The 121,896-nt window shown below is 43.2% G+C and overlaps 6 protein-coding genes across 15 annotated transcripts; 4 read left to right on the top strand and 2 right to left on the bottom strand.

The window, feature by feature from the left end:
• The first annotated feature begins 243 nt into the window (after positions 1-243).
• Positions 244-6,612, top strand: LOC105027021 (galectin-4-like). The gene is made up of 9 exons (XM_010898890.3): positions 244-349; positions 2,704-2,792; positions 3,279-3,480; positions 3,869-3,982; positions 4,973-4,990; positions 5,337-5,387; positions 5,493-5,581; positions 5,983-6,148; positions 6,331-6,612. Exons 1-9 carry the CDS (start codon positions 308-310, stop codon positions 6,475-6,477), a joined length of 918 nt encoding a protein of 305 aa, XP_010897192.1. The 5' UTR covers positions 244-307; the 3' UTR covers positions 6,478-6,612.
• A 7,082-nt stretch (positions 6,613-13,694) lies between these two features.
• On the top strand, positions 13,695-27,215 carry LOC105027023 (galectin-4). Of its 2 annotated transcripts, XM_034294339.1 has the most exons (11): positions 13,695-13,885; positions 16,609-16,697; positions 20,639-20,843; positions 22,416-22,529; positions 22,653-22,694; positions 24,989-25,096; positions 25,177-25,212; positions 25,294-25,455; positions 25,557-25,645; positions 26,114-26,279; positions 26,418-27,215. In XM_034294339.1, exons 1-11 carry the CDS (start codon positions 13,844-13,846, stop codon positions 26,562-26,564), a joined length of 1,200 nt encoding a protein of 399 aa, XP_034150230.1. In that variant the 5' UTR covers positions 13,695-13,843; the 3' UTR covers positions 26,565-27,215. The 2 variants fall into 2 exon arrangements, with proteins under 2 accessions (XP_034150230.1, XP_034150233.1); XM_034294342.1 differs by lacking the exon at positions 26,418-27,215 and having other exon boundaries at positions 26,074-26,239.
• Positions 27,216-27,287: 72 nt separating this feature from the next.
• On the bottom strand, positions 27,288-70,398 carry LOC105027024 (tyrosine-protein kinase receptor UFO). Of its 3 annotated transcripts, none has more exons than XR_004576133.1 (20): positions 69,494-70,398; positions 63,263-63,473; positions 62,749-62,849; positions 62,419-62,601; positions 59,626-59,822; positions 55,536-55,734; positions 46,893-47,032; positions 45,318-45,462; positions 43,951-43,974; positions 43,014-43,143; positions 42,240-42,331; positions 37,884-37,979; positions 37,399-37,476; positions 36,201-36,293; positions 35,837-35,958; positions 34,860-34,969; positions 32,967-33,126; positions 32,033-32,169; positions 30,128-31,865; positions 27,288-29,816 (listed from the first exon to the last, which is right to left on the bottom strand). XR_004576133.1 is itself a non-coding variant. In XM_034294175.1 (19 exons), the coding sequence occupies exons 1-19, from the start codon at positions 69,651-69,653 to the stop codon at positions 31,394-31,396; spliced, it is 2,850 nt and encodes a 949-aa protein (XP_034150066.1). In that variant the 5' UTR covers positions 69,654-70,398; the 3' UTR covers positions 27,288-31,393. The 3 variants fall into 3 exon arrangements, 1 of the variants encoding a protein (XP_034150066.1); XR_004576134.1 differs by having other exon boundaries at positions 31,344-31,865; XM_034294175.1 differs by having other exon boundaries at positions 27,288-31,865.
• Positions 70,399-80,146: 9,748 nt separating this feature from the next.
• On the top strand, positions 80,147-84,802 carry LOC105027025. The gene is made up of 5 exons (XM_029123210.2): positions 80,147-80,368; positions 81,310-81,571; positions 82,038-82,071; positions 82,352-82,586; positions 83,006-84,802. The coding sequence occupies exons 1-5, from the start codon at positions 80,326-80,328 to the stop codon at positions 83,398-83,400; spliced, it is 969 nt and encodes a 322-aa protein (XP_028979043.1). The 5' UTR covers positions 80,147-80,325; the 3' UTR covers positions 83,401-84,802.
• Positions 84,803-87,848: 3,046 nt separating this feature from the next.
• On the bottom strand, positions 87,849-99,585 carry LOC105027027 (cyclin-dependent kinase-like 1). 7 transcript variants are annotated; one of them, XM_010898902.3, is made up of 11 exons: positions 99,112-99,584; positions 98,899-98,908; positions 98,598-98,784; positions 98,062-98,183; positions 95,681-95,753; positions 95,476-95,566; positions 91,700-91,900; positions 91,286-91,368; positions 90,790-90,846; positions 90,491-90,646; positions 87,849-89,975 (listed from the first exon to the last, which is right to left on the bottom strand). In XM_010898902.3, exons 3-11 carry the CDS (start codon positions 98,763-98,765, stop codon positions 89,871-89,873), a joined length of 1,056 nt encoding a protein of 351 aa, XP_010897204.2. In that variant the 5' UTR covers positions 98,766-98,784; positions 98,899-98,908; positions 99,112-99,584; the 3' UTR covers positions 87,849-89,870. The 7 variants fall into 7 exon arrangements, with proteins under 7 accessions (XP_010897204.2, XP_010897201.2, XP_019907869.2 ...); XM_010898899.3 differs by having other exon boundaries at positions 98,598-98,765; XM_020052310.2 differs by lacking the exon at positions 98,899-98,908 and having other exon boundaries at positions 98,062-98,180; positions 98,598-98,765; positions 99,112-99,585.
• Positions 99,586-101,545: 1,960 nt separating this feature from the next.
• tgfb1a (transforming growth factor, beta 1a) lies at positions 101,546-117,286 on the top strand. The gene is made up of 7 exons (XM_010898895.4): positions 101,546-103,452; positions 103,554-103,996; positions 111,352-111,621; positions 111,752-111,983; positions 112,083-112,233; positions 114,239-114,349; positions 116,153-117,286. The coding sequence occupies exons 2-7, from the start codon at positions 103,657-103,659 to the stop codon at positions 116,198-116,200; spliced, it is 1,152 nt and encodes a 383-aa protein (XP_010897197.1). The 5' UTR covers positions 101,546-103,452; positions 103,554-103,656; the 3' UTR covers positions 116,201-117,286.
• The last annotated feature ends 4,610 nt before the right edge of the window (positions 117,287-121,896 follow it).

Below are 121,896 nucleotides of genomic sequence, written 5' to 3'. Positions count from 1 at the left end.
GCTCCAGTATCAAAAAGTACTCCCCAAAGCACATTTGCATTGACCTGTGGTGGACGAGAAAATGTTGAGATAGCAAAGATTCCAGTTTTGTATTGAGCTTGCATGACCGGTTTGACGGCCCTGTGACACATGATAGGCCAGATGAGATGTATGAGGCAGCACCACAGCACACCCAGTATTACACGTCTACACGCCCTCCGCCCTGTTTTGGGTTTCTATAAAACCATCTTGCAGCGACTGTTCCCCTGTCTTCTCTAGCTCTCCTCCATCTCTTCGTCTGTCCGTGGATATCTGAGTAACCACCATCATGTTCGTCTCTCCAGCTGGTTACCAGCCCGTCTACAACCCTGTGAGTAGCGTGTCCTTTTTGAGTGTCGACATCATAAATATTGTCTGTATTTGTCTGTCTAACTTCCCCATCAAAGATTTTCATTCACTTGGAAGTAAACACCCCTAAATAAGTGGTTTGCATGGATTTGTGTTACTGGAGTCAACCAACATTTTAACCTACAGTACAAAGATCTGTGGACGCTATTTTAAAATGTTGTGCATTCAGTCCTAAACCTAATTATCAGAGACTTGTAAGTATACTCTTCCAATTTGACTCACACTTTGAAATGTGATGCCGCGTAAAGTTTGACATGCCTGCCGTTTAAGTTTCATCAGGTTCAACAGGTCAGTAGTGACCTCGGGGCATGATGCACCCTGACAGATTGTTTTGTAAATCAGTTAAGGGTTGTTTCCAGAAACTTCCAGAACCTCGTCTGGAGTTGTCTCATCATTGTGCCACAGCCTAGCATTGAATTCATGAGGAAACTGTTTAACTGATTTCGGCAAAGCACTGCATGCTGAAATATTTGTAAACAAACATCTAAATACATTAAGTAGATTCAATTCTTGTGAAAAACAGTTATTTTACTGACCAGAACAACAGTGGGGATGTAAAGCCTCATAACTGAAAGATCTCGCTGAAATATACTTAAATATCTACTTAAATACCAACAAATTAAGATTCAAAGAAGCCTGCCAAACAAAATGGGTGTAATAATAGGATTATTATTTTATAAAATCATGGTTAAATATATAAATCAATTTACGTTAATTTTATTATGCCCTTTTTACAATTGCAGTTGTCACTAAGTGCTTTTACAGATACCCAGCCTGAAATCCCAAAGTGCAAGCAATCAATCTGATGCACATTGGACAACTCAATATAGCAGAAACCAGACAAATACTGAATAGGAAGGCTACACAATTATTAAAATATGTAATCCTCCTTTGCATGTATAATCTGCACCTTTCAATATTATAATAGACTTGGGTCAAAACACCTTAAAACAAGACCTGTACCACCTGCCTGACAAGGACGATGTACTGATACTTCCTGAAGGACTACTTCTGAACATTGTCTATTAGCACACCAACCGGTATAGTCAGGTTCAACTTCAAAAGTTATTAGAAAATTGGCTGGATGCATTGTGTTGACATTGATCCACTCTCCACTCACTACATGACCCCTGAGGGGTCTCCTTTAATGGCTCCTGTGAACTTTCCTCTAAAGCAGAAACAATCTCTGTTTGATAGTAGACCTATGGCCTGAATGACAGATCTCAGAACTAGTTTTATTTGGCAAACCACATTGGAACATCTGGCCGGTGTTATGGAAAGCGGTTTTAGCGTATTGAGGATAAGAAGGTCTGGGAATTCTGGGTTTCTGAATTGCTGGTTAAATTAGTGAAGTGCTTATCAGTTAGGCCAAAAACAGAAAATATTTGAAAAGGTGCTCATGTAAATTAACGAAGCCATAGCTTGCTGGTTTTCTGTTCCACCTTGTCATTAATGTCACCCACTAGAGCCCTGGTGGGTATTTTATTAACAAAACCAGAAGGTTGAGGAGGTGTATGGGTCTTGTCTGGGTGGCCTACCAGTAGGTGTTTGGGAGCAGTGTTTGCTCTAGCCTTTTTTTTTGGGAGGCTTTGGTGAGAGAGTGAATTGTGCCTCAGCAAGAACATCATGTAAACCATTAATAGTATTACATTAGATATTGAATGTAGATTTACTTTTGTACTTGTGTATTTTCACTTATGTTGCCAGCGGTTAAGACATTAGTGGCTGTGTGTTGTCTTATTTTGAGGGGACAGCAAATGTACACTGTTATACAAGCTGTACACTCACTTCTTTCCATTGTAGCAAAGTGCAATTTCTTCAGTGTTGTCAAATGAAAAGATATAATCCAATATTTACAAAAATGTGAGGGGTGTACTCAGTTTGGGGTGAGGGGTGTGTGAGATACTATATAACATTTTTGACATGTGTTTTTCTGTATTTTTTTGTTGTTATTCTGTCTCTCACTGTTCAAATAAACCTACAATTAAAATTATAGACTGATCATTTCTTTGTCAGTGGGCAAACATACAAAATCAGCAGGAGATCAAATAATGTTTTCCCTCACTGTATAATATATATCTTTATTGGTTGGCATGGGTCTGTTTTCAAAATGAATATTATAATGTACAAATATTCATAGTTTTTGCTAAATTCTTTTTAATCTTAACTATTTGAGTATAATTCAGGTCATTAGATGTTTTATTCTCTATTTAAAGTGCAATTAAATATCTTACTTATTTGAGATGAAAAGTTCCCAGACTGCACTGCGTCTACAGTTGTGTATGTGTAGTCAAATGGTTGTTCCTGTGTTCACAGAGTGTCCCCTATGTGGGTCCGATCTATGGGGGACTGAGATCCGGGATGTCTGTCTACATCCAGGGAGTCATCCCTCTGGAAGCCTCCAGGTGAGACACGCACCCTCACCAAAAACTGGACCTTTTGAAGGAACAAAAACATAAGGGAATTTGTTTAATATTTGTTTGACATCTCGTTCTGACTAAAGACAGTTGTGTCCCTTTTGTTAGATTTGATCTTAGAGCAAGTACATTGTAGAAGGAACATGGTATAGAAAGAGTATGGAATATAACCAGGAAAGAACGGTCTGATTCCTTGCAGTTGCCATAATTGTTGCCATACTCAAGAGCCAGGAATATAGTAAGGGTACTCTCAGCAGTGACGTGTTACAACGTTTTAACATTCCGGGGACGTGCCCGAATCTTCCGCCTCATCAGGGGGAAAAGAGAGGTCACCTGGGCCATGGGCGTTTCTGAGCAGAAGAGCTCTGGAGTCGGCCTGTCTGGTGCACCTAAACTGCCTGGAAAAACTCCAGACTAAACATGTGTTGCCTGTGTCTGCTCTGTTCATTGTGTCCTCTCTACCGCCCCCTCTAGCTTCCTCCTCAACCTGCAGGGTGGGGAGGCTGAGGGCAGCGACATCGGCTTTCACTTCAGCCCCCACTTGGACGACAGTTGTGTGGTGCTGAACAATTGCCAGGGAGGGGAATGGGGTTCAGAGGAGAAGATCGAAAGCCTGCCCTTCAGCAAGGAAAATGCATTTGAGATTATCATTACCATCATCCAGGAGGGCTACCAGGTCAGATATAGATGACAGTACTGAAGAGATACACAGTAGATATATGGTAGATAATATATAATTATACAGATAATGTATAGATGTAGATCCTTTATACATTAACAAGACATTGTATTTGACCATGATGAAGAAGTCAATGCTGTACCACAATACATTCTGTTGAACCTACATTGTGAATGACACTGTCCTCCTCCAGATTAAACTGTGGCATATGTCAGAAATGTACAATGTACAGTATTACTAGATTTTCCTAATATCCCAGCTGGGAGGAATAACCAATGAAATCTGAAATCAATCCATATTTCTAGGGAACCATGGAATTTAATGAACATTCCTGGGATTTTGCAACCCTAGTCACTATTAATCTGATGTATTATTTCTTTTGTAGGTGAAAGTGAATGGACAAGACTTCCATACGTTCCTTCATCGTCTTCCAGTTGAGACAGTAAATGCCCTGCAGATAGGGGGCGATGTTTCCATCCAGACCATCAGCTTCTTAGGGGTGAGATTTGGGCTGGGAACACTGTGTCATCACTCTTCCGAGTAGAAATAACCTTCTTTTACTTAGCAATGTAGGGCCAGTGTGCACTTCCCAAATTGTCCAGGGAATATATTTGCCTCCTTATCTTTGATTTGAATATTAAAAAGAATCTCCGGAGCATGGGCAACTGCATAAATATTTTTTTTAAACCTCAGCTTAGGGACGGACGCATCACAATCTAGTCATAATATACAAGCTGAAAAGATCTTACGCCAATAAGCCAACAGATCCCTCATTTTAAAATTTGACGAACTCTGTGGCCCCATTTTGAGTACGGCAAGCTGAGCCTGGTTAGACCCTCCACTGGTACGGCAAGCTGAGCCGCGTTAGACAACTGTTTCAGCCAATTTGAGTGACATCTAATAATTTCCTCCTTCATCACACGCACCCTCAAAAGGAAACTGAATTTTGCAGGAAAATGAGATGTAGTGCAGGTTCTGCTCCTGAATGTTCCCAAGGGAACAATCCACCTTAACAACTCGACGCTTACTGGATTGGTTGAAGAGCACAGAAGACAACCTATGCCCAAATTTTTACTCACCTCAAGATTGTCTCACAGGCATTTCTTGTATTACCTGCTATGTCAGGTTACACAGTAGATAATTATGGCCTAGGCCTGATCGGTGTTAGGAAATGACTGACCTCAGATCCTTCTGACACACATACCTGTACCAGCTGGCCCTGCAGCAAATTATAATGCATATCTAAATGTAGTGTGTGTGATGTCAGAGACCCCGTTTTGGCTCTTCAGCCCAAATTTAAGAAAACCTGTCTAAAAGCATCACTGATTCGTTGGTTTGAAGCTCTGGGCTGCAGTTGAAAGCCCAACATGTGATTATTCTGTTTATCAACCTTTTTAGCTAAAAGCTAAAGATGTCAGTGTACATTTATAATATAGCAGGGGCCATTTTAAAAATTTACATTTTTTTTCATGTTTTCCTCCATTGACAGGGTGCAGTTTCTGCCGGGGTAAGTCAGAACAGCACTTGCCTGTCTGTGGGTGTGTCTGTGGGTGTGTCTGTGGGTGTGTCTGTGGGTGTGTCTGTGGGTGTGTCTGTGGGTGTGTCTGTAAATGTTCTGTGGGTGTGTCTGTGGGTGTGTCTGTCTGTAAGTGTTCTGTGGGTGTGTCATTGGGTATGTCCGTGAATGTGTCTGGGGGATGTGCCTGGTCTCCCTGTCAGTGCCTTAAATTGTATAAATCAACAGCATGAGGGGCATGGGGGTGTGTCGGGGGTGCACAGCTCCCCATGTCTGAGGCTACAGCTCCCCCAGTTGGCCCCTCCTGTCCTTAAACACTCCTCTATGTGACCTGCAGGATGAAGGAGAGAACCTGCCAGCCTTGAGTGGAAATGCAGTTTTCTACCCTGTAAGTCAGGACAGATCACTAAGTTTTACATGCAGACGTGTCAGTACCATATTTGTATAAACACAATGCATTCTGTGAGTAAAATGACTCCTGTCCTGTTCTCAGGCTGCCCCCTATGCCCACAACTTCCCAGGTGGCTTGACTCCTCAGAAGACCTTCATCATCAGAGGCTTGGTTCCGCCAGGTGCTTACAGGTCTGTGGTCCCCTAACCCTTAATCCTAAAAACTAACAGGTCCGTGGTATCCTAATCCCTAAACCCTAAAACGAACAGGTCTGTGGTTCCCTAATCCCTAAAAACTAACAGGTCTGCGGGACCCTAATCCCTAAGAAATAACAGGTCTGTGGGACCCTAATCCCTATTTTTGCATTAGTGGCATTTCAAGTTCTGATGGCAATATTAGCTTCTTCCTAATTTCCTGAATATCCAAAAAGTACTGGATATTTAATCTGAAGGGTGCGTGTGTGTGGTCTGTTCTAGGCCCCAGTTTATGTAAAGTTAACAAAATCAAAAGAAGACTTTCCACTTTGTACGAAATGTACTTGTACATTGACTTGGTTCAGGGATGATAACTGTGACGGTCCTGTCTGTTGCAGGTTCACTGTCAACCTTTTGGTGGGCAGCACACAGAACATAGCCTTCCATCTGAACCCTCGCATACAGGAGGGAGCGGTGGTGAGAAACAGTTTGATGGAAGAGAACTGGGGACAAGAGGAGCGAGATGTCAACTTCAATCCTTTCCAGGAGGGACAGTATGTAGACGTAAGTTTACGGAGAGAAGGTCTGCCATGCTGTTAACTGAGGCATAATTTACCGCAAAATGTCCTAAGTTTTATCTTGGTAAAATGATGATCCTTTTTCTTTGTACTCTCTTTAATTCGCCAGGGCTCGTTGTTAAATGTTGAACACTCTCTCACACTCTCTTAACTCTCGTTATCTTTCAGTTTGTCATCCGCTGCGAGGCTGAGATGTTCAAGGTGTTTGTGAACGGGCAGCACATGTGTGACTACGCCCACCGCTACTCCACCCTTAGTGAGATCGACACCCTGGAGGTGGCTGGAGATATTCAGATCTCATACGTTTCCGCCTGAGTCAACACACACCTGCACACCCTGGATGTTGACACATGATTCAACCTTAACATTGGTATGGTAGTCAGTATACACATCAGATCCTAAGAGAATCAAAGGAATCCAACGATGTTAATAAAATAAACGCCATGAACAAAGCCACCTCCTGCTCTTCATTTAACGTATTCATGATATTCTATTTCATGTAAATGTCTTGTCCAATTTACACAAGTGTCTATTGTACATCACCCTGAGCCTCGCTCGGAGAGTCCTGTTCGAGTCGGAATCCGCCATAACTGGCAACCTCAACCACAGGATGTCCTACACTGGTCAGAGGACTAGGCAGTCTTACGCTCAACATTTAGATCATTAGGAAAAAATGCTACGTTTCCACTTGATCCGAACACATCCCTGTCAAAAAAATATTCTTGTATTTTTATGTCATATCCTAACATAAACTCCCTTAGCAATAGTCACTAGGGTCAACATTGATACATGTTTAATGTGGTATATTAATGTGGGTCAGGGAACTTATTTCATGCTGTGGCTGCAGATCCATCTTTATAATATTTTATAATATTGCATGCCATGTTTCTAACACTACATTTGAGGACTTAATATCCTACTGATCCCAATCTGATAAGTGGGTTAAGTGTGTTACTTTAGGCTGGGTATGCTGTACCTTTTCTTGTCTAGGACCTTGACTCAAACCATTAGTCAGTAGCTATGCAGACCCCCAGGGGGCCCCAGTCCCTTGGTTGAATACCCTTGCTTTAGGCAAGCAATCGACTACAATTCCATCACTGTCTGTAAAAATGACATGGAAGTTTGCAGAGGAGCTAAATCAGACATATTTTCTCTTTGCACAGGATGCGAATGACCTATAAAAATATTTTGTGCAATTCAACAGAAGACATTGCAATCCAAAAATAAATATTTGACCAAAATTACAGTGTAGTATAGGCTATTGCAGACACTGACAAACTGATCAATAAAAGCAACCTTGTCAGCAACCATATAAACCTGCCAAATGGGGGAGACAATGTACAAATGGAGTAGAACATTACTGTCTAAAAAACAAGTCTCATGAAGCACAGACCAAATGATAAATATATTTATTTATAGAAGTTCAAGACCATTTGTGGCCAAGATAAAATGAGGTGTAGACACATCACCTTTGGACAGTTCCGCCAAAACTGTTTATTTCAACTGTATCTAAACCAAAAGTGTCAGTAAATGTGGAGATCACGTTCTGGTCATGTATTTAGTCTGTGTGCTAATTATGGAGTAGGGTAGTTGCAGCCTGTAACTAAAATGTTTCTTATTCATCTGCTGAATTATAATCCCTTCAGTATACAACCTACAGAAGGGACGTCACTAGAAAATCATGGATGGGGGGCTAAGCCTCATTCTGGGGGGACTGGGCCTACTCCCCAAAAAAAATTTCATCATGTATTTTTTGAGTAACAATGGGTGTCATTAACCCAATCGATCTCGGAATAAAGTCATGAACAAAATGATCATAATATACATTTTCAAAATACATTTAACAACCGGGTCTGCCTTCCATAGAATACGTTGCAATATGTTAACCTAAATAAATATGTTTTGCAGCTGTGTTCCTGCCGATAATTAGTGACATACAAACATTAGCTAGCATGTCATTAATGGGAAATGTGGTTAGTGTTGTCGCAAAAAAATACAACCCTCTATTATCGGTCACCAACCCCAGTTATTGGCCACCTTACTATTCTGATGAATTATATGTATTTACATTTTTATGAAAAATGACAGATTACAAATGGCTAAATCTCCCCTAAAATAGGCCTAGCGACATCCCTGACCTACGGTATATAACCTACAGTATAACCTACAGTATATAACCTACGGTATATAACCTGCTGTATCTTACCTATAGCATAAGCTACGGTATATAACCTACAGTATATAACCTACTGTATCTTACCTATAGCATAAGCTACGGTATATAACCTACTGTAAAACCTACGGTATATAACCTACAGTATAACCTACCATATATAACCTACAATATACACTCACCTAAAGGATTATTAGGAACACCATACTAATACTGTGTTTGACCCCCTTTCGCCTTCAGAACTGCCTTAATTCTACGTGGCATTGATTCAACAAGGTGATGAAAGCATTCTTTAGAAATGTTGGCCCATATTGATAGGATAGCATCTTGCAGTTGATGGAGATTTGTGGGATGCACATCCAGGGCACGAAGCTCCCGTTCCACCACATCCCAAAGATGCTCTATTGGGTTGAGATCTGGTGACTGTGGGGGCCATTTCAGTACAGTGAACTCATTGTCATGTTCAAGAAACCAATTTGAAATGATTCGAGCTTTGTGACATGGTGCATTATCCTGCTGGAAGTAGCCACCAGAGGATGGGTACATGGTGGTCATAAAGGGATGGACATGGTCAGAAACAATGCTCAGGTAGGCCATGGCATTTAATTGATGCCCAATTGGCACTAAGGGGCCTAAAGTGTGCCAAGAAAACATCCCCCACACCATTACACCACCACCACCAGTCTGCACAGTGGTTACAAAGCATGATGGATCCATGTTCTCATGACTCTACCATCTGAATGTCTCAACAGAAATCGAGACTCATCAGACCAGGCAACATTCTTCCAGTCTTCAACTGTCCAATTTTGGTGAGCTCGTGCAAATTGTAGCCTTTTTTTCCTATTTGTAGTGGAGATGAGTGGTACCTGGTGGGGTCTTCTGCTGTTGTAGCCCATCCGCCTCAAGGTTGTGCGTGTTGTGGCTTCACAAATGCTTTGCTGCATACCTCGGTTGTAACGAGTGGTTATTTCAGTCAAAGTTGCTCTTCTATCAGCTTGAATCAGTCGGCCCATTCTCCTCTGACCTCTAGCATCAACAAGGCATTTTCGCTCACAGGACTGCTGCATACTGGATGTTTTTCCCTTTTCACACCATTCTTTGTAAACCCTAGAAATGGTTGTGTGTGAAAATCCCAGTAACTGAGCAGATTGTGAAATACTCAGACCGGCCTGTCTGGCACCAACAACCATGCCAGGCTCAAAATTGCTTAAATCACCATTCTTTCCCATTCTGACATTCAGTTTGGAGTTCAGGAGATTGTCTTGACCAGGACCACACCTCTAAATGCATTGAAGCAACTGCCATGTGATTGGTTGGTTAGATAATTGCATTAATGAGAAATTGAACAGGTGTTCCTAATAATCCTTTAGGTGAGTGTACAGGCTGCAGGCTGTGTATATGTGATGCATGTATGGATAAAGGGGTGGTTTGATTACCTGTATATGATTGGCCAAGGTCAGAGTTCCACACCGTAGCCAGGTATCAGGTTTGACAGGGAGATTTGTTTGTTCCATGTGGCGGCATTCCATTGCTCCTAAAGTCCACACCCAGCACAGTTCGCACTAAATCAAACACACACAGATTTTATATATATAGCAGGTCAATCATAACCAAAACATCCAGCCACCTGAACTGTGCCAGTTAACAAGAGCCACACACACTAAAACAACTATGACCAACATGTCAAAACATCTCCAGATTGTTTACTAAACCACTGCATCTCCGCTCACCTCTATGCATGCGTATACAGAACTGTAAATATTTAAATGTTTTCATCAGTTGTAAACTAAACTAGATTACATAAACCCCTGCTCATACTCCACTGTTATAAGATCAACACCTATTTGTATTATAAATGCGTGTTAACTTTACATTGTTTATTTCTACTGAGATCGTTTATACCATTAACGGCATCTTTACACTAAGTGGAAATCAGGGTAGGAGTAACAGCACTTAACGATGGAAGGTGATTCTGAGGCTAAGTGGCTCGTATGGTTTGACTCTGTTTGCCTACTGATATGTCAGGCATGCAAGGGAGGGGCAAACACACACACAGGGTAATCACAGACAGGGTAATCACAGACAGGGTAATCACAGACAGGGTAATCGGTCTGATCGGGTGAAACTGCCCGATTCCTTGGCACAGCTCATCACGGAAGAATGCACCCGTCTCCTTCACACCAAGCAATGCCGTTACAAAAAGCATTATTTTGCCGAGCGCACCTCAACTGGCAACTACTGAGAAAATAACAACATAGAATATTTGGTTACATTTACATACCTTTCTTCTGTTTATACAAACCCACTGTTTGTAAAACATGCTGATATTTTGGGCTTTGCTTGTGTACTAGAAGGGGTGGGTAGAGTACTGAAAACCTGTACTCAAGTAAAAGTACTGTTACTCGTCCTAAAATGTACTCAAGTAAAAGTTGAAGTACCACCTGAAAAAACTACTCAGGTAAGAGTAAAATATGACTTGGTCAAAAAAGTACTTGAGTACTAGTTAAATATGTTGTTCAACACATTATAAAGCCATGGTAACAACAAGGAAAAATGAAATACAAACGCAAACTGCATTTTTAATAAGCTTTTGAATAGGCCTTTTTTTCCAGAGCCCGTAGCAATGCACAATAGAAAAACTAAATAAATTGCAAAAGTAAATAATACTGTATTCCTGTTATTAATCTGTGTTGCAAATAAGATTATTGCAAATTAAGGCCATCATACATGTTACTGGGCAAAAAATAATAATAATTATATTGTGTAGTAATGCTCAGTACATCTTGTCAATCAAATATTTGTTGCTGTTAAGTCAGGTCTTGGGTGGAATGACTGACTGCTTTGAAACTAAGCCACCTGGTTAGCAGCAATTGCTTTCAACTAAAATCTAGCTAGCTAGACTGATTATGTTGCTCCTAAAGAAAGTGCATTACTACATAAAATTCAAGTCAAGCTCAATGAACCATATACTAACTAACTACTAATAATTAATAAGTTATTATAGTAGCGTTGTTATATATTGTAGGTTAGCTAGAATATTATTAGGATACATTACATGTCCTTATACTGTACTTCTACATGTTCAATGAACAAAAAGTTGAATAAAAAATAAAGATAGCTATAATAATAGGATTTACCTGGCTAAGTACCGCAAGCCGGTTCGCTAACCTTACCTCTATGTGCTTGGGGAGCTATGATAATGAGTTTTTGAAAGCGTAGTTGGTTGCGTCTTTGGGAATATTTGGGAGTGTTGCCTAGTTCAAATTTAAATCGAAACATGTCGTGCAACTGTGGCCAGGGATTGGAATTTCCCTCGTCAACGTCCTCCAGTTGACAACTTTCCATGTCGGAGTCTGTCATTTAATTAGCTACGTCTGGGCTCGCACTCCGACGAAGCTTTGAAGGAGCGGGAAGGAACACCCAAACTCAAATCGAATCACGAAACGAAAATTATTTTTTGACAAACGACTGAAGACAATTGTTACGAAAGAGTAGATGAAATGTAACGGAGTAAAGCGTACAATTTTTTTTTTTTAAATACTTGAGTAAGAGTAAACAGTACAGCCCCATAAAGTAACTAGAAAATTACTCGTTCCTCTGAAACTGTACTCTTTTACTCATTTGCGTTACTTGTAACGCGTACCTACCCACCCCTGCGTACTAGACTATTAAACTGTATTCATACGTTATGGATAAATATAATTTAGTTAGAAGAACTAAAACATTTTTAGCAACACCATTTTAGACTACCAACCACAAAAATATTGCTCTCCAGAGATAATTTCAGTAGATTATAACCCCAATATCAAGCCTGGCAAGAAACGTATCCAGCCACAGTAGAAACACTGGAATTATAATGCCTACAGAAGGTTTAAATGCAGTCAGTAATAAACTGATTTGAGAAAAAACAACAGGGCTGTTTGTCTTTACTAATCTTAATCGTTCGTTGTGTGAGCAGACAGCTCCACCCACTTCTTCAGATTCAGGCACATGCCCCTCCGGAGGTCTGTGCACCCTAAGCTCACTCAGTAACCGTGCAAACACCACAGCTACATTGTCGGCCACCTGAGCAGCAGAAGCTGGTTATGTTTTTGCACTTTCATAATCGCAAAATTATTGAAATGCTTTTATATATTTTCTTAGCTAGATTCATTTAAGATAACATTATTTAGCAGAACGGCTAAACTGAAAATAATGAATCTAGCTAAGCAAATATATAAAAGTATTTCAATAATTTTGCGATTATGAAAGTGCAAAAACATAATTTTCTAATTGATCTTACGTTACACCAGCTAGCACCTCTTCTATATTGAGTCCATGTGATAATAGTTCTGTGTTTGTGCTCATTTATTGGCTGGGAAAAATCTTACACTTTTGTCTGATACTTTACTAAGGGAATCGCTGATGTTTGATTGGAGGAGGGCTGACGATTGACAAGGGGAGGACTGACGATTGACAAGGGGAGGGCAGAAGATTGACAAGGGGAGGGCAGAAGATTGACAAGGGGAAGGCTGACGATTAACTAGGGAAGGAATGACGATTGACAAGGGGAGGATTAAAGCTTAATCGGGGTGATGTTTGATAAGGCGACAGCGGATACTTGACCAAGGGAGGGGTGACGTTTGACCGATGGAGGGGTGACGACTGAGTAGAAGGAAGAACAGAGTTTCTGGGGACGAATGATAATGTTCCTAATATGGATGCTGTACACCTGAAAACAGGCAACAAGTGCCTTGGACAGTTGGAACAGAATCTACAGTGCAAAAGACAGCCCATCACTGATCAAAACAATATAACAATGCTTCTCCACTCACCCCAACACCTCACCCTAACCCCCCACCCTATGCCCTACCCAAAACTGGGTTCTTGTTCAAACTCAACAAATCCCCCATTCCCAAAAACAGGTCTGGATCCAACACTCCCTTCCTGTATACATTCGTAAACTCAATGACACCCAACTGGACAGTAACATTGATGCTAATGTTTTATTTATTTGATATTAAACCGGCCTTTACTAGTGTTAACCAACATGTCCAGGTTACTGTACCCCCAATTACATGTGCTCTGCCCAGGGTACCCCTAAATAATGTTCCTTTTACCAGTATAACCTACGGTCTAATTAGTATTCTCAGCTACACCCTGTTGAATGGCCAAGCACCCCCAGAGATCCCAATACCCTGTTTTGGTGCCATTACTTTACCCCCTGCTGTCTATTACTTGTACAATTACAATACATTTTTTTCTGTCTACTTAAGATGTAATCTACTGACCTACTAAGCTTTCCTTACCTGTTCAAATGCCCCGCCCATTTCACATTACTCAAGCCCGTCCATTTTACTTCAGTCCTCCCCCTGTGCAACTAAGACCAATCCAAAACAGAAGGAATCGGTACTTAAAAGCTGCCACAACGAAAACAAGGTGCTGCTACTACCGCTAATTCCTGTCTTGTTCACTTCCTCTCTCTCCCTGTCAGTCCGTCTGCCTGTGGATATCTGAGTGACAGTCATCATGTTTGTTGCTCCACCTGGTTACCAGCCCATCTACAACCCTGTGAGTACAGTGTGTCCTAATTTAGTGTTGATGAAAACAATCCATATGTCCTGTGAGTTGTGTATGTCTTTGTTTAGTATACATAGTGCATACATAGTGTAAATTAGCTTCAGTTCAAACTTCTCCTCGACATGAAAAAAGATAATATATAATAAAATAAAATCTCAAGGCACAAGGGCTGTGAAGATACAAACTCACAAATTCTTTAAACAGAGAGACACAATCTAAATACTTACTGGAGATTGCAACAAAGAGGTGGTGCCTACATATTATCTACCATTAGAGCATGCCACTAGCAGGAGATTAAACAAAGCACCATGATAAAATAACACTTTTAAAAAAAAATAACAAACTGCTTGATATTTGATAGTGATAACCTATGTGACAGTCCCTCCTCAAGGGAAAAAATTCCTATAACAAAAACACCTGTCAAATATGACAGATATGTATTTAAGAATTTACAATTTTAACAGAAAAGAAATCCTGGGAAATAAGGCTATGTAAAGAAATATGTTTAAACTTATTTTAGCAGGTAAATAAATAAGTAAGCATGAATGATAATACGTTCTCAGCCTTACTCAGTGGCAGAACGAGCCATTTTTCACTTTGACAGCTCTGGGTTTTGATCTAAGAACTTTTTGGGTTAGTGAAAGACAGAAATAATCATATTCGATTCAGTAGCGTGCAGTCATTGGTGGATAACATAAATAAATAAAACACCAGGAATAAACACCAGAATTTTTCCATTCCAACATTGTACAGAATAGCTTGTATGACCATAATAGCGGAAAAAGAAAAAGAGGAAATAAAAAAGGTACAGAATGATTTTATTCCACACTAAGATTCTCAAAAGGTGGAACATATCTTAAAAATGTTTTGCAATAATGACATCAAGCTGACATCCGTGTTAGGGAGCGGTTAAGGTGTGGTCAATGAAATCACCTGTGCAGGTGATATGAAGTAGACAAACATTAAGAAAAGCAATCATTTACTTATGGTCATCAGAACATGACGCTTAAGTTTATTTTTCAAGACACTGATGCATGAATTTACAGCGGACATAAAAAGTCTACACACCCCTGTGAAAATACCAGGTTCCTGTGATGTAAAATAATGAGAAAAAGATAAATCATGTTAGAACTTTTTCCACTTTTAATGTGACCTATAATGTGAACAATTCAATTGAAAACATACTGAAATCTTCGAGGGGGAAAAATGAAAAATAAAAACCTTACAATTACATAAGTGTGCACATCCTCTTATAACAGGGGATGTGGCTGTGTTCAGAATTAACCAATCACAATCAAACTCTTCATATGAATGGGCTATGGTGGCAAGACAGAGGCCTTTTTTTACAATGAAATAACATCCAAGCCCGGCTGAAGTTGGCAAAAACAAACATCAAGTCCCCCAAAAGCACGTGGAAAAATGTGTTATGGTCTGATGAAACCAAGGTTGAACTTTTTGGCCATAATTCCAAAAGGTATGTTTGGCGCAAAAACAACACTGCACATCACCCAAAGAATACCATACCCACAGTGAAGCATAGTGGTGGCAGCATCATGCTTTGGGGCAATTTTTCTTCAGCTGGAACCGGGGCCTTAGTCATGATGGGGGAAATTATGAACAGTTACCAGGCAATTTTGCCACAAAACCTTCAGGCGTCCGTTAGAAAGCTGAAGATGAAGAGGAAGTTCACCTTTCAGCACGACAATTACCCAAAGCACACATCCAAATCCATTAAGCATGGCTTCACCAGAAGAAGATTAACGTTTTGGAATCGCCCAGCCAGAGTCCAGACCTGAATCCAATTGAACATCTGATCTGAAGAGGGCTGTGCACAGGAGATGTCCGCGCAATCTGACGGATTTGGAGCACTTTTGCAAAGAAGAGTGGGCAAATATTGTCATGTCAAGATGCTAATAGACTCCCTACTCAAAAAGACTGAGTGCTTTAATAAAATCTAAAGGTGCTTCAACAAAGTATTACTTTAAGGGTGTGCACACTTATGCAACCAGGTTATTGTAAGTATTTGATTTTTGATTTTTCCCCCTCAAAGATTTCAGTTTGTTTTTCAATTTAATTGTTCATTTTATAGGTCACATTAAAGATGGAAACATCTTTGTCTCATTCTTTTATATCACAAGAACCTGGCATTTTAACAGGGGTGTGTAGACTTTTCATATCTACTGTACAGCATTTAATAAGCCCTGACAAGGCTAGCTTTACAATAATCCTTTTATGTTTCGATGACACACACGATTTGTTTCTATCTTCAGCTTCTTCACCAAACTCAGCAATATGTGTTTTTGGAGAGAGAGAAGGTATCTAAAAGTATATGAGGACCTTCCAGAACAGAACCATCATGTCTAGTAAATTTGAAATGGTTCAATTATAGGTTTTTAAATGTTACGAATAGCATATGCTTCATTTTATTTGTATTTAGCACCAGCCTACGGTCTGTAAGGGGATTTTGTGGTAGTTGAAAATCAGACTGCAAGAGTGCAAATGCTTGTGCCAGAGATGTGGTTGTAGAGTACAATAAAGTATCATCAGCATAAAAAAAAAAGACAGTTTTTTATTTATATATTTTGTGTCTTTCAAATGGCTCAGCAATTCAGAACTGTAGAGCGAACAAATAAGTGGATAAAATCAGTAATGTTCCTGGACTTCCTTACAGTACTCTTGCAAAGTTATCAAATGTTTCTTTGTGTTGTTTGCAGTGTATCCCCTATATCGGACCAATCAATGGGGGTCTGAGGTCAGGGATGTCCATCTACATCCAGGGAGTGGTCCCTCACCATGTCACCAGGTAAGACACACAGCTTCTAAAGATCAAAGGACTGTTGCAGATCTCCAAATTTACCCCTTTTACGGGCGACAACAACAGAATTTGTTTGTCCGCATGACAAAAGTGCCCTGGAATGTGCCTGGGAAGCACCACCTCCTCACAGGATGATGTAGAAGTAACTCCACCTAGTTTTAATTAACTCCACCCATTAATCTGCATCCGCCAAACAAATTATATATCAAACATGTAAATACAATACTGCCATAGACACTAGGCTCCCAATAACTAATTTAACCTGTAAAGCTTTGCTTCAATGCTTGATTTAGCTCAGTGAAGCTGTGGGTTCCTTTCAATACTTTCGTACAACATAGATTGACCGCATGCACAACTTTAACCAAGAATTGAATCACCCCTTTCAAGGCCAATAAGGGGATTGATTTGACCTGAAAGCCCCGTCTTCCAGGTGATAAACTCCCAGCTCAAACCCACTTACACTCATTCAGGTACATTTTTCACTGTGGCCTGGTGATGTTAAGTCCTTATTGTGCTTTAACTCACACCCTCCTTCAGAGAACTATGGTCGTGGACATATTCTGGAGGTCCTTTTCAGTTACCATCCATTGCCAAGTTAGATTTTGAGTATGTGTACATGCATTTACAAATAACGGTTATTCATATTCTAACTCTCTTCCTAATCCAACTGTACACCTTTAACTCAAACCTAACCCTAAAGCAATATTTTTTGTAACAAATGGGGACAGGTAAAAAGTACAAATTCATGTTTTACCTGATTTAACTATAGTTTGGGAAAATGTGTCCTGAATTAATACAGTAAAACCTGTTCACACACACACCACCGTACACACACACACACACATTCACACCTTTATATGAAGTGTGTCTGTCCTCTGTACGCCAATCAGGACAGTCATATCAGCTCTGTTGGAAATGTTTTTCTTTGCACTAAGAGTCCAAGGTCTTGGCACAGATGTAATCAGTTCCCTTTCTGTCGGTCACTCGGTAAGACAGCAAGGAGAACAGACTAAATATGAACTTCAGTCACACTCTCTAAGGCCAAACAGCTGTCAGGTCGGGCCAGGAGTTCGTGGGTGATAAAAAAAGCATCTACCTTGGAATTCTGCTACCAGTTGCTTACAGCAGGAACTTAAATATCTGCTTGAATTATAACTCTCTGGACATCATCATTGCTGTGACCGTGGGGGTTTGATCTCAGTCCCTTTCTTTTAAGTGCAAGTTTCAAATTTAAACAGTTTTCAATTGTCGTCAGAGTTGTTTTTAGGTGCCTGATACGGCGCTGGCTCCAAGGTATTGCAGAGGTCCCTAGCTACTAGTTACCTGGACAAATGGCATGTTGTTGCAGAGTCACACCAGCAGGTGGTGACATACCTATCTTTCTCTCCCATCTTCATTCTCCGGGGTTCTGAGGGAACTTGCCGGAGAGTTACCTGACTCCACCTCAGCAGACTGCCTATGCCTGCTAGGGATATCGTCAGTAATGACGGCCTTGTTTGCCCTTGGGCCCCTGTGGATGTGACCGGTTCGGCCTGACAGGCCCAGGGACAGCAGTCCGTTGGCGGTACCTGCAGTAACACATGTGGAGGCACATAACCTAAGGTGTTCAACAGATGCATTGCTCAGGGGTTGGGGAGTGCCGTGAGACAGAGGGACATTACACTAAAGCGCTCCACTAAAATGACCTGGAGCTACTGCTAAGACATCTCCAACCAATCCTGCTGGTACAAATGTTGCTTGCAGATATCCTGATGTTCCTTAGGCCCACCTGGAGTCGGCCTGGACATTCTCCACAACAACCTGGAGTAGGCCTGGACATTCTCCACAACAACCTGGAGTAGGCCTGGACATTCTCCACAACAACCTGGAGTAGGCCTGGACATTCTCCACAACAACCTGGAGTAGGCCTGGACATTCTCCACAACAACCTGGAGTAGGCCTGGACATTCTCCACAACAACCTGGAGTAGGCCTGCACATTCTCCACAACAACCTGGAGGAGGCCTGGACATTCTCCACAACAACCTGGAGGAGGCCTGGACATTCTCCACAACAAATATTTACCTCTCTGCTATCTAGCGTGTGGAAATTGATGGAGCCCCCCCGGAGCACATCTCATGCCTGCTTAAGCCAATTGTAAAACCAAGGCTTGGTCCTAAATGGTTTCTGTTTGGCTCATTTGAACCTTTAGTTGTAGACTTGTTCACTCATCATGTCCAAATCTTAAAGGACGGTAGCCTTTTCCCCTTTAAGTCTTTTCTGTTTAATCCCTGTTTGCGTCAGAGGACATGCGGAGGTAACATGTCTTGTGTCATCTGTGTGCTCTGTGCACCTACATGGACTGAGCCCAAGGGATATGTTGTGTGACTAGCTGCTTGTGAGCTTTTATGGCTGCGATGTTTCTGCTCCCAGCTCAGCATTTGGCCTTCTTGGTAATTATATTATCCAACAGCTGTCAAACCGGGTGACGGACAGAAACAACTGACATGTTGTGCCGTGAATGCACCCACTTCTGCATCAGTGTCGCAACAACAACCTAAAGAGAAAAAGCTGGCAGGTTCCGTAACGTCCCAGAGGCGGGTAGCAGGGCAAACCCCTCCCCTGGCCTGCTGCCTCCCATCACAACCTCGTCAGGGCAGGTATACTGTAAGGCCCCTGCAGAAAGGCTCGTGCCAGGGAAGAAAAAGGAGAAACATTGGAAGCATGACTCAGGGCCTCAGTGATGTGAGATACAAGACAGCCAGGAGAGGGTCGGTGCTGAGGCGGCCTAAGCATCGACTGCCCACAGAAAAACCTTCCAAACTGCCCCAGAGATGACATAGGAGAGCAGTTTGTCTGTTGAATTTGAGTTTCCCTTTTTCTCCTCAATTTGGCTTATTGAAATGTCATTCAGGGCCCTGAACCCTTGTGGGTTTCAGAGGTACAAGGTGCAGGTGCTGACCGGCTGATCCAATCGCCGATGTGGTTACACAGAGATAGCAACACCTCGAACAACTAGGTTCAGTACAGCCTCATTCAGTGGCAACCTGGTGAAAACGTGTAAAACTGTCTAAGGAGAAATGTCTCGCGGTACATCTGGCTCCTCATCCAGTCACGCACCTATTATCTAATTTGTCTAAATAAATGTGTCTAAATCAAAACTGTTTTGATACGTTTTATTCATTCTATTGGCTTGATATTAAGTGTTTGCGATCACTCCTCTCATGTTAAGGGAGGCACTATTTCACAGAAACAGTGAATTGCCTGTTAAAATCGGTTAAGATGCACTTGTAAAATTAACGAGCGATGTTACGTGCCACATATGTAAAGATGCTTTCGGGAAACACACTGATAATAGTACACAGTTTGATGACATGGGGCACATATCAGCACATACATGACAAGGTACACAGTTTGATGACATGGGGCACCTACATGACAAGGTACACAGTTTGATGACATGGGGCACCTACATGACAAAGTACACAGTTTGTTGACATGGGGCACATACATGACAAGGTACACAGTTTGATGACATGGGGCACCTACATGACAAGGTACACATATTTTGGGGACCTGTTTTGACTCTTTACCGACCAGTGGCTAAAAATCCCAGACTCTAATATTAAGAAGGGGACATTCCTCCCTTTTTACATGTGGCCATTTTGTTCACTCTTTCTGTGCTTGCAATTGGTCCTCTGAACAGTTTTCATGTATTTCAATTTGATTGAGAGAAAATTGGGTTGGTAACCTCTAGCTTAGTCTTCACTTGCTAAAGAATATAATGCATTATGAAAATGTGTCAGTCATCAAAAGCTCCAAACACTTGAAACAAACAAATTAAATCAAAATCTCATTGAAAATCTGTTTCTAACTACATGTCATGCTGCCTTTAAAAAATTCGGATTTAGGACCTTTAAACAAATGAAAAACCCCTTTTATCCACTCCAGGTTCCACATGAGCTTGATGTGCGCTGAGATGGACGGCAGTGATGTTGGCTTCCACATTAGCCCATGCTTCCAGGGCTGGGACAAGGTTGTGTTCAATCACTTCGAAGGGGGGAGATGGGGATCTGAGGAGAAGACACACCACATGCCCTTCAGAAAAGGAGAAGCCTTCGAGATGGTCATCACTGTCATCCAGGAGGGCTTCCAGGTCAGATGTAGACAAATACTGAATGCTTTGGAACAACTCTTACTTGGGTATTGTTTTTAGTTGAAACTCTTTTGGTTGAAAGGATAACAGAATGTGTTCTAAAAGCATGAAATTTGGAACACTTGCACAGTTTTGGGACCTGCACACTTTAAGTTATAGAGCCCCTGGGCCCGTTTTCCCAAAGTACTAAGATGATCTTAAGATGCACGTAAGTGCGTTTCCCGAAAGCATCTTTACATATGTGGCACGTAACATTGCTCGTTAATTTTACAAGTGCATCTTAACCAATATTAACAGGAACTTCACTGTTTCTGTGAAATAGTGCCTCCCTCAACATGAGAGGAGTGATCGCAAACACTTAATATCAAGGCAATAGAATGAATAAAACTTATCAAAACTGTTGGGTTTTTTAGACACATTTATTTAGAAAAATTTGATAAGTGCGTGACTGGATGTAAATGTAACTGAATGCAATTGGTCAACTGAGGATTAAGAAAAACATATGTAAAACAAGAAAAAGTGAACCGTTCACGAGTCATAAACCCTGCATCGTACTGCTGCTATTATTTGATAGATAGGTGCTGGTGCCTCTACCTCATTATGAAGAACATTGAAGAACATGCCAGAATGCATGTTTTCTCTTGCGTTCCATTTGTATTCAAAACAATTAGAATAGATTTTTCTCACTGTGCTTTATATTCCCAGTTAACCAGTCATGTGTTGATTGCTATGTGACTTATATTCTATATAGCTACAGGAGGAATTGATAACTGGATGTCACTTGATCAATTTCCGGAGATAATATTTTGATTCCACCCCCCTTGATTGCAAATAAGAGTTTCGTCCACCATACATTTCTCTACTTCTTCAAATTTTACATTTTCTTATTGATGCCTAAGTAGTAGTTTAATACATTGCCAGCAATATTGAATGCTTCTGATAAGTAAGCAAGCTCTATTGAAATGCAATAGGCTATATTTCAAAACGTATTCATGACATGTTTTCCATTCCAAGCCCATAGATGGCCTAATTCCATTCCAAACGGCCACAACATGGCACTTACGATGCACATTATAAAGAGCGACCTACGTGGGGGTTTGGGAAACAGGCGTTGGTCTGTCGTAACAAAGTCCATATGAAGGCTACGTGTATCGTTAAACCATCCTAAGTGCTCCGCTGTCGGGAAACCGGGCCCTGGTGGCTATTCTGGCCAATGTCCAACAGAATGTTCTGTGTTGATGAACTCATGGCCTGTTCTTTGAAAGTTTATAATTTTCTTCTGGGACGTCCCAGCTTTCAGTCATTATAATCTCAGTGTTTTGTTTCCATAACGTTTGTGTGATGTGATATTATTCAAAAAGCACATCAGTAGTTCAATTAACTATTGCACTTAGCCAAGAAAAGTAGTGAGTTTGAAATACTATATCATGCATTCTACTTGACAATGGGGCATACATTATTGTAATAAATAAAAAATTTTATAGAATTCAGTCAAAAATGTGTTTTAATTATGCTGTTCTGTCCTTTATCATGTTATTGTCTGATGTGAACTAATGTGTTTTTCTGTTGTAGGTCAAAGTGAACGGGAAACACTTTCATATGTTCAATCACCGTCTCGCAATTGAGAGAATCTGTGCTCTGCAGATAGGGGGCGATATTTCCATTCAGACCATCAACGTCATTGGGGTAAGGCTGGGGCCAGGCAAAGAATTTGTGTGTGTGTGTGTGTGTGTGTGTGGGGTAAGTTATTAGGGGTTGGCAGACTAGTATATACTAGATAGCATTTGATATGTTTCCCATTGTCAACAGGGAGGCTTTCCTGCTGGGGGTTACCCTGGTGGTCAAATGGGGGTAAGTTATTAGTACAGATTTGTGTTTGTCAACAAATACCAATTAAAAACATTTTTATTCCCAAACGCACCTCCACCTTCAAACTATTACCTGAAAAGCAGTCACCCTGCACTATAAAATCTAGATATACTAGACTGAAACTGTAATTGTGTTCATCAATTGTAAATCCATAACAGAGGCCTCCAGAATATTTGGCACCCTAGGTAAAAAATTATTAAACAATAATGTATCGGCTTGGTGTTAAACTAAATGTATCATTTGAATCTTACCTAAAAAATATTTCACTCAATTTCAAAAAATTACAATCAAGTTGTCACCAAGAAATAGGTATTCCATTCAAAAACATTTGTCCCACAATTATTACCACCTGGATAGTTTCTGTACAAAGGACTGTTCTCAAATCCCTGCCTGTGTATATGTATATACACACACCACCATTGAATGTTTAGTCACTTAGAAATGTCCTTGTGTTTGAAAGAAAGGCACATTTTATTTCCATAAAAAAAACATCAAATTGATAAGAAATACAGTGTAGATATTGATAATGTTGTAAGTGACTATTGTACCTGGAAACAGCTGATTCTTTTATGGAATTCTATATAGGCGTACAGAGGCTCCAAACTTTTGAACAGTAGCATATATATACATTTCTAAAGAATGCTTTCAGCACCTTGTTGAATCAATGCCACGTAGAATTAAGGCAGTTCTGAAGGCGAAAGGGGGTCAAACACAGTATTAGTATGGTGTTCCTAATAATCCTTTAGGTGAGTGTATATACACACACACAAATCAGCCATGACATTATGACAAGTGAAGTGAATAACACTGATTATCTCGGTATAATTACACCAGTCAGTAGGTGGGACATATTAGGCAGCAAGTGAACATTCTGTCCTCAAAGTTGATGTGTTGGAAGCAGGAAAAATGGGCTAATGTAATAATCTGAGCTGAATTGTGCGGTGCAGTGTTCCTGGTCTGCAGTGGTCAGTACCTATCAAACTGGTCCAAGGAAGGAAAAGTGGTGAACCAGTAACAGGGTCATAGGCGCCGATTTATGTTTTCCTCTGTGGGTGCTCATATATAGGCGCACGCCATTTATATATACATATATACACACACACCTATATATACCTATGTATACACACCTATATATACCTATATATACACCTATATATACCTATATATACACCTATATATACATATTTAAACGCACTACGCACACCTATTCATTTACTTATTAATAAAGCCGTAAAGTAGATCTTTCAATCACAAATACAGGATTGGAGATGAAAAGTTTAACTGACACGTAGGCCTAACCGCGATCAGTTCGTGGGAAATTAATGTTTTGCGCTATTATCTAAATATCGATACAAAAAAACAACACATATAGTTTCTGGGAGTTTCTCCCTAATTTCTGCTACGAGTTTTTGATAGTTTTGATTTTTTCATCTGAGAAACGCTGTGATTGGTGGATAGGGAGCACCCGGAGCAGGTGACTGGTTATGTCGCTGTCACTAACATCGACATAACCAATCACCGTGTGACAGACGCTTTACATATCACCAACGGCAAGTTTAATTTTAAATGAATGTAGCCTACTGGTGGACTGGCGGTCTGGCACACGTGGGTGCTCGTGCTCGGTATTTTCGTGGGTGCTCGCTATTTTCCGTGGGTGCTCGCTATTTTCCGTGGGTGCTCGAGCCCCGGAGCACCCACGTTTGGGTGGCCAAGGCTCATTGATGCACGTGGAGAGTGAAGGCTGGCCAGTGTGGTCCGATCCAACAGATGAGCTACTGTTGCTCAAATTGCTGAAAAAGTTAATGCTGGTACTGATAGAAAGGTGTCAGAACACAGTGCATCACAGTTTGTTGCGTATGGTGACCCCTGTCCACTGCCGACAGCGCCTACAATAGGTATGTGAGCACCAGAACTGGACCACAGAGCAATGGAAGAAGGTGCCTGGTAAGATGATCCCAACCTTGCAACTTACAGCACTTAAAGGATCTGCTGCTAACATCTTGGTGCCAGATACCACAGCACACCTTCAGAAGTCTAGTGGCGTCCATGCCTCGACGGGTCAGGGCTGTTTTGGCGGCAAAAGGGGGACCCACACAATATTAGGCAGGTGGTCATAATGTTATAGCTGATTTCTGGATCAGAGGCATTTCTGACTGAGTTCTTTTCATGGTGGATCTCCAGGTGGCATGCGAGGCGGCATGGTGGCGAGTCTGACTTCCACAAAGAGCCCTGGTGCCTGGTTCAGTAAAATGACATCCTCTCTGTCTCCCCTACAGGGTGGATACCCAGGTGGCATGGCAGGAGGCATGGGAGGGGGGATGGCGGTTGCCATGGAAGATGGAATGCCAGGTGGCATGGGGGTTGTCATGGAAGGTGGCATGGGGGTAAGTCTGATTTTAAATAGGATTTGGCTGCCCATGGTGTCCTGTTCTGATCACTTACACTCCTCTCTGTCTCATTAAAGGGAGGATACCCAGGTGGCATGGGAGTTGGCATTGCGGTGAGTCTGACTTTAAAGAGGATTCTGCTGCCTCTGACGCTCTGTTCGGTTCACTGACGCTCTACCATGTCTCACCTAAAGGGAGGATATCCTGGTGGACCTGGGGGATATCCTGGTGGACCTGGGGGATATCCTTGTGGACCTGGGGGATATCCTGGTGGACCTGGGGGATATCCTGGTGGACCTGGGGGATATCCTGATGGAAACATGCCGGTGGTGATTGGACAACCAATATTCAACCCTGTGAGTAGCCAGTGGAAGGATCTCAGAGACATCCTTTTTACCAAACCAACAGATGACATTGTTCTAAGTGAGCTGAATCCTTCCTGTGTGTGTGCTGTCAGACCGTCCCGTTTTCCAGTCTGATTCCAGGAGGGATGTCCCATAAAAAGACCATCATCATCAGAGGCATGATCCCCTTAGGTGCTAACAGGTCTGTAGTAATCTGACCTCTGACCTCTCTACACCTTAACTAGTTCTCTACTTTCTTGGTGGGGTCTGCGAGCTGTAGGTTCTCCTAACCCTTGTGGCAGGGTCATGTGTGTTGTAGGTTCTCCATACATGTTTTGGTGGGGGTTCTACTTGTTGCACATCCTCTAATCCTTGTGGTGTGGTTATACAGTGGGTATATAAAGTCCCCATCCCCCAAATATTCACCTTTTTTTGCTTTACAGCCTGAAATGAAAACATAATATCAGACTTTTCATTGCAGACTGTAAGGCAAAAAGTGTCAACATTTTCAAAGGGGGTACAGACTTTCTATACCTGCATTACACAGTACTTGTTCTCTATAGTTTGTGGTGGGGTTCTGTGTTTTGCAGGTTCTCTATACATTTTGTGGTGGGGTTTTGTGTGTTGCAGGCTCTCTATTTACTTTGTGCTGGTGTTCTACGTTTTGCAGGTTCTCTGTAAACTTCATTGTGGGTCGCTCGCGTGACATACCGTTCCACATGAACTTTCGTGTGAGAGATGGGGAAGTGGTGAGCAACAGTATGCTCAGTCAGATCTGGGGGTCGGAGGAGAGGGAGTACAGCTTCAACCCTTTCCAGGAGGGACAGTTCTTTGAAGTGAGTGCACACAGCCATGGTCGCCCACGCCGTTGACATCCCCTGGTGTGGGATTTACGAAATTGATTTTATTATTGATTTTTTTCATGTTTATTAATGCCTTGGGTCAAGCTATTTCCCCCTCTCTCTCTTTCTCAGCTGTCCATTCGTTGTGGTACCATGCAGTTCAAGGTGTTTGTGAACGGGCAGCACTTGTGTAACTTCTTCCACCGCTACCAGCATGTCCATCACATAGACCTCCTGGAAGTGGATGGAGACGTTCAGATCTCCTACATACACTTCTGAGTCAGCATGCAAAAACTGACACGCTGCAACAACACAAGCACTGACACACTGCAACAACACAAGTACTGACACACTGCAACAACACAAGCACTGACACGCTGCAACAACACAAGTACTGACGCTGCAACAACACAAGTACTGACAAACTGCAACAACACAAGCACTGACACGCTGCGACAACCCAAGCACTGACACACTGCAACAACACAAGTACTGACACAATGCAACAACACAAGTACTGACACACTGCGACAACACAAGTACTGACACACTGCGACAATACAAGCACTGACACAATGCGACAACACAAGTACTGACACACTGCGTCAACACAAGCACTGACACAATGCGACAACACAAGTACTGACACTCCGCGACATTACAAGAACTGACACACTGTGACACACAAGCACTGACACACTGCGAGAGTACAGAACAACTGTGTCAAGATGCAAGCATGTGAAATGTCCTGAGGCTATGCAAAATGCTGACATTGATATGACACGAAGACAGGTCATGTAAAATGCAATCCTCTGTTTTTGAGAATGTAAAAGCAAATTAAAAAAGTCACCCGGCCTGATTGCAGTTTATCTTGTTGTTGGGTGACCTGAAGTGATAAAACTATGTTAATAAATAAATACCATGACCAAAGCTGCCTGATTCTCTTCACCTCACATATGCATCGAGGAAGCCTTGGTTCAATATTCAGACGCCGCGCTGGAGAAGGATGTTGTACACATTTATTTCATACAAAATAAGTAAAAAAAACTGTTTTTGTGACAGGTAGAAAGAACATAGCAGTGACAGTTGCACACTGTCATTATTATTGCAACACATATTCATACTTTCCCAACAAGGTCTGTGGAAACTAATGACCATAGCCAACATAGCCAACTAACTTCATGGAAACTAACTTAACCTAAACCAATCATATAACATAATGCTGGCTCTCTGGGCGGACAGCGATTGGTCAGGTTATAATATACTACGATTATGATGGATGTGAGGTCAGTATAAAGACTGTGCCACGTTATATACAGTATTAAAATCAGGGAATTATTGCTATTCTGTGCTAAAACAATATCCACTGTTGTCCTGATATTTAGGTTAGTTGTAAACAAAAATATTTCACAAATTCACATGGCGAATAATGTTGAAATAATTTGAAATTCATATTTTTGTTGCTGTTTTTGAGGAAATCATATTATCATAAGAAACAACCGCCAAGCCAGTATCCACATTGTAATCTCTCGGGATAAAGTATGGGCTCGCTGTCTGGTGAAAACATCCGCTCCAAAACACAAATCTGTTGACATTTTTTAAAATGAGGGAAGTTAATGCTAATAATAGATTACTTTATTTATTAAGAATCCATGTTGCAAACTGGGTCGCAGTTTTTTCATCCCACAGCTATGACATACGGAGAACAAAGACCTAATGAAGATATCACTGATTTAGGTTAATTCTAACACACAAAACTGTACCTGCTGTCTGGGCACTGTTGAATAATGTACCAAAGATAATGTACCAAGTCCAAAACAGGATCAAGTACACCCCATCTTTACAGTGTCTGAACAACCTTTTGAATAACTCAAGATTGTTTTCACTCCCGGTATGTTCTTTTGACTCTTAATGCACCAAGTACCTGCTGCATCTCGATCCTCTCCCAAAACTACTCACCCCCCCCCCCCCAAAACACTCAGACTGGAAAATTATTTTTTTAAATTAACCAATTGAACCTACATTTTAATATTTAAACAGCATTTTTTTCAGTGATTGAATTATAAAATCAACTACCATAATATTAGATTTAGAAAAGTAGGCTTTGAGGTCTTCAACTTTCTCCCCAGGAAACCTCAAGCATCCCATGTGATCTATTCCAGGGCTAGCACCCCTGATTTGACTTGTCAGCTAATCATCAAGTCTTTGATTAACATGGGCCAGTTCAGCCTGTAATCAGGTGGGCCAGTTCAGCCTGTAATCAGGTGGGCCAGTTCAGTCTGTAATCAGGTGGGCCTGGTCAAACTGTAATCAGGTGGGCCGGTTCAAGTTCTAATCAAATGGGCCTGTTCAAGTTGTAATCAGGTGGCCTGTTCAGATTGAAATCAGGTGGGCCTGTTCAGCCTGTAATCAGGTGGGCCTGTTCAGCCTGTAATCAGGTGGGCCTGCTCAGCCTGTAATCAGGTGGGCCTGTTCAGCCTGTAATCAGGTGGGCCTGTTCAGGACTACAACAACATTGTGAAACATCTCAGGGTCCCATGCAAGATTATAACAGCTGAAAGAAATGAAAAACAGATAACTACTCTATTTCAATTCATGCTAGCCTTTGGTGTGTGCTTTTTTGTGGTTTATGCAGCTGACACTGTAACTGACAAACAGGTTTCATCAGGGAAAAGATTAGAGGACAAACAGGTTTTCCAAGGAACCTGTAGTACCTGAAAAATACACAAAAAAAACATTGAAACAAAAACAATAGTATGCGGAAAATTACATACAAAAATATCAATGATACATATATATATATATATATATATATATATAAAACATTAGTGCAAGATCTTATATATAAAAACTGAAGAAATCATACATACAAACAATTTTGTATAAAAGTAACACTGTGCTTTGATCTACAACATTGGAAAGCAGAAGGCTTTTGGTGTGACCCCCAGGTAGCCATGGTGACACAGAGAAAGTCTCAGTGATCCTCAGGTAGCCATAGTAACCATCGAGTAGCTATCGTTATCCCCAGGTAACCATAGTAACCATCAGGTTGCTGTGGGTCAAACCATGTCAATAACAATTAATTAAAGGAGTAAACCAACATTCCAATTTTCTTCAAAGGTTTCAATTAGACATGGGGAATTATAGCTGGGTTTAACTGACCCCTACCATGCTCAAAATAACTTTCCCCTTTAATTTGCCACAGGGACCTGGATGTTATGCTATATTCTTAACAGCTGCTCCAAACTGAGTCACTGTGGCTCTTCCTTTTTTTCTTTTCCATTCACAAGATAAAACAAGAAGAGAAGACCAAGACGAAGTGACGGAAGGATGAACAGCCTGGACAGAGAACAGCCTGGACAGAGAACAGCCTGGACGGAGAACAGCCTGGACGGAGAACAGCCTGGACGGAAAACAGCCTGGACGGAGAACAGCCTGGACGGAAAACAGCCTGGACGGAGAACAGCCTGGACGGAAAACAGCCTGGACGGAGAACAGCCTGGATGGAGAACAGCCTGGACGGAAAACAGCCTGGACAGAGTCGACCGAACGGTTACAAGCTGATAGAATGGAACACGCACGCTACTGTGAAGTGCTTTGGCTGAGAGCCTCTGCTGAATAGATGTAAATATGTAAATGTGTATGATTGGCTTGATTCCAATGACTCCACTTCAGAACATATAATGAGTCGTCCTCCCGTTTCTTTCACAGGCAGCACCGTATTACCGTATTACAGCGGTGGTTTTATTGACACACAATGGTGGTTTAGTCCTCGGCTCCAACGCTCACCAGAACTCCTCACTAACAGCAGCACCTGAGTTGACAGTGTATACTGGACTCACTTTGTGGCAGGCAGGCTCTTCAGCTGGTACTCTTATGCAGATAACAATATGGCAGGATGTGAGCTGGTTGATCAGGTTCGTCTCAGTTCGTCGTGAAAGGAGTCCGACGCATTAGCGTGTTATCTCTGGTTGACAGAGCACGGTATGTTCACCTGGCTTTAAACGTGTCTCTGACTGTGCTACAGGTGGTACGGAGGGAAGGGACTGACATGTTGTTCCTCTCCCCCACATCACGGTGTGAGGGACCGTCTAGGATCTGTGGTAACTACAGCCACCATCCAACCGGACGGATGTGAGCTGTGAGGAGGGGCCGTGGTGACGTGTCTCCTGTGTATACATTTAGACAGCGTGGGCATGTGTAGGAGTGTGAATGGCAGAGTGTGAATGGCAAAGTGTGAATGGGTGTTTGTAGAAGTGTGAATGGCAGAGTGTGAATGGGTGTTTGTATAAGTGTGAATGGCAGAGTGTGAATGGGTGTTTGTAGGAGTGTGAATGACAGTGTGAATGGCAAAGTGTGAATGTGTGTTTGTAGAAGTGTGAATGGCAGAGTGTGAATGGGTATTTGTAGGAGTGTGAATAACAGAGTGTGAATGGGTGTTGGTAGTGGTGTGAATGGCAGAGTGTGAATGGGTGTTTGTAGAAGTGTGAATGGCAGAGTGTGAATGGGTGTTTGTAGGAGTGTGAATGGCAGAGTGTGAATGGGTGTTTGTAGGAGTGTGAATGGCAGAGTGTGAATGGGTGTGTGTAGGAGTGAGTTTGTGCTAAATGTGTGTGTAGGAACACTTTTATATTAATCTGAGCCAAAACCAAGGCTCAGTTCTCTGGCTCTGTTTACACCTTGTTCTAACATGCAGCCTCAGTTCTCATTACGGTCCAGATTCTGATTCTGCCCACAATAGTACATAGGTGTAGACCGTTAAAATCTGTGATCAGATCTTATAAATAAGATCAGGTCAAGGTCAAGATGAAGGACACATTTTTGAGGCTTGTATAACAGATGCCACTGTCAGTCAGTCTGTGACAGTTGACACCAACAGGAATTGTATTGTTCTTGGGGAGATGGAAGTCTTGGAAGTTTCCATTAACCAGTCAGTACTGACCAGTCGGCCAGTCTGTACTGACCAGTCGGCCAGTCTGTCATGGTCTGTCTGTGAGTCAGGTAGCAGGTTACAGAGCCAGTGATCCACACAGGAGAAATAGTTCTGATAGTACTGACCCGTGTGTATTGACTCGCCTGCATCAGTTCGTGACAGTGCTGAGACCCTGTCACTGCCAGGAGGCCATCCTCAGTCCATCCCTGTTGCCCTGAATATCTGCCGTGGGGGGCGGTGTTGGGGCTGGGGTGGAGCAGCCGAAGCGCTGCAGGGACAGGGTTGCGCCCAGGGGCAGTGTGGCGGAGGAGGAGGACACCAGGTTGAGACTCTCCAGGGAGTCTGAGAGCAGGCGGTTGGTGTTGGAGTCATGCTGGGGGCACAGGACGTAGCGGCTGGGGTGGGTGTGGTGTACATCCACCGTGGCCACAGAGTCCCGCCCCTTTAGCCCCCCGGCCGGGTCCCTCCCGCCCACGGCCCCCAGGGGCCCCGGCTCCAGGGACTCGTCCATGTTGACGTACAGGATCTCATCTGGGTCCTGTGGGTCTGGGAGATCCTTGAGGGTCTTCTCCAGCTCCCTGCGCAGAGTTTCAAACTGCGGGCGGTCCTTAGGACTTAACAACCAGCAGGAGAACATCATGGCATAGCTGGAAGAGGAGAGAGGTGAAGGAGATGGGAGAAGGTGAGAAGAGGGGGCAGGTTTGGTTACTTTATTAAGGACATTTGGTTACTCTCCATCTATCAGTCAATGCAGCTAGACAGTCAGACAGTCACACAGACAGACAGACTGTCATCCTAGAGGTCAGTCACTCACATGCTGTCCAGGCAATCCGGAGGCTGTTTGAGGCGGTTGCCTTGTCTCAGGTAGTCGTAGATCTCACTGTTCTCCACCCCTGGGTACGGAGTCTGTCCACGTGTGGCAATCTCCCACATTGTCACCCCGAATGACCACTGTGGGCGAGAGGGAGGGGGAGGGAAACAGACGGGGGGGGGTTAATTTCAGACCCCTACAACCAAACGCACTTGTTCATTATTATAATCTGACTCCAGACACAGCCCAAACGCACTTGTTCATTATTATAATCTGACTCCAGACACAGCCCAAACGCACTTGTTCATTATTATAATCTGACTCCGGACACAGCCCAAACGCACTTGTTCATTATTATAATCTGACTCCGGACACAGCCCAAACGCACTTGTTCATTATTATAATCTGACTCCAGACACAGCCCAAACGCACTTGTTCATTATTATAATCTGACTCCGGACACAGCCCAAACGCACTTGTTCATTATTATAATCTGACTCCGGACACAGCCCAAACGCACTTGTTCATTATTATAATCTGACTCCGGACACAGCCAAAACGCACTTGTTCATTATTATAATCTTTTACTCTTATAATCTTCCCCCGGCACAGCCAGGAGAGGACAAGCCACCCCTTAGAGTCTGGTTCCTCTCTATGTTTCTTTCCAAGTTCCGACCTACTAGGCAGTTTTTCCTTGCCACTGTGCACCAAATCTGTCGTTACTTGATATTAGGGGTTTCAGGCACTGTAAAAGCACTTTGTGACAACTGCTGATGTATAAAAGGCGTTATAAATGAAATGTGACTGATTGGACGGAGAGTGTTCATAAGGAAAGAAGATAATGCAGTAGACATATACTCACTAACACAAATACACACATACACACACATCCACTAACACACACACACACACATATTCCCAGGTCTGGGGGACTCACTACGTCACTCTTGGTGGTGTAGACACGGTCAGCCAGGCTCTCGATGGCAATCCATTTGACGGGCATCTTAGAGATACGCCCCTGCCGATAGTAGTCTCCGTTGTATATCTTCTTAGACAGGCCGAAGTCAGCAACACACACGTTCATGTTCTCATTAAGCCTGAAGAGAGAGAGAGAGAGTATGGAGAGTAAAGGAGAGACAGAAGGAGAGAGAGTATAGAGAGTAAAGGAGAGACAGAATGAGAGAGAGTATAGAGAGTAACGGAGAGACAGAAGGAGAGAGTATAGAGAGTAAAGGAGAGACAGAAGGAGAGAGAGAGAGAGTATAGCGAGTAAAGGAGAGACAGAAGGAGAGAGAAAGAGAGTATAGAGAGTAAAGGAGAGACAGAAGGAGAGAGAGAGATATAGGTGGAGAGAGTAGAGAGAGAAAGGGAATCAACAAGAAACCAGGCAAGTCTAGTTCAACCGGAACGCAATAGAAAGTATTGCCCTCTTGAGATTTGAATCTGGGTCGCCCATGTGAAAAGCTGTGTCGCTAACCACAACACCACAGAGCTCTACGTTTGACAGGTGTCAGTACAGCCTCTATCCTGAACAAATTCTCTTTTGCCACTGGCCGTTTTATCAACTAATTGGCCATTCGTGAGTGATATTGATACAGTTAAACTGACTAACGTTTCTTACTAAGTTGACTTCCACCACAAATAGCGTCTATGAACTGTTAGCTTTTGCCACTGGCCGTTTGAACAGCGTATTAGCCAGTAATAGGCTTTACTGGTATCTACTAACTTACTGGAATAATCATAGGAATTGAGCAATAGCTAGCAAGTCTGCCAAAGCTATTTTATTTCATGGCATTAGAACGTATTTATTTTTTTCATGGCATAACAACATACTTTTTTCTTTCATTAGTGAATGACATTGATACAATAACTATCAAGAAAGGTGACAATAACTAACTTTTTCATCACGTGAAACGACGATAGAATCGTGGAAATAAAATAAATAAACGTTGTTGTTCACAATATATTCGAACTCAAGCCTTCCACATGAAAGGCACTGTCTTTAACCATAACGCCATGGCATTACACATTTCACCAGTTGCTAAATACTATTGAGCATTGTGTTACACTAACTAACGTTTCTTATTAAGTTTACCTCCACCACAAATATCATCTATGAACTGTATTGCTTATTATCCAGTAATAGGCTTACTGGTATCTACTAACTTCTTAAGAATAATCATAAGTATTAAGCAATTGCTAGCGAGACTGAAGATGAACTTTTCCATGCCAGAAACAGTGGCAGTATAACCGTATACAGTTTTAGGTTCACTGTAACGTAACTACTGTAGCCTATGTTGTAGCCAGCAAATATGTTTGTCTATCCTGACCCAAAACACATGCACGGATGAGTACTTCAAAAATCCACCAGAAACAGTCGCAACATAACCATAAAGTGTTTTATTTCAGGCTTACTATAACGTTGTTAATGGAGGTTTTTATAGCGAAGTTTTCGTCTATATGGGATAATGCATAATGCATACTTCGCCTGCGAGAAGATATGAACTCAGGACCTATATTTTGTAGGTTTGCTTCTCTAAACACTACGCTATTTAACAAGTGGTAGACAGTCAGTCAGTCAGTCAGTAAGAGACATTTGCTCTTCTTAGCCAGCTCCACTTAGGCAGTCCAGTAAAAAGAGTAAATCATTTTAAAATGGGTGACTATTTTGTTCATATTTATCAGTGGGTTTTATTATACATTTTTAATACCAATAACAAAAACTGTGATTACTTGATGCTTTTGGAAAGGTAACAGGGGAACTTGGAACAGAGAAAAGCTACATTTCTCTAGCAATAGTCAAACAAGGAGCTTTTCTAATGGTTCTTACATGCAGTTCCTGGCGGCCAGGTCTCTGTGGATAAAGTTCTTGCAGCTGAGATACTCCATCCCCTTGGCGATGTCCATCATGAACTTCACCAGCATGTGAGATGGGAGGTACTTCAGGAGAGACAGTGACATGGGGGTTATTATTACACTGGCAGGAAGGGCAGTGTGTTAATAGCCAGGTTATTAGAGCCCACGGATGTCAGAGGAACAGAAAAGAGAAACAAAGAGAGAGAGAAACAGAGAGAGAGAGAGAAACAAAGAGAGAGAGAAACAGAGAGTGAGAGAAACAAAGAGAGAGAGAAACCGAGAGAGAAACAGAGAAAGAGAGAAACAAAGAGGGAGAAACAAAGAGAGAGAGAAAGAAAGAGAGTGAGAAACAAAGAGAGAGAGAAACAGAGAGAGAGAGAAACAGAGAGAGAGAGAGAACATACTGGTACTGGAGAACAACAAAGAGAGAGTTATTTAGTGCTGCAGCCAAAAAGCCAATCAATGAACTTGCCATTACCTATCCCTCACAACACTTCAGAGATGCATTGTCATTGTCGATTTCTATCAGATTTGTTCATGAAAAATAGTTTTACGAGGTTTATTTTCAAAATGCTGCACAATTTCGTTCCACACACTAGAGGGTGCCGTGCTCCATGCAGAAGTCCCATGTGCAAAAAAAAATCTGAAATCTGACTCCTGGACAGGATCATTTTTGGAGCGTTTCCTAAATCTTGTGGTGGAAACACTTGTTTGGATAAGGACCAGAGTTTCTCAAGCCTGGGGAGACTCAAAGTGTAGTGTATAATTTACACAGAAGGGGTTGCGAATGAAGTCATTTAGGAGGAGATGGGTCTCCTCCTGTGTGTGTGTGTGTGTGTGTGTGAGTGTGTGTGTGTGTGTGTGAATGTGTGTGAATGTGTGTGTGTGTGTGTGAGTGTGTGTGTGTGTGTGTGTGTGAGAGTGTGTGTGTGTGGGTGTGTGTGGACTCACCACAGGGCAGTCCCCAAGGCGTGAGTAGAGCAGGTAGCTGTGCAGATCTCCATGTTTCATGTAGGGCAGGATGACCACAGGGGAGGGGTAGCCTTCACTCTCTACTGTCTGAAGACAAACTCCTGAACACACACACCGTCACACTCTGGTCAAGAGACGCACACACATAGTGCATGTACACGTACACTCACACAGGCAGACAAACAGACACACACACAGATAGACATACAAACACACACAGACAGACAGACTGACACACAGACAGACTAACACACACACAGACAGACAGACTGACACACTTACAGAGACAGACAGACCGACACACAGACAGACTAACACACACAGAGAGACAGTTATTTCTTACCCAACAACCTCATGACATTCTGGTGGTCGAACTCCTTCATGCAGGCAGCTTCTCTCAGGAAGTCTTCCATCTCCGAGCGAGTGCAGATGGCAACTGGAGGAGCGGGTGGAGACACGGGTGGGGACAGGGGTGGGGACACGGGTGGGGACACGGGTGGGGACAGAGGTGGGGACACGGGTGGGGACAGAGGTGGGGACACGGGTGGGGACAGGGGTGGGGACACGGGTGAGGACAGGGGTGGGGACAGGGGTGGAGACAGGGGTGGGGACAGGGGTGGAGACACAGGTGGGGACACGGGTGGGGACAGGGGTGGGGACAGGGGTGGGGACAGGGGTGGAGACACAGATGGGGACACGGGTGGGGACAGGGGTGGGGACAGGGGTGGGGACAGAGGTGGGGACACGGGTGGGGACAGGGGTGGGGACACAGGTGGGGACACGGGTGGGGACACGGGTGGGGACAGGGGTGGAGACACGGGTGGGGACACGGGTGGGGACAGGGGTGGAGACACAGATGGGGACACGGGTGGGGACAGGGGTGGGGACAGGGGTGGGGACACGGGTGGGGACAGGGGTGGAGACAGGGGTGGGGACAGGGGTGGGGACACGGGTGGGGACAGGGGTGGGGACAGGGGTGGAGACACAGATGGGGACACGGGTGGGGACAGGGGTGGGGACAGGGGTGGGGACACGGGTGGGGACAGGGGTGGAGACACGGGTGGGGACAGGGGTGGAGACACGGGTGGGGACAGGGGTGGAGACAGGGGTGGGGACAGGGGTGGGGACACGGGTGGGGACAGGGGTGGGGACAGGGGTGGAGACACAGATGGGGACACGGGTGGGGACAGGGGTGGGGACACGGGTGGGGACAGGGGTGGGGACAGGGGTGGGGACACGGGTGGGGACAGGGGTGGGTGAGAACATGGACACTGTCGACAACACACTCTATCCAAGGTGGGACAGCCGCCTCGAGGGCGTGTTTACCAGCAGTCTAGAGACGCCGCTGTATAGATGGTCAGAAGTGGAACAGGGCCAATCACCTATAACTGACTAATAACTACTTCCTGTCTAAATGACGCTATGGGGACATGGAAATATGAGGACATTGCTGACGTCGGCTGATATTTAGTCTCCAGAGTAAGCATGTGTATTTAGGGGTGTGTGTTGCTTACTGTTCAGATGTGACATAGGTAACTTACTCTTCATAGTCTTCACGGCCACTTTGAGGACAGACTCCTCCTGGATCAGTGATCCCTCCATCACAGAGCCAAACTCTCCTGCAGACAGGCACACACAAAGACACCATTATAAAAGATGTCTCGGGTCTAAGGGAGTTGGGGTCAAGGTAAGGGTAAAAGTTCAAGGTTAAGGTTAGTGTTAGCAAGTCATTTTAATGTACTATATACAGTATATATCTCTGTTTATGCCTCATCATGTAGATAAGAATGCATTTCACTTTTTTCTTGGCATTGCTCTATCTTTCAAGACCCATACTGTCCTTGAAGCCAAGACAGCGTGTTCCCAATACCAATTGACACACACACTCATAGACACATTCTCTCGGACACACACACGTTTGTCTTTCCATCCATGTGGACACCAGAAAACAGACCTGTCATATACGCTAACCCTAACCCAATCCTAACCTTAAACTCATTGAACCCACACACACAGACACACTCACCCTCTCCAAGAGTCTTTCCCAGGGTTAGTTTGTGTCTGTCCACCATCACATCCTGCAGCTTCTGTTTCAGCTCCTCACTGATGCCCAGGGTGTTCACTGCGGACGACAACAGCACAACAACAGCGATTAGCAATGTCACCAAAACACAACACAATTAGAACATCAAAAACACAATGAGAAAATCAACAAGAACAGAGATATGCTCTAAGCATGTCCTTGGGGCTAAAGGGTGAAGTATGCAGTGGGAAGAAGAGTTCTTTGATTCAGGTAAACAGCATGTATCTATCTATATCTATCTATATCTATCTATCTATAATTTATTTGTCCATCCATTGAGTCCTCTTTTTCTTTTTCTGTCTTTCTCTGAAGGTGACATCATTTAAAAAGCTCACAGGATATGAGGTCAGAAGGGTTGAGTCTCTGGAGAGGGCCATATCCACAGCCAGCTGTCAATCTGTTTGTGATTTGTGTGTGTGCGTTTGTGTGTGGTGTGTGTGTGTGTGTGTGTGTGTGGTGTGTGTCTGTGTGTGTGTGATGGGTGTTTGTGTGTGTGATGGTTGTGTGTATAGTGACAGCATGGAGTCGGTATGTCTTACAACAGACTTTCTCCCAATTATGTAATGAAGGAGGATGGTAACGAGGGAGTGAGGAAGAGTGGGATGGAGAGAGGTAAAGAGGGAAGAAGATGACAGGGAGGGAGGGAAAGAGAATCACAGGAAGGGATGGAAAGGGAATCACAGTAAGGGAGGGAAAGAGAATCACAGTAAGGGAGGGAAAGAGAATCACAGTAAGGGAGGGAAAGAGAATCACAGTAAGGGAGGGAAAGAGAATCACAGTAAGGGAGGGAAAGAGAATCACAGGAAGGGATGGAAAGAGAATCACAGTAAGGGAGGGAAAGAGAATCACAGTAAGGGAGGGAAAGAGAATCACAGGAAGGGATGGAAAGGGAATCACAGTAAGGGAGGGAAAGAGAATCACAGTAAGGGAGGGAAAGAGAATCACAGTAAGGGAGGGAAAGAGAATCACAGTAAGGGAGGGAAAGAGAATCACAGTAAGGGAGGGAAAGAGAATCACAGTAAGGGAGGGAAAGAGAATCACAGTAAGGGAGGGAAAGAGAATCACAGTAAGGGAGGGAAAGAGAATCACAGTAAGGGAGGGAAAGAGAATCACAGTAAGGGAGGGAAAGAGAATCACAGTAAGGGAGGGAAAGAGAATCACAGTAAGGGAGGGAAAGAGAATCACAGTAAGGGAGGGAAAGAGAATCACAGTAAGGGAGGGGAAGAGAATCACAGTAAGGGAGGGAAAAAGAATTACAGTGAGGGAAGGAGAATTACAGTGAGGGAAGGATAATCACAGCGAGGGAAAGAGAATCACAGGAAGGGAGGGAAAGAGAATCACAGCGAGGAAAGGAGAATTACAGCGAGGGAAGGAGAATCACAGGGAGGTAGAATGACAAAGAGGGAGTGACATCATGACAACAACATCCTCAGTCTCCAGACCTGTAAACACGTTAGCTACCTGGACACTGGCTGTGTGGACTGGCTGTAAAGCTAACTTCAGTTAGCTGGATGTCTTCTTGCCTTGAGTTGCTAGAGCTAGCTGGAGACTGGCTGTAAAGCTATCTAGCTGGCTGAAACTTTGCCTGTAGTTAGCTAAATCAGCTGTAATAACAGTTGGTAATGCTAAAGTTAGCTAGATCAGCTGTGATAACTGTTGGTAATGCTAACGTTAGCTAGATCAGCTGTGATAACTGTAGGTAAGGCTAACGTTAGCTAGATCAGCTGTGATAACTGTTGGTAAGGCTAACGTTAGCTAGATTAACTGTGATAACTGTAGGTAAGGCTAACTTTAGCTAGAATCGCAGTGATAACTGTTGGTAAGGCTAACGTTAGCTAGATCAGCTGTGATAACTGTTGGTAAGGCTAACGTTAGCTAGATTAACTGTGATAACTGTAGGTAAGGCTAACTTTAGCTAGAATCGCAGTGATAACTGTTGGTAAGGCTAACGTTAGCTAGATCAGTTGTGATAACTGCAGGTAAGGCTAACGTTAGCTAGATCAGCTGAGATAACTGTTGGTAAGTCTAACATTAGCTAGATCAGCTGTGATAACTGTTGGTAAGTCTAACATTAGCTAGATCAGCTGTGATAACTGTTGGTAAGTCTAACATTAGCTAGATCAGCTGTGATAACTGTTGGTAAGTCTAACATTAGCTAGATCAGCTGTGATAACTGTTGGTAAGGCTAACATTAGCTAGATCAGCAGACTGGATGCCTGGGGTTTAGGTCTAGGACTTCAGAAAACAGGACGTGATCAACAAGAGTAAATCAAATCTAACCTCACCTCAACACACACATATACGCGGGGGTCCGTGCACTCTGCTATATATGCTCACTCACACATTTACTCACACACACCTCCTCATTCACACTATTTTGACACTAAATTCACACCATCGCTCCATTACGATTATCTCCGTCTCTCTCTCGGTTCCTCTCACTGCATGCTCTTTGTTTTGCTCTCTTTTTTCCTTCTCCTGTCATTCTCTGGTCCCTTTGTCACTATGGCAAGTTTCAACACGATGTGAGAAACACGGAGGAGAACAACAACGGGCACAAAGTCAGGACTTGAAAGCTGTCTGACTTGCGTAACATGACTCTGTAAGAGCTGTGTGTGTGTACACGTTTGAGTGAAACAGAGAACGCTTATCCCAGACTGCAGGCTAGTAATACAGTATTGTGTCCTGACGCGGCATCTCTCAATAACATGATGTGTCAGGTTTCTTGTCAGCTGTGAGGCCGTAATCATATCAGTCAGAGTATGCCGCGTTCCTCAGCGCTTCTCTGTGGCCCACTTCACTCTAAAGGGCTGCTTTCACAGCTGCAGACAGTGAATGTATTGACTCTTAGCCCAGCTTATCTCTGAGCATCTACAACACCCGAAGGTTATTGGGCTGTCTCGTCCTCCACCCGTAGAACAGCGACGCACCAGACTGGACTGAAATGCCCTAATCCCTGGTCTCAGACACTCGTCAGAGTATGTCCATTACAATGAACATTTTAGTCATTTAGCAGATGCCCTGATCTGGAGTGACTTACATCAGCGCATGCATTTCTGTACCGGACCCCTTGCTGGCACTGAACCGGGGCCATGATCTACCGAGGGAACTAAATATACATCAGGTCCTGGGTAAAGTGTGCACAGGGGTATGTATTAGTGGGGTATAGGTTGGGGCAGGCTTTCTACCGTCTTTGATGTCAGTTGTCGTAGAAAGGAACTAGGAGATCGATCTATGTGTACATCCTGAGGTGAGATGCTGGTTGAAACTTGTTGAAATGTTCATCTCTCACGGTGTTGGCCTCAGCTCAGTTTCAGACACACTGATTATTTTGGATCAGGTAACTACGACAGTTATCTGCAGGTACTGTAGGAACAGCCAGAGATGCTGCAGGGTACAGGCAGACAGACAGGTTGGTGGCAGATTATTGCCACTCATATCTGTCAAATCTTAAATCTTCAACTGGAGAGAAATGATCTCCTCAGGGCAGTATGGCGTTCATGTTACACTAAACGGATGAAGCCCCATTTTACAACAACATTAATTGTTTGCTTACGACTCTTGGAAAACTTTTTGAAGTAGTTGCAATGTAGTAACATAACTAATTAATAGAACATACTAGATTGTGTTCTTCCCACATGTGAATTGGGTTGTTTTTAGGACTAATGATCTACTGCCAGCACTGTTTGAAGACCAGGTTTCTGTGCTGGTAACTCAACATTATACATATCCACAACAAACCCTGGCCAAAGCCCTGGGACGGACAGACACAGACAGACTGACACAGACAGACTGACACAGACGGACTGACACAGACAGACTCACACAGACAGGTAGACAGGCAGACACATACAAACAGAAACAGACACAGACATACACAGACAGATACAAACAGAAACACAGAAAGACACAGATAGACTGACATGGACAGACAGAGACAGACTGACCCAGACAGACAGAGACAGACTGACACAGACAGACAGACAGACACAGACAGACAGACACAGACAGACTGACACAGACAAACAGACACAGACATACACAGGCAGACAGATATAGACAGACACAGACATACACAGACAGACATAGACAGACACAGATAGACTGACACCGACAAACACAGACAGACACAGAGATAGACTGACACCAACAGACAGATACAGACAGACAGACAGATACAGACAGACACAGACAAACAGAGACAGACACAGATCGACTGACACCGACAGACAGATACAGACAGACAGATACAGACAGACTGACACCGACAGATAGATACAGACAGACAGACACACTCACATGTGGCCTCTGTGGTTCTTCGGCTGTATGTACGTCTTGCTCTGTACCTCACAACCAGCTCTCCGCTCTCCATCATGGGCTCAAATGCTTCTCTGTTAACACGCAAGTATACACACACACACACACACACACACACACAGATAAATCAACCTATGAGTTCTAGAGTGATATAATGCACAAGTGTGAGTTCTAGAGTGTACTATCTCTGCAAAACATGATAACCGGCAGGTCTACAGTCTCTTAGTTCTGCAGAATACTACAACTTAAAGGTAGTAACCCTACATTCTTAGCTTGACAGATTCTATGACATTGAAGATATTCGACAGGAATTAGGATCGGTGTTCAAAAATAGAAAAGCAAAGTAACAAAAAACAATCCTGTTTTCCTATTGGTGTTTCTATTCAGAGAACAGTAGACAGTGGCTGGAAACACACCTCCAGTCAGATGCACACATATAGCTGATAGCATGCACAAATGTTAAAAAATGTAAATAATGCATAGCAAATAAAAAATAACTATATATTAAAACCTGTTAGTAGTATATTAAAATAGATGATCTAACCAAATTAAGGACCCCCTTGAAAATGAGATGGTATCTCAAGGGGCTATCCAAAATAAAAGAAAAGACAAACAAAAAAGTTCGCTTTCTTGTCACCTATATTTAATTTGCGATCCTACTCACACACACACACACACACACACACACACACACACACACACACACACACACACACACACACACTCTCTCACTGGGAGCATTGAGAGCCTTCTCACCCAAAGCGTGTCTCTTTGCGTCGTAGTTTGGCCACATATAACGCCATGAAGACCGCCAGCGCCACGGCAACAGCTATTGCCATGACAACATACCACCAGTGCCAGGAGAAGGGCGGGAGCATGGAGATACCTTAAACAGAGGTCAGAGTTCAGCCATGTGGATCGTTAAGGAACGTGACATGAATTCTGGAGAATTAGTGCTAAACAGTGTGAATATGTTCTCTCATTAGGTGACCCATGGTGTCTGATACGCTGTTGGTTACAATTTACCCAGGAAACACCGCCATCTCCCTTGCTCTTCTCCCTAAATATAGAGACTATTCTCTCACCCTATGCCGCCCACCTCTCCCCCATCAATGCTAACAGAACTCTCATTCTCTCAGATTAAATATAGCCCCCCCCCACCAAAACAACTCCCACGTTCTCCACCCTGACTCTGAACTTTCTCTTTAACCGTCACAACACTCCCTCCACCCCCTCTCTCTCGATCCCTCCCTATCTCCCTCCTCTGTCCCTCTCTCCTCTCTCCCTACCCCTTATCCTTCCACTCTCCCTCCTCCCCCTCTCTCCATCTCTCCCTCCTCCCCCCTCTCTCCATCTCTCTCTCCCTCCCTCTCTTCTCCCTCCTTTCATTGTGTGAGCTGTGCGACGTTTCTGTTTGGTCCTGTGTCAACAGGGTCTCCTCTCTTCTGTTCTGTTGCTGGTTATAAATATGTATGAAACACCCCCCCCTTCCCAACCCCCCTTTCCTTCTATCATCAGTCTATTCTTCTCCTTTCTCTCTTTCTTCCTGTTTTTCTGAAGGAAGAAGGGAACTACCAGGCCTTTAAAAGGGAACTATCAGACATTTAGGAGACCACAGAAGGAAATCTCTGTGGTCAGAAAATGCATGACACTATCAGTAGACAGCTGTGTGTGTTGTGTAACTTTGAATTACCTCTGGATTGTTGCTCTCCCCTTTCTGTGAAGACAAGAAGCATAATGAACAGGTAAAAAAACAATTGGAGAGTTCAGTTAAATAGTTCATGTGTAAACGTGCCACTGTTGTCCAGGGTACACAGGCTGGAATCAGGCCTGCGGGCTGGAATCAGGCCTGCGGGCTGGAATCAGGCCTGCGGGCTGGAATCAGGCCTGCTGCTCTGCTGCTCAATCTCTTGCCTCTATCATTCCCCACTGCCCATCCATAAACCCGAAAAATGACAGAAAAAACTGTTATAGTAATACTGACTTTCAATGCCCGTCATTCCACAGCACATTTTTATTTGTCCTTCCGTTGCTCTCCTCTGTTCTCCTCCCCTCCTCTGATCTCCTCCCCTCCTCTGTTCTCCTCTCCTCTGTTCTCCTTCTCTCCTCTGTTCTCTTTCTCTCCTCTGTTCTCCTCCCCTCCTCTGTTCTCCTTCTCTCCTCTGTTCTCCTCCCCTCCTCTGTTCTCCTCTCCTCCTCTGTTCTCCCTATATTGCTCTTCCACTCCAAAAATATACATCAGAACTTTGGGCATAATGTAAAAAACATGTTACTTATTTAGAATCATTATTATCCTGTGATAAATGTATTGGTAAGAACTAACATCAACCAATGATCAAAAGTAAAATGTTTAACAATATTTATTTTAAAACTATGCTTCCCGAGAAACAGCCAGGTCAGCAGGATCATAACGAGATAGAATAACAGTTTGACATTCTCATATCTATCTCTCTTCAGTGCTCTGAAAAGAAGGTTGCAGGATTTTCAAAAGAATATGAATATACAGTTTGGAACGTATCCGGAGTTAATGTGATCAATGCCTCCATCCCCGATGACAAGAACCTGAACGTCTGTTTATTTTAATATTACGGAGAAAAAGAATATGCCTCAGGGTACTGTAACAACTGCTTAAAATATTGAAGTGTTTGATGCGCCAGACCTAAGGAATAATAGCAGCTCAATAAATATATTTTTATGTTTTGAATCCAAAAGGACATGCCATTTAAATTAGCCAAGGCACATTATACTGCGCTGTAAAACAAGACAAAAATATGATTTGTATCACGTATCTGATAATCAAATGTCAGCATGAAACAATCTAGGCCGTTAAATCACTTCGGCAATGAATGATGAAGTTGATGCCTTTTACAGCATTTCATGGAGTTGACCTTAAGCCAGGCAGTTTAATTTGATTCAAGAATAATTTAAAAAGCATGACTAGGTCTCAACATTGTGATACTTTGCCAAATTTTGCTAAGATTGAAAAATATATTTCAATCCCGGAGGGATTGAAAATGCCGTTTCGGCTGTGTCTCCCCTCCTCTGCAGTCAGGTACTCACCAGAGGGGGTGAGGTTGAGGGTGTGTAGGGGGGTCCATGGTCCCGGCCCTGCCCCAGTGTAGGCACACACCCTGAAGGACACGTTGGACAGAGGAAGTGACAGATTTATGGACTGTTCCGTGTGAAGACCTGTGTCCAGCATAGCCTTTGGGAAGAGACAGAGAGACATGATATAACCTGGGATAGTTACAGAGACAGACATACATGTAAATTTAACCTGGGATACTAACAGAGACAGACAGACATATAAATATAACCTGGGATACTAACAGAGACAGACAGACAGACATATAAATATAACCTGGGATACTAACAGAGACAGACAGACATATAAATATAACCTGGGATACTAACAGAGACAGACAGACAGACATATAAATATAACCTGGGATACTAACAGAGACAGACAGACAGACATGTAAATATAACCTGGGATAGTGACAGAGACAGACAGACAGACATGTAAATATAACCTGGGATACTAACAGAGACAGACAGACAGACATGTAAATATAACCTGGGATACTAACAGAGACAGACAGACAGACATGTAAATATAACCTGGGATAGTGACAGAGACAGACAGACAGACATATAAATAGAACCTGGGATACTAACAGAGACAGACAGACAGACATGTAAATATAACCTGGGATACCAACAGAGACAGACAGACAGATGGACAAACAGACAGATGGAAGGACAGAGAGTGAAAGAGATTAAGACAGATATAGACGGAGACAAACATAGAGATATGTAACTATTGAACTTCTAATACTAACAGAGGCAGACAGACAGACAGACAGATGAAAGGACAGAGAGAGGCAGAGACAGTCAGAGACACACAGACAGAAGGACAGAGAGAGACAGAGACATACGTTACTATAGAACCTCGGACACTAACAGAGACAGACAGACAGGCAAAAAGACAGAAGACAGAGGAGGTTACAACACAGCCTTGGAGAGAAAGAGAGACAGTTAGACAGACAGAGACACATTACACTACAGCCTTAGACAGATACAGTGTGTGTGTGTGTTCTAGACACGGACCGGTTCCATTGTGGAGGTGCTGTTACACTACAGCCTTAGACAGATACAGTGTGTGTGTGTGTTCTAGACACGGACCGGTTCCATTGTGGAGGTGCTGTTACACTACAGCCTTAGACAGATACAGTGTGTGTGTGTGTTCTAGACACGGACCGGTTCCATTGTGGAGGTGCTGTTACACTACAGCCTTAGACAGATACAGTGTGTGTGTGTGTTCTAGACACGGACCGGTTCCATTGTGGAGGTGCTGTTACACTACAGCCTTAGATAGATACAGTGTGTGTGTGTGTTCTAGACACGGACCGGTTCCATTGTGGAGGTGCTGTTACACTACAGCCTTAGACAGATACAGTGTGTGTGTGTGTTCTAGACACGGACCGGTTCCATTGTGGAGGTGCTGTTACACTACAGCCTTAGACAGATACAGTGTGTGTGTGTGTTCTAGACACGGACCGGTTCCATTGTGGAGGTGCTGTTACACTACAGCCTTAGACAGATACAGTGTGTGTGTGTGTTCTAGACACGGACCGGTTCCATTGTGGAGGTGCGGTACTCCAGCAGGTATCCTTGCAGGTCTCCGTTGATCTTCCCCCTGGGCTCATCCCAGCTGACCATCACATCGGTCCCGTTCAACTCAGCCGTCAGGTTCCCTGGAGGACCATCGGGTACTGGGGGAACCACAGACACACCACACAGGTCACACAACTAAACAACACAGCCGTCAGGTTCCCTGGAGGACCATCGGGTACTGGGGGAACCACATACACACCACACAGGTCACAAAACTAAACAACACAGCCGTCAGGTTCCCTGAAGGACCATCGGGTACTGGGGGAACCACATACACACCACACAGGTCACACAACTAAACAACATATAGGCCACACACTAACCACCTGACAACACACACAACATTATTAATACCTCATTTTTAGATAGTTGCCATAATTGTCTTGTTAATAAATAGATTTCATCCTAAAAAAAATACAAACTGGTAAATTAAACAAAATACATATAAAACACATGAAAGGAAATGTCTTTTACATACTATCTGAGTTAGTATGGCACTCGGCCTGCCCAGCTCATGTAATCTGACTGGCTTGTTGACAGAGCAGAGCAGGCTAAAGGCAACAAGCAACAGCTACTGTAACAGTCTGAGGAATACAGCCCTGAGGGGCCCTGAGGAATACGGCCAATCAAAACTCTGAGGAATACGGCCAGTAGAAACCCTGAGGAATTCGGCCAATCGAAACCCTGAAGAATGCGGCCAATCAAAACCCAGAAGAATACGGCCAGTCCATCATTGAATTTGAGCGATCAGAGCGCGCAACTACGAGATCAGGATGTACTGGCATCCAGGAGCCAGAGATGTATGAGGCTAGGACCTAGGGGCCAGGGGTCAGGGGTCAGGGGGGTGATGGCTGACCATCCCTGGGTTGTTTTGACAGCTTACAGCCTCACGGGGTGGATGGGTGACCAGCTGGGAGGAGGGAGTTTAGGAATGTAGAGAATGTCTCTTTATTAAGGCTAAAGGGCTCGTTAAGAACTGAGGAGCTGGACTCTCCACCACACAGCAGACACCAGAGACAACCAATGAGCTCAGATCACAACTCTCTCCACTGGTTCTTTACTGGGACTCTCTCTACTGGATCTTCACTGGGTCCCTGTCTAGTTCTTCACTGGATCTAGTTCTTCACTTGGTCTCTGTCTAGTTCTTCACTGGGTCTCTCTCTACTGACACACACAGTCCTTTAACCCTCAATCTTTCTTGTCCTCTTTTTCTCTTTTCTGTCTGTCCATCTCTCTCCATTTCAATCTCTCATATTCCCTTGTTTCTTAAGTCCTTTCTTGATATTTCTTCTCTTTCATTCATTCTCACTCATAGGCCTAGATAGAAAGAGCCCCCCCCCCAAAAAAACATGTTGGAAATAGTAGCAGGAATGTGTGTATTTGAAGTATTTATGTGTGTGTGTGTGTATGTGTGTGCGTGAGTGTGTGTGTGTATATATAGTATGCTTGTGTGTTTGTTAACAGTCTCTCACAAGGCGGTGCTTCTTAACTTTAGTAGTTTGAGAATTTAGGGGGTGCTTCGTCTCTCACACTCAACGGCTATACTGTATGTTGAACATGGCTGTGGAGGGAGGGATGATGTTATCAGGAAGTGTTTGGGGATGATTGTTTCCACATGTGGCCTCTCTTCTCTCTCTCCTCTCCCTCTTCTTTCTCTCCTCTCCCTGTTCCCTCTCTTCTCTCTCTCTGCTGCCAAGAGCAACACCCTCCATGTCCGGCCTCCTGCCAGATCCCTCCTCCAGTCCCTTCCCCTGTCCCTCCCCCCAGTCCCTCCCCCTGTCCCTCCCCCTGTCCCTCCCCCTGTCCCCTTTGCAAACCTGTTTTTTCTCTTTCTCTCCTTTTTCTTTCTCAGGTCCAAAAGATTACATCTGTTTCTCTCTGACTTTTCTAACTTTCACACTAAAAGGCCCCCGCCCATGTTCATCCAGCACTCCGCTTCTGTCTTTCTCAATTTTCAGCAGGAAAAGGACCAATTAACCAGTCAGCGCTTTGTTCTGAGAGTACAGTGGACTTCATTTAACGGAGTGTTTCCCATAAAACAGGTCATGACCTTAGTGGGATCAATAGAGAACAAATGCTATTTACATAAAGCCATTAGATCCGATAGCCACCAATTGCAGCAGTGTTTCCCAGATCAGCTGGGACCAAAACCATCAAGGCTGTCAACTCTGCCAGGACTCCATTTCTCTCACGCACAAGTTCGTCTCTCACTTTCTTTTTCTCTCTTGATATTTGTGTCTCTAATCTCTGCTGTAGCCCATCATAACCCTGTTCAACCCATCCTGTTAAACAGCCAAGGATTGGCCAGGTGAGGGATGACTGTTAGGGCCAGAGTATGATGTTAAGGTTTTGAAAACCCAAGCAATAGACCATGTTGTAAATCATGGCATGACAATGACTGGGCCAGCTACAATGATTCAACCAAACCTCAGAAGGTCAACCGTGATCTCAATCATCAGAACGTCCTGCAGTGTGAAAGCAGCTGGGAACTGATTATGTTCAGGTGTGTTCAGTTTCAATATGCCTGTTGTGAAAAATTCCCCCAAATTCCACAATATTATACATCATTGTAATCAGTAACTCAGTATCCAAAATGTATTTTTAGAGGGTGATGGAGTAAATTCATCTTTTTGAATAAGGCAGGCTTCAAACTGGCTAAGACAAGGAGGAGAGGTTGGAATTTCATTGGCCAGCGGGCGACGATCCAAGTACCCGGACAACGTGGGGCCATCATCACCATGTGCACGGCTGTATCAGAAGATGGTGTGGTGGGACGCAGTCCTCATATTGGATCATATAATGCAGCTCTCCTTGTAACCGTCCTTGATGAGCTCGATCAGGTCTATAGAGCTGATGGCGTGACCCATGTCATTGTGTGGGATAATGTCAGGTTCCACCATGTAGAGCTGATTGCGTGACCCATGTCATTGTGTGGGATAATGTCAGGTTCCACCATGTAAAGCTGATGGCTTGACCCATGTCATTGTGTGGGATAATGTCAGGTTCCACCATGTAGAGCTGATGGCGTGACCCATGTCATTGTGTGGGATAATGTCAGGTTCCACCATGTAGAGCTGATGGCGTGACCCATGTCATTGTGTGGGATAATGTCAGGTTCCACCATGTAGAGCTGATGGCGTGACCCATGTCATTGTGTGGGATAATGTCAGGTTCCACCATGTAGAGCTGATGGCGTGACCCATGTCATTGTGTGGGATAATGTCAGGTTCCACCATGTAGAGCTGATGGCGTGACCCATGTCATTGTGTGGGATAATGTCAGGTTCCACCATGTAGAGCTGATGGCGTGACCCATGTCATTGTGTGGGGTAATGTCAGGTTCCACCATGTAGAGCTGATGGAGTGACCCATGTCATTGTGTGGGATAAAGTCAGGTTCCACCATGTAGAGCTGATGGCGTGACCCATGTCATTGTGTGGGATAATGTCAGGTTCCACCATGTAGAGCTGATGGCGTGACCCATGTCATTGTGTTCAAATGTTGCAAGCATAGATTCTGGCCCATCCACAATTGACCACCCTGTACCATACTCTCCTTTCCTTAACCCGATTGAGGAATGTTTCTCCACATGGAGGTGCAAGGTATATGATAGGTGTCCTCACGAGCAAGTCACCCTTCTCCAGGCCATGTATGGGACACACAATGACATCACGGCAGACCAGTGTCAGGCCTGGATCCTCCCCAAGATGTTTGGCTAATGAAAACATCCATTGTGATGTGGATGAGAACATGTGGCCAAATCCACAAGACACGGTTGATAGAAATATAGAATTACAGCAATCAATCCTTTCTTTTGCTTTTTACAGTAAGCCAGGTGAGGGACACTGCAGTGGACATTTACTGTAGTTTGTTGTAGCAAATTATTGTTGCTTTGATTTAAAGAAACCTATATTGTGATTTTATTCTATTTCATTAATAAATATCTGATTTTGTTCAATGACTCCACTGTGTCTGTAGTATTTTCTCAACTAGTTATTTTACAGTGATGTGTATTGTTCTACAATATTCAATGATTGAACGAACAACTACACAGTGAAAATATGAGTATCTTGTGGGTGGGTGATCTAAATGAATGTTCTTGTGATACTGCATGATAAAGAACTGATTTGAACCACTGATGGTGCTGGGTACTGGGTTTCTTTATTGATATGAATGCGCAATGCAATGTCCTGAGACAGTTTGTGTTACCAGTGATGACTGTTTGGGTTTTGGGTCTAGAATTTTGAAAAATGACATCAACGTTCTGAAATTAGTGCCAATGTGACTGTAAAAAACAGTAATTAACAAGACACCCTTCAAATACACAGAGATGATTCATCCTGTTGTCATTTTATGGTAACATAATGATTTGCGTATCCAAAGAGATAGAGAAAACTCCCTGTGTCCAAAGAGATAGAGACAACTCCCTATGTCCAAAGAGATAGAGACAACTCCATGTGTCCAAAGAGATAGAGACAACTCCCTGTGTCCAAAGAGATAGAGACAACTCCCTGTGTCCAAAGAGATAGAGACAACTCCAGTTGTCCAAAGAGATAGAGACAACTCCCTGTGTCCAAAGAGATAGAGACAACTCCCTGTGTCCAAAGAGATAGAGACAACTCCCTGTGTCCAAAGAGATAGAGACAACTCCCTGTGTCCAAAGAGATAGAGACAACTCCATGTGTCCAAAGAGATAGAGACAACTCCCTGTGTCCAAAGAGATAGAGACAACTCCATGTGTCCAAAGAGATAGAGACAACTCCCTGTGTCCAAAGAGATAGAGACAACTCCCTGTGTCCAAAGAGATAGAGACAACTCCATGTGTCCAAAGAGATAGAGACAACTCCCTGTGTCCAAAGAGATAGAGACAACTCCCTGTGTCCAAAGAGATAGAGACAACTCCCTGTGTCCAAAGAGATAGAGACAACTCCCTGTGTCCAAAGAGATAGAGACAACTCCCTGTGTCCAAAGAGATAGAGACAACTCCCTGTGTCCAAAGAGATAGAGACAACTCCATGTGTCCAAAGAGATAGAGACAACTCCATGTGTCCAAAGAGATAGAGACAACTCCATGTGTCCAAAGAGATAGAGACAACTCCAGTTGTCCAAAGAGATAGAGACAACTCTGCGTTTCATGCTGAGCCATGTGTCATGTTGTGCAAAGTCATTTCATGAACGAAGTATCTTGTCTCTCCATTATGTTCTGAATGAAAGTCAATTGGAAGAATAATGTCATATCAAACTTTTGCTTTGGGACAGGGGGCATCTTTCTCTCTCTCTCTCTCCTTCTCTTTCAGTCTTTCCCTCTTTTCTTTTGGCCTGTTGTCCTGTTTTTTTTTTTGGGGGGGGCATAGTAAGCTTGGGGGGGAGGGCTTCTCTTTCTCTCCTTCTGTGTTGTTCTCCCACTATACCCCCCCCCCCTTCTCTTTCTTTCATTTTTCCCACAGTACTTGGCTATATTTCATCTCTCTGAAGTCACAGGTCATCTGGGGGTAGGACAGGAGGAAGAAGGAAAAAGGGAATCGCATGAACTGTAAGAGGGGAACGAGAGACTAGCCCCGCTCGTTTTCATACGCAGGAAATACATTCCTCTGTCGCACTGGTAGAGTGTAGGCATTGCCCCGAACAGAGGAGGAGGAGGTGGAGGAGGAGGAGGAGGTGGAGGAGGGAGTCGACTATGAGGCCTTGACGTGAAGGGAGTAGAAATGAGAAGGGAGAGATCAGCGACAATGGAAACGACAATGTCACAAATAGGACGTTGTTATCAGACACCTTTCAAGGCAACACACACACACACACACGGAAGAAGACTGATTAGGAGGAATCGGAGAGACGGCTGTCGGGCCAGCTCACCTCCTGGATCTCTATCCCTCTGAGACACAGAGCCATGGAAACTTTGACTCAGCTCTCGTTAACTCTCTCTTTCATCTTCTTTTTTTTTTCGTTCCTCCGATATTCTGCACCGATTCTTAGACATGCTCGTTTTTCTTTCTAATTTGTTGGCCTTTCTCTTTCTTCCTGTCTCTCTAACCCTGACTAATCAAGCACCTGACCACGAGGCTTACGTCTTCTTCCTCGGTATCTCCTTCTGACTGTTATTCACACTGGAAGATGGCAGAGTGTGCTAAGCGATTAGCCAAAACAGTACACGTAATCTCACTCAGACCTGAGATATTCCCGTAACTTACAGTCTCTCACTTTTGTTGTCTCACCCTATCTAACTTACAGTATTTTCACTTAGGGGTTGTACTCACTTTTGTTGTCTCACCCTATCTAACTTACAGTATGTTCACTTAGGGGTGTACTCACTTTTGTTGTCTCACCCTATCTAACTTACAGTATGTTCACTTAGGGGTTGTACTCACTTTTGTTGTCTCACCCTATCTAACTTACAGTATTTTCACTTAGGGGTTGTACTCACTTTTGTTGTCTCACCCTATCTAACTTACAGTATGTTCACTTAGGGGTGTACTCACTTTTGTTGTCTCACCCTATCTAACTTACAGTATGTTCACTTAGGGGTGTACTCACTTTTGTTGTCTCACCCTATCTAACTTACAGTATTTTCACTTAGGGGTTGTACTCACTTTTGTTGCCGGCGGTTAAGACATTAATGGCTGCGCGTTGAGTTATTTTGAGGGGACCGCAGATTTACACTGTTATACAAGCTGTACAATCACTACTTTACATTGTAGCAAAGTGTCAGTTCTTCAGTGTTGTCACATGAAAATATATAATCAAATATTTGCAAAAATGTGAGGGGTGTACTCACTTCTGTGAGATACTGTACATCAGCCCAGAGAGAGACAGACCCAGTACCTTTCCAACAACAATCACTCCCATAGGACAGGAGCAGAGAATGACACAAGTTAGTGTTTAGAAATATTTTTTTTTCCTGTATGTTAAAACCCACTTCTCATTTCTCCATTCCTCCATTTTCCACTCTCTTCTCCATTCCTGCCCCCTCATTGTCCCTCGCTTCTGCTTCTCCCCCGGTTGTTTATCAGAAGTGCTGTGATGAAATGCTGCTTAACTCTCAGCAACATCAACATGGAAAGCCCCTGCATCTTGCCCATGCCATATCTGCTTAATGAACCCTATCCTGCACATACTCTCCTCCCGCCCCCTTTTGTTCCTTAAAACCCCTGGACGCCGACAGCATGAGCTGGCATGGAAAAATCCCTCTTAGTCAAGTGGAAGCAAAATAGCGTTTGAGTTTTGACAGCGGAGTAGAGCCGCTAGCTAAACTGACCATATATGCTTTCTCTGCACCCCTTTCTCCATCCACGCCTCCTGCCCAGCAATTCTGTTTCCTCTCGACATCTCCTTCGTTTATATTGTAAACGCTTTCTGTAAACCCTCGGAGCTGCAGCGTCTGGTTCTGTCTTCTGACTGTCTGTGTCAGTAAACACAGATCCAGGTTGACCGGCCGGGCGGACACTTCAGTCTAACCACGGTAACCTGCCAAATACCCACCCACTAGCAAACACCCACACGCACACACGCACTCACTCACATTAACACACATTTTCGTTTTCACAACTTGGGCCTCACTATGGCCTAATGAACATGCAAGTATGACAAGCATGACAGAGTTGACCCAGATAGAGAGAGAGAGACAGAGGAGAGAGGAGAGAGAGAAGAGAGACAGAGGAGAGAGAAGAGAGAGAGAGAGAGAGAAGAGAGAGAGAGAGAAGAGAGAGAGAGAGAGAAGAGAGAGATTTGGGTGAGACAGTAAGGGAGTGAGAGGGAGGGAAAGACCAAGCGAGTGAGGAAGAGACAGCTAGAACAAGAGAGAGGGCATGAGAGACAGAGGGAGAAAGTGAGAAAGAGAAGGCAGACCGACGACCAGACGACTGAGCCACAACTTCCTGAGCTTTGATTCCAGCCTACGGGCGACGTCCCAGCGAGACACAACCTCTACGACGTCCTAAATGGCAACAGATGAGAGCGTCTACATTCTTTTTAGCGCAGCCGCGTTGAGGTGTTGTCACAGACTAGCTGGATAGCGACCCAATCCGCTCAGTGTGCAGCGGCAGGGACAGGACAAGGCCTGGACCAATCAATGCCCTCGACCTTGAGTCACAATGGATGCCGGCCCGCTCACAGCTCCTTGGGCAAAAACAAACCCCTCAGTGTTTGCCAGGTTTCAGCTCTGTACTGTATCTTATCGCAGGGCCCCAACGGAGAAGTTGGAGAACCAGATCTATCAATGTGGTATCAGTGTCTAAAGATGCCGGACCGAAGAATAACCACAATACTGAGACAAATTGAGACTTCAGTTTATAATCTGTTAAACTTTTACCCCAGTAAATCGCTGATAGCGTATTGTGGTCCTAATATCCATATGAATATGTTGTCACATATCTGCTTTAAAACACAGATGAGCTGGATAGCAGGAAATGCAACCTTCTAGTGTACAGTATTTTAGGTGTGTAATTCCAACCTTAAAATGCCTTAGTTGGTTTGGGCTAATGAGAAATGTATCAACCACTACACGGTTCAAACCCCCCAAGAAATTCTACATAGCGTCGTTGTTTCGCACAGCGAGGAACTGGGTCAAATTAAGACACAGCCCCTGTAATGGAAAGTAAAGTCCCACCTCCTTCCTCGGTTTGGAGCGTGACCCAGGGGGTCCAGTCCGAGGCCCCCTGAGAGCTGTGGCAGGCCAGTCGCACCGCGTACAGACTGTGAGGATCCAGGCCTCGGATCTGGTAGCTGGCTGGCGGCACATTCACATTCTGGTTGTGGATCATGCGGTGCAGCCCATCGACAGCCACGTCCTCTCCTGAACGCCTGGCCTGAAGGGGGACACACATGTCAACATGGTTGTCTCCCAAATTCTATGTATTTTGACTTTTTTTAACCAGGTCAGTCTCATTGAAATTAAAAATATTTTTCTCAAGAGGGATGAATGCTTGGCATAGGACATTGAATCAATTGAAACAAAAACAAAATCGCCACAATTCACAACCCAAAAAAAATTCTGCGAAAAGGTTACTTGCATGTTCCTTCAAGAGTGCCGCAAACATCAATAAAAAACAACAAATGTTCAATTTTGAAAATAAAAAACTATCAAAAGAATAGTAAACATTTATTTCCAACAAAATAGATAGCATATGGATGAGGTATGGATGAGGTTCCGTTTTATTGAAAATAATTTATACAAAAGGTTGAAGGTTTCTGTTTCAGAGAATCCACTGAGATCAACCCGTCAGAATCGCAACCAAACAATCCAGAGTTTCAGTTTCCCCTTAAAATGAGGTCTTCAGTTATAGTTCCTCTGTGACAGCAGTCAGTCACTGGAGGTCATCTTTCACCACCTCCTCTAACTTCATCCATCACCTCACGCCTTTCCTCAGAGCTTAGCAGCTGTGCATGTTTGCAATTGCGCTGCATGACTGCCTTCTTGCGTGTGTGTGTGTGTGGGTGTGTGTGCGTGCGTGCGTGGTTTAATTGAAGAAGTGCCTGTAAACAGCAACTTCTCCAAGCCTCCTTCGTGTTGGGCAGGCAGCCAGATTCAGTGAGGTGATTCAAAAAGCGGCATCATTAGTTTAGATGCTGTGAGGGATTCTTGGAACGTGACAACCATTACCATTATCATAACCTGTTCCTGTTCAGCAACATGAACATGCTGTGTCAACACATCTCCTACTGCATACACGTAACCCCACAGCTGGAGGCAAGGAACCCCATGAAAACATCTGGACCAATTTCAAACTGTTATTTTGCCTGGATGTTCCTGTTTTTTGCTGTTGTTGTTATTGTGTTGTATAGTGATTTTTTTTGTTTCGTGTATTAATGTTATAGATATTTTTTGTTAAGCATCGTGTTGGGTTCAGTTGTTGTATCAGGGTTTGCTAAGCGAAAATAACATCACTAACACTGACACAACATTGACACAACACTGACCCAACACTGACACAACATTAACAAAACACTGACACAACACAGACACAACACTGACGAAACACTGACAAAAAATTGACAAAACACTGACGAAACACTGACACAACACCAACACAACTTTGAAGAGAGAAGGTTGAACATCAAAGTATCTGAGTAATTGAACAGACAGGCAGATGTGTGACTGGGGACCAGGTAAATGACAGTAGACAGACAGCCTTATGGTCTACTGACCAGATGTTTAAATGGATGGGCAGTTGACAGACTGACTCACTGAATTACAATTTGACCAGTAAACAACACAGTTAATCTAATTTATGACTCACTCCTGAGTCACACGGATAGATCTGAATCTAAACGACTCACTCGTAAATCATACTGTTGGAGATGGTGCATTCCCCCGGTATGGCTCATCCCATCCTGCCTACCTCATCCTGCCTACCCCAGCCCAGGCAACATCCTACCAGTCTCTGCCCTGCCATCCTCCTGTAGCCTTAACTCTGTATTGCCAGCAGTCTCTATCTGTATAGCCAGCAGTCTCTATCTGTATAGCCAGCAGTCTCTATCTGTATAGCCAGCAGTCTCTATCTGTATAGCCAGCAGTCTCTATCTGTATAGCCAGCAGTCTCTATCTGTATAGCCAGCAGTCTCTATCTGTATAGCCAGCAGTCTCTATCTGTATAGCCAGCAGTCTCTATCTGCATAGCCAGCAGTCTCTATCTGAATAGCCAGCAGTCTCTATCTGTATAGCCAGCAGTCTCTATCTGTATAGCCAGCAGTCTCTATCTTTATAGCCAGCAGTCTCTATCTGTATAGCCAGCAGTCTCTATCTGCATAGCCAGCAGTCTCTATCTGTATAGCCAGCAGTCTCTATCTGCATAGCCAGCAGTCCCTATCTGTATAGCCAGCAGTCTCTATCTGTATAGCCAGCAGTCCCTATCTATATAGCCAGCAGTCTCTATCTGTATAGCCAGCAGTCTCTATCTGTATAGCCAGCAGTCTCTATCTGTATAGCCAGCAGTCTCTATCTGTATAGCCAGCAGTCTCTATCTATATAGCCAGCAGTCTCTATCTGTATAGCCAGCAGTCTCTATCTGTATAGCCAGCAGTCTCTATCTGTATAGCCAGCAGTCTCTATCTGCATAGCCAGCAGTCCCTATCTATATAGCCAGCAGTCTCTATCTGTATAGCCAGCAGTCTCTATCTGTATAGCCAGCAGTCTCTATCTGTATAGCCAGCAGTCTCTATCTGTATAGCCAGCAGTCTCTATCTATATAGCCAGCAGTCTCTATCTGTATAGCCAGCAGTCTCTATCTATATAGCCAGCAGTCTCTAGCCAGCAGTCTCTATCTATATAGCCAGCAGTCTCTATCTGTATAGCCAGCAGTCTCTATTTATATAGCCAGCAGTCTCTAGCCAGCAGTCTCTATCTGTATACTGACATCACAACGCTGATGACACCATGCTGAGGACAAGAGGCTGATGACATGATACTGTGGAAGATACTGACAGAAAATAAAAAGATATTGACAGAAGACACTGATAATAATATACTGATCGATGATACTCACAGACGATACTAATAGAAGATAACGACAGAAGAAAGTGACAGAAGATACTCAATGATGATACTGATAGAAGGTACTCATAGATGATACTTATAGATGATACTGATAGAAGGTATTCATAGAAGATACTCATGGATGACACTGACAAGACAACACCCCTGACATGACGCTGATGACAACACCACACACCGCATGAAGCCAAGCTGATACGTCTTGTCTTTATTACACTCAGGTTCTGCCTCTCTTGTCCTTTTTCTTTGTTCGTTTTCCTTCCTACTCTCTTTTCCACAACGTTAAATTCAAACATGTACCCATTCTTCTAACCCTGGGCCCCTTGGCTGCCTCCTGCGTGGGTCTGGGCGGGGTAGAGGTAGAGTCTTGGGTACAGTTAAAGGGGTGCAGACAGAGGGGTAAAATTGGAGGGGTGCAGGAGAAAAGGGCTTGATTAAAACCAGACGTTTAGGGGTGGTTCTCCATTCTGCTCTCCGCTGCCCGGAGAGAATATTCCTCTACGCCGGTACGAGCGGCTTTGGAGTGGGATGGAGGGAGGGACAGAGGGAGGGGTGTTACATGGGATTAGTCCAGGAGGCCACTTTCCCAGAGTGAAATTGGATCCCACGGCTACATGACTGAACAAGGACAGGGAAGGAGATGGAGGAAGGAGGGACGGAGCGAGGAAGGGGTGGAGTGAGGGAAGGAGGGAGGGAGCGAGGTAGGGGTGGAGGGAGGGAGAGACAGAGGGAGGGAGGGAGGGGGACGGCTGGGAAGGACATGGAGGTTGAGTCGGAGGAAGAAAAGCAAGGCAAGCTCTTTTCTCTCCGAAACCATTTGAACAAAAGGCTACAGTCATGGTCCCAACAAAGATTAGCAGACGTCTTTATTGACCGGTGGTTCAAACACTACGTGCCCACTTCAACACTCCTCCTGAAAGGGTTTTGGGTCTTTTTTCACTTCTATCTCTCATTTTCGTAATGCTGAAATTGTGGGGAAAACGTAACACCTGCTGTTACAGAATCATACAAATCACATTTTAATTGAGACACCTGGTCTGTCTGTGTTTGGCCTGTACAGTGCAGTGGGTTGTGGGTAACCACCTATATGGCGCTGTGGGTTGTGGGTAACCACTTAATTGGTGCAGAGGGTTGTGGGTTTTTACCTGGAAGGTGCAGTGGTTTATGGGTAATCCCCTGTAAGATGTTGTGGGTTGTGGGTAATCACCTGTACAGTGCAGTGGGTTATGGGATAGACACCTCCAAAGCCAGGCTGCCAGGTGAGGAGGAGGCTGGAGTTGGTGACCTCCACAGCTGTTACTTTCAGGGGCTGGGATGGCAGGACTGTGACGGTCCCAGACCCAGACGTAGCCACTCCTTTACGATTGTGGGCCTCACAGGAGAATGTACTGGTTCGGTTCAGACCTGACAGGGAACACACAGAAGCAGAGCTAGAATGAATTTACTTAGAAACCAAGTGAATTTCCTATGGTAGGGAGTTTGTTCTGCTTCCACAGCAAACGAGGAGTTGCAGACGTTTGCTCTTCTCTGCAACCACTTGCTTAAAGAACAAGACAGTGAAAGAGTTGGTTGCTCTCCTTGGAAGGAACAAAACCTACGACCCGAGAGGTGTGAATAGGGAACTCCGGTCATCATCTTAAACCTAATCCGAGACTCAGCAGAATCTAATGCACACTGAGTTACTTTTGCAGAGCAGCGGAAAATGGCGTTTGCATTATTGTGGCCGAGGGGAAAGTCAGGATTATTGCAGGTTACGATTAAATTAAAGTTAGGATTGTGTTAGGTTTCTAGATTCCAGCCACCAAGTATGTGAACTGTTTGTGAACACTGACAGGACATGAAGCGTGCACGTGTTTGTGGATGAGTTACAAATGTGTGTGCGTGTGCATTCGAGAGATGAGTGCGCAAAACAAATGTATTCCAAATTGTGCGCACGGATGGACAGACGGACAAGTATGCAGACTTGCATGTCTCATCTAAGCCACACAGTGTGATATGTTGTCCAGAGAGAACCATGCCTTCATTGTTGAAGTTTGTGTAAGGCCGGACAGTGTCTGAGGGAGGAGAAGGGAAGGAAAAGAGGTTTGGTGGGCTGACCCCTAACTGTGTGGGTGAATGAACCGCCCAGTCAGAACACCACACAGTTGCAACACACTCATCTCTTTCTTCTTCCTTCCTTATCAGCTGATTGGTCAGCACATCTCTGATTGGTCAGCTCGTCTCTGATTGGTCAGCATATCTCAGCTCCATGGCTTTCTGTAATATCTTAGACTCCAACTGACTCATTATCCGAGACTGGGGAACTGAATCTAAAGCTTGATATGAGCCATGTTGAGATCAATTCATAGTTAATTAACAATGGGTCATCGGTTACAAGAACACCTGGCTGAAACAGGTTAAAATAACCCAAATAAAATTCAATGCTGACATTCTTTGGTAACGTGGTCTTAGTCGGCCATTTACATGGAGCAAAGGTGTCTCATGCATAAATAATCAGGGACTATGAAGTTTTGCAAATTATCAGGAAAACAACATAAAGCTGTACCTAAGCCAGACACTCCGACAGTAGTAATAGATATCTTAGAAAATAAAAACAAAAGTACATTTAAATATCTTCCACCAGAGATAGCTAACTACTGTCAGTAGCTGCTAGCTAAATATGTGTTCACGCATTCTGCCAACTGTGGTAACGTAACATTACATGCCTGATTGATTGAAAGTGGAATCGTGAAAAAGCATGCTCATCTAAAGACTAATGTCCTATAACAGTTGCTCTTAATTTTAGGGAAAGAGTGGCTGTAATGTTATGCTAAACTGAAGCAAAGCGATCTGTTTTCATCAATGGATGTAGATGCACGGTAGCTAGCCTAGCTGCGTAGCTAGATTATTGCGGGACTGTGGGTGTACCTGAATCAGGACCAAGGGAACGTCTGTCTGGGTGCTGTGGCTCACTGAATAACTGACTGGCTGGCTGGTTAGCTGACAACCTGGTTGGTTAGCTGACAGGGTGGCTGACTGGTCTACTGACTGGTTGGTTGGCTATCTGGCTGGATGACTTGTTGGCTAGCAGAGACTGGCTGACTAATGCAGATGGCATTAGTGGTTGAATATGGGCTCAGTCATTTCTCTTTCAGGGCCGATTGAGTGCATTGCTGTTTTTCTCTCTGATTATATTTCTGTCCATGTGGATAGAGGACTGCGGCAGCTGACCATTCCAAGACTGTGAGTCCTGCCCAACAGCCCGACAGTACCAGTAACGGCATAGTTCAGAAAACCTGCTATGAGTCAAACCCTCATTACCCTGCTACACCTCTGCCTGTCTCTGTCGGCCCTGGGTGACTCACCCCAACCCTCCCACCTCCTCCTTCACCCCCCTGCTCCTCACCCCTCTCCTCCCACCTCCTCCCTTACCTCCTGCTTCACGCCCCTATAATCCCACCTTCTTCTTCACCGGCTCAAATGGGTGGGACAGGTCGAATGAGGGTCACCCAAATGGGTGGGACAGGTCGAATGAGGGTCACCCAAATGGGTGGGACTGTTCGATTGGGGGGCACCCAAATGGGTGGGACAGGTCGAATGAGGGTCAGCCCTACCAGTATATTGAGCGTAGAGGGGGACAGCCCTACCAGTTATACTGAGCGTAGAGGGGGACAGCCCTACCAGTTATACTGAGCGTAGAGGGGGACAGCCCTACCAGTTATACTGAGCGTAGAGGGGGACAGCCCTACCAGTTATACTGAGCGTAGAGGGGGACAGCCCTACCAGTTATACTGAGCGTAGAGGGGGACAGCCCTACCAGTTATACTGAGCGTAGAGGGGGACAGCCCTACCAGTTATACTGAGCGTAGAGGGGGACAGCCCTACCAGTTATACTGAGCGTAGAGGGGGACAGCCCTACCAGTTATACTGAGCGTAGAGGGGGACAGCCCTACCAGTTATATTGAGCGTAGAGGGGGACAGCCCTACCAGTTATACTGAGCGTAGAGGGGGACAGCCCTACCAGTTATATTGAGCGTAGAGGGGGACAGGGCCACAGGGTCTTCCAGTCTGTTCAGAGGTGCTCCGTCCTGAAGCCAGATGACATGGACCGGCTCCGGGGGGCCTAGGGCCACACACTGAAGACTCAGGGACACGTTGGCCACCACCGAATGGTGACGGGGTTCCACCGAGAAGTGAGGGAGACCTGGAATACCAAGATGGAAAGATGAAGAAGTGGGAGAGTCGTGGAGGGCGAGGGGCACAAAACGAGAGAGAATAGGGGGAGAGGCAAAAAGAGAGAATAAGGGAAGGCGAGGAAAAGGAGAAGGAAAAGGAAGAAAGAGATACTAACCCTCGAGCTGGATATGTCCCTCAAGAGAAACAACATGGTGTTCCTCTGACATCACAGCACAACGGTAAGAGCCCATGTCAGCTAGCTGCACCTTGTCTATCCTGTACACACACACACACACACACACCACTTCAATGAGAGGTCAGAGGGTGCAGAACAACATCATTAAACAGAGAGAAAAACTGACCGTTCCTATCAGAGAGAGAAAATATACTGCCGTGACAAACTGACAGAGACACTGACAGCCATGCTCATCCATTCAGCCAGCCATGTTCATCCATTCAGCCAGCCATGCTCATCCATTCAGCCAGCCATGCTCATCCATTCAACCAGCCATTCTCATCCATTCAGCCAGCCATGCTCGTCCATTAAGCCAGCCATGCTCATCCATTAAGCCAGCCATGCTCATCCATTAAGCCAGCCATGCTCATCCATTAAGCCAGCCAGTCATCCATCCATTCAGCCAGGCCAACCATCTATCTATCATCCATCCAGACAAGTCTCTACTCCCTACCTGAGAGTGCTGGTGACCATCCAGGTGTTGGAAGCCACCGGAACTTGGACCTGGTTGGTCTCGGCGTCATCCAGGAGCTGTCTGTCCCTCTGCCAGATCACGTCGGGGGCATATTCGTCATCTCCGCCTCGAACCTGAAGCGTGCACTCCACCTTCACCGGCTTCCCTAGCGACGATGTCACGTTACCGGGGCTACGGATGAACTGCAGCTCTGAGGACAGAAGGACAGTGAATACATCTCATCCCTCATCTCATCTTCATCCGCTTATCCGTATCGGGTCGCGGGGGCAGCAGCTCCAGCAGGGGACCACAAACTTCCCTTTCCCAAGCCACATTTGCCAGCTCTGACTGGGGGAACCCGAGGCGTTCCCAGGCCAGTGTCGAAATATAATCTCTCCACCTGGTCCTGGGCCTACCCCGAGGTCTCCTCCCAGCTGGACGTGCCTGGAACACCTCCCTAGGGAGACATCCTGGGGGCATCCTTACCAGACGCCCAAACCACCTCAACTGGCTCCTTTCGACGCAAAGGAGCTGCGGCTCTACTCCGAGTTCCTCACGGATGGCTGAGCTTCGCACCCTATCCCTAAGGGAGAAGCCAGCCACCCTTCTGAGAAAACCCATTTCAGCCGCTTGTACTCGCGATCTTGTTCTTTCGGTCATGACCCAGCCTTCATGACCATAGGTGAGGGTAGGAAGGAAAACTGACCGGTATATCGAGAGCTTTGCCTTCCGGCTCAGCTCTCTTTTCGTCACAACGGTGTGGTAAAGCGAATGCAATACCGCCCCCGCTGGTCAGATTCTCCAGCCAATCTCCCGCTCCATTGTCCCCTCACTCGCGAACAAGACCCTGAGATACTTGAACTCCTTTACTTGGGGTAATGCCTCATTCCCTACCCGGAGAAGGCACTCCATTGGTTTCCTGCCGAGTACAGTGAATACAGTTCACACAAAATTATGTATGTGGCTATGTGCCTTATTTTATCCAATGTGTGTGTGTGTGTATTTATGTGTGTGTGTATGTATGTGTGTGTGTGCGTCTGTGCATGTGTGCATGTGTATGTGTGTGTGTGTGTTTTAGGTCTAACCAGAAAACATTTGAGTCATGGGGACCTGTTGCCAGTCCCATGAGGCAAAAGTCAATTTCCGGCTCAGGTTTTAGGTTTAGGGTCAAATTTACAAGTCATTTTAGAGTTAGAATTGGGGTTTCTTTAAGGTCCAGGTGTTGTTGGTTAAATTTAGGGTTAAGGTTAGGCATTACATCTAGGTAAAGTTTAGGCATTAATGTTACTTTATTGAGGTTAAGGTTAGGGTTAGGGTTAAATTAGGGTAAGGGAGCATGCAATTTCTATTTTCTGGTCCCCATGAGGATAGCCATACAAACTTGTTTGTGTGTGTGTGTGTGTGTGTGTGTGTGTGACATGTGTGTGTGTGTGTGTGTGTGTGTGTGTGCCACATAACAGCCTAATTTCTACAGTCCCTCCCACAATATGTCATCAAGAATGTTGTGCCGTTGGTGTATGTCATGTCTCATTAGTGTAATGTCATTTGTGTTTAATTTAGGACACACTATCTACACTGACTGTGGTCTGGAATGTCTCAGCTGCTCTGCCTGGTTCGACCAGTCAGGTCAACACCGCCACATCCATTTAACTTCTCACCGGTGTTAATGAGTTTACTATCCTCAGTGAGATAACGTCAGGTGAGAAACCCCCCTCCATCAAATCTGTACTATCCTCCCTCCCCCTCTACTACCTCACTCTCTCTCCCTCCCCCTCTCCCTCTCTCTCCCCCTCCCCTTCTATCACTCTCTATCTGTTTCTCTTTCTCTCTCTCTCTCTCCCTCTCCCTGTCTGCCTACATGAAGTGATAATATTTCTGTTTGGTAATCATACAAATCTGTTCCCGCTAGGCTAAGCTAATGGCTAATGTGAGTCCCTGGTCCGGCATTAAAACGTAAAAGCACAAATGCATTTAAGCATTATTTTTCAATAATAAATGTGCGTGTATAAAGGCACTGCATGTATTTTAGCAAGTCAGCGGAGTGAGGTCAGAATGAGTATGAATAGTCAGTATGAATAGTCAGTATGAATAGTCAGTATGAATAGTCAGTATGAATAGTCAGTATGAATAGATCTGTATTAATATTTTATTTCTTTATACTTCCTCTTCCTTTGCTCTTTTCACTGTTAAATAGGAAATAGCTAACATTATTCTCTTGAAAATGTAAAATATGAACCCATCATGTTTAGATAAAGGACATATTCTTCTTTTTTATCTTTATTTACTATCCTAGCAACAGATACAAGATATACTCCTCCACACACATACACATTCTACCTCTCTCTCTTAATCACACACACACACACAAACACACACACACACACATACACACATACACATTCCACCTCTCTCTCTTTATCACACACACAAACACAAACACACACACACACACATACACATTCTACCTCTGTCCTACCTCCATCCCACCTCTGTCCTACGTCCATCCTCCCTCCGTCCCATAGCTCGTTTGTTTTAGAAAGCAGCTCCCTTTTGTCATATCTTTTCCCCGAATTACCTGACTTCTATTCTTTATTCTATTCACCCTTCTACTGTATCTTTCTATCCTGCCTTCTTTTCTCATCCTTCTAATCGGACGGCAGTCATGTCCCAGACGTGGGTGCGGATATTCGGGGTGAAGCAGCAGGCTGAGATGGATCCAGACGCCTCCAAGACCCCCCAGGTGTTGACACATCCTAGGGGTCACCCTAACCCTTCCTGTTCGGGTTGTGTCTCTAGTGACATCCGCGTAACAGGTCCACCTTCGTGTCCCTTGTATTCCCTCTCCCTAACCCTAACCCATGTCCTGGCCAATGCCTGGTTGACCCGTCTTTCACAGTCTTCACAGCCTCCCCCATTTGCCCCACATGCCGGCTTTTCATGCCATTCTTTCAGATGAATCACTACGCTTTTTGCCCTCCCCGGGTCCCCCCAACCCCAACCCCCCCCCCCCCCCCCAATCCATCCATCATTCTACTCTCCTGAATCACACCAACTCTGACTCACCAATAAGCCTCTGCATTTCCCTCTGGTTCTCTGTCTCTCGCATTGTCTCTTTCCCTGATTCTCTCGCTCCCTCTCCCCCCACAACACCCTCAGACCACCCAGACCCACACACCGCCCCATGACACAGCTCTCCACCATGTCCACCGAGGAGTCAACGTTAGAGCCTTCTGCTTCCAAACGTGATCCTGTGTGAAGTCTGGGCCAGGCAGCAGTGGCTCCAGTTCCATCTAACTACAGTCACTATCCATCTCTTGGGTGAACTGCAGGTAGGACTCTCACCGATCAAATCACAGACAGGCGGATGCAAACGTTCAAAACATCAGCCGTACGGACGCAATCCCAAAACACATCTGCATTTTGTTTACAGTCAGTCATTCAAATGATTATCAAGCATAAGCCGGCGCTCATCTAAAATCGTTTGTTTAATTAGCTTGATCACTGACTGCTAACCAATTAGTCCGAGACATACCAAAGACTTATTCAGGGGTGGGTAAAACTGCCTTGGACTTTTATGACCTCCAACAGTGGAATGTTTTGCAGAGTGAACTTAAGTTAGAAGCTCTGGTGGCTACAAGGCATTTGAGATGTCTGATTAATCACAGCTACACATTTGTCATTGCTTTTCTTAATGTCTGTGTGTTTCTTGTCTGTGTATTTTGTATATGTTCATATTACTGTAATCCAGGACTCTGTAAAACAGACCTACCATAGATCTCAGTTTCATTTACCCTTATTTACACAGAGAAATCAAGTTGAGCCCTGTATACAACAATATGAATGCATATAAAATGGAAATAAAACAATTATTAAGAATTAACAATGAAAAGACAATGTATAATAAATGTAAAAGGTCTTACAGGCATTAAAACATTTAACTTAAGATCACTCTGCATGGCATTAAATGAGCGTGGGGCATTTATAAGCATTTCTACCCTGTTCTGAATTGGCCTGCAGTATCTCCAGAACTATCCAGTCTTGAGCGCGTGTTTGGCAAACTGCTGTTTATCCAACTAATTAACTCTGTTAAAAAGTCAGGACATTTTTGCATAACTGTCTTTTATAAAACCACCAACCAATGTCTGTCCCTTCTAGATGTCAGTGACACCAAGACAACTGGACCATGTAACAGGCAGTGATGAGTGTGAACATTTGCAAGCCTGAATGAAAGAATGCATCCAGAGATTTGAGTACAGAAGCGGAGGCTTGCATATACAGTATATCACCATAATCTATTAGCGACACAACATTTGATTTCTGTGGTGGCATGACACACGTGATTTATTCCAATAAAAGAAACCAATTTTAATCTTTAGCTTTAACTCCAACTCTCTAACGTGTGTTTTAGAAGACAGATTTCCATCTAACAAAATCCCAAGGTATTTGTAAGAAGCAACACAATCTATAAAATGGTAGCCTTTTCACGGCCATCCGAAGTTATGTTCTGTGACTTAGAAAACAGTAATATTTGTATTTAGAACCAGCCTACGGTCCATAAGTGGCTGTTGTCACAGTCGGAAGTCAGACTGCAGGTTTGCAACAGCGTGATCAAGAGAGAATGCCATAGTGTACAGTACTGTCAGCATAAAAATGAAATGCACAAGTTCTTAAAGAGATTTAATGATTTAATTAACGTAGAGTAATTAACATATAGAGTATTTAACAGATTAACAAAGAGTGAACAGTATGGGACCCAAAACTGAACCCTGTGGAACTCATTTGTGGACTATAAGAAATGCACAAGGTGTGCTGTCACCAGGGGGTGTAGAATTAAGGGGGGATGGGGGGGGGGTCATGATCCCCCAATATTACAGACGGGTCAATGTGACCCCCCTGGAAGAGAGTGAAAATCCTGGGATCCGCTGACCCTGACCCCACAATATACAATACAAACCTAGGCTGTTATCTGTCACTTAAACCAAAGGCACTTGTCCTGGGCCAGGCCCAATGCAGACAGCTTTTTCAATAATTCTACTGTATTGAACGCCTTCGACAGGTCAAAACAGAGCAACATGGCTAAACTTCTAATTTAAGGCTTTGACAATACAAATACCACCCAGTGTAGTTCTTTTAAAAACGTTGTTTGGCCTTCAAAATCCTAATATTTCTAAAACATGCAATGGTCGCTGATGTCTGGCAGACATACACCATACACGCCATATATTTTTTCTGGGAACATTTGCCAATATATAATCAAACAAATTAAGACTCCACAGGCTCCTTCAAATTTGCAAGTAAAGTCACGTCCTTAAGGCCTCGTAGTGTTAAAAAAAATATCAAGCAACCAGATGATTTGGGTGGATACCATCTGCCTTATAAAATGTACTTTGCTTCCAGAAACTTTCGAAATTGTCTATAAAGATTACCCCCAAACATTTGCTGTAATTCTGTAACCGGTTATGAAACGCTAGGAGCCCGCTGAAACGTTAAATCCCTCGACCTCGTGAAGTTACACACTTTTTGGGCTCCATAAAACCATGCTTCAACTGTTCTGAGTTGACTGTCAAGATGTGGTTTGATTCCACATGAACGACAATAGTCAATTTGTTTGTTTATGCATAACATTTGGAATCTTTGCAGTAATTTCCCCAGTACAACGGTTAATAAATAATAATAAAGTAAATACTTGTTAGGTAAATGTTTATAACCAAGTCTAATGGAAATATGCGGTGTTATCAATTGATCAGAATCTAGGTAGAGCATAATCATTAAAGTCTCCGTCATCTTGAATAACATCATCCCAGCAACATGTCAGAAAAACGTTAAGGTTTTCCGTTGTTGTTGGCACGTTAAAAGCTGCAGACGGATGACTCAGGCTCACAAAATATCCTTCAAAACAACCTCAGAAAAAACAACATGTGTTTGTCTCCGAGCAGCGGTTCGTTCTTTTCACGAGGCCCAGATGTTCCGCAGGTTCTCGGTGGTGGTGATGTTGCCTGACTCTCACCTCATCCTCTACATCACAGAAAATTAGCTTGTTTAATTATCCAATCAACTATATTTACTCTAGGACTAATTGTTGCCTCTGACTCACTGGTGTTGGGGTATTTGTTGCTTGATTTAAGCCATTTGCTTAGATAAAAGCGTTGGGAAATAAAGGTATCTCTATGTGTATGAAGAAAAAAATTTGACGAAGATGATGACGGTAAGGATAATGACGTTAACACGTACCTGCCAAAGTGCTTTCAGATCCTAAACTCAGAAGCCCAGCCGAGAACAGCATCACCCGTCCCAGCCACTCGCTCCCCATAGCTGTCCTTTCAAGCAGCGCACCTCCACAATAATTCACGGTTCGACCTTTTAACTTGTAGCTCGCGACTCCAGTTCGCATGTCCGCATTACAATAGAGTTAAGTAAACTCATCCGAGTTGTGCCCTAAAAAAGTTTTGTGGTTGTACTTCCGACCGATTTAAATCTAAGTTCTCCACTCCACAGGTATTTATTCCACTAGCTCTGACTCTTCGCCTTCCCAACTTGTTCTTACTGTTGCGAGTAACTATTTCAAAGTCGAAACAGATAGAATGCCGTCTGTGATTTGTTTCTGCTTGCAGTGACGTTTTATCTCCAGTCCATAGTTAACATTCCCTTACAGTTTTCTCTCTCTCTCTCTCTCTCTCTCTCCCCCTCTCTCTCTCTCCCTCTCTCTCGCTCTCCCTCAGCGCAGAAAGAAAATACGGATAGTTCGCTGTTTGAACTGCAGAACCACAGCAAAAGCGGGACCAAACTTGTCAGTCTCAAATCAAGTTGTAAAAAAGTTTTTTCTGGATCCAGAGGAGTATTTTTACCAGTGTTTCCCTCTGTCTATAACTCCTTTATCCGTCTCTCAACTGCTCTCTCGCCCTCTCTCCTTCCCTCTGCTCCCCCAGATTGTCCCGTCCCTTGGCCCATATTCTTTTTTTCCCTCCTCGCCGGCTTCAAGCAGGATTCAAATTCCTCGTCCCCCCCGTCCCGCCGTCCACAGGGGTAGCTGATTGTCTTCACAACAATTCACAGTCGTCTCTTAATGACCCCGATTCCCACCTCGTCCGCGGTAAATCACTGATTTCCATTCAAACACAGCAACCCTCATTCAGCCGCTAAACTGTAAACGAGTGCTGGAGGAACAGAAAACCGAGCATAACAGCTGAGTTTGACTACTGTACAGTTTTTAGATGTAATACACTGATACTGTATGTGGGTACAAGTGTAGGCCCATGCATATTATATACTCATATTTGTCAAATTTTATATCCCGACTGCGATTCGCTTGTGTGTCACATGTATGCGATTGTGTGTCCTATCTGTAAATTTGCAGCAGATTTACACCAAATTCGATTTAGGGAGAATGCACCAGTATTGCGAATACACGCGACTGCGATATGATTCTGAATAATGGCATTCAGTGCAACGTCAGATCTACGTTGATTAATGCATGACAGAATAAACAATTGGCTTAAATTATACTGCGGTTTGAAGGGATTATGGCTGTTACAGTCATGTGTAATATTCCCAATCCTCCCACACATTATTGTAGGAAAGTAAAGAGCACCTGGGTAAATCCCCATAATTACACATTAAAAAATTGAAAGTATCATGTTTTTTTTAAACTTCTTCCTTTAGGTTTCTCCCAAATAACTAATACAATTTCCAGAATGCAGAAGACAAATTTGTTTGGAATGGTTAATGAAAAGCTGTAGATATTTCTCAAAACATCAAACAAAGCAGCATATAAATATATATTTTTAACCAAATTGTGTGATTAAATGTGTAGATTCAATGTTTCGATTTGCTTTCACAGATCTCTTACAAATCTCTTACTGCTACGTGTAACACAGTAATAGTAGTTTCAACCCAAGGCAGGGCTCAAAACTTCAAAACTGGCACGGAAATCCAACAGACAGAAACAAAGTTTGAAGAGAAAAGGGTAGTCAAAATAAATGACCTGCTCTGATTCACATCGTAGAGAGCAGAGAACAACATCACCTGTCCCCTCCTACTTGGGGTTTTGAGATTGTAATGTCTGAAGTGATGTTTCATGTGGGTACATGAAAGAAGAGAGATGGGTGAGGGTATAGAGAGGAAGAGGAGAGAGAAAGAGAGAGCCCACAAAGCCCAGAGACGGCAACATAGAGCCAACCAAATGCTGAGTATCAGCCTCTTGAAAGAATCAACAGAAAAGTTAAATTGGAATGCAAATTTGGACAAAACAAAATACAATTCCTGATCATTTTAACTGACCCAAATAGAAGAATCTTGACACAGTGAGCACTGGCATCACCATAAACAGAGGCCGCCATTGGCTGTGCACACTGCAATGAACTCTCACGTTATAGACACATCCATAAATCACACAGACCTAAAAAGAGTTTGAAATCCAGTCAAAGTATTGTATCCGTTATGTGAAATTATGCAATGTGCAACTACAGCAGCAAAGATTTTAATGACCAGCTGCCTTGAGGGAAACGTCACCCGTGACGCTTAAACAACATTCAGAACATTACCAATATCAATGTCTTCATATTTGCTTCCCCTTGTTATTCATTCCTGTAACTAACACTGAACATAATTGATAACATAACTTTCAAAAGCACGTATCCACTTTCAAACTTTCAGTGATGTTCCCTTCGATTTTCAGATTTTTTTTACTTGCTTGCTTTGGCACTGTAAACAAATGCTTCCCATGCCAATATAGCCCTTTAAATAGAAATGTAATATAGTGGAATCGATTATGTGGGAGAGGTTAAGGTAGAGAGGGGAGAGAGGAGAGCCAGGGGGAGAGAGATGGAGAGAGAGGGGGAGAGAGAGGGGGAGAGAGATGGAGAGAGAGGGGGAGAGAGAGGGAGAGAGAGAGGGAGAGAGAGAGTCTGACCTATGAGATGCTTTATCCATCTGGCAGGAGGGACTGGGAAGGTGGTAGAAAGTTCACACAGACACATATACACACACACACACACACACACTCACACACACACACACTCAAACAAACATGCAGTGACATCATGAATAATTGATTTGCAGGGAAACAGGGGTGGGTCCTTGTTTTTCCCATGAACACTCCTTTCTGCCTGTCTGGGAGCCGCTGAGACGTCTACCAAACACATAGATATGTGAAAGATAGACAGGAGGATTCCTTTGTCAGAGAGGCATGTTCAGTCTACAATAGCTTGTTTCTATCTGGGCAATAAACAGTGCTGTGCCCTTTCAAACCAACCCCTGGTTATCAGACAGATAAGCTGGTCAGATGGGCCGTGGAGTGGTACTGTCTCTTTAAAAGCGGAGGATATGGGCTGTTCTGAGACCAGTGTTGTGTCACAGTAAGGTGTTTAAGATAGTTGTTGTCTGTTGGTTTACCAGCAAGGTCTTCAAGGTATTTATAATCTGTTCTGATCACAGTTTTGTGTTCCAGCAGGTTCTTCTGAGACCTTTTTCTTGTCAATTTTAGTGTTTTCCAGTGTACCAGACCATTGCCTTCCGATTAGAGTTTTGACCATGACTCTGCCATAGTCCTTTTGGACCTTTGCCTCTATCTAGTCTGACCTTCTCGTGTACCAACCTTTTGCTTGCTCTGTGTTTCTGTTTTTTTGGATCTCAGATTGCGTTGTTATTAAACATCATAGCACTCTGCACCTTGTCTGTGTATTCATGACAATATGTCTTATTACAGTTTTTTTTTCAATTCCTTAAACACTTAAATTGAAACTTCCCACAATTAGCAAAATCCAACACTCAAGGAGCAAAACACCGACCCAGATTTGCAGAACTGTAAGCACATTGTCAGCTTCACACTTTTTGCAAAACATCACACACAGTGATTTGCAGAACCCTAAACACATATGCATTTGACACAGACATTTATCACAATGTAATTTCCTTGCAATTTCAAAGCAAAGGCTTTCAATGATTGTATTAGGCCAATAATACAATCAGACTTAGAGAAATTCAAGCCCATATTGTCAATGATCACCGAAGTTCCAATAATGTCCGACATGTCTCTCTCTGTCAACAATAGCCTGTATCCTTAAAAAAACATCAAGTTCAGATGAAACAACTGTATAAAGTTCAATTTGAAAGACATTCAGACAGGGTGAAAGTCCTGCGGTGTGAATATGTGATGGTACGTTCTGTTCACTGACTTTAGTATTGTGTACTGCACACACAACCTTTTCACTGTACATGTTCTTTTACTGTATAGCAGACCTACAGTAAATTGATCGACACAATGTGATCTTTTGCTGTAATTCAGAGAGTTTTGGAAATGGATGCGGAGGAAGTCCCGCATGAGTTTCTATACATTGATGAGGCTGGATTAACCTGACAACAGTGAGAAGGGAAAAAACATAATTGGCCACAGGGCTGTTGTACCTGGGCAACGTGGGGGTAACATTACCCTTTGTGCTGCCATTACACAGAATGGGGTCCTCCACTGACCTCATTCTTACATTTTTAGACAGATTACACAATATTATCACAGCAGCAAACCAAAGGGACCAGATGCAATACATTGTCATTAGGGACAATGTAGCTTTCCATCGTTCTGCTCTGGTCCAAAACTGGTTTCATCAACACCCACAATTTACAGTTCCATACCTTCCACCATACTCCCCCTTCCTAAACCCCATCGAGGAGTTCTTCTCAGCATGGCGGTGGGAGGTTTATGATCTCCGGCCCGATGTCCAGATGGCCCTCATTCAAGCTATGGAGGAAGCATCAAATTGAAGCTGCATCCATACCGGGGTGGAATCGTCTCCCTAAAAGATTCTTCCCACGGTGCCTTGCAAATGAAAATATAGCCTGTGATGTTGATGAGGCCCTGTGGCCAGATCCAGCCAGGCGGAGAGAGGTTGACTTTTTTTTTTTTGGCACTGAACTGGATATGTAATTTATGTTACAGTATTACTGTATGCTTTCAGTACAATATTATGTTACCGTAATACTGTATGAAAACTGGAAAATGTTGTGTAATGAAGGTTTTGTAGAAATGTTCAGTATTGACTGACTTGAGTACATGAAAATAAATAAATGTTTTAATTAGTCTGCACAATTGGTGTCATGTGGTGTTGGTGAATAAATTTTTCCACTTTCTCTGTTGTGATAATTGTGTGAAGGGTTTTGAAAAACTGGGCCCTGTTTTCAAAATTGTGCTTAAGCGATTGAAAAAAACCTGTGATATGCTATGTTCTGCTACATAAATCAACAGAACACTCCACCCCAGAATAAAGCAATTAACAAGCCTGGTGCTAAATTATGCCAACCTGTTCATACTTTAAAGTTTGCGAGATCAGACAAGATATCCTCTGAAGTTCTTATATTACTGATTATATTATCGATGTCATTTTCTTTTTAATTACTCTTTCATTTGACGTAAGCATTGAGAGGATGCGCTGAAAAGAAACAGCAGCGTAAAGTGGAATAAATTAATCCAGCGGGACAGTTTTTGCTCTTCACTAACGGGAAAGACACAAAGAAAAAAGAGAAGATCCTCAGGTGTGCGGGGATTGGTTTTCATTTTCCACTGTGAGAATAGAAAACCCTACCCTGGCTTTGGAAGGGCTGTGCTCAACCAATCGAGCCACACAGAACTTGTCTGGTCTGTATGAGCCATGCGGTTCGATATTAGCAGGTTTGGCCGGGGTCGTGGTTCTACTGGGCCAGCGCTGGCGTGGCGCTGGCCCTTTAAGAGCTGTTCTTTGCCTCTGTGGTGCTTTGGCTGTGTTGTATTCTCAGGGTCTTTAATGGAGAAGAAGAGGGGCTGAGAAAGAGCCCATTGTATCTCCTGCTCTTTCAATAGGGGCTTGACTGAGCCTCGGCACTGTCCGACAGAGACAGGGAGTGTGAAAGAGAGAGAGAGAGAGAGAGAGAGAAAGAGAGGGAGGGAGGATCGGAGGGGGTCCAGAGTGAGAATGAAAGGGCGTTCTACTCAAAAACACAAAGTTGTGGAAAGGGGAACATTTTGGGGGTAGTTGGGAAAGCGACATTCATTTTAGTCTTTAAACAGTTATCAGCTACAATCTTCCGCCGGTTAAACATTTCCTGCAGAGCTGGTTTTACCTGGGCTCTCTGCTTGATGTTGGCTGTGGGGAGGGTCAGGTAAACATTACTAATCCAAAATGGCTGGAGGTAGGACGCTGCTACAGGTTCTCCCATTGTGAGGAGAGCTAGAGCGACTCTACAGATGTTTTCAGGAGTTTGAGTTTCAAGTTTTGAATGGTTTTAAGCCAGAAACTCAATGCAAACCCTGCTGTATCAAGACTTTGCATGTGTAGCTTTAGGAGAAAAATTATCAGGACCAAAATATGTCTGTTTGTAGTCTAATGCATTCACTAATGACCTCAAATGACATAAAACTCTGCTGCTTTAATGCGGCTTTGATCCACAGTATCGGTCTGTGTTTGCAGACACAATGAACTGGCTGTTGCCATAGAGACCAAGAGTCAGGAAGTACTTAGCGTGGGAAACCTCCACTATCAGTCCGTCACCCTTTCTAGTGGTAGTACCCAGCAATATCACAGTCCCCCCCCCGTCTGCCTCGCTCACTTCCCTCCCTCCCTGCCACAGAAGAATACCTCCAGAGCCCAATACCTTTTAGCTTCAGAAGTTCAGAACTGAGCCGCCCTGTCCTCTGTAGTCCCACCCAGGTGCTCCAGAGGGGCAGACCTGCCAAACTGACTCCTGGAGGACAATGAGTCTCCATGGAACGCGACTCCTCCGCGGCTGCCGCGAAGCTCTGCTGCCCTCTGCTGGTCGGGACAGCACACACCAACAGGGAATGGATGGAGACATAGGTTTCAGGGCCTTGGAGTGCATTTTATGAAAGCAAGCAGAGGATGCAGAGAGGGAAAAATCTAAACCAGAAGACAGCCTGACACCGGCGGTTTGGGAGGAATGTATGCCGGCTGCTCTTCGCCAGGCTGTTTTTCTTTCCCTAGCATCATGCATTGCTGAGGCAGTTTGGCAGATTTGGAGTGGCGTTGCCGGAATCCTCTTCATCGCATTCAACTTCTTCATTGGTTTTGCCTGAAACTGCTCTTCAGAGGCCTTCACACACTTCCCCACAATATTTAATGTCTCTGTAGTCTATGTAATATCTATCTAGTCTATGTAATGTCTATGTAGTCCATGGAAAGTCTGTCTAGTCTATGAAATGTCTATGAGTGTATGTAATATCTATCTAGTCTATGTAATGTCTATGTAGTTCATGGAAAGTCTGTCTAGTCTATGAAATGTCTATGAGTGTATGTAATGTCTACAAAGTCTATGTGATGTCTATCTAGTCTATATAATGTCTATGTAATCTGTGTAATGTCTATCTAGTTTATGAAATGTCTATGTAGTATGTGTAATGTTATTTTTTCTAATGTATAACTTTGCAATGTAATCTACCTATATAATGTGTATCTATTTGGTGTCTATCTTTGTAATGTCTACGCATTCTTTCTACTGTCTACTGACATTTGTCAGGTCTATGTAAAGTACATCTATGTGTCTGTAATGTCCACATATTCTTTGTTTTGTCCACTGACATATGTCAGGTCAATCTATGTAATGTATATGAATTGATAATCTACATAATATCGATCTATCTAATATATACGTAATTTATGTAATATTTATCTATGTAATGCTTTTCTAAAATTGACGCCTGAGTGGTGTCCAAAAATCCTTTTTGCAGGAGGAAAGTAACTAGGCTGAATATGCTGCATGCTGAAATGTTTTAACATCACATCATTTTCATCTGTGACAGTTGAGTCCACAAGGCGGAGATTAGAACCGCAGCTGTGTTCTCCATATCACTGGGTCGGTTACGCAACGGTATTGTAATGTTATTGTAGCAGCTGATTCCCTCCAACCCTGACCCTGACCGAGGATGGATGAACCACGCTTCATCCCTGATCCACATATGAACCATGCTTCATCCCCGATTCCACATATGCCAAACAGTCACGTGTGTGTGTGTGTGTGTGTGTGTGTGGCTGGTCCATCTACCCTGTGCTCCCAGGACTGTGTAAATACTACCAATAATAATAACAGTCCCAATGTTTGGTGTAAGCACTTTCAGAAACACAGCTTAATTTTATTATTAAATACTAAACACACAAAAAAGTTAAGGGAGTGTTAGCTACTTTATTTACCACAAATGGCAATCAGCTGTTACCTACAGCATTTTTACCACTAAACAATGCTGATTGAAGTGTCCATTGAGGATGAACCTGCTGTGTTTTAATCTGGCATGTGTACAGATTCAAAATGAATTAGGATTTGCAGTGAAAAGTTAAGTGAAAAAGTAAGCAGACCTACTGGAGAGTTGTGCTCTATTTAACATATTTGCACAGATGGACATTTGAACTAACTTCCATCCACATTTATTGATAAAAGAAACCTAATTAAACAAGTCAAACAAATAGTTATTTTAACTTTGAAACCACTTATGCAATTAAAAAAAATCTAAATGCAATTTCCTTATGCAGAACATGTTAGTACACCCCTACCTTTACCATCATATTAAATGGGTCGATGTTCCAATGTCAAATTTAACAAAATAGAATATCAAGACATGATTGACATTTGCCAGGCAACACGCGTGGAACATTTTAAACTACTGGAATAATGTCTTCTGAACAGATCAGTCAAAGGTACAGACAAGTCAGAATTGTTTTTCCATAATGGCAGATGCCATGTTAGGTGAAAACATAAAAACCTCATACAAAACGTAAAGCATGGAGGTGTTATCATTATGGTTTGGAGGTGCTTTGTTGCTTCAGGTTCTGGCCAACTAGTCATCTTTGAGGCAACCGTGAATTCCATATTGTACCAGAGAATTCATGAGGAGAATGTGAGGCCATCAGTCATAAAGGAGAGGCTATAAAAACATGAATCTTGCAATTGGAAAATTATCCAAAACACATAAGCAAAGGTAAAATATAATGCCTCAAAAAGTAAAAATGGAAGGCTTTTGAATCTCAGTCCTAATCCAAAACACTGCGGTACGGTAGAGAGTGGGCAAAAATTCCTCAAGGGGATGGAAATTACTGCAAGAGAGTTAAAAGAAACAGCTACATTAACTTATTTCAACCAAGAGGGCAACACCAGCTACTGATGTAAGGGTGTGCTCATTTTTTCACACTACAAAATTGCATTTCTGTAGATTTATGGTTAGTAAATGGTTGTAAAGTATAATCTTTCTGTATAATTTCTTGAATTAGGCTACCTTTATTAGCGTATGTACGTATGCTTTATGGGATAGGCTTAGGTTAGGGCTAAAGACTAGGAGCCATATAAGGGAGAGGGTGATGGTTAGGGTAAAGGTTAGGATGAGGGACAGGTTGACGTACAGCCCTGAGAAAGGATTATTTCTGAGATATTGTGTGTGACTAAGAAACCGAGAGACTAGAATGGGAAAGGCTATGCAAGAGCGAGAGAAAATACAAAGAAAGATGACAGTGCTGAAATAGACTGACGGGATACAGAGAGGAGGGACAGACAGAAAGGAGGGACATACAGGAAGGAGGGACAGACAGAAAGGAGGGACAGCTATATAAGGGAGACAGTCTGGAAGGAGAGACAGATAGAAGAGTGACTGGGCAGACAGAAGGACAGAGAGGGTCAGCAATAAAAGGGACAGGGACAGGAATGAGAGACCGAGAGAAGAAGGACTGGAATGAGAGACAGAGAGAAGAAGGACTGGAATGAGAGACAGAGAGAAGAAGGACTGGAATGAGAGACAGAGAGAAGAAGGACTGGAATGAGAGACAGAGAGAAGAAGGACTGGAATGAGAGACCGAGAGAAGAAGGACTGGAATGAGAGACCGAGAGAAGAAGGACTGGAATGAGAGACAGAGAGAAGAAGGACTGGAATGAGAGACAGAGAGAAGAAGGACTGGAATGAGAGACAGAGAGAAGAAGGACTGGAATGAGAGACAGAGAGAAGAAGGACTGGAATGAGAGACAGAGAGAAGAAGGACTGGAATGAGAGACAGAGAGAAGAAGGACAGGAATGAGAGACAGAGAGAAGAAGGACAGGAATGAGAGACAGAGAGAAGAAGGACTGGAATGAGAGACAGAGAGAAGAGGGACAGGAATGAGAGACAGAGAGAAGAAGGACTGGAATGAGAGACAGAGAGAAGAAGGACTGGAATGAGAGACAGAGAGAAAAAGGACTGGAATGAGAGACAGAGAGAAGGACAGGAATGAGAGACAGAGAGAAGAGGGACAGGAATGAGAGACAGAGAGAAGAAGGACTGGAATGAGAGACAGAGAGAAGAAGGACTGGAATGAGACAGAGAGAAGAAGGAAAGGGAAAGAGAGGAGAGAGAAGAGTGACAGGGACAGGAAGGAGAGACAGACAGGAAGGAGGGTCAGCAAAAAAAGGGAGAGGGACAGGAGTGAGAGACAGTGAGAAGAGTGACAGGGACAAACAGGAGAGAGAGGAGGGACAGAGACAGGAAGGAAGGACAGCGATAAAGGGAAAAGGGACAGGAAGGAAGAACGGGGAGAAGAGCGACAGGGAGGAGGAATTCAATGGACCATCTGTCCTGTTCCAGCTGTGCAACAGGAGGTGGAGGTGCTTCCTGTCAGGATAAAGTATCACTATGATGATTATATTTTAGGTCTCCTGTCATGGGGATCTGTTCTGAGGGGTGATTTAGGGCAAACCCTCATCCCTCCTCATCCATCACTTACTCACTGCCTGGCAGCGGATTAAAACCCCTCTAAATCCCTCTCTTACTTTCACCCGCTCACTCTCTTGCTCTCTCTAGCCCCCCCCCATTTTATTTCCCTCTTTCCCTCAGATTTTTCCTCCCTCTCTGCCCCAATTATTTCATCTCTTCCCCTCCCTCATTCTCTCTCTCACTCACTCCATTTCTCTAGTTAAAACTATTTATCCAGCTCTCTCTATCTGCCTTTTCTACTTAACACTCTGCATTCACTCTCCTCCGCTCTCTCTCTCTCCCCCGCTCAATTTCTTCCTCTCATCCACTCACTAGTTCCATATTTCTCTTATTGTTGATGTTATTCTGACAGCAGAGATGTCTAAAGGAGGAATTCACAGAGGCTTCCTCAGGAAATATGGTAAGAATGCAACTCTTATACATCAATACCACCTGGAGCCGTCAATTCAGTTATTGGATTGTAAACATGTGAAATGTTCAAATATCAATTAAAGAAATTGTTTTTTACCTTTCAGTTCATTGTTTTTTTAGATATAGAACAGCGATTTCAATTGACCTATTTACTGCCTTCAGTTTGTGCCAAACCCTGACCTATAGGACAATAACTCAACCAGAGATTATCTTCAAATTATTGCATTTCAACCTATTTATAACCGTTTATTACGTATCTGTAAACAAATTACCAACAGTATGTGCATTACAACGACATCTGAACCATTTATAAAGTATACCTAAATACAAATTTAAAAAAAAGGACTGGTATTGGTCATGATTAGTCAGCTATTTATTGATACTTTAACTGAAGTAGATAGTTCTAATTCCTGATGTAGAGAAGAATTAAAATAGTTGGTTAAATTTTGATTGCTGGTTGGGGCATAAAATGTAATGCTCTCTATACTTTGATGCAAAATAAAAAGAAGAGAGGTAAACCACCCACTTAATGACTGGTTGAAATACTGGTTGCATTTCTAGCAGGGAAACTCGTGTTTGTGCTGTGGCTCTGTATGTCTCTGTAATCATTCGTAATCCTCAACCCCTCCAGGATAATCCACCTGTTTCACACAAATAATCCCAGATATAAAAAGCAGGAAATCTCCTCCTCCATCACAATAATATCTTCCATCCATCCTTCCATCCATCCATCCATCCTTCCATCCATCCATTCATCCATCACTACACTTGGCCTGACAGCAGCACAGAAATGTTACAGCAATCAACCTCATCCACACACAGTCTATCCAGAGCTCCCTGCTCTGCCATAAGGCTGTGGTGTTAAAGTTTGATTTACCAGACTGGTTCTCTCATTCTCATTCTGGACTTCCTCCCCTCTGCTGCCTCCAGGTGGTTTTAAGCTGTTTAAGCAGTGGAAGGAGCGCTACCTGGTGCTGACAGTAGAAGGCTGCCTGAGAGTGTGTCGTGATGCAGAGAGTCCTCCTGACCAGGTGGTGGCGCTGCAGTGGAACTGTGAGGCCATCGTGGAGGGCAAGGAGATACTCGACCTGCCCCGGCTCCCCCCCGGGGGGCGGAGAGACTGTTGCTTCGCCCTCATTCTGCCCCAGGACAAGTTTCTGTTACTACTGGCAGACAGCCCAGAAGACTGCAAGTTAGTATTAGTAATGTGGTAGTAGTTATGTTGGTGGTGGTAGAGGTAGTTTTTGTTTTTATAAGAGTAGTAATAGCAATAAAGTAGTAGTAATAGTAATATTTGTGGAAGTAGTGGTGGTTTTCATAGCAGTAGTTTTAGTAGTAGAGTTAGTAGTTTTACTCATAGACATAGTAGGTGTGATAATCGTCATAGGAGTACTCACAGTACTAGTAGTTGTAGTAATAGTTGTAGTAATAGTACTGGTTGTATAAACTATTAATTCAAATGATAGATAGTTGTACCCACATTTTCAAATGACAAAATGTGTGTTTTTACAATGTCACATACTATTATGAAGGGCACCACACCTGGGTCAAAAGGTGCTTCAACGGTATAACCTATAATCTTAAATGAAATCGTACTACAACAGACGGCACATCTCAGCTAGTGCCTGGTTATGTTAGTCTCTGTTTGTTTTCCACAGTCTCTGGCTGAAACTCATCAGGAAGGTGAGAGAGGTGAGTCAGTGTTCTTACGCCACACAATGTGATAAACATTGACATTTAGAATGACTGCCATCTCTTACGTTTTGCTTATGACTGCAGTTAGTGTGGGTGATGGGTTATTTTATGAACCCTTGTGATTGGAATCTGTTGAACAACACGAGGCCTGTATATATTCTGTCCATCTGTCTCCGGCCCTATTTGGTCACCTAAATAAAAACTAAAATTAAAAGTGCTATTACTTATATCCTGGGGTAGGGTTACGATGGTGGTATACCTCCTGTTTCTTGACTAGGGAGTGATGTCAGCCGCCCTCCTGCAAAGACAACAGAGTCTGACCCCCGCGCTGACCGCCCATATCACTGACAGGGACCCCCAACCTGACACGCCCACCAACAAGGACCCCACCTTGCCACTGCTGACCATCGGCAACTTGACCCCCACAGTCACCCCCACCCCCACTCCGAATGGAACACCCACCACCACCCCCTCAGCCTCCCGGGCAGGGTCGTTCAGAAACAACAGCATGGGTCAGTGAACCTAACCTGGTCCAACCTGTCACACACACTGGATATAGTACCTTCATCTGTTACACACACTGGATATAGTACCTTCATCTGTTACACATACTGGATATAGTACCTTCATCTGTTACACACACTGGATATAGTACCTTCATCTGTTACACACACTGGATATAGTACCTTCATCTGTTACACACACTGGATATAGTAACTTCATCTGTTACACATACTGGATATAGTACCTTAATCAGTTACACACACTGGATATAGTACCTTCATCTGTTACACATACTGGATATAGTACCTTCATCTGTTAGACATACTGGATATAGTACCTTCATCAGTTAGACATACTGGATATAGTACCTTCATCAGTTAGACATACTGGATATAGTACCTTCATCTGTGTGTGTGTGTGTGTCTAGCCGGCGGACACAGACCATCCGTGCGGTCCATGCGGAGCGCGGCATCCGTACCTCCGCCCCACCGTACTTCTGACTGCCTTCGCCACGGTAACAGCAGCGACGCGCGGGCAGTCAGGGCGGTGTGTCTGCTGATGGGAGGGGCGGCCGCCTCCTCGGCCTTGGGTTACATCCAGTCCTGCTCCCCTTCGTCTCCGCTGACCTCCCGGCCCCCCAGCCTGGATCCCCCCCTGGGTCACGGCGCAGTGACAGGGGGCTTTTCTGAGCTGGGGGCGGGCACGGGGGCCTCATATCACTGCAGTCAGGACGTGGACAACCCCCCACACTTCAACAGCTTCGACTTTGAGGGAGGAGACTCTGACTTCGACGCCTTCGACTGCGGAGGGTTTGCGTTTTGAGAGGTCATGTTGTAATCTGATGTGATCTGTTGGATGGTAGTAAACATGTGCTGACCACTGTTAACAGACAGGATCTGTAGATGACCATTGAGAAATAGGATCTATTGATTAGGGCTGATAGATAGGATCTGTAGATGACGGATGAGGAATAGGATCTATTGATTAGGGCTGATAGATAGGATCTGTAGATGACGGATGAGGAATAGAATCTATTGATTAGGACTGATAGATGGAATCTGCTGATTCCAGTATATAGATAGGATCTGCTGGTAAATGTTTTTACACTACAGGAGCAGTAAAACCTTTAGAGAGGTCCTGTCTGTAGTGACATTCAAAGGGATATTCAGTTTCTTTGCATTAATTTACTGTTGGGATTTCTTTTTTTGCCAGTTCCTTCCTGGACTTCTTTGGCTAACTTGCTTGTATGAGCAGTGGTGGGTTGCTTTTTCTTTAGATCCAGTCAAAATGCTGATCTCATCATGAAATGGATTGGACATTTTAAATAGTTATATATATATATATATATATATATATATATATATATATTAGATATATTTCCGTATTTTATTCTTAATTGGACAAGAAAGAGGGGAAAGATAGAAGATTTTTGCTGAAAATAAACACCCGAAAAAGGAGAGGAGCAGATTCGAATCCATGCTGCAGCACACGTGTGATATTGTTCTGTGGACCCCCTTAAACCAGAATATTTAAAACTTTTAAAGGCAGATTGGTCTGGGGTTTTTGGTAAGTCTGTCACCTACCACTAGTATGGTTATTCCAAGCCAAACTTGTGTAAAACAAATCTGTCTGGGTAATGCTAAAACCATAAACGTACATAACCAGGATGTGAACAATTTGGTCTAATATGCTAATTGTATATTCTTTTAACCTGTACCTTTGTATAGATTATTACACGGTTTGATTACCATACCTAGTTTTATGTGTTAGCTAATGAATCCCACTGTTTTATTGATCTTAACATGATTAACTATGTCTGTTGCACAGTAATCTCATCTTTTGGATTTGACTAGCAAAGATACAGCTTTTATCATGTGTTGTTTGACATTTTGATTGCAGGTTACTAGAATCAACATGGTTAGATATTAATGTTGGGTTTACAAGAAGGGTTTAGCAAAACAAAGTACTTTTGAAGTGAACTGATTCACTGTATCCTTTCTAAACATGACCAGCTATTTTCCTGCGATAGAACAGGTGTTTTTTCTGTGTTATTGGCATGGTAACAACCCTAACCAGGAAGTTCTGTCGGCTTTGTGTAAACACGAGCACTGCATCAAGATAAATTATACATTTTGTACTTTTTTTATTCAACAAGACTAGTAATACATTAGTAAATCACCTGTGCTTTGTATATAATAACAATAAAAAATACTATATTACAAAATATAACATAGTGCACACCCTTTTTTATAGCAAATACTCACTTATAAGTGTGTTACCAAGATACAGATCTTCTTTTCCCCCCCAGGCATTACATAGTTGACTTGCTTGGCTTCACCTTTACTGGTTAGCCTGTTAGCCAGAATATTTATTTCTCTTTTGCTGGCCCAGAATATGTATTTCATTTTTGCTGGCCCAGAATATTTATTTCCCTTGTTTAGGCCCAGAATATTTATTTCCCTTGTGTAGTCCCAGAATAGTTATTTCCCTTGTGTAGGCCCAGCTCATATATGTGAGCTACAATCATAGTTCTTCTGTTGGAATGAGAGACCAGAGAGCACACATTCAGGTAAATATATATTTTCTATATTCAACAAAGCCTGAAACTGGTTTTATTTCAGCTTATTCTGTTTTGGTTATTGGTTTTTGGTAATTGGTTGTCAATAGCCCAGATTTTCCTTTAGAGACAAAACAATTCCCCATAAGGGCACCCTGGCAATTTTAAAGTATGTGGATTTTCTTAATTACAAATGCAGGAGTTGTAAAGTTGCGTCAAATCTGCAATGGAACAAATTATTTATTTGTACCAGTGGTGTTGTTCTCAAGAGGTCAATGACTTGTCAAAGTGAGCACAAAGCTTAACCTACAGAAAAAGGGGACAATGTGAGTACACACACAGACACACAAACACACACACACACACACACACACACGCACACACTTTAATGGACACAGAGTGTCTGTAAAACGGCTTCCTATAGTTCTGCAGGCTTCTGCAGAAGCTGGCTGGACATGTTGACCTTAACTGAAATCTGATGGAATTGGTCTCCACCAAAAGACAACAGGAGGGTGAACACATGTTGCTGGACCATTGGTTGCGTCATCAGTGGCTCCTGAATTAGATGACACTAGTGCACCTGATCGGCTTGGGTTAAGCCGATTTCAAAGTGGTTTTACAATTGTGTTTTCATGCAATATACTGTAGCCCGTCTGTTTAAAAGTACAGTGGGGGTTTGGACATTTACACTGTAGTTTTTTTTTTTAAGATTCTCTCTTCAAGAGCACTTTACAAACAGTAATTGCAAGTAAAAAAATGTTGGTATCAATTTACAGTAACTATATGGAATTTGTAAAGTTTGCAAATATGGTATTAATAATTAATAAATAACTTTTCTTAGCAACCTAGTCATTCCGTTTTATTAAGTATTTGATAATGATTGATATTCATTTCCATGAATGAGATGTTTACTGTACATCCGTTATATACCATTTACTTATAGTTAGTCAAATGTTATACATTTACTTTTCATCTAAACGGTGAGCTAAATATTTACGGTGTGAGTGCAATTTCCAAAAAAACTGGCATGCCATTGGTTGATACTACAGCAGATGTCAAAAATGAGCCAATCGTGCATTTGTAGTGGACTGACCAGGTGCGAGAAGGAAAAACATTAGAAGAAAAATAGAGAGACTCTAGCACACTTGTGATGAAGTGTTATTATTTAATGAAAAATGCAACATTCAGGTCAAAGACCTTTGTCAGGAGGTTTTGACGATACGTTACATTTTCCAAATAAAAACATTTGCAAGCATCACCAAGTCCGCAAGAGTATTTTTCAGACATTACAACAGAAACGTATGCTTATTTAAAAACATATTAAATATTAATGGAGTAAAATCGCCCTCACTTTAGAAGACACCACAGAAAAACATTTAACTAATGATTAGTAATTGGTTAATAAGGACTTTTATTAAACATGCTATGAATAAAGAAATGACTATTGCTTTATAAATACATTTTATAATTCTGTATAATTATTACAAAGGGCTGGCCATCAAAATCAAAGTGACCAGACATCTTTATTTTCTAGGGATATCCCCATTTTTGTGACTGGTCCCTCACTAGCAGTGTCACCATAAAGTTCCTTGGTTGGCCATTAGTAAGAAACAGGAACCCCTGAAGTTTAATTTGAACTGATGTCTCAATAATGAGAGGCTACAGTCTAAACCCAAATAGCTTATAAAAATCTAGATCCAATCTTGATCAGCAGACCTTTTATCAGCATGTTTGATCAGCGACGCATTGTAACCACGGCACTGACATGGTCATGCCCATGTGCAGTTGTCAAGGTTACAGCAACTTCAGCACCAATACATAGGCAAATCTGACAAGTGTACTTGACAAGCATAGAAACTATGCATATTCAATCTTCTTCAACACACCCCCATAACACAGTGGTAGCTGCTACCTGCCAAACCTCAGGTTATTTGAGTCAGCTAGTTGTCTCTCCCTTCTGACCAGGAAGGGAACTGCAACTGCAACTGCACCACAGAAAAACTGTGGCTTCCATTTGGTTTTCTGCTCCCATTTCAATGTGTAAATCATGTACACTACCATTCAGAAGTGTGGGCTCACTGTCCTTGTCTACAAAAGAAAAGCTAAATGTTTGTCCATTAAAATAACTTGAAATTAAACTGATCAGGAATACAGTGCCGACATTGATAATGTTGTAAATGGCTTTTGTTTTCCATTGAAAATCAGCTGTTTCCAGCTACAGTAGTCATTTACAACATTAACAATGTCTACACTGTATTTCTGATCAATTTGATGTGATTTTAATGGACAGAAAATTGGCTTTTCTTTCGAAAACAAGGACATTTCTTAGTGACCCTAGACTTTTGAATGGCAGTGTACCCGCAGCGCCCCTTCTAAATATAGAGTGAACCAGAAAGTCCTGTAATGTATTCAATAGATTCAGGCCAGCGTAATGCGATGAGGCCCATCGGTCAAACAAGCTGTCACCCAGGAGGCCCGGGGAGGGTTGGGTTAGTCATTATAAAATGTCTTGCCTTTCTCTCAAGTATTTTGTTTTGAGAATTATTTAGTTTTACTCTTTCACTGGCTAAAGATATTCATCTCTTAATCAGATGGAAATACATTACTATACAATATATTTACCGCATAAGCACTGTTAATATGTTAGTAGTATTTACAGCTAAATAAAAGATAAATATTGTAAGACAATAAAACATAAGACACATAACTTTATTACAGGAGTGAAATCAGGGAGTTGTCTTGTCAGGCACTCAAGTTGTTGGGTATTTGTTCAGGACAGCGTGTTTTCTTTAACAACTCCTTCCAATGGCCTTACTGCTGCCTTCTCAATCAAATTATACCTCTATAACTAGATTGAAAGAATGTAGCAAATTATTAAGGATGTAGCAAATGATCCTTTTCTGGCCTGCAAATCAATTTTGTCAAACAAATCATACTTTACAGAACAACGTCCGGCCCTGATTGAGATGTTATGTTGTGTGGGTCAGCTGTTACTGCACTAGGTTAAGAATGCTGCTGTGATGTGTTTCTCAATGCGATCTTATACAGATGTAATTCACTGGCTCACTTCTGTCATATGTGATGCAATTCATAAAATAAATGTGGCATGGGCTACAAGAAGAAAAACAGCTTCAGTTTGACTGAAAACTTGTGTATACAACTTGTCAGAACTAAGTCTGACTGCTATTTAAATTGTCGGGTTATAATGGGAATTAAGCCAAACTCTGTAAACCTGTAGAAACCCTGAACAGTGCCTCCTCCTCACTAGCACAACTGACAGTGCTGGAATTCCATTGTGGATGCTTTTAATAGCCAAGTTTTTTTCCAGCAGGCTATCTCTGAGAAAATATTAATGCTTCCACAAGTGAAAGGCAAATAAATGATAAGGGAATAAAGCATTCACACAGAAACCCCCACACAAGATTTTTCAGTGAGTCAGTTCAAAAATAGGTATTTCATCCTTTACTAGCTATTTCCACTAAAGAAAACCACAGGGGTCTGTCAAACTGAGCCAGGTCTGATGATTCCCGCTGTACCATTTATCACTGGACATATTGTTATATAACACACATTTCTGGAGTTATTCATAAAGTATGGAAAACACCCATCTGCTGCCTCTAAATTAGCATGTAAATACTATTGACCTTGACAATTATCATTACAACTCTAAATTGTCTTGACTGCAAAACATACAGCTGCATTCTTTTTTTAAGCCTAAAATTGGATCCTGAACAGTTATCAGTCAGACTTTAGACTTCGGCACAGTACAGGCTAATAAACTGGTTGTGGATTTCACGCCAAAGCCTTATATTAGAAATAAAATTTGGTTAGATGAGAGATGACAAGGACTGGACCCAGTTCAACACACCAGAACTAACACTGCCTGTTATCTCACTTCCCAGATCTACATTACAATCTCTGTTTACACAAGTTCATGACAGATCTATATTACAACCCGTTTACATAGTTTCATGACAGATCTATATTACAATCTCTGTTTACATAGTCTGTCCGCGAGGAATTATGATTTGAAACAAAAAATTTTAGAAGTACCATATTCTGCTAAAACACGCTCTCCAAGAATTGACTTTACAGAAAGTTATCGACAGGGGAAGCAGTGAGTGAGCAGTCAGAAAAAGTCCCACAGTGCTTCCCTAATTTTCCGGGTTCATTTTTCCAATTTTTCAAAGTATTTTTCAACACAACCATGGTGCTTTCACAGCTGACAGCTGACACAGATCGATCATTGCGTCCTCTACAGTAACACACAACCGTGATACAAAACAAACGACTACATTCATTTCTGGGCTTGTGAGCACTACTTTATAAACCCCTGGCTACAATGAGACAAATGTGGTACAGCATCACTTCAACACAGGTTATGACATCATTTTGCTGACCATTCTATAATTACATATTCTATTATTGTTATCTGAAAACTGAGTATCTCTATAGACTAGCGCATTTACATACAAGGATGGGCAGACGAGGCACACCAGTCGTAACAGTTACTGCAGTTCTAAAATTCTCTTAACATTCTAGAACATAAGGTTGGTGCAAAAACCAGCTTAGTGCAAATCATTTTTAGTTAATTCTATACATCAGCCTCTAACAGTATCCAGTTTTTCCTCAAAAGCTACTACAGCAAGTTAAAGGTAGACAGTCTGGATGCTCCTTCTATTTCTCTCTTTCCTTTCCCTTCTCCATTCCATGCCTCTCTTTCTCTGCTTCTCTCTCAGATGTTGGGTAGGTGATGGTCTGTGTATTTATGTTTGTTCTGTTTCTTGGTCTCTGGAGCAGGAGAGATGTTGTTGCTGGGCAGCTGAGGAAGGTACTGGGGCTGGAAGGACAGACATATTTACATACAGACAGACAGATGTTAGAAGGTATTCGGTCAGAGGACAGACAGAACATGCCTTTTTTAATCACAGTAGTTAACAATTCTTTCCTTTACAGAAATATAAGATTTGAATTTGGGTTCCAAGGTAGCAATCTGAAGTCTTTAGAACACAAGTTACTTATACTCAATACTCAGATACTAGCTAGCCTAGGTCCGCAAATAATTACCCGGGGCATAAACCCTTCACCTCAGGCTGTCTGTCTCCCACAGAAGCCTGTCTGTCTCTCATCCTGTCTGTCTCCCACAGAAGCCTGTCTGTCTCCCACAGAACCCTGTCTGTCTCCCACCCTGTCTGCCTACCACAGAAGCCTGTCTGTCTCCCATCCTGTCTGTCTCCCACAGAAGCCTGTCTGTCTCCCATCCTGTCTGCCTCCCACAGAACCCTGTCTGTCTCCCACTCTGTCTGCTTCCCACATAACCCTGTCTGTCTCCCAACCTGTCTGCCTGTCTCTCACCCCAATCTGTCGTCGTCTGGAGTTTTTGTTGTCATGGCGTCTCCCGAGGCGGTCCCCCTCACGACCCCAGCTAGCTCCGCCCTCTTCCAGGAAGTAGGGCAACTCCAACAGGCCCTCACAGGAGAGACGCAGCGATGGGTCCATCACCAAACAGGACTAGGCACAACACAGGGAAGAGCACGCTGTCAGTCCTCCATGGAGGTTGAAATGAAGAGTGTACCTCAAAAATTTATCAGTTACACTAATTCATAAATGAATGGATCAGCCAGATCAGCACAAGATGCTACGGTCCCACAGACCTTCATGACAGTCAGGGCGTTGGGTGACATGCCGAGGAAGAGCTTCTCCAAAGGCTCCTACAAGCCAACAGAGTGCAGGACAATGAAGGACATGGCCGAAAAACACTGACATGATGCTTGCCTGATACTGAACAAGGTAATCTTTTCTCCGTAGTGTCTGGCCAATAGAGTCCTACAACACTTCATCACGTTGAATACAGTTACAGTGTTAGTTCTAGTGAGCTGTAGCGTGGTTCAGTACTGTTTTATAGTTACAGTGTTAGTTCTAGTGAGGTGTAGCGTGGTTCAGTACTGTTATATAGTTACAGTGTTAGTTTTAGTGAGGTGTAGCGTGGTTCAGTACTGTTATATAGTTACAGTGTTAGTTCTAGTGAGGTGTAGCGTGGTTCAGTACTGTTATATAGTTACAGTGTTAGGTCTAGTGAGGTGTAGCGTGGTTCAGTACTGTTATATAGTTACAGTTTTAGTTCTAGTGAGGTGTAGGGTGGTTCAGTACTGTTATATCAGGCTCAGGGATGCTGACTCCGCTGAAGAACACGTTGGATCGGAACACCTGTTGGTGGCGGGGGATCAGGTCACCTGATTGGGTGACAATGGAGGTCAGCAGAGAGAGCAGACAGCAAAACAGCCAACCCGTTTTCTACCAATTGTTGAGGTTTCTAAACTCCCCATGTCTGTCTATGCCAACCGATATAGGTTAAACAGGACATGCAGTACACAGCACAATAATAATTAATAAAAAAAATATTATTGTATGGTGTTTGTTGCATGAATCTTAAACTGTATATAAATCCACAAATAAAAAAAGACAGACAAAGTTGAACAGACTTTGAACGTTGAGTGTCTGCAGCTCTCACCATTCGGTTGTGCTCAGGTGTCCATTACCAACACAACCTGCCAAATAAAATACCTAGAGTGCGTCTGATCAGGTAGAGCTGGTCGACGTCGGAGCGACCAGGCCACAGAGGGTTTCCGTGGAGCAGCTCAGCAAACACACAGCCCAAAGCCCAGATGTCCACGGCCGGGCCGTACTGAGTGTCGCCCACCAGGAGCTCCGGGGCGCGGTACCACCGGGTTGCCACATAGTCTGTGTAGTCATCACCGGGCCCGGCTGGACACACACAAAGAAAATAGCATGTGCACTTAACACACCTGCTGAATGACTGACAACATATCACTATTACATGTTAACGTGTAGTAACTGACTGACATCATATCACTATTACATGTTAACGTGTAGTAACTGACTGACATCATATCACTATAACATGTTAACGTGTAGTAACTGACTGAAACCATATCACTATTACATGTTAACGTGTAGTAACTGACTGACATCATATCACTATAACATGTTAACGTGTAGTAACTGACTGACAACATATCACTATTACATGTTAACGTGTAGTAACTGACTGAAACCATATCACTATTACATGTTAACGTGTAGTAACTGACTGACATCATATCACTATTACATGTTAACGAGTAGTAACTGACTGACATCATATCACTATAACATGTTAACGTGTAGTAACTGACTGACAACATATCACTATTACATGTTAACGTGTAGTAACTGACTGAAACCATATCACTATTACATGTTAACGTGTAGTAACTGACTGACATCATATCACTATTACATGTTAACGTGTAGTAACTGACTGACATCATATCACTATTACATGTTAACGTGTAGTAACTGACTGACATCATATCACTATTACATGTTAACGTGTAGTAACTGACTGACATCATATCACTATAACATGTTAACGTGTAGTAACTGACTGACATCATATCACTATTACATGTTAACGTGTAGTAACTGACTGACATCATATCACTATTACATGTTAACGTGTAGTAACTGACTGACATCATGTCACTATTACATGTTAACGTGTAGTAACTGACTGACATCATATCACTATTACATGTTAACGTGTAGTAACTGACTGACATCATATCACTATTACATGTTAACGTGTAGTAACTGACTGACATCATATCACTATTACATGTTAACGTGTAGTAACTGACTGACATCATATCACTATTACATGTTAACGAGTAGTAACTGACTGAAACCATATCACTATTACATTTTAACGTGTAGTAACTGACTGACATCATATCACTATTACATGTTAACGTGTAGTAACTGACTGAAACCATATCACTATTACATTTTAACGTGTAGTAACTGACTGACATCATATCACTATTACATGTTAACGTGTAGTAACTGACTGAAACCATATCACTATTACATGTTAACGTGTAGTAACTGGCTGACATCATATCACTATTATATGTTAATGTGTAGTAACTGACTGACATCATATCACTATAACATGTTAACGTGTAGTAACTGACTGACAACATATCACTATTACATGTTAACGTGTAGTAACTGACTGAAACCATATCACTATTACATGTTAACGTGTAGTAACTGACTGACATCATATCACTATTACATGTTAACGTGTAGTAACTGACTGACATCATATCACTATTACATGTTAACATGTAGTAACTGACTGACATCATATCACTATTACATGTTAACGTGTAGTAACTGACTGACATCATATCACTATAACATGTTAACGTGTAGTAACTGACTGACATCATATCACTATTACATGTTAACGTGTAGTAACTGACTGACATCATGTCACTATTACATGTTAACGTGTAGTAACTGACTGACATCATATCACTATTACATGTTAACGTGTAGTAACTGACTGACATCATATCACTATTACATGTTAACGTGTAGTAACTGACTGACATCATATCACTATTACATGTTAACGTGTAGTAACTGACTGACATCATATCACTATTACATGTTAACGAGTAGTAACTGACTGAAACCATATCACTATTACATTTTAACGTGTAGTAACTGACTGACATCATATCACTATTACATGTTAACGTGTAGTAACTGACTGAAACCATATCACTATTACATTTTAACGTGTAGTAACTGACTGACATCATATCACTATTACATGTTAACGTGTAGTAACTGACTGAAACCATATCACTATTACATGTTAACGTGTAGTAACTGGCTGACATCATATCACTATTATATGTTAATGTGTAGTAACTGACTGACATCATATCACTATAACATGTTAACGTGTAGTAACTGACTGACAACATATCACTATTACATGTTAACGTGTAGTAACTGACTGAAACCATATCACTATTACATGTTAACGTGTAGTAACTGACTGACATCATATCACTATTACATGTTAACGTGTAGTAACTGACTGACATCATATCACTATTACATGTTAACGTGTAGTAACTGACTGACATCATATCACTATTACATGTTAACGTGTAGTAACTGACTGACATCATATCACTATTACATGTTAACGTGTAGTAACTGACTGACATCATATCACTATTACATGTTAACGTGTAGTAACTGACTGAAACCATATCACTATTACATTTTAACGTGTAGTAACTGACTGACATCATATCACTATTACATGTTAACGTGTAGTAACTGACTGAAACCATATCACTATTACATTTTAACGTGTAGTAACTGACTGACATCATATCACTATTACATGTTAACGTGTAGTAACTGACTGAAACCATATCACTATTACATGTTAACGTGTAGTAACTGGCTGACATCATATCACTATTATATGTTAATGTGTAGTAACTGACTGACATCATATCACTATAACATGTTAACGTGTAGTAACTGACTGACAACATATCACTATTACATGTTAACGTGTAGTAACTGACTGAAACCATATCACTATTACATGTTAACGTGTAGTAACTGACTGACATCATATCACTATTACATGTTAACGTGTAGTAACTGACTGACATCATATCACTATTACATGTTAACGTGTAGTAACTGACTGACATCATATCACTATTACATGTTAACGTGTAGTAACTGACTGACATCATATCACTATAACATGTTAACGTGTAGTAACTGACTGAAACCATATCACTATTACATGTTAACGTGTAGTAACTGGCTGACATCATATCACTATTATATGTTAATGTGTAGTAACTGGCTGACATCATATCACTATTATATGTTAACGTGTAGTAACTGGCTGACATCATATCACTATTACATGTTAACGTGTAGTAACTGGCTGACATCATATCACTAATACATGTTAACGTGTAGTAACTGACTGACATCATATCACTATTACATGTTAACCTATAACTGACTAACAACATCACTAATACAAGTTAATGTATAGTAACTGACTGACAACATCACTAATGCATGTTCATGTTTAGTAACTGACTGACAACATCACTATTGCATGTTAATGTATAGTCACTGACTGACAACATATCACTAATGCATGTTACTGTTTAGTAACTGACAGACTGGCTACCAGACTGAATCGCCAACAGGCTCCCCTCACCTACCAACTCCTCCCCTCACCTCCCAACTCCTCCCCTCACCTGCCATCTCCCTCCCTACAACATTCCCCTTGTTGTGAAAGTGAGGAATACCAAGCAGCAGCTGATAGCTTCAGGCTCCTTGTTGAATGAGTCATTAGAAAAACAGAGAACACTAAAATCACCTAAAGGGGATCCGTTGTGTGTGTTTGTGTGTTGTCGGTACGTGTAACCTACTAAGAATCCTGGCAAACCCAAAGTCACAGAGCTTGATGACCCCTGTTTTGGTGATGAGGATGTTCTCTGGCTTCACATCACGATGGATACACTGCAACACACACACACTCACTATCAATAAAGCTATAAAACAACACATACTGAGTGAGATAGGAATGCTTCATATTACACACATAGGAATCACATAGGACTAAAACAAACTAACGTTGTGTTTGTGGCAGAAGTTGACGGCCTGTAGCGTTTGCCACACGATGCTCTTCAGCTGCGCCTCTGGGACCCTAGTAGAGGACAGGAGAAAACACCTCAGGGTTCCCAACTCCGCTCCTCCACCCAACCTCCTTTTAGAAGGAGGTAGCCTTCTAAAACACCTGGTATTTTCAGAGACCTGGTGCGTTCAAAGAACGGGTGTGTTCAAAAACCTTGGTGTGTTAAGAGAACGGTTGTGTTCAGACACCGGTTGTGTTCAGAGACCGGGTGTGTTCAGAGACCGGGTGTGTTCAGAGACCGGGTGTGTTTATAACCCTGGTGTGTTCACATACCTGGTGTGTTCACAGAGCTAGTGTGCTGAAGTTAATCAATCGTATAAAGTGACCAATTAGTTCAGCTGATCTGTTCAGTGATTGATAGGTGGGTTCAATTAGAACTGCAGACCTTGCATCTCTAATCTTTGTTGCACGTCTTCAGATCCCTTTACAAAGGCTGCTACTGACAGCTTGCCATTACCCTGGTAACAGTACGGCGTTAGCTCCTAGCAACCACAGCTTTTGTTTTCGGGGCAGCTAGAGTTTCTACTGCAGAGCCTTCGGGGTAAAGGAACTGCAGTGAGACAGTGAGGGTGGAGGCTTTGTGGCTCATCTGAGTGTGAAACTTCCTCTTCACACTACATAATACAGACTGTGTGCTGGGAACGAAGTGTGTGTGTGTGTGTGTGTGTGTGTGTGTGTGTGTGTGTGTGTGTAAATGTGTTTTAGCTCTTTTTCTGGAAAAGGTGGGAGAACTTAAGAGTTAAAACATGCCAGCACAGACACTTTCGCTCCATTATCCTTGACATTTTCCTTCTTTCTCTGGCTCCCTCCACCTCTCACGCCTCCTCTCTCCCTCGCCCATAATCTCTTTCTCCCCACTCTTCCCCCTCAGTCTGCCAGTGGGCTGAATGGTCAGACTAACCGAGACACCAGGTAACTACTGGGTTACATGGTGAGGTCTTTGAAGTGACTGGTCACTAATTGACCCGGGGAAGTTCTGTCATACTTGCTGCTCAGTGTGAGAAGGTCAGATCAACTCAGAAGCCTTCCCATGTTTTTTTAGCAGCTGACCGCAATGTGTTGAGTGCCAGGCTGTTTAGTCTTCCCAGTGTTGGGTTGTCTATACCTCACTTTGTGCTGAGATAACTCTATTTCATGCGAGAAAAAACATTCTAACAGCGTTTGGAAAGAATGTGGTTGGGTTTTAAGTGTGCCAAGCTGGTGCTGGGATAAAGTGTGAACATGTTTTTCGATCAGACCAACAGGGCACCACCCAGCCTATTGAGAAACTGGATGAACAAACCACTGCTTTAAGACATCATGCTGAGTAATAAACCTTTGAAATATTTTTTATGAGTAGTGCATGTTGACTGCAAGAAATGTTTAAGCGGTTTAGGTAAGCTTTTTCCATTAGAATTATTAAAGGAGGTTATGTAGGATTTTTACTGTACTAATAGCATAAACACAAACATAAATTACCAGAAGACATCTGCACTGCAGTTAATGTTAAGTTAACGTTTCAAATATTCTTTCTACAAAATTGTTGCGAGTGACAGAGATATTCCCCACAGAAACGTTCTCGTCGGTTTGTTTATTGACTGGCAGTCTCCTCAGACACGCTTTAGATACGCGCAGTACAATGCTTCGCATCCTAAACCACTCTGGACTAGTTAAAATCATACCGGTCTCTTTGGTAGGGAAGGACAAGTCATGTTATTGTTTAAATTCAGTCTTGTTAATGTTAGACGCATGATTCTACAGTGTGCCTTTAAATACTATACAATACAGTTAGTATAATAACTGTACTTAACTTAGCCAAATCAAACCAAGAGTGAGGTATTCCAATTTGTAGAACATTTCATTGCTTTAGTTCTTCATCAACATAACATTTTCTAAGGACTATTCTTAGCCACAGTCCATGGGCCACATACCACACCACTTGTGCCTTATTGGTAATTACATACCCCCTGACAGATGCAGGAGTGCCATGACTTTGCTTAGCCAAGCATACTTAGCCTTGACAGCACCGGATCCGATACACACTGGGACTGAACCCAGGGGTGTAGGGGCGTCTTGAATTAATGAGGAGGTGCCTTAGTGCACGGGTCTACTCGTGCACGTAACCATCACAAGAGTAATCAAATCATGATGCCACACCAGTATAAGGAAGTGATGCTGTGGAGTTAATGCAGTGCCCAGAGGTGTCTATAAAATCATTATATGCTGAAAGGGCCTATAAGTGAGTGACACCGTGGAGTTGATGCAGTGCCCAGGGGTGTCTATAAAATCCTTTTATGCTGAAAGAGCCTATAAGGAAGTGATGCCATGGAGTTAAACATACCCTCTGGGGTGTTTGTCCAGCTCGTTTAGGACCGTCTGCTCACAGAACTCAAAGACCAGGTGGAGTCGCCGCTTCCTCCTGAACACCTCCAGGAGATTCACCAAGTTATTGTGCTTCAGCTGCTGTACGGAGAAACACACAGAACGGTCGTGTGTGCGTGTTTGTGTGTGTGTGTGTGTGTGTGTGTGTACACTACTATACAGTGAGGCCAGATGTCCACACTAGTATAGTAACCAATGGCAAATCATAACTGGTAAGGACACAAATCATTTGTGATCCCAAACACGTTCTCACATGTACAGTAAAGCATGCAGGCATGTGTGTGTGGTGTGTTTTGGTTTATCTAATCAGAACCAGAAGTCCAAAATTATGCTAGTTTAAGGCTTAGTTTAAGGCTTAGTTTAAACTAGCACAATTATTACATTATGGCTTAGTTTTAGGATTAGGCATAAGAGCTGGGATAAGTTTATGTGTTTGTGTTTGTGTGTGTGTGTGTGTGTGTGTGTGTGTGTAAAAGCATGGGGTTCTTCTTTTACCTTCAGCATGCGTATTTCCCTCAGTGCTATTTTCTTGATGACTGGGTCGTCCTCCGATTCAACAAACTTTTTAATGGCGAAGATTTGTCCAGTTTCTCTGTGTCTGCATTTAAATACCACTCCATACGAACCCTCTCCGATCTTGGACAGCTTTTCATATTTCTCCATCTGACAGATAAAAATACTTCTAATAATATTTTTTTATTTCATTGTTTTTTTAATGCTGTAAAAATCAACAGGTTTGGTATTGCACATAAATAGTATCAGATGTTTTAAGCAGAAATACATTTAAATATCTTACATTTATTTCACTAGGATGGCAGCAAAACGAATGGTAAACAAAAACGGAATGATAAGATGTCAACACACATCATCGCTTCAAATGTTTTATCTCACGTTTATGCAGGTGTTTACTTTGGCACCTATAGGTATTTCGGCCATTCACAGGGGTCTTACGAGAGTTTTCTACTTTATATATTATTACTAATATATATATCTTAATAGATCTACTCACTGTTTGTGTATATTCAAATCCGTCTCGTCAAGCGAATAGGCTATGCCTTTCCTCGGACCAATAAAATATCAATTTCCGCGCACCCATTACGCAGGTAGGTTAAGTATTTGCGAGCTATTTATTTTAAATTCATTGAAATTAAAACGTCGATTTAGGTTGGCCGTGTAAGGTTCTCTATCCGACGGACCAATTAATTTAACTGAGTTGTTTTCTCCGGTTGACTCTTCGGTAGACCATTTCATTCAATCCAGCCTGAAAATAACTCTGGTAGCTCTCGGGAGACCAAGGCCGTTTCCTCGGTAACGCGTACTTGACATGTCATTCCCGTTTAGCTAAAAGTCAATAACCTCCTCGTTATTTACTTGTTTGCTGAAATGCGCAAATAGACTACTGGCTTCCGCGACCTGCTCGCTTCATGAATAACCATGGTAACACATCTGTGCATCTGAGCTGTAATTGGCCAACCGCAGACCGACAGTTAGAGTAAGCCCCGGTCAATAAGTAAAATAAATGGTAATATATGGTACCAGATAGAGGAGATAGAGACTGATAACTATGGCGAAACCGGTTTCGAAGAGAACATTTTTATGGAAGTTCCATAAACAAACATGTTCATAAGGATCTAAATATAAACTTGATATAACACTTTCTTAGTCTTCTGGTGATGTAAAAACTAAACAGCGGACCAAATGACTTGGGTTTAAACCAGCTCTCTATAAACCAATCCAAAGGTTCCTAGGTTCAAACCATCACCAAGATATCTGGGTTTGAACCAGCATAGCGACACCATTCTCCAGTGACGTAATTGCTAAGTCTTGACCACCAGGAGGCGATGTGAGTCCATGAATAAGACAGCAAACCTGTAGCGCTCATATTGTTAATTTATTGGACATTTTAGTCATTTTACTTGACCCCCATGGGAAGTAACCGACCAACCTGGCGTTATAGCGCTGTATTCCATTAACGTAGCAACATCAGCAGTGGTAGACTAAATTACTTTTGATATTCTAGAAAACGTCTTTGTTGACTGTTTTCCACCCAGGGAATTTATTGTGACAGTAAGTTGTGTTCAATAAAACTATTAAATGTAACATCATATTATTATAGTATATTTTACTCTTTAGGGGCATCATCTGAGTTACATTTTCCTTTAATCCACTCTGATTGGGGACATAAAAACGGTCATAAACAGTTGCTCATCTTTTAGCCAGATACATTTCTATGACAACATGTCCTCTAGAAAACAAAAATGAAGTGTTAATTTGGTGGTTCATCGGTGATACAGTTTTCAGGGTAGCAACATCAAGATTGTTCATTTGTCTGTCTGTCTGTACTGTTTGTTCATGCTACCTGTCTGTACTAACTCTCTGTTCTGTCTGCCTGTCTTTACAGCCTGTCTGCACTGTGTGTCTGTACTCTTTGTCTGTACAGCCCGTCTGTACTGTGTGTCTGTACAACCAGTGTGTACTTTCTGTCTGTACTACATGTCTGTACAGCCTGTCTGTCTACCCGGGGCTAGTGGAGCTAGTAGTAGTATTAACATGTACTGTTTTTATCAAAGCGCACTGAACGAGCAGAGGGAGGAGATCAGAGAAACAGATAATTTTAATAGATTTTTCTGACACTGTTGGTTATCGTGCTTCCAAAGAACCTGTTAATTCAAAAGATTAGATGTAGTTTCATATTTTTAAATCATAAAATATTTTTAAGCAAAGATATTTGTTTTGCTAATTGAGATTTTTTTTGGAGAAGTGCATGGAAATAATGTGTCGCCGTTTTACATAGCGAAACATAGAGGGGGTGGAGTGTTTGTTCTCTGTTGAAGGCACAGATTTGTCTCGATAAAAATTGTGACATCTGACTAGGTATGTGCTCTTTGCGCCCACATTTACCAGCCAGCTAGACGTTAACAACAGACAGACAAGCAATATATACCCTGGTAGTATGGATGACCCCTAAATTGGAATGTGAAGGCACATAACCAAAGGCGAAAAGAGCTAGAATACCACTAAGGTTTGGTTGACACTGTAAAGCAGATGTTGTACACTTAGAAGTAGGGATTCCAAAAGAACATATGAGATGGCCGAAGAAACCGTTCAGGTCCTAGATCGATTTTTTCTAAAAGTGTACAGATGGTTCAGATATGTTCTCCGTTCCTGTTCATTCACTGCCAGTCTTCAAGGCAGGTGAGTCAGTCCAAGGAGGGCAGCTCTGCCCGTTGGTGCCACTTGGTTTCTCACTTCCCCTGGCCCAGGGCAAACACACGCGCTTGGCCAGCCAGACACTGGTGCCATGCAAACCTTCTAGAGATGTCAGTCAACACTGTCATACACCAAGGGAGTGTTTGTCAGGAGGAGAGAGACAAACAGAGAGAGAGAGAGACTACTGGCAGCAGTAACTCAGTCATTCAACAGACTGCGGCTTCCTGGTGTGGACAGAGAGAGACCGCGAGAGGGGCCCAGCAGAAAGCAAAGATAGAGAAGAGAGTGTGTGAAAAGAAAGAGACAGAAGAGATTGGGCTCTAAAGCAGCCATTTCTTAAGAGCATGGGTAAGAGCAGATGTTTTACACAGTGGCCGTTGCCCTCATTTCCTGGGCGGAGAAACACTTAACAGAAGTTACAGGAACAAGGAAAGCTAGGGAGAGAGTTAGAGAGTGAGAGAGAGAGAGAGAGAGAGAGAGAGAGAGGAGGGGGGGAGAGAGGAACACATCATTTTGTAACCAAACTCTAGCCAGTGCTGGTGAGAAGACAGAACTAGAGAGAGAGAGAGCAAGGAAGAATAGAGTCAAAATAGGGGGAGTTCTAACCCCCTCAATCGAGTGAAGAAAGGGAACCACTTTTACACCTAACGAGAAGCAGCGGAGGTGAGCGAGGGGGGGGAGAGAGAGGATACATAAAGAACGGCTGAGATAAACGGACAGACCAGAAAGAGGAGAGGAGAGAGACTGCAATCCGATCCCTGACGCTGTTGGTGAAGTGAGAGGGTTTGCAACTCGTGTTCCAGCTACTGCCGCCACTGTTCGTGTCGAACCAGGCTTCCCTCAGCAACGCTCAAACTCACCCTCATCTGGTCTGTTTGTTCCTTTACCCTTTTTTCCATTTGTTCAGGAGAGGGGATACGTTTCCACTCTCAACCCGAACTGCCACAGACGTGGATCAACTGGAGGCTGGTGTTCGTAGGCTGTGTCAGTGCCTCTGTGTTTCTGTGTAAGACTGGGAAAAGCAGGGTGGTCTGTGAGTCATTCACTAGAACGAGAAGTGCTCTGCAAGCCCAGCCGTTCTAAGAGGTAGTTCATTCAGGTTAGTTCAGGGAACCACACCAGCTGTCTCTCCATATCCCTGCAGCAGTTGACATTTCAGCCGGAGTTGGTTTCAAATAGTTTTTTTTTAACATAGGTTTTCATTGTCAGTATGTTGTCTGTATGCTGCGACCTGTTTGCATGTGCTTTAATGTTTTTGTCGGTGAGTGGAAACGGCGACGTCTGACTGCCGTGTTGCTGTGCTCTGAGAATACCTTGTGGCGCAACCAGCCAGAGTCATTTCACAGCAATCTGATTAACTCTACCGGGAACTCTATCTGCCGACCACGGAAAGCTAGGGGTCACTTGGTCGAGTGTCAGAGGGGTACATAGCCGGACCTCGTTTTCTTCTTGACAGGAACAAGACGTCTAAGTCGTTAGTGTTGTTTAGCTCGCAGATCCGGGTCAGGTTTTCATAAACTTAGTGAGACCAAACCAGGTGTAAAGAAGTGGCAGGAGACAGCCAAGGGGAAGCCCTGGTTGTCTGTGTCGTCCTGTCAGTTATCCAGTCATTCAGTCAATTAGTCGGTAAGTCAGACGGTCACTGGGTAGTTAATCAGTCGTTCAGTCGGTCGGTGCATGCTGCTAACTATCTCTCTGTGGATTTAATATAATTCTGTCAGTTGTTGTCTCTGAGGGCTTAGAGTAGTGTAGCTTAAAGTAGCGCGAGCTATGCATATAGATATATAGGACGAATAAAGTCATACTGAGGTGTATCAACATAGTCTTCCTGGGACAGCTGCCCACTACCTCTTCCGTTGTTGTTGCAGTGTGTAGTGACCGAGTCAAGTCCCTAGGAGGCGCTGTGCTTTTGACGTGCGTGCCCACTGTGCTTTGTCGCTGTATGCCTGTCATTCTGTTTGCCACTCCCCCCCGACACTAAACCTTGCTGCGTGAGAGTCTACTGTCTGTCTGTCTGTCTGTCTGTCTGTTGGGGATCTCCCCACCTGGCTCAGAGGGGACGCCGGTGATTTCCACACCAGCGTGATCGTTGGCTACACTGGCAGCAGCAGAAGTGTGCCGCGTCAGACAGAGTCCACAGGTACTCTCCTCTCTTCTCCACCACAAAGCTTTAGCTGTTCTGGTGTGGAAACACCTCGCGTCAGTAACACCTCCACTCTGAGTGATTCACTCTTCCCTCAGGAGAGAGAGAGGGACTAAGCCCGAGAAAAATTAGTATTAAAAGGACGACGCAGAAAGGTGCTGCCAAACAGATTGACCAACGGAGGGACAAACCGGTAGCAGCATGAGGCCGTTGTGTTTAGCCCTGGTGTGTCTGGCAGCGCTGTGTCTGGTTGCCGGGACAGCGAGTGGCATGTCCACCTGTAAGACTGTGGACCTCGAGCAGGTCAAGAGGAAACGTATCGAGGCCATCAGGGGACAGATCCTGTCCAAGCTCCGGATGCCCAAGGAGCCAGAGGAGGAGCAGTCGGGGGAGGGGAAGGAGATCCCCTCAGAACTCCTCTCTCTCTACAACAGCACGGTGGAGCTCGGTGAAGAGCAGAAGGAGCAGGCTCAACTCAGCCTACAGGAGAAGGAGGAGGACTACTTCGCTAAAGTGGTCCACCAGTTCACCATGAGCGCAGGTGAGTAGAGACCAGGATCGCACATAAAAACAGCATGCAAATGCTCTGGACTAACCCTCAGGGCTTCTCTGCATACACACAGTAGACAAAGACACCTTCATATAGACACACACAGACTGAAGGGAAGCACGATGGTTCCCTACTGAGAGGAACCAGTCATGGTTCAAACCATCTGTGAATCGTGCACATATTATTAACGTGCAGAAGACACAACCCGTAATAGAAAACAGCCAACTCTCGCTCTCTCGCCGCCACTCGGACTGACTGCCGTTGAACCTCCTCTGCCTGTAAATTTACTTTGCATGTGTGGAGACGTCTTTAATGCAACAACACGTCTCCCTCCTGTTCTGAGGAACAAAAGGCTTCAGGCCGCACATATCAGCTGTTATGACGTCGACCTCGTTCTTCTAGTATCCATGGTATTTTTACTGATCTGTTTTTATTTGTGCTCCTGGCTTCACCACTTGGCTCTCTGGGTTATGCTGCTTGTTGCACCATTACCCAGAGTTCTGTTGGGTTAGTCGTTTCCAAGTTTGTTGTTCAAGCACCCTCGCTCTATCTCAATCCACCTCCGTCTGCCTCCACCCTGCTCTCCCGTCATCCCTCTCTGATGTCATCCTTTCATCCTCTACTTCAAACCACGGTGGTAAGGATGAGGTCGGGTGGATGTCCTGTGTGAGGCAGGGAGCAGAGGAGTGTAAGAACAAAGGCTACAGAAGAGAACAGATTAGTTCTGCCCAAGTGAATGCTAAAGAGCAGTATAGGGGTGTTAGACAGCCTCCAGGGGGGAATGGAGGCAGGTATCAGCTACAATCTTCTTTTCTGTGGACATTGCGTAAGCTGCAGTAAACTCACTTGAAACGTGCGGCGTAGCGGCGGTAAAGGCACAGGCTATAGGAATGTGATTTGGTGAAATTCTGTTGAGTACCACGGTAAGGCAATGTGTAAATGTTCCGGAAAACACAATTCCAATGCCTGAGTAGCCAGTGAAGAAATAAAATCAAGAACATATTTGAGCAAAGGACCTCCCATGTGTTTTATCAGTGTAAGGTGCTCTTTCATAGCCCCAAACAGTCCAGGTTCCGGTCTTGACTCAACCTCTACAAATGACATGTTGCTGGGAAGAGCCATATGAGATTTGGGAGGCATCTCCAGTGAGTATTTCCATGTCAAATCGTGCAAAGTTTTTCCGTCACCTGCGCGCCTAACTGAGGTCATGGTGCGAGTATGCCCTCACGCGCACTGATCCACGTGACTTCCTGGTTGGAAGAGGCAATATGGTAAAAATACTCCTTTTTCTTTTCTAGTCTTGGGGTGACTTGACTAGAAATATGGCATGACACTCCAATCTCCAGGCACCACTTCACCACTGGGGGGTAGAATGGGGGGGCAGGGTGAGTGGAGAAAGTGGACCATGGGCTGTTTTTCACTCCTATTTGCTTTGTCTTTTCACCCTCTTTCCCTCCTCCTGGGACAGGGGGGTTTCCTGTAACTCGAGCGTTGAGATCTCCCTCCAGTGCTCTGTCACTTCTCTCTCTCTTTCGCCTCCCTTTCTCTCTCCCTTTCTGTCTCTGTCCTCGGACTGGTATCAGTGTGTTTGTGACAGGAACAGGAAGGAAACCGATAGGGACCCCTTTGCTGCGTTGGGATAGGAGACACCCTGTGGGTTCTAGGCGATGTTTTCCTTCGGTGACACAGGTCTGGTAGATTTGGTGCCCGAAAGGAAGCTGTGTTTCCTGTTCTGCTCTCTGGAATTCTCTGGAACACCACTGAACATCCGAATTCCATTCCGCTCCTAAACTCAAACACTTACTTTGGACAACCCAAAGTCCCTGTCAATCTACTGCGTATGTTTGCGTATGTGTGCTGTTTATGTGAGTGCCTCATGGGCATTCTTACAACCAATGATATCTTTATCCTCAAAAGGTCATAGTTTAGACATTCTTTGAGATCATAGCTGGGGAAGGAATGCAATGACAATTGCTACATTAATTATCATCATCATTACCCACAGATCAAGCAATCTGCGGCTAGCCAGACACACACAGGTCTTCTAGAACCCTCATGCCTGTAGGGAAACATATTTGAGTAAATGCCCACCACATCATAATTGCAGTGCTATCATTCTGAAGCATGATTCACTTTCCATCTCGGCTCCCAATGAAAATATGAATTCGTAAAGAGTCACCCTCCAGTCAAAAAGAGGGATCTTTCTTTAGCGCAGTGGTCAAGTCTTGCAAGACTCGTATTCCAAGTGTAATGTTGGCTGAACCGACTGAATTCTGGCCCAGTTCTGCTCTATTTTTCTCTGGCCCAATTGTTCTTTTCTGCCCCAACTTTGCTCTAATATTTTGTTTTGGCCCAGATTTACTTTAGTCTTTTCTGTTTTGGCCCAGCTTTACTTTAGTCTGTTCTGTTTTGGCCCAGCTTTACTTTAGTCTGTTCTTTTCTGGCCCAGCCATATTCTGGACTTAGCAGGCTGACATTCTGCAGACTTCCAGGCCAGCAGAGAGGTGGATGCCAGGAAAGTGGTGGTCTACCAGGAGAGAAGTGGTCTGCCAGGAGAGAGGTGGTCTGCCAAGAGAGAGGTGGTCTGCCAGGAGAGAGGTGGTCTGCTCTGCTTCCACCATCCCATTTGGCAGGAACAAGAGTCAGCGCCATGGCATCATCTACTGGGAATCATAATAAACAAACCAACAAATTTGACACACTAGTCTAAAGGCTAAAAGACTTGGTTGATTTGATAACTTTCCATCTATGGACACAATCCACCACTTTATAATCCAGGATTTGGAAATGTCGACAGCAAACATTATCGAAGTAACACACAAAGAGATCTATTGAGAAGCCAAGCACATGGCACAGTGAGATCAGCTTAGGTTGGGGTTGGATGTGAGATGGATGGTATTAATCCAGGACTGTTGTCTTGCCATGTGAAAACTGGTTCCGTCTAGATATTGACATTGATCCTATGTGGTGTCTGGACGTAGTAGTGACAGTCAGTGGTCGGTCTGTGGGTGGGGCTACGTCTGTGGGTGTGGCTACGGGTCTTTGGCAGAATCTGCACTGGGTGTAACAGAGCAGAGACCAGTGCATGCACATAGCAGTGCGGAAGAGTAGATGTCACTACCATGGGGCGGTCAAGGTAGAGTGTGTTTTTACAGTGAGCAGGTAAGAGCGGGAGGTTGGGTTTAACTGCATTGCAGTACGGAGCACATGGGAGGAGCAGGTAGGGTTGGGGCAGCACTGCAGCACGGAGCAGGTGGGAGGAGCAGGTAGGGTTGGGCTGCACTGCAGCACGGAGCAGGTGGGAGGAGCAGGTAGGGTTGGGCTGCAGTGCAATACGGAGCAGGTGGGAGGAGCAGGTAGGGTTGGGCTGCACTGCAGCACTGAGCAGGTAGGAGCAGCTGGTATTTATGCCTGCTGCAGGAATCTGGTCCCTCCCTGGGTAATTACAGAGCCGTCTATGTTTCTGCCTGTCACAACAGCTGTCCCCAGCTTACCCGGGTTGGAGCACAGGCCTTTATTAAACACACAAATCCCCCACGCCCACGGTTGGCACGAAGCACACAGGCTGGGATGGAGCTCCGTAAGAAACAACAAAAGGCATCCAAGCAATGTATACCTCTGCTTTCAATATCTTTCAATACCTATTAATACTTTTGCAATACCTTTGAATACCACATCTTGCAATAACATCAGCGCTGAGCCTTTGCCGTCCTCACATTCAAATTCAAACTTCCAGGGTTTCCAACAGCCGTTTGGAAAATGACGGCATTGTGACCGTCACACATGTGGCGTGTATGATGAATAACGGTTAAAGAGAAAGTAAAAGTGTTGTTGGTAAAAGTACCCTAATGAATCAGAAGTCATGAGGTTTTTCAAAAGACAAAGTTGCTTTCATTTCCATTAACCTGTAATAGTGGTGGTTTGCTCTCGACTAGTATATTACGGAGCTAGAGCTGATATATACCAGACCGACCGGGAGGTCTTGGGTTCACAGCATGTTGTCACTCTGGTCAATGGAGCCAGTCATCTTTAGATCTCAAACAACTCCACGTCCATCCAGCTTGGCCCGTCTGGAGCCTCTTCGCTGTCACTCACCACACTGCAGTGACTACAGCACACACCACTGGCCTGCAGGACATTTCACTTCACTTTTTCACACTGTAACGTCTCTCTTCCTGTCCCCAGCCCACAACATCCCCCTCCGCCACCCCGCCCATCCCCCTCCGCCACCCCGCCCATCCTCTCCTCCACCCGTTAACGTTCCATCGCTTCCTGTGTTTGACAATATGAACCCTGAAATGAAAAGGGCTCTGCAGGGCGCCATTGGTGTTTGTTTTCGGGTTGAAACCGGGGGATCACCCTGGGGACTTTCTTATCTTTAGAGCGTACCCAGTGTGACACAGCATCTGGTGGTTGGAGGCACATCTGCAGGGCTGTTCACACAATGCAAACTTAACTCTAACCCAATGCATGCCGGAATAGTAATACAAAACAGAACTGACAAGTTATCCTGACAATAACACATTAAAAAACATTAATACAACTTTTTGTTTTTATTATGCCATTGATTATTAGACAGTTTTATACTAAGCATTTCACAGTCACGTTAACCCTAGGACCTATGAGAAAGACTGGTGGAAACATTTGTTGTTTGTTAGACAGGTGAACTGTTGAATGGACATATAGGCTACCCAGAGATGAAAGAACTAGGACTGCAACTAACAATTCATCTGTAGATTACTCCTTCGTTAATTGATTAATCAGATGTGAAAAAAATCATTATTCCCAGAAATACTTTTAAGATTTTCATTTAAAATAAATTACAGTCATCAGTTTTTTTCTTTTCTTTTTACAATGCCTTCAATAAAAGAACAGTAGGCAGTAGTTATAAAAGAAATAAAAACGAAGGGGTTATCATAATATAATTTTCAAGACGTTCCAAGGTACTTACATGAAGCTGGTTGAGAGAGATTTTTTGACTGATACTGTAAATCAGTGGCAAAGGTTTCATGATACATGAGTGGGACATGTCAGTCCCCTGTAGTAGTAGTGATGGGTCGAACGATTCATTCTTTTTGAATGAATATTTTTGGTGATTTGTGATTCATGATTCATCTCCGTAGTATCTTCAGATCTTCTAATCTCGTTCACCGGAAGGAACGATGAACCAAACGAATAGTGTTTTGTGTCTCTTTTGGATCTCTGAATCTCGTTTACCGGAAGGAACGATGAACCACAGATCTTTCGGCACTTTGGATCAACAGTGGAACTACGGTTGCTTGCTATTCCATCTTTATGTGTAGCCCGACACACCCGTAAGTACAGACGGTGATTTGAGGGTGGGGGGTTGACTCAAATGAACGAAATTGAGTCGAAAGATTTGTTGTTTTTACTGAACGATTCGAAAAGATACGGATCGGTAAAGTGAGTCGAACTTCCAATCACTATGTAGTAGCAGAACCAGGACCCTCATTTATCAATGTTGCATGTGAACTGAATTGTTCGTAAACCATGCGTGCGACCATTTATTAATGTATTGCTCCTATTGACACTTAAACTACTTAACAGTTTTCTCAGGGTGCTATCGAATTCATGAACATGAAACCATTTAAGCCTAATTGAATAATTAAGTAAATTAGAGAGAGAAAGTAATGTAAGGTTGGAGGTAGTTTAGTTAAACCAGTTAAATAATATAAAAGGCAACACTGAGGAACTTTGACTTTGGGATCTTCCACCAAATCTTGCATTGCTGGAATCTTGCGTGTCTGGTATTCCTACAGACACACCAACTGACACCCCTGTTACACTTATATCCCTTTTGTGGATCATCATATTTTCTTTGGATATGTATTCAAATCAATTAATTTCTTTTTCATTTCATTAACTATTCGGTCCTCAGATGAGGCAGAATTCACCACAGCTCTAACCTACTCTCAAGCAATATTTTTTCTCTTATTTGTCAAGTCCTTGCTTAGGACTCCAAAAAGTATGGCTAGTTTTGCTTACACTTCAGAAATTGGTGACATTTCTTGCAGCATTAAATGGAAGGATTGTGACCATAAATGGTCATTTAGGGCAGTTCTTTATGTAAATGAGATTTCATGAGCACTGGAACAGTGTTTTAGAAAGTGTCTGATTTATCATGTCAAAATACACGTGCGCGTAAATCAAGCGTATGAGCAATTGATAAATACCAACTTTTTTGTACTTGCGAACATTCAACATTTTCTTTGCACAAGTTAATTTTGAATATTTTCTACGCAACATTGATAAATGACGGCCCAGAAGTATGATCAGTCGACCAGTGTAGTCATGCCCGAGAGTTGTGGTGGAGCTTGGGAGGTGAGGTTGTTACATCAGCCACACACATTGAAATACAGAGGTGTGTGCGGTAGCACACTCCACAAACAACATCTCAACTAAGTAATATTTAATAGTATTTAGCAGAATTATGTGTGTTTATTCTAGCAGAATCAAAGAGATGTTTTGTCCACCAGTGCACATACACCATATGGCCAAACGTATGTGGACACCCGACCATCACAGCTATATGAGCTTGTTGGACGTCCCATTCCAAAACCATGGGCATTTGCCAAACATATTTGTCCCCCTCACATTTGAAATCAAACCTACGCCCCTGCTGTAAATGTTAACGCAAATTGTAATGCATTTAAATACCTCAAAGTTTCTATTACGGAAAAATATAGAACTCACCAAATTTGACAGTAATGGGTTAATTCATCAGTAACGTTGTGAATGGTTAGCTAGCCGGAGCTGCTCATCTATAGACAAACTCAACATGCTCAAGTAGATCAGATTTGGTGATGAAAAACTTGATGATAACGTTAACTATTACTCAATTAAAAACTTAACTCCATGAATACAAACTAAAATAAATGACGAATTTGTATAATATTAACGTACTGTGCTTAGTCATCTTCTGTCATCAAGGCTACAACTTGTTTCCTCTTTAAATGCTCATGCATAACATTCATGCTCTTGTGCCATGAGAGTTCTGCTTTGCAAATGTTGTAACAAACTGTTTACATTGAATTCTTCAATGTAAAGAGCATGGATCCATACTTTGGACGTTTTGGTCGTACGCAACTTCCTTTCGGTGTAACCTCCGCCATCTTAGACTCCGATATCTTAGAAAATAAATTTGTTTGGCTGCGTCACGTGTAGGCCCAACTAATCGATAGTGACATTCGTTGTCAGCACATTTCCTTATCGACGTTATAGACTTTTTCAATTAGTTGTTGTAGCCCTAGAAATAACCCAATGGTTAACACTGGTTTTTAACACTACGCTGTTTTTTTTACAAATTTTCTCTGTCCCCTTCTCAGATAAAAATGTCACAGAACATCAGATGCTGTTCAACCTAAATGAGATGAGGTCCAACATTGGGGATTACCATCTGTTGTCCACTGCTGAACTCCGCCTGCTCATCAAGAACCCTTCAATTGACCCAGGCTCAGAGCAGCGTCTGGAGCTCTACAGAGGGTTCGGTGACAGCAAACGATACTTGGGATCACGCTTCATCACCAACGAGTTGAACAACCGGTGGCTGTCCTTTGACGTCACATCCACCCTGAAGGAATGGCTGAAGGGGAATGGTGAGTCCAGAGAACGCTAAGTCAGGTCACAGCCATGTGAAGTCACCTGCATGTCATGCCATGTCATGTGTTCGTCAAGTTATAGCCAGCCCAATGTTGTGACTGTGTCTTTATTCTCTCTGTGCTACAGAGGACGAGCAGGGCTTTGAGTTGCAGTTGTACTGTGAGTGTGGAAAACCTATGGAAAAGTTCCACTTCAAAATAGCTGGGTTGGAAAACAATGTGCGAGGCGACACAGCTAAAATGGCTAGGAACATGAGGAAGCCTCACATTCTGACCATGTCCGTCCCCCAGAACTACAGCTCCCAGCTCACATCCTCGCGCAAAAAGCGGGCCACCACTACAGATGATGCCTGCACAGAGTGAGGACAAAAATATATCTGTCAAACTGTCCATTTGGCTCTGTTTGTCTGTTCCTGTCTGTCCGAAACCCTAACACATTTCTAAATGCTTCTCTATAGTAAAACCGAGACCTGTTGTGTGAGAAAGCTCTACATTGACTTCCGGAAAGATCTGGGCTGGAAGTGGATCCACAAGCCAAAGGGTTACCATGCCAATTACTGCATGGGTTCATGCACCTACATCTGGAACGCTGAAAACAAATACTCTCAGGTAAAGTTCTGGAATACTCTCAGGTACAGTTCTAGAATACTCCCAGGTACAGTTCTAGAATACTCCCAGGTATAGTTCTAGAATACTCTCAGGTACTGTTCTAGAATACTCTCAGGTACTGTTCTAGAATACTCTCTGGTACAGTTCTTGAATATGTCTCCGCTATTAGGCTATAATTCATAAATGTGCAGACTTATAACAATAGTCATATTTATTGACACAGTTTCTTACCAGATTTTCATATGAAACCACAAATTGTCTGATAAAGGCATTATAAAGGTATATCTACTTGAATAATAGTCAAAGGGATATGGTAAGCAGGGGGCTAGAAATATTTATCTACAAACATTACTTAAAGGAAATATGTAATTCAAGCATAAACACAAAAAACACCAGCGCAAAACAATTACAGCGTTAAGCATTTTTAATTAATTGCATGAGTTAACAGGTTAACTTTGACAGCCCAATATTACATGTTGAAAGTATAGCCAACGCAACCTAAAATTATGTAATTGCAGTATGGCTTAGATACAAATAAAAATTATCAACATAATAACTCACAGCATGCAATAATAGTGATTATGGCCTCATGGCCGTGTGTGCTAATCCATATGTGCAAAGGTGTAGCCTATTGACTGAGACCATTTAAATGTTTATTCAGTTATGACACCAGCTATTACATTTTATGTTATAAAAACATTTTCACCCCCTGTGATCAGACACAAAATCTTGCAGTGTAACGCAAAAATCTAAGTGTAAAGTAATTAACTACTTTTCCTGGTGAGTAATAAGTAATATATTGTAATATACAATGAATTTCTTTTTTTTGCCCCAACACTGGTTACTCTCTCGTATCTTCTATAATATTTTTAAGGAAAGTTCTAGAATACTCAGTGTGACTTGGATAACTTCTAAAATATTCTCGTACATTTCTACAATATTGTCATATCTGAAATGTCACATCTCCATTAGTGAAACATTTTTTCAAGCAGTGATTGGCAAAAGACGACCTGCGTTGAAAATGTTTTTTTTGCCCCCCACACAACAATTAAACACAGAACTTAGCTTAAAGGGTATCGGGAAATCTTTTTGCTAATACTCCCACAAATATTCCACAGATAGTGTGATCTCAATGTAATCAATATATACAATATTTCTTTATTTTTTTATAATTATTAGAATTATGCCCCCCCTCACCCCGCTATTCACTCTGACAAAAAAAACGTCCCACAGCTGACTTGACTAGCTGTGATTTACAGAAAACAGAGAGCTCCACTTTCAGAGACAGGCTTTTGACCTGATGGGTCCCAGTAGTGTTTAGTCAGAAGTGTCTGTGGGCCATCTGGTTAGGCATGCCGGGGGAACGTCAGGGGTTTCCCAAGTTTATTTTCACCATCTGTTTACACGGCCACTGTACACCAACACACACACACACAACATACACCAAATGATGACACACACTCTTTGTTTCGTCCATGAATGTGTGTGTATTGTGTTTTAAAATAAACTAAACTGCACACCTCAGGGGCTCTAATTTTAGCGTTCTTAGTGGTCAAGTCAACCGGCCAAGAAAAACTCCTGACCCATTAGACATAAAGTGATACATCACCAGACTGCCTCTTCGAGGCCTGGTGGTTAAGAACTGTCTCAGCACGATGTCAGTAAACACTAAATATGTACTTACTGTGCTCTTTGTCCCACTCCTTCTTTGCTTCTTTCTCCATCCCTCCATCTGTGCCTCCCCTCTCTACCTTCTCTGTCCATATATGTATTTCTCCCTCTCTCTGCCTCCCTCTCTCTCGACTTCTCTTTTCCCCTTTCTGTCGCTGTCTCTTGTACCAACTTTCTCTCTGTCTGTCTGTGTGTGCGTCCAACTCATACATGTTAGTCCTCAGTGAACTGGATCTGGTGTGTCATAATTGTATTGGCTCATGTTTCTGCTGAAGATGCACTACTTAGCTGACCTGTCTATGTTTGTATTTCTCACACCTCACACACCACACAGATCCTGGCCCTGTATAAGCACCACAACCCTGGAGCATCTGCCCAGCCCTGCTGTGTACCCCAGGCCCTAGACCCTCTGCCAATCCTTTACTACGTTGGAAGACAACACAAGGTAAAGTTGTTGAGTAAATGTAGTTTCACTACCAGTGTTGTTTAGGTGTAGTCACTAACAGTGTTGTTTAGGTGTAGTCACTAACAGTGTTGTTTAGGTGTTGACATTAACAGTGTTGTTTAGGTGTAGTCACTAACAGTGTTGTTTAGGTGTAGACATTAACAGTGTTGTTTAGGTGTAGACATTAACAGTGTTGTTTAGGTGTTGTGTCTTTGACACTGTTGTTTATGTGTAGTCATTAACAGTGTTGTTTAGGTGTAGTCACTAACAGTGTTGTTTAGGTGTTGTGTCTTTGACACTGTTGTTTATGTGTAGTCATTAACATTGTTGTTTAGGTGTAGACATTAACAGTGTGGTTTAGGTGTTGTGTCTTTGACACTGTTGTTTATGTGTAGTCATTAACAGTGTTGTTTAGGTGTTGTGTCTTTGACACTGTTGTTTATGTGTAGTCACTAACAGTGTTGTTTAGTTGTACTTACTAACAGTGTTGTTTAAGTATAGTCATTAACAGTGTTGTTTAGGTGTTGTGTCTTTGACACTGTTGTTTAGGTGTAGTTACTAAGTGTTGTTTATATGTAGTCATTAACAGTGTTGTTCTGGTGAAGTCACTAAAATGGTTGTTTTGGTGAAATCACTAACAGGGTTGTTTTGGTGTAGTCAGTAACAGGGTTGTTTTGGTGTAGTCAGTAACAGGGTTGTTTTGGTGTGGTCAATAAAAGGGTTGTTCTGGTGAAGTCACTAACGGGGCTGTTTTGGTGTAATCCCTAACGGGGTTGTTTTGGTGTAATCCCTAACGGGGTTGTTTTGGTGTAGCCACTAACAGGGTTGTTTTGGTATAACTACTAACAGGGTTGCTTTGGTGTAATCACTAACAGGCTTGTTTTGGTGTAGTCACTAACAGGGTTGTTTTGGTGTAGTCACTAACAGGGTTGTTTTGGTGTAACCACTAACAGGGTTGTTTTGGTGTAACCACTAACAGGGTTGTTTTGGTGTAATCACTAACAGGGTTGTTTTGGTGTAGTCACTAACAGGGTTGTTTTGGTGTAATCACTAACAGGGTTGTTTTGGTGTAACCACTAACAGGGTTGTTTTGGTGTAACCACTAACAGGGTTGTTTTGGTGTAATCACTAACAGGGATGTTTTGGTGTAGTCACTAACAGGGTTGTTTTGGTGTAATCACTAACAGGGTTGTTTTGGTGTAATCACTAACAGGGTTGTTTTGGTGTAACCACTAACAGGGTGTTTTTGGTGTAACCACTAACAGGGTTGTTTTGGTGTAACCACTAACAGGGTTGTTTTGGTGTAATCACTAACAGGGATGTTTTGGTGTAGTCACTAACAGGGTTGTTTTGGTGTAATCACTAACAGGGTTGTTTTGGTGTAATCACTAACAGGGTTGTTTTGGTGTAACCACTAACAGGGTGTTTTTGGTGTAATCACTAACGGGGATGTTTTGGTGTAATCACTAACGGTGTTGTTTTGGTGTAATCACTAACAGGGTTGTTTTGGTGTAGTCACTAACAGGGTTGTTTTGGTATAACTACTAACAGGGTTGCTTTGGTGTAATCACTAACAGGGTTGTTTTGGTGTAACCACTAACAGGGTTGTTTTGGTGTAACCACTAACAGGGTTGTTTTGGTGTAACCACTAACAGGGTTGTTTTGGTGTAATCACTAACAGGGTTGTTTTGGTGTAGTCACTAACAGGGTTGTTTTGGTGTAACCACTAACAGGGTTGTTTTGGTGTAATCACTAACAGGGATGTTTTGGTGTAATCAGTGCTTTCTGGGATATTTGTTTCAGGTGGAACAGTTGTCCAATATGATCGTAAAGAACTGTGATTGCAGCTAGAAGACAGATGTTTTCCGTACCCTTTTGCTTCACACACAGCCATACGGACATACAGAGGAAGGATGGATGGATGAGAGGAAGAAGAGGAGAAGAGAGAAGGTGTGCAACAAGTAATGAGGAGAAGTCGGCTCAGGACAGAAGCAGCTTCTCTATTGGAATAACACCAAGACTTTCAGCTTTTACATACACTTCATATATTGGACGAATATATATGCTTTCTTCCGATTACACATATTTCAAAGAGTAAATGTATTTATTTGATACATAAAGCTGTATATTGTGCTTTGGAGACATACATGGGTAGTGGATTGTTGGAATGGGATGGATGCAGATGGTGGGAGTGTTCAGTAAAAACATGATTGTCCCCAAGACCGAACAGAGTGGAATGGAACCGTTTGCGCTGTGGAACTAACTCTCATTGGGGACTGAAGGATGGAATCAGGACTTCCTTTTACCAAATGTGCCTTTCAGGAACTCATATGTGCTGGGCAATGGTATGAGGGCATCAGATGTTTACACAAAAGCCAAAGGACCTTGTTTATGTGGGAGACTCATTCGGCGAGGTGGGTGGCAGACGGTCAGTGGTCTTCCTGGCTTCAGAGACTGTTACTGGTTGGTTGATGGTCTTCCTGGCTTCAGAGATTATCGCCGGTTTGATTACAAGCTCAACTGGCTGAAGAACCTGTTACTAGTTTGTCAGAGGCCTCCTCTGGCTAAAGAAACTTTTAACTGTTTGTCAATGGGCACTGGCAAAGAAAAGCTGTTTCTATTGGCTGTTTCCCAAGCTAGTAGCTCATTGGCCTTTATGCCTTATCTGAAACGTCCATCACTTCCACCTGTTTACTGAGCTGTATTACTGCTCCTATGGTGTTCTGTTATTTTCACCCCGTCTGTCTGGTGTAATTCATATTCTATGTCCTATGTTGTTCATCTGTCTGCCCTGCTCTGTGTGTGTGTGTGTGTGTGTGTGTGTGTGTCAGAATGATGAGTAACATTAGTGTTATGTTAGTGGTGACTGCGTGTTGTTGGTCTGCCCTGCTTCAGAACATGCTTGTTGTTTTAAAGAGAGAGGGGATGTGAGGGTGGGGTGGCGGGCGGGGGGGGGGGGGGGGGGCTGTTACTGTTGCTGCCGATTAAGTCATTAGGGACGATGTATTGCTTTTATTTAAAGGCACATTTCTGCTTGATGTTGCAGTCGAAAAGAAAAGTTATTTAGATTTTGTTTTGGTTGTGGCTGTTGTTGTTGCCTAGGCTGAAATACTTTGCACATTCCAGTTCCTGTTAGAGTGAAATATTTTTTAAAATCTCACATAATAGTAAATGCACTTGTTTTGTTTGGGGGGAGGGGTTGTTGCGTGGGTGGTTCCTTTTTGTTTCACCATAAATATCTTTACAACTTTAAATAATAAACATTTTTGTCTTTATTTGTTTTTGTTTTATTATAAAAGGTTTGTAGGTTACACAAACAACCATAATCTCCATCCTACTCTCTGGTCTGATAGACATGATCACTGTCCTACTCTCTGGTCTGATGGACATGATCTCTGTCCTACTCTCTGGTCTGATAGACATGATCTCTGTCCTACTCTCTGGTCTGATAGACATGATCTCTGTCCTACTCTCTGGTCTGATAGACATGATCACTGTCCTACTCTCTGGTCTGATGGACATGATCTCTGTCCTACTCTCTGGTCTGATGGACATGATCTCTGTCCTACTCTCTGGTCTGATGGACATGATCTCTGTCCTACTCTCTGGTCTGATGGACAAGATCTCCGCCCTCTGGTCTGACAGACATGATCTCTCTGTTGCCAGTGTACTTCACCAGCAGTAGGTCTCTAATTTTGCCAAAGAGGATCAAATAAAAATCCAACTTTCTACAATGTCTGAAGGCTACTAACGTTCTTCTTACAAATAACTTCCAAACAGGTCTACTAAGCGAGGTGAAGCCTGCTTAAAGTACCAAGTAAAACAAAACAGAGGCTTTTGCAAGTGCTGCTGAGCAAGCTTACTGAGGATATTAACGGATTTACGACGATTTAATGTTTATTGATATAAGATTCTTATTTTGTCAGCGTCTAAGTCTCCAGACATTTAAAATTACATAGAATTGCATGAAAGCATTTATAAAAGCTTACATTTTCCACGAATCCTTTATGCTACAAATGTGACTTCTGCTTTATGCCACTAAGCTCATTTTTTTGTTATGGCACGTCCCAGCCCTCAGACAAAGCCGAACTGTTGCAAAACGAATTCTAGTCTAGTAACAGGGGGAAATACAGTGTACAGAGCATGCTTTTGTCCAGGCGAAAATGTTTATGAATGGACTGCTGTGCTGTGGGACAGTGGAAGTTTTTTACTATTCAAATGACCTGGGCAATGTAACGGGATTGTAGCGATTAGCCCCCTCCTAGTAATCAATTAGTATTCTGGATCCTTGTTTTATAATATATTATTATAGTAGGTGATGACACTGACATGAAACAGCTTGCCAAACAATTCACGTTTCCACAACATAAATAAACAAATGGAATACAACTATCTAATAAACAGAACATTTTACTTATTTGTTTTCCTTTACAACAATTTTACAACGTAAAATCACTGAGAACACATACTAATTTAGAGCAACAACCTGGGAGAAATTAGGTTTAATGGACTGGACAACAATTTTTTCACCTAGCGAGCTCAAGGATTAAATCTAGCAAATCTTTGGTTACTGGTCAGATGCTTTAACCGCTAGGCTATCTGGTCCGCTTCCCTGGTTCATCCATTCTTAATAATACAGAACCATTTACTGACCTTCACATTCGTCTCTCACTAAATGTACAGACACAGGTCCAAATGGGCTACTAGCACTTTTTCCCAGACTTATGAATTTCATTACTGAAATGGACTCAGAACAAAACATAAACAAAACAGATTTTCTATGTCACCCAATAGAGCTGTTTGTTTAACTGCCCTACAGTTTAATATGTGTTTACTCCAGTATTTCCAAAAGAAAACCATTGTGCAAGGAGATGTAAAAGGACATTAGAGTCAGTCTACAGTTAAAATTCAGGATTTCTAAAACTACAGGTCGTGTCAAAAGTGGGACATGGGAAAGTTAGATATACCACCCCATGATTTGGACCAGTTATGTAAAACTGATATGTTGCATTTGAATGCCAGAAAGCACCAGCACTACCTCAGCCTACCCTGCCGCCTGTTCTCGTAACAGAAAGAAATTCTAGGGGAAACACTGATTGTTGTTTTCCCTTCATGCCCGGTAGGGATGTGTGTAAATCTATGTACGTGTGTGTGTGTCTCTATGTGTGTACGTGTATGTCTGTGAGTGTGTGTATCTGTGTGTGTGTGTATATGCGTGTGTATCTGGGCGTGTTTTGGGTTTATGTTAGCCTGACAGCGTAATGAGGGACACCTGTTTCTTCTCCTCGGCCTGACTACCTGGGAGGAGACCTGGGGTGAGGCCTCCCCTGTGGGTGAGGAATGGGGAGGAGGGTGGAGGACCGTGGGGGAGGGGGGGGCAGGCATTCCCGGACGCAGGGCCCCATTCTTGGCACGGTCTCTACCTGCAGGGGTGGTCTCACTTCCTCCAACCACACTGCCTTTAACTCATCGACTGCCTCCACCTTTCAGTTTCAACTCACCTGTCACTCTATTTATAGAACATCTATGGACCCTCCTTCCCTCTCTCCCTTTGCCTCTCGCTCCAAACCTCCCTCTCTCTTCCTCCCTCTCTCCCCCCTCGCACGTTTTCTTATTATTTTTCTCACTTAATTTCTCACTCAATGTCTCTCTCTTGTCGATTAATCACCACCTCCTCATTTTGTCCCTTTAACCCTCCTCTCTCCTTCCACCTCCCTATCAGTCCCCGTCTCCATTCCCCCTCACCCTCCACTCTCTTTTTCCTTGTCTCTCTCTCTCTCCAACCGCCCCTTTCTCCCTTCATCTTTCTCTCCATCCCCCTCTCTGTGTCTCCCTGGGGATTAAGTTAGAACAGAGGGAAGGCCAGCCGCAGGTTGGAACCTGTTGGCTGGGCCCAAAGCAAAGGCCAGTGACAGCATGGAAACTTAAACACGCAAACATTAATACTGTGGGCATGGACTCGTTGAACTCACTGACACACAAACACACACACACACCCATGCTCAGACACACACACACACACACTTCCGCACGCACAGACACAAAGTTGAATCAAAACATTACAAAATAATCCGTGTGTTCATGTAACATACAAATAATCGTGTGTGTGTGTGAATATGTGTGTGTGTCTGTGTGTGTGTGTGTGTGTGTGTGTGAGCGCGTATATTCAATACTGAAGGGATAAATCGGGACTGGAGCCGGTGGTTATTTTCAGGGCCTCCCTCAGGCACCACCTGTTGTAGCGGTTTTCAATGACACGGATCCTGGACCACCGCGGCCCTCTGGAGCGCCCTTTGTGATTGCCCCGTTTGTCCAACCAGGCGGCGACTAAGTCTGTGAAGACACTCCTGGCAGCGCAGCTGTAGAAGGATCTGAGGCCCGACGCCAAATCTTTTAAACCCACGTAAGTGGAGTAAGAGGCTCCGACGATCCTCGCAACTGTTTGGTGTTTGGGAGGGTGTGTGTGTGTGTGTGTGTTTGTGGATGTCGCTGGTTCCTTGGCGATGTGGTAGGAACTCGATAGTCATTCGGGGGAAGATTCCTTTGCATTCTTGGGCACCGGAACTACAGGGGTCTGCTTGTAGGTGGTCGCAATTAAAGACTCAGTCGGGGACAGGTTGAAGATGACTGGAGTCTGCCTGTGTTCTGCGTCCACGCCCTGTTGTTCCCTCCAGCCCGCCAAGTCCTCTCGCATGTCAAACTGTTTCGAGATGCGTTTCTTCAGGACAAGCGTCCTTAAGTGTAGCTCGGTGCTGCGTGACCCGAAGTGGGCGTACATGGCGTTTAGCTCGTCCGCTTGGCTCGGGCCCGCCGACGGCCCATTTATAGTCTGTGACAGTTTGCAGGTGCCGCCACTCTGGAGATCTTTCACGGCTCATCAGACGTCGTCGTAGGCGACTGGATTCACGGCCCCGCTCCTTGAAAACAGCTCCCCTGACATTTTGCTTGACGCGGAGGACATTGCCTTTCAGCGTGAGACCTCGGTGCCGGACACATGCACACGGTCCATGTTTGCGGACGACGTGACGAGCGTCGACCCACACGAGGAAGCAGACAGCACCTTCTTTCTCCTCACGACGGGGCCGCCCCTGAGTGTTGACACGGAGCGGAGCCAGCCTCCCAGCTTTGTCTAATGTAGGCCTGCAGTCTGAAGGCCACCCACAGCCAGCCTGGGTGAGTATCCTTTCAAATGGGAACACTGCACCGTTAGGCGAGAGTGTGTGTGTGTGTGTGTGTGCTGTCAGTCCAGTTCAAGCGTTACCGAGACACACACATACACACACACACGATCGCACACACACACACACACACACATCAGTAGCATACATACGCAAGCTGACCCCACACAGACACATATTTACGTCATACTGAAGGAGGTGTGAAGTGGGGAGAGGGAGGAGGGGAGGGAGGGAAGGGGAGGAGCAGAGGGGAGGAGAGCATAGGAGACCGTCGTGATGTATACTATCTTGTTTCTGGAGGTTCTCATGTTACCCACGGTGTTCGTTGTGGAGGAATGTTGCTCCAGATTCCACCTGACACAGAGAACC

This window comes from Esox lucius, chromosome 1, assembly GCF_011004845.1.
Source record: "Esox lucius isolate fEsoLuc1 chromosome 1, fEsoLuc1.pri, whole genome shotgun sequence".
In the NCBI taxonomy this organism is placed as follows: Eukaryota; Metazoa; Chordata; class Actinopteri; order Esociformes; family Esocidae; genus Esox; species Esox lucius.
This window is presented reverse-complemented; position numbering and strand designations above follow the sequence as displayed.

Bases quoted from the DNA above. Each gene is read 5' to 3' on its own strand.
- LOC105027021 (XM_010898890.3), top strand. From the start codon at position 308: ATGTTCGTCTCTCCAGCTGGTTACCAGCCCGTCTACAACCCT. The intron at 350-2,703 runs GTGAGTAGCGTG...CTGTGTTCACAG, and splicing joins ACCAGCCCGTCTACAACCCT to AGTGTCCCCTATGTGGGTCC. The intron at 3,481-3,868 runs GTCAGATATAGA...TTTCTTTTGTAG, and splicing joins TCATCCAGGAGGGCTACCAG to GTGAAAGTGAATGGACAAGA.
- LOC105027023 (XM_034294339.1), top strand. From the start codon at position 13,844: ATGTTTGTTGCTCCACCTGGTTACCAGCCCATCTACAACCCT. The intron at 20,844-22,415 runs GTCAGATGTAGA...TTTCTGTTGTAG, and splicing joins TCATCCAGGAGGGCTTCCAG to GTCAAAGTGAACGGGAAACA. The intron at 26,280-26,417 runs GTGAGTGCACAC...TCTCTTTCTCAG, and splicing joins AGGAGGGACAGTTCTTTGAA to CTGTCCATTCGTTGTGGTAC.
- LOC105027024 (XM_034294175.1), bottom strand. From the start codon at position 69,653: ATGCGAACTGGAGTCGCGAGCTACAAGTTAAAAGGTCGAACCGTGAAT. The intron at 62,602-62,748 runs GTTAGTATCTCT...TTGGTATTCCAG, and splicing joins GGGACATATCCAGCTCGAGG to GTCTCCCTCACTTCTCGGTG. The intron at 32,170-32,966 runs GTGAGTCCCCCA...TCTCGCCCACAG, and splicing joins ACACCACCAAGAGTGACGTA to TGGTCATTCGGGGTGACAAT.
- LOC105027025 (XM_029123210.2), top strand. From the start codon at position 80,326: ATGTCTAAAGGAGGAATTCACAGAGGCTTCCTCAGGAAATATG. The intron at 82,072-82,351 runs GTGAGTCAGTGT...TTTCTTGACTAG, and splicing joins TCATCAGGAAGGTGAGAGAG to GGAGTGATGTCAGCCGCCCT. The intron at 82,587-83,005 runs GTCAGTGAACCT...GTGTGTGTCTAG, and splicing joins GTTCAGAAACAACAGCATGG to CCGGCGGACACAGACCATCC.
- LOC105027027 (XM_010898902.3), bottom strand. From the start codon at position 98,765: ATGGAGAAATATGAAAAGCTGTCCAAGATCGGAGAGGGTTCGTATGGA. The intron at 90,847-91,285 runs GTACTGAACCAC...GTTGGCTTGTAG, and splicing joins TCCCTGAGCCTGATATAACA to GAGCCTTTGGAGAAGCTCTT. The intron at 90,647-90,789 runs GTCTGTGGGACC...TGTTGTGCCTAG, and splicing joins ACGCCCTGACTGTCATGAAG to TCCTGTTTGGTGATGGACCC.
- tgfb1a (XM_010898895.4), top strand. From the start codon at position 103,657: ATGAGGCCGTTGTGTTTAGCCCTGGTGTGTCTGGCAGCGCTGTGTCTG. The intron at 111,622-111,751 runs GTGAGTCCAGAG...TCTGTGCTACAG, and splicing joins GGAATGGCTGAAGGGGAATG to AGGACGAGCAGGGCTTTGAG. The intron at 112,234-114,238 runs GTAAAGTTCTGG...CACACCACACAG, and splicing joins CTGAAAACAAATACTCTCAG to ATCCTGGCCCTGTATAAGCA.